The sequence below is a fragment of the Calliphora vicina genome, chromosome 3, assembly GCF_958450345.1.
Source record: "Calliphora vicina chromosome 3, idCalVici1.1, whole genome shotgun sequence".
Taxonomy (NCBI): domain Eukaryota; kingdom Metazoa; phylum Arthropoda; class Insecta; order Diptera; family Calliphoridae; genus Calliphora; species Calliphora vicina.
Window position 1 is genome coordinate 75,823,170 of NC_088782.1, and position 144,179 is coordinate 75,967,348.

Below are 144,179 nucleotides of genomic sequence, written 5' to 3' on the forward strand. Positions count from 1 at the left end.
ATCATTGCTCTGTAGCGCTCACCATTCACAGTAACCGTTTGGCCCGCGACGTCTTCGAAGAAAAAAGGTGCGATGACTCCTCCAGCGAAAACAGCACACCATATAGTGACTTTGAGCGGGTGCAATGGCTCTTCGTGGGTTACACGCGGATTTTCAGTGCCCCAGAAGCGTAAATTTTGCTTATTTACGTACCCGCTAAGATGGAAAAGGGCCTCATCACTCATGATTATTTTTGATGAAAAATCATCTTCCTTATTGGTCAAATAAATAGTCAGCAATATTCCGCGTTCTGGAGCAGTGTAGCGTAACATTGTTTATTAACGTGTATTTCGCATGTGTTTACTACACAAATGTCAAAACAGAACTGACATTAGGACTTCAGTTTGTAGGACTTCTAAAAGGCATACTTACACATTCCACTCTGCCTGCTCTTAGAAGGTGTTCAAGAATCCCCTTCTAACAACAAGTGAGTAAATGAAAATAGTCTTCATTAAAAAATAAAATACACTGCATCTCTTTGATTAACTCTCCTTACAAATTTACAACAATAAATTACTTGCAGCTCATCATAAGTAGACCTACCCATAGTACTCTAACTGTTAGAGTCTAACAGCAGCGAGTATGCAAGGCATTGGCTCGCAATGACACGTGTAAAATTGAAATGATTTTGCCATGCGGCTAGAAGCAGAGGCGAAGTCGATCAGCTAAAAGTCGGCTATTAGCCGCCGCCGACGTCGACTCAAACAAATTTACCGGAGCCTTATGTACAGCTCTGAAGAAATACTTCGGCTTCAGAATTTGGAAGAACAGGCTAATTTAGCGAACATTATTTTGGATGCCGAAAATATTTTGCAGGGTTTAGATGCCAATGAACAATTTCCAAATGGTGACAGGCTAATTTAGCGAACATTATTTTGGATGCCGAAAATATTTTGCAGGGTTTAGATGCCAATGAACAATTTCCAAATGGTGACGATGACCTTAATGAAAATTTTGAAGGTCTTTTAAGCTCCAAACATTTATCATTAAAAAATTCCGTTCCGACACGATGTAATTCATTATTAAATATTATAGAGAGTTTTGTGAAAAATTTTAATATTATTAATATAGCTCTATTAAAAGCAAAACATGATCCTCTTCTAATTGCAGATATGGAAAAAAAAATAATTATAGAATTCGGACAATTTCTAAAAAAATTTGAGGATTCAACGCAATTACTGCAAGGTCAACATTATCCAACTGTATCGTCCTGCATTATTTTTATGAAAATATAATGAATTCGTTGGAGAAAACTGAAAATGAATTCAGCTTTGAAATTACAATTGATCTCTGCCATTTTGCTAAAGAAAAGTTCGGTAATAGATTTAAAATTTTAAAACTCCACGTTGTTGCGGCACTAATGGACCCATCGCAAAAAAATTGGTCTGTTTTAAATAAATATATCACAAAAATTCCTCCAAATGAGGATAATTCCTATGTGCTTCTTGAAAATGTTGCCAATTGCGTCAGAAAGGAGGAATTAATTTTAGAAGAAATTAATAAATTGATCTACAAGCAAAGCAGCAGAACCACCAAAAAAGAAACAGGTACATTTTTTAACATTTGTGGTATTCACATACATATATACAGTGAGTGTCACTCAAAATCGTACAACATATTTTTTTTTTAAATAGTATGAAATTATACAGGCAATAATAGGTGATTATATAAAAAATTAAAAGTAATTTTATTAATTGGAACATAAAATATGTATTTCAACAAAAAAGTTAACAAAACCTCAATTCGTTAAAAAAATATTGATGAAAATTAAAGAACATCACAAAATTCATATTTCACTTAAATTCGTACAATTATATTAAATTATAATTAAAACTTTAAAAATTAACACAAATGTTAATATTAAATAATCCTAATACTTTGTGGGGTATCATTTGCTATTTTTTAGTGCCTTTACTCCCTGTCTATACTTGACAAATATTTATCATAACAATTAATGACGTTTGTTGTCAAGACAAACTTGTCTGAGCAAAAGCACTAACAATTTTGTCATAACGAAGCAATAATACTAATAAATGTGGACTATACCTGATAATTTTTTATCTTGATAACCATTTTGACGTTTATCATGATAAAAACTTATCAGGTATAGACAGGGGGTTACGATTTTAAATGAAGCGTTGATATTCTGGGCACTGACAGTCTTACCCAATTATTTTATTTGTGGATAAGGGCAATTTAAATTCTACCAAATTTTCTGATATGTAATAGCACACACAATATAAAATAATACCCTCCCCACTATGGTGGTGTAGGGTATAAATAGCATTTTAAAATATTTCCAAAACATCAACTTTCTAAAACTAATGAATAAAATTTGACTACGATGGTGTACGATTTTAAGTGACATTCACTGTACATACAGTGGTTGACAAAACAATGGAAACTTTTCCAAATATTCCATATGTAGCCCAAAACTTAAAATATTTTTTTAAAATATATATTTTTTTTTAGTATTTTACTTGTATATTTTTATTTATATAAATTAACTGAAAAACAAAAAACATAATTAATTATATTCTTGAAAAAGGGAACAAAATTAAAAATATTCACTATTTTGCTACTGACAAAACAATGGAAACTTTTAAACTTCTGCGAGAAAGAAGTGTAAAACGAAAATAATATTTAAAAGCACGATATAAAAAGCATCCTGTTTACAGTTATATTATTTTATTTTTAAATTCTGGTAATTTTTCATAATTTCTTTTTCTAAGTTTTTCGCATAATTTCTTTTTCAGAGTTAACGAAAATGGCTAAGTTAAGATTTGTGAAGACTTAATAAATAAAATAATTAACGATTTTAAAGCTGGTTTAAAACAAAAAAGTATCTGTGACAAATAAATCAGCAGTTTCAAAAATTATAAAGAAATTTCGTGAGACCGGTTCTGTAAAAACTCAACATTTAGGTGAAAGACCTCGTAAGACTACTCCTAGACAAGATAATTTAATAGCGAGAGAGTTCAAGAAATTCCCAAAAATAACTCCTCGAGGGGTTGTTAATAGCCTAAAATTAGAAATAAGTACCCGAACAGTTAGTCGCAGGGCAAATGAGGCTGGTCTTGGTTGCTATCGGCCTGTGAAAAAACCACTCATTTCTAAAAAGAACCGATCTGCTCGTCTATAATTTGCCAGGGATCATTTAAACTGGTCGATACAGAAATGGAATACTGTCCTCTTTTCCGACGAATCCAAATACAATTTAAGAGGCAGTGATGGGAGAACATTTGTAAGACAACCAAAGGGAAAAAGATTAGATCCAAAGTACACAAATAAGACTGTAAAGTTTGGCGTGGCAATATTATGGTATGGGGATGTTTTTCAGGGCAATGTATGGGCCCAATTCATATTATAAAAGATACCATGATAGGTATAGGATACAGAACCATATTAAACGATGTTATGTACTATACGCTGAGGAAAATATGCCCCTAGTTTGGAGATTCAACACGACAACAACCCTAAACACACCTCTAGGGTTGTAACCGAGTGGTTACAATCCAACGAGGTACGTGTTTTGAAGTGGCCTGCTCAATCGCCAGATCTCAATCCCATAGAAAATCTATGGGAAATTGTAGATCGTAAAATTAGGACCCAAAATTACACCAGGAAGGAAGATTTATCGGAGGCGGTTATATGGGAATGGCAAAATATTTCAAAGGAGACCATTGACTCTTTAATTGGTTCAATGCATCGTCGATGTGTAGCAGTTATTAAAAATAAGGGATACCCAACAAAATATTGAGTTATTGCAAAGATTAGACCATATTTGTTAAAATAATACCGAAGTTTCTATTGTTTTGTCAATGCCGTAATAAAGAAATCTTTTAATTTTGTTTTCTCATTTTTAGAAATTAATTATGTCCTTTGTTTTTTGTTAAATTAAGTTAATAAAAGTATACAAAATAAAATACTACAAAAATGTTAAAATTTTTTAAAAAAATTATTTCAGATTTTAGGCCACTAATGAAATATTTCTAAAAGTTTCCATTGTTTTGTCAACCATTATATAAATATATGACTGTATAATTTGTTAACAGAAAATATCAAGTGTTCGCCAAAAAATGTTCGAAGCTCTAGGAAGTACTTCAAATTTAACCAATAGTTTGGAAGAGGAAATCAAAAAATATTTGGAGAAAGACGCTTTGGAAACAGAATCTCTCGACTGGTGGCAACAACAACACAAAGATGTGAGAGGAAATTTCTACATATCAAACATTTCAGATTTATCCGAACGTAGCTAAATTAGCAAATTATTGCTTTGGTATACCAGCGACTTCCGCATCATCAGAACAAGCTTTTTCCATAGCGGAAAATTGCATAAATGCCAAAAGAAGCCGTCTAAACCCAGCAACAATAAAGAACCAGTTGTTCGTACATGACAACATGGCTATTGTAGAGCCCTTCTCATCAAATTGAGTTGCATTAACCGATACAAGGTGCATTTAATAAGGTGCCATCGGCAGCACAGCTGATTATAGAAATAGCACGCACAAATGTCAAACTACATATATAAAAAATATTCGCCCGTATGTCAAACTCTATATATAAAAAATAAGTGAATTCGCCTGTATTTATTTCAATTCGCCACTGCTGTCACCTTGTTAAATACGCCTTGAACCGATACTTATTGAAATATTGAATTTAATTTTTTATTTTACTAACTTTTTTATTTTTTTTTTAAATTTAATAAAAAACAAGTAAGAAAGTATGGTCGGTCAAGCCCGACCATATAATACCCTACACTAAGTAAAAGAGCAAAAACATTTTTCTGTTAAAATTTCAATAATTTATATTTTTGAGTGATTTTCGGAAGTGGGCCTTATATGGGTGCTATGACCAATTATGGACCGATCAGCATGAAATTAGGTCGTGAAATGAAATTAGGTGTGATTTGTGTCTATATGAAAGTTTACTATGTTGAATTTTGTGAGTATACCAACATTTTTAAGCGATCTATGCACGTTAAAGTGATTTTCGGAAGGGTCTATATGGGAGCTATGACTAATTATGGACCGATCGTAACAAAATTTGGCGACATGAATTTTGCATATATAAAACTTATTTGGAGGTGGTGTAGGGTATAAATACATTTTATGAAAAATTCGGTAATTTAAATTTTGTTATTGTCTGTTACCGACTTAGTTGACTTTCAGCCGCCGCTGAATTTTTTTATTAGCCGCCGTCGCCGAATATTGAAGTTTGCCGCCGGCGTTAATTACGTATCGGCTTCATTTTCTGGCTAGAAGTTGTGTCTGCAAAATGAGGCATTTAGGAAGGCCTCTTTACTGCATATTTTTCCCGCTGGGATCTTATCATTAATTCGATTTGCTTTTAAACAATTCGCCTTGCACAAAATGTATATGATAACTCTTTTAGGAATGGCAACACTGTAACGCTACTAATTTTTGCAACTCAGTTGTTAGAATTTATTCGGCAAAAATATTAGTTCTTCTTCTTCAATTGAGCAGCGTGCATAATTTTAATAAACTTGTTATTTATTTGTTTACATTAAATAATATTGTGTGAATAGTTTTGCAATGATTGAATTTTCATTCTGCGATATGTTAATTTAAGCAAATTTCGTACGTTTAATACATATGTATTGAAATTAAGAAGTAATACAATTTTTTCTTAATAATAAACAACAAAGGCATTTAGAACTTCTGACATCTGCGTCTTACAGTGTGTCTAACCATTTTTCTTTCCAATGCATTACAAAGAGGCGAGATTGTTTTGGATAAATAATTTAAATTGACATTGGAGCTTTTAAGGAGTTAATTAAATCAGGCGATATTTTACTGCTGAGCGAGCGTGTATGAATTGTTTATTTTTTACGTAATACAAGACATTCAAACTCCCTAATAGCTGTAGAGGGGGTAGAAATTAAAGGTGCGTATTTAGAATGAACATTTTGAACTACGTGTGGATATACATAGCTGCATATGTGTATTTACATACATATATACATGTATGTATGGAGTGAGTGTATTGCGTTTGTGGGAATGATAGTGTTTTCATTTATTTATTAATTCCACCTGTTATTTGATTTGATACACAATCAATTAACTCAATTTTCATTCATTTATTAACGATATATTAATATAAATAATGCATGTCATACCATTTTTACGTTAATTACAGCTGTAACTATCAATACCCAATATTAGAGTTTGACATTTGGATGGGATAATCTTGTCGTGATTTAATTTGCTTCAACTTGATTATTTGCTAATTTTGGAAGTACATACTTTTGTTAATTGGTGAGACAATAATTTAGCTGTTCATGTTATCTATCTACCTTTACAACGTTCGCATATCTGCTGTTTTTTGTTTTTCGTAAATTTAGACTCGTAATATATGGCTTCTAATGCTAAAATTGGAGAAATTGTGCTTGTAATCGCCGTGTCCATATTTTTGTATTATTTTTTCTGGGTATCAATTTTGCCATTTATGCTTATAGACGAAGGTGAGTATTTTTTATACACATTTACATTAGACCAATTCACAGAAAAAACTTTTTTTTACCACCATCAAAATAAATCTTTTTTGGATTTAGGACGTTTTCAAAAATATTTTGGGTCTAGTGAGAAACGTTTGTAAGCTGAACCATTTTTTTGAAAATAGTTACATATGTACAGATGCGGTCAAAATAATAGCACCACGACATTCATATTGTTAAACAATAGTATTACGTAGGTATAAACTGTTAAATTATTTTTTGTTGTTTTTGTATAAATTTATACTTAATTCAATAACCTTTCAAACATTAAAACTAATTTTAAAAATTAGATGCAAATTTTAAAGAAAAACTACATAATATATAACTACCTAAGAAATTCATCAGTCAAAAAAATAGCACCAATATAGAAATTGATTAAAATAAATAAAAATTAACCAGGACAAAATTTAATTTAGTAACAATTATTACGGTTTGTAACGTTCTTAATATGTTATTATTAAAAGTAAAATATTGCTGTCTTTTGTTTTCGTATTTTTTTTTTGGCAAAAAAGATACCGACCACCTCCTACCCATAAAGATTCAAAAATTTTGTATCGAACTTGTATGCCAAATATATTTTTTCATATCCCAAAATAAATTATTAAATATTTTTGGATTCCTTTTACCCTTTATGTGACTTTTAAACATTATTTTTAATAAAATTCTGTTTGGGGATATCGCATCCTGTGCCACGACATTGACCTTTTAGCTTGAAAACCAAATTTATATCGATTTATCATTCCATAGATCATTCCTACGGTCATAATTTCTTTGATTTTATCAAGCATTTGATCATATAAGATTGAATTATTTATTCCACATATTCAATATATTCTTCGAATGTTATAGCAGAAAAACAACGATCAAACTATAATTTTAAAATCTGTGTGTTTGTAAGATAAGATTATTCATCTTAAATCTTAAATTTTGGTTGATATTGGATTCGAAGGACATTCTATAGAAGTCAGATATCAAACAATATAATTTTTTTAATTATTTCACCAAGAAGTGTTTTCGTACTTGAATGTTGAAAAATGGTAATGCGAATTTGAAAATTTTACTTTAATAGAGGATGTTTTTGATGAAACTTTTCTAGGATTTAAATAATTAAAATTTTGTTCTTGTTATGGTCAGCGAATAACTGCATCACTAGTCGTCACTTTTGACCACCATGCAGAACATAAATGTCTGATTTTCGAAACGGTGGGCCAAGAGTGTTATGACTAAAAGCGATAAGTGGTTTCGCAACCTAAAATTTATATTTTTATTTCAACGCAATGTTTTTTAAAACCATTTCTAAATATCTATAAACAGTTTTATTCTGAATTAAGCTATTTTGTATGTTCAGAATTCATAATTTTTTAAACTTGAGCTCCCTACACCACTTTTTTTGTTACTAAAAAAATTAGAAAAGTAAAATTATTGTTTTTGTTTTTAATTTCATTCATTTCGATATAAATTAATTAAAATTATTATTTTATGGCGATTTTTTAATTCGAAAATATAAATATTTTACATTTTTTCGACAATTTCTTACGATGGTGCTATTATTTTGACTGCACAAAATCTGTTTATTTTTCAAAAATACAATGTAATTGATTTAAAGGTTAATATTTCTTAAAGAAAACTTTACTCATAGAAGAAATAGAGATTAATTAATGATCTTATGATCTTAATTAATGATATTTAATTAAAATTACTATGGAAATAAAAATATTTCCCATGTTAATTGCTTTAAGGTTCTGTGGTGCTATTATTTTGACCGAAAAATATAGCGTTGTATGCTGCAGTAAGAGGCCTTTCAAATGAGAGCCCATACTATATGTATACTTTTGGGAAAAAATACAAATATTTTCAAAAAACATTTTTTTTATGAAAATTTTTCTCTAGACCCTAAATATTTTGAGAGATATCCTAAAATATTAAGGAAGGTAACAAAATATGTATGTATGTAACTTGTTTCCTCTTCACACGAAGTAAGTCTATCTAATATACGTACGTACATATTTTTTGAACAATTAATTTAATTTATTAATCAACCAAATTATAAAAAAAAAATTATGAAAAAAAGTTTTTAAATCTGTTCCATGAATTTGTTTCGGAACTAAAAAGTGATATGTAGAAATAGTATATGTATAACTAGTGTAGATCTATTTCCAATGATCTAATTCCTAGAAAACTCTATAGAAGTGCTTTAGATTCATAAAAGCGTTCTTTAAAAACGTTTCTAGAAATAATTGCTCATCACTAGTTACAAAGAACAAATCAAGATCCCTGTAACACTTTATATTTTCATAATTCTTTTACTATAATATTACATTTTCTAAATTGTTGGTCATAGATAATTATACATGGACTACACGATTTCCAATAGTATTTCAGAAGTTTCTAATTGTATTTCAGAAATTTCCAATTCAATTTCAGGACTTTCTAATTATATTTCAGATGTTTCCATTTAAATATCAGAAATTTCTAATTGTATTTCAGACTTTTCCAATTGTATTTCAGAAATTTGTATTTCAGAATTTTTAATATATACTTACAAAATTTCTAATGATATTTCAAAATTTTGCAATTGTATTTCAGAAATTTCTATTTGTATTTCAGAAATTTCCATTTGTATTGCTATTAGAATTGTCTGAAATACAAATGGAAGTTTCTGAAATACAATTGAAAAATTCTGAAATTCGAAACTTTTTAAGTAAAAATTAAAAAGTCTGAAATACAGATGGACATTTCTGAAATACAATTGGAAAATTCTGAAATACAAATGGAAGTTTCTGAAATACAATTAGAAATTTCTGAAATATAAATGGAAAATTCTGAAGTATAATTGGAATATTCTGAAATTCAATTATAAAATTCTGAAATATAATTGGAAATTTCTGAAATTAAATTGGAATTTTCTGAAATATAATTAGAATTTTCTGAAATACAATTGGAAATGTCATAACCTTTTGATCTTGAACGTTTATGCACTCAGTTATAGGCACACCACCACAATTATTTGATTTACTTTTCATAGAGAATATCCGCAAGATTATAATCTAGTAAATAAATACAAATTCTTAAAATTCACTGTTATCTTTTTTAGATTTGATATCCTTGAATCTATTAGTATTAACAGTAAATTATTGTATTGTAACAATATAATAGTTTTTAGCCATTTTTAATAATTATTTTTTTAAAATATTTACATCTAGTACACAAAATTCGAACAATTTATTTGAAATTGTATAAATTTCTAACAAATCAATTACATATTCTGTTCTTTGAACAATCAAAATTATTCAATTAATGTGAATATGAAGAATCAAGATCGATCTCTCGAATAATAACACTCTGCTACAAAATGACACTTTTTGTCAGAACTGGAAAAGCCACCTAATGGATTTTATAGGCCTAGGTGAGGACATACTAAAACCGTTTTCAAAGATTTTGAAACACATTCAAAATTTTGTGTTATTTTGAAAAAACGGTTTTAGGGTAGGTCGTAGTACTTTAGTACCTCTAACTCATATATTTTTCAACCGATTTCAAAATTTTAAACAGTTATAGTTAGGTAATGAATTAATCTATATTCCAAGAAATTGTGTAAGTTTTTATAAATAGTTTCGCTTTCTTTTTTATTTTTTTCGTAATTTTTCAAATTCAACAATATTTATTTAAATTTTTTTCTATGAAACCCTATTCTTTTTGCACAGTATTTTAAAGATAATTTTATGTAGACAAAAACGATACTTTATTTGTTAAAATCGGTTTATACTTGCAAAAGTTATTAAACTTTTACGAAAAAAGTTCCACAAAATTTGCCTTGTAAATTATAAATTGTACAAATTTTGTTTTGTATATTTTTTTGTTTTTTTTTTTATTCATATGGGCTGGAGAAGAAAATACTAAAAAAAAGGTGTTAATGAAAAGTTGAATAACTTTTACAATTTTCATCCGATTTGAATAATTAAAACGATGGTTTGTTAAGAACTAAATTTCCTTTATACATTGGTATAAATTTTTATAGCTCCCATATCAAAATAAGCAATGAAAAGCGACTAAAATCAAAAAAGTTGATAAATTTTGCTTTTCTTTGTATCAAAAAATGCACGTCATTTTAAAGCGTAATCAGTTCTCTTTCCAACCCCGTTTACAAATTTAAAGTCGTACGAAGACTGACTGATTTATAGATCGATAAGTTGACGTATGTATATCACTGAAAACGTTTTTTTCAGAATAACTTCTGAATTTGAGGGTATTTCTGAAATTTTTTGACACAATTTGTAATGTACTCAGCAAGACCTATAACCTACGCTAGGTCGTTTTCCAAGTTTTTTTCCATCGTAGCACCGTGTAATTAAAATAAAACTCGAATAATTTACAACCCTATTCGAGCTCGGAAGGAGGGTAAGTTTCAGGTAGTCATCCATGATGAGATCTCCTGGTGTTTACACTACACCTAAATTGGTTAATGAATGACGAGTTAATTAGATGACAAGACATTCTATCGTGCAGCCGGGTTATGTATGTTATCTATATAACAAAAAACTTACGGATCTACTTTGAATTAACACTCGTCATCTTAGAGCTTACATGCCACCTATATGTTATCGGGTACCAATTAATGGTGAACAAATTAAAAAATGTAGTGCTGAGCTAAGCTAAATGGTTAAATTTAAGCCATTGAACCAGACATAATTAAAACTTTTAAAGCTATAGCTAATTTAGTGTACAGTGTAATATTCGTAGTGTGGCACGCTAGAATATAGAAATAACCGTATATATTAGACTGAAATATTTCTTATCACCTTAGTGGCGATTAAAAATAGTATATATGTGTACTAAGTGTTCAATGTCAATGTCAAAGGTGTAGTTTCTATATATGTATGTCTAGAGAGTAATAATTCATTTTGTATTTTCTATACAACAGTTCCCAGATTTAAATTTCCAATCGTCCGTTATTTTCTGTATGAAAAGGTTTTGTCTTCCTAAAGGGCATAACTAAAACGCGATTAATTTATAGTATTGTGAATGGTAAACCAATAGAATTAAATAAAATTTTATGTTAAGGTGTTTGTTATTGTCTTAAAATTATAGTTCAAATAACAAAATGTTGACCGGCTAACCGAAAATCTTTAATCTGAGGAGTCTTATTGTTGTATGCTCAACATACCAATATATCAAATAAAATAAGTTACTTAAATATTTTAATCCACAAATTGAAACATTTTATTTGATAATTTCAATCACAATTTCACACAAACTGGAAAAAACATTTTCTAGCTGGCTACTGATTGTGAGCTCTGATAATTATTTAACTAGTGACATGTGTTTTTTTTTATTCTGATTTTAATAGGTAACTTGATACATTCGTTCTTTCCTCCATTGGAGTACGCTTTTATATTGCCTGCCGTATTTGGTGTAATATTTTTGGGTGGAATTGTCGTCTTCACCCTCTATCATATATGGGATTTTATTAAGACGAAGAACGCAGATTGAATAGTCGTCTGAAAACTACAGACAGAAGGAACAAAAGATTTACATATAAAAAAAAAGAATAAACACAAAACAAGCATCTCACAAACAACAGACAACGTGTGCTTAAATATATACATTAAAGTGATTTACTTGTTGTAGAAAGAAAGAATATTATATATTTAAATAAAAAAGAATAAAACTATGCCTCAGTGGCTGGTCATTGGTATTTCGGGTGTCACATGTGGTGGCAAAACTACATTGGCACACAAGTTACGAGATTATTTCATGAATCAGCGTAATGTTCAATTATGGAATACGCCATACACAATCAGTGACGTACAGTTAATATCTCAAGATGATTATTTTCTACCTGTTGATGACTTGCGACACAAATGGGTCGAACCACTGAATGCAATCAATTTCGAACTCATTACATCGCTGGATATGAAGCAAATGATATCTGACATTACGTGGACAATGAAGGGTCGTTATTTGGCCGGTGATCCAATGGAAAATATTGATTTCTCCAATGACATGTCTCCCTACAGTGGTACATTTGAACACTTTACTAGTTCGCAAAATCAACATTATGGAAATCCTTATGTTGCTACGCACCATACCACACATCTCAGTAATATGCCTCATTTGTCAACTAAACCGCAACATAACAAACATCATATACAACACCAGCCGCAACATCAGCCACAACAGCATTACCACCACCATCATCATCAGCACCAACATCATCATCACAACAATTTAAGTAATCAGAATCACCAGAACACAGCTCACATTATGCGTGTTAATTCGCAAATGGTTGCCCAATTGCGCGACAACAAAATCAACATTCTAATCATTGAGGGCTTCATGATTTTCAACCAACCCGAATTACTCACTCTGTGCAACATTAAATTCCACTTTCATTTGCCGTATGAGAAATGTTTTGAGCGTCGTCGCAAGCGCACCTACGATCCTCCAGATGTCACTGGCTATTTTGAGATGTGCGTGTGGCCGCATTATGAGAAGAATTTTATGGATTTCCGCGACCGTAAGGACATAACATTTTTGAACGGCGAAATAAGCAAAGAAAAGATTTTCAAATTTGTCATACAACGCATCGTACAGTATTTCGATGAACGTTGTGATGTGGCCTGTCCACCGCCCCACAAACTTTTAGGAATTCCCAGTTGCAACAATGGAAATATTAATACCAGCCCAACGTTACAAACATGTCCGATGGAACAACAATAAGTAAACTGTTTTAGCTTTATTAAATATAACATTCGCTCATAAACGTATGCGTTGCGAAATTATACGCGAGGGAGGCTTTATTTCGAATATACCGCGTCCCGATTCGGATTCGGAATCAGAAAACCTGTTTATTTAATCTTATAACATGGAATTAAATATAAATTTATCATTTGGTTAAAATAGTTTAACAATTGCACATACATGTAAAATGTAAATATGTATAGTTTATCTATTTATTTATATAGTTTTAAATGTATATACGTAAATGCATACATACATATATGAATATAATTATATACACACACATAAATATAATGAAAAATATCTAATCGGAAATGTTTATGTTTATATGTCGAAATCGAATATTCGAAATTGAATTTAATTATTAAACTGTGAATAAGGGTATTTGAATAAAAAATAAAATATGTATATGAAATATTTATTAACTTAAGAAAATTGCTAATGTGGTAATAATTAAAGCAAACAAAAAAAATATATATTAAAATGTTGTTATATCTGTCTAAAAATAATTAGTTGTTTTAGATGTGGCAAAACTTAATACAAAATACCAATAGGTTTTTTTATAGGGGTTGACAGCCCTTGGCCGAGTAGCCCAAATTCCAAACCAACCAAAAATGTTGGGTGGTTCATCAGGCACAAATTGAGAAGTAGAAACAAGGTTTTCAAAGCGCTAGCCGGCAGCAAAATGCTGCCTTAACCCGATAGTGGTGACGCATTAATAGTTAACTTTTTTTTAAATTTATGCTTTTTGACAATAATGCAGTACAAATTCAGATATTTTATTTGCAAATAAATAACAGACTTGAAGAACTAACATTAGTAAATGCTGTAAAGTAGTTTAAAAATTGTACAACTCTTTATTTATTTAAAATGTACAACAACAACATTAAATAGTCGCTCAGTGTTTTTATACACGTTTATAAATTCGCAGAAATATAGACAGACTATATAATTTACACGAATTCACTACACCATTTTTCATTCCAAATGAAATTGAGAATTTCAAATTGAAATTGAGAAAATTCTAAATGAAATTGAGAATTTCCATTTTAAATTGAGAAAATTCCAAATGAAATTGAAATTTTCCATTTCAAATTGAGAAAATTCCAATTGAAATTGAGTATTTCCATTTTAAATTAAGAAAATTCGAAATGAAATTGAGAATTTCCATTTTGAATTGAGAAAATTCCAATTGAAATTGAGAAAATTCCAAATAAAATTGAGAAATTCAATTTTAAATTGAGAAAATTCCAAATGAAATTGAGAAATTCAAATTGAAATTTAGAAAATTACAAATGAATTGGGAAAATTCCAATTGAAATTGATAAAATTCCAAATGAAATTGGGAAAATTCTGAATAAAATTGAGAAACATTATATACAGTGGGGAGCTCAAATGAGTACATGTTTCTATTTTGTGTACTTCTTATGGAATACAAATAAAACTAATAAAGCAAATCCAATAATAATAAATCAAATCCAATAATTAAAGCAAACAAAAAAATATATATTAAAATGTTGTTATATCCAAGGTCTGTGTAACTAAACAGCTGATCATTTTTTGTCCCTTTGTGTTTACATTCTGTGTTTGTCAAAATTAGTTTACAATTTTAGAGCGCCATTGTATTTTTTTCAAATTTGTTTACTTTTCTAACGTTTCGTGACAAAATTGAAAACTGAAAAAATAAATTAAAAACATAAACAAATAATAAAAAGTGTCGTGAACAAATTGAAAACGGAAAAAATAAATTAAAATCATAAAAAAATTAATAAAAAATGCGTTACTTCTCTTCTATAGTTCGTGAATTTTATATATCTAAAAAAATAAATGTAATATACATACATTTATTTTTTTTGTTGAAAATAAAATTATATTATGTATGTTTGTTTTGGTAATGTTTTTGACAAGTTCAGTATAGTTTTACACAAACAAAATGCCTGTTTTTCTTTTTGTTTTTGAATTGTAGAGTTGCACAGACCTTATTAATAGACCTTGGTTATATCTGTCTAAAAATAATTAGTTGTTTTAGATTTGGCAAAACTTAATACAACGTAAAACTTAATACAAAATACCAATAGGTTTTTATATAGGGGTTGACAGCCCTTGGCCGAGTAGCCCAAATTCCAAACCACCCAAAAATGTTGGGTGGTTCATTTGACAGCCTATTTACCTCCTAGCTCATGCCGTTGCAATCAGGCACAAATTGCGAAGTAGAAACAAGGTTTTCAAAGCGCTAGCTAATAGTTAACTTTTTTTAAATTTATGCTTTATTATGTAGAGTAAAATTTTCTCAATTTCATTTGGAATTTTCTTAATTTCAATTAGAATTTTCCCAATTTCATTTGGAATTTTCTCAATTTCAAATGGAAATTCTCAATTTCAATTGGAATTTTCTCAATTTGAAATGGAATTTCTCAATTTCATTTGGAATTTTCTCAATTTCATATTGAAATTCTCAATTTCATTTGGAATTTTCTCAATTTCATTTGGAATTTTCTCAATTTCATATTGAAATTCTCAATATTATTTGGAATTTTCTCAATTTAAAATTGAAATTCTCAATTTCAATTGGAATTTTCTCAATTTGAAATGGAAATTCACAATTACATTTGGAATTTTCTAAATTTAAAATTGAAATTTTCAATTTCATTTGGAATGTTCTCAATTTCAATGAAAAATGGTATAGAAAATACATCACACTTTAATAAACTCAGTTGATGTTTATACGAATAGCATCTCTGATAAACTGACTCACGACTGCAACCATGGCCACTATTTATACTCACACCATCTCTGGTGAACTTTCTACAATGTTCTTTAACTGTCAAAATTCGTATATTCGAAGTCTAGAGCTTTCGAATTCGAATATAATACCCACAGTTTAAGAGGCACTGCTGTTTGAAAGCATTATGCAAGTTTAAATCAGCCGTTAAAATCGTTATAATTGAATTCAAGTACAATTTCGTAACAATTGCCCAATTCACAATTGATGTCGTAGTGTTGTAGCATTGTATGTCATAAATATTTTTCAAACTAATTTTTCGAAACAAAAACAAAACATTAATAAAAAAAATACGACATACAACGATACAACGCTACGACACCAATTGTGAATTGGGCAAATGTGTTTTATTTTCTACGATGATACTCATAAAAACAATTTTTGGTTTTTGTGTTTGTGACTTTTTGCGTAGTTTGCACCATCTTTTTTTCACATTTGTTGTCCAAAAAGATTGGAAAGTGGTTGATATTGTCATAACGGACGACATTAACTGGATATTTTGCTCTTTCGCCAACTTTTGAATTTCCTGGCTGTGGATCTTCTAGTGGAGTACCAACTGATCATGAGTTAAGGCGGATAATTTAATCCGTCTGTGGTCTCTATCTGCCCTACCTATCATTTTTTATATAACAGATAATATAACAAAAAAGTAAAAAACTATAAAATATAACACGCAGAAAAATTTTGCTGCAACAGTGCCCGGAGACAGCCCTTAGTTTTTGCGTTCTCAACACACTTTTTTGTTAATTGTTTAACATTTACAAATGCATAGATTGAAAGAAGAATATCTTGCCTTTTTAAAAAAAAAAATATTTCGAATAGATCGGGTGACTAAAAGTTACTAAAACTTTGAATTAAAATTTCACATACAAAATTTCACCTGCTAAAATTATGACATCACTCAGAAAACAGCTGACAGAACAAAAACTAAAAGTCAGAATGCCTTTCGATCTTCGAGAGAAATGTTAACAAATCTGTAACTAAATTCACCGTTAAATTTAAAAGAAAAATTGGTGTTTTGTAATACATGCCTTGAGACACTCTTGCGGGTTAAAGGGTTAAGCTCAAATTGAAATAATTCAAAGCTCTGGTTTTCACCAGGGCACACTTAGAAAGGTGACTGCATCACTACAACAAATATGACAATACAAAAACAACAGGTACTTTGGTTTTGTTAAAAGTTGGTGAACTGCCAAAGTTGCCTGTTGTTTTTGCTTTTGGGTTGTATTTTTCGCCACAACAACCACAAGTGAATTGACAGTTCAAACTGAATAAAAAAGTAATCAGCTGTTTCATCGCAGTCACCCTTCTAAGCGTGCCCCTGGTTCTCACCAACACCAATTCACTATCCGTAATTTGTCCTATAGAATTTCTGTATGCGTAGTATGGATTGAGTCCCTTTTCCAATACATAGATAGTTTTGAACAGGTGTGAACTAGATGTGAAGAGACGAAATGAAATTGGAATGAAAATAAAGAAGTCAAGTGATATAAAGAGAAATAATATGAAAAATCCAATAAGCACATTGTACAGAAGTCCTATGCGCCCATATCCCATTTACCGATGAAGGCTCCAAGGGAGCAATGACCGGGTTATCATTCAATTAGTCACCCCTATTCTACATTTCGATTCGAATCATAATTTTCTCCGTTTGACAACTTTGGTATTCTGCGTTCCGTTCCGTTTCATATTTTTCTTTACGATTTTACGTATTCTGCATTTCGATCGTAGTTACGTTTTTGTATGGTGGCATTTACACTTTGATTTAAAGTCATGTCTTTTTTTTTTTGTTTTTCTTTTAAAACCCCTACGAAAATCCCCTAGCATTTATACGATGCATTTTTTTGTCAACCATGTTTGCCTTTTTTTGGCACCTAATCGTTTCAACAACCAATCAGAAAAGAGCTCAAAGCAGAATATCAAAAAAAGTCTTGAAAAACAGAAAACTTGCCTTTTGTTTAGACGTCACAATTTGTTAGTACAAAAAAATACCCAAGGCGTATTAACAAGGTGAGTGCGTCCCGGCAACAAATACAACAATGCAAAAACAACAGGTAATTTGTTTTTGTTAAAATGTACGGTAAATGTCAAAATCAAGGCGAATTAAAATATTACTATGTTATTTACAACTAGCTGACCCGGTGCGCTTCGCCACCCCAATTAGAAGAAAGAAATAGTACTATCAAGTCTCACTTTGTGAATCTAATTGTAAATGTCTAATTTCATATTTCTGGGTCCATTATTATAGAAAATGCAAAATGTGTTCCTAATTTTAAATTTTTATGTTTATTATTATAAAATATTCAAAAAGTACCATTGCAATAAGGAAATAGTACCATTGATTATCACTTTTAAATTCGCATTCACTAAACCATAACCCGTCAAGCTTGAATTTTAGATTTGTATATCATTTCCTATATTATCAACTAATTTTGTTTCTATAATACTTAAGATTTAATAAATTATCACAAAACCGAAACCGATCGGTTTTTAATTTTTTAAAACCGAAACCGCGGTTTTGAAATTCTTCGATTTTTTGGAAAGTCTAGGTCCATTATTATAGGAAATTCAATAAAAGTACCATTAGAATATATAAAAAGTACCAAAAATCCCCCACTTGTGGTTTCCCACTCACTCGGGTCCATATAAGCTTAATTTCATGGCTTTAGGTTCATTGGTGTAGAAATTACAAAAAGTACCATTCGAATAAAGAAAAAGTACCAAAAAGTCTCCCCTGGAATTCTAACTCACTTAGGACCATGTATGCTTAATTTCATGTTTTTAAGTCCATTGCTATAGAAAATTAAAAAAAAGTACCATTCGAATAAACAAAAGGTACCATGAGGTATCCGCTTGAATTTTCAATCACTTAGGACCATATACGCTTAATTTCATATTTCTAGGTCCATTATGTTATAGAAAATTCAAAAAGTACCATTAGAATATAGAAAAAGTACCAAAAAGCACCCACTTGTAGTTGCTCACCCACTCGGGTCCGTATAACCTTTATTTAATGTTTCTAGGTTCATTGGTGAAGAAATTACAAAAAATACCATTTGAATAAAGAATAAGTACCAAAAATTCTCCCACTAGACTTCTCACTCACTTAGGACCATATACATATGTTTAATTTCGTGTTTCTAAGTCCATTGTTATAGAAAATTCAAAAAAGTACCATTATAATATAGAAAAAGTACTAAAAAGTATACACTTGCGGATTCCCACTCACTCTGGTCCATATAACCTTTATTTTATATTTCAAGGTTCATTGGTGAAGAAATTACAAAAAGTACCATTCGAATAAAGAAAAAGTACCAAAAAGTCTCCCCTAGAATTCTAACTCACTTAGGACCATGTATGCTTAATTTCATGTTTTTAAGTCCATTGCTATAGAAAATAAACAAAAGGTACCATGAGGTATCCGCTTGAATTTTCAATCACTTAGGACCATATACGCTTAGTTTCATATTTAGGTCCATTATATTATAGAAAATTCAAAAAGTACCATTAGAATATAGAAAAAGTACCAAAAACAACCCACTTGTAGTTTCCCACTCACTCGGTTCCATATAAGCTTTATTTCATGTTTCTAGGTTCATTGGTGAAAAAATTACAAAAAGTACAAATCGAATAAAGAAAAAGTACCACAAAGTCTCCCCATAGAATTCTCACTTACTTAGGACCATATATGCTTAATTTCATGTTTCTAAGTTCATTGTTATAGAAAATTCAAAAAAGTACTATTAGAATAAACAAAAAGTACCAAAAGTCTCCCCCTAGAATTCTCACTCACTTAGGACCATATATGCTTAACTTCATATTTCTATGTCCATTATTACAGAAAATTCAAAAAGTACCATTCGAATATAGAAAAAGTACCAAAAAGCAGTCACTTGTAGATTCCCACTCACTCCGGTCTTAATTTCATGTTTTTAGGTTCATTGGTGAAGAAATTACAAAAAGTACCATTCGAATAAAGAAAAAGTACCAAAAAGTCTCCCCCTAGAATTCTCACTCACTTAGGACCATATATGCTTAATTTCATGTCTCTAAGTCCATTGTTATAGAAAATTCAAAAAAGTACCATTAGAATATAGAAAAAGCACCAAAAAGCCCACACTTGTGGTTTCCCACTCACTCGGTTCCATATAAGCTTTATTTAATGTTTCTAGGTTCATTGGTGAAGAAATTACAAAAAGTACCAATCGAATAAAGAAAAAGTACCAAAAAGTCTCCCCCTAGAATTATCACTTACTTAGGACCATATATGCTTAATTTCATGTTTCTAAGTCCATAGTTATAGAAAATTCAAAAAGTACCATTAGAATAAAGAAAAAGTACCAAAAAGTCTCCCCCTAGAATTCTCACTCACTTATGACCATATACATATGCTTAATTTCATGTTTCTAAGTCCATAGTTATAGAAAATTCAAAAAAGTACCATTAGAATATAGAAAAAGTACCAAAAAACCCACACTTGTGGTTTTCCACTCACTCGGTTTATATATAAGCTTTATTTCATGTTTCTAGGTTCATTGGTGAAGAAATTACAAAAAGTACCATTCCAATAAAGAAAAAGTACCAAAAAGTCCCCCGCTAGAATCTCACTCACTTAGGACCATATATGTTTAATTTCATGTTTCTAAGTCCATTATTATAGAAATTTCAAAAAAGTACCATTAGATGAACAAAAAAGTACCTATAGTTCAGTTCACACATTTTGGTACCTAAATATTATCCCCTATTCCTAACACTAACTTCACTCAAATAAATATCAGCTAACTTTAATGTCGATAACTGAAATAATTTAAAATTTTAAAAAAGTACCATTAGGAGAAAAGTACCAATTTCCCTTTTCTTACTTGAACACCCCTCAAGTTTGAAATTTAAAAATATTCCATTTTGCCAAAATTGTTTATGCTATAGGCATGTATCAAAATATTAAAATCTGTGTTAATGTGCCCAAGAATAAATATGTTTTAAAAAAAGTACCAAACTGTTTACCCGGATTTGGCCCAATATAAACCTTGGTACTCGAGTTGCAAATAACACGCTGTTAGTTAATTTTTGTATGAATCCAGGAACCAACGTTAAAAAAATTATCAAAATTGGCTTAATAATTTCAAATATAATGTATTTTCCCGATTTTATCCCCTTTTTGGTACCTTTTTTATCCCCATTGAGGTGGTACAATTTCATTCAAATAAATTTCTGTAACGTGGTGGGAGCTCATAATAAAATATTCGTATGTCTATGTCAAATTATAGAAAAACATATTTTATGAAAAAGTACCAAAAATTAACACAATTTTTATCCCTTAAAGGTTCGAATTTCCAAAAAGTACCAAACTTATATTTTTTATTTTTTGTTAATTAAAGAATACGATTTAAAATTTGTTTCTATGTTTATTGGTTTAAAAGATACATAGGGTGCAAAAAAAGTACCAAAATACAGTTTTTACCCGTTTTCTCCCCTAAAAGTTTCGAATTTCCAAAAAGTACGAAACACCTGTCAGCTTATTTTTTAAATGGAGAACATGCTATTTTAAGTTTTTTTTGTATCTTTATTAGTTTTGAAGATATAAGGTTACCGAATTTACCCGTTTTTACCCTTTTTTACCCCCTAAACGTTCGAATTTCCAAAAATCCCTTCTTATCGGATCGTTTTGGAGAGGGAGGAACCCACAGTTAAAATTTCGTGATTCTAGCTTCAGCCGTTTGGGCTGTGCGATGATGAATCAGTCAGTCAGTCAGTCAGTCAGTCAGTAACGTTACTCTTTTATATATATAGATAACAAATGTAAACATAAACAAAGGTTGACATATAGTGTACATAAAACCACAGCGAATTAAGAAACAGCTGATTTTATGCACTCACCTTGTTAATACGCCTTGAAAATACCCATGTTTTTTAGTCATGACTTGAAGTCATAATGTAAATGCCTCCTATGACTGAATGCAACTAATTTTGTTTAGGTTTTAACAAAAAGTGAAATTTAACAAAATGTAAGTATAAAATGCAATATACATTTTGTTAATTATAAATTTTATTTGTTTTAAATAAATTTTAAAGTTTTATTTAATGTATTGCAGGTCAAAAACTACTAAGACCCCTTTTACGCTAGGCAATTTAGTTGCGCAAGTCTCTTGTGTGGGTAGATGCCAGAGGTAATGTCGGGTTAAGGAGATGAAAATGTTGCATGCTGTTTTGTTGTTGGACAAGGTTCTTTAGCGAAAATCTCAATGCAGCTACAATTCGGTTAAGCGGTGATAAAGATGTTGATGTATTTGACCGCGCTTCTTGTGTAAAAGTGTCTAAACATATTTAAGCGCATCTTTATTTAGGCGAAAGTTTTTTTAAATCTATAAAATTTAAATAATCCCAGTAAGCACCAAAGCCCCAAAAATTCAAGCACTTAAACATTTTGTTGGAATTTGACTTGAATGCAAATGTAATTATACTTTAGACATGAAAAATATTTGAAAATTTATTTATTTTTCAAACAAAAAACATATGGCTTGAATTTATGTTTCCTTTTTACTGGAGAATGCTATTGAAATAAAGTGTAATTCAATTGCTTGACTATAATTCAAGGCTTGAATTACACTTGCTTTCAATTTGAATTCCAGTAAAAATGATTATTGGGAATTATTTCACACAGTAACAATCGAAAATATCTTACAATTGATCACTCATATCGAATGGATTGCAACTGTCTCTCAATTTCTGTTTTTCAAGTCTTAAATCTGTATTCCGAAGACGTTTTCTCCTCTTCCAACAACAACGCTGCTACTATCGATTCCATTACCTCTAAAAACTAAAAAAAATAATCTTTATTTTTTTTTTACAAATATGTATAAAAAATAAAATATCACCTCAAGCACTACAGGATTCATCACACTGGAATAGTTAATTTCTTTCTTTTTCTTTTGGTACTTAAGTTGTTTGAATTGATTTTCAGTAATCAGTAAATTTTGCTGAATTCTGATTTTTTTTCAGTAATAAGTAAAATTTACTGAATATTGATTTTTTTTTCAAAATTTATTTAGTAAAAATTTACTTGTAATGAAAATTATATTTCATTACCAGTAAGCATTTACTGATTACTGAAACGCTTACTGCAGTAAAAAAGTAATGCAGTATGCCCATGTATGAAACCTGGTCGTAGTGCCCAATCTAACAAATAGAATTCCCGCATGTGCTCTAGGCATTGAGAACCCTTTTAAGCCTATCCTGAGTATTCTTCTTTCATGATAATTTGTTATCATAAAGTCAGCTCAACACAGTCTATTTTCGTAAAATGAAATCTCTCGTCCGTATAGGCAACTATTTTCCTACCCTTACATTCAAAGATCTTGAGAATAAAGTTCACCGTTAAATAATAACCATAACAGCGGAGACAATACTACACCTTGCGGTGTACCCCCAGAAACCCGTCTTATAATCCTTACATTCCCTAGGTTTGAGTTGATAATCCTGCTACCTGAAGTTCAATTAACGAGTCTCTTGTTGCCTCTATCTTAATGTTATTAAAGGCTTTCTCTCTGTCCAAAAAAGCAGCTAAAGTATATTCCCTATGCTTGTTCGTCTAGGCTCCATGAAGGGTTCCTGTTTGGACTCAACAAAATTCATTGAAAAGGTGATGCGACCGTGGTCCGAAAAGGAGCAGTCGGTTGTCACCCTCCAATCTCTTATGAGATCATCATTACGGTTGCTCAGAGATATGCCTAAAACCGCTTCCCTAACATTAATCCTGAACGTGGGTATACTAACCTTGTTACATATTAGAAGATCATTAGAAGTTATACTGTCGTCTAAGAGCTTACCTTAGACGAGATCTGATCTAAGATTTCTTCACCTTCTTTGTTGATGGGACGGCTGATCATCCCCAGATCTAGCTCTGTTAATGGTCTCCTTTTAGGAGAATTTAAGAGCGCTAGCAGAAGTTGAACCCCAATGCTGATAGGTCTCCAACCCTACACCCTTAGGAGTGCTTGACTCGTCGACGTCAAGCACCATAAATTCGCTCAAATTTAACGATGTCCTGCCGATGCTTTTAGAGAAGATACTTCTCCTTTGAAGTAAATTAAGTCGGATCACTCTTCTCCAACTTAGTCAGATAAACTAGAGACTTCCGGATTCCGCCCTTTACCTTCTCTTCTTTCATTCGTCCGGTATTCAAAATATTATGTGGAGGGGCACTTGGCAACTTCACCACGGCGACCTGCCAAACTAGCTTGACGTCATCAATGCCATGTAGGCGACATTCTAACGATCGACTCTTTTGGATTCCCTTGTTCTCAATGGTAGGAGGTAATCCCTTTTTCAGTATATCTTGTTCTTAATTTTAAATTATTATTATTAAATAAGTGGAAAACCAACGTATTTTAATTAATTTAATTAAATTAGTTTAAATTTAATTAAATTAGTTTAAATTAATTTAATTAAATATCAAATTCAAACACAAACAAAATATGTACAAGAGAGTTTACAATGAACAACAAAATATATTACAACACCCCCTCTCAATTAGATAATTTTAACAAATCTCTAATTGCAACAAAATTACATTTTTCTAAAGCTTTTGTAAATACATTAGCAACTTGATTCTTTGTTGAAATATGTTGAATTCTTAAATGACCCTTTAATACGTGATCTCGAATGAAATGATGCTTAATGTCAATGTGTTTTGACCTTTTAGATTCTGCATTTTTGGCCATAGTAATGCACCCAGCGTTATCCTCATAAAGTAAGATTGGTTGTTCAGTAGTTGTAACCTTCATGTCATCTAAACCATACGCCTTCCGAGGTAGCTAAGCTTAAAGCCACATACTCAGCCTCGCTTGATGAAGTAGCTACTGTTGTTTGTTTTTTACTACACCAAGATACTAGACATCCATACGATCATCTGTATTAGAAGCCCAATCAGCATCTACATAACCAACTAGAATATCTTCACTTTTAAAAGTTTTGTAAAATTTTAATCTAAGTAACTTGGTTCCTTTTATGTATCTTAGGATTCACTTAAGAGTTGACCAATGTATTTCCCCAAAATTCTCTTGATACCGACCCATGTATCCCACAGCATTTTTTCATCTTTAATATTGTACTCAATTTATATGCCAAGATAATATTTCAGTTTACAACAGTCAGACATTTCGAAAACATCAGATAGCTTTTTCTTAACACGTTCAATATCATCTAAATCATTTTCGGCAATTAAAACGTCATCCACGTATAGTAGTAGTAATATTACTTTACTATTAAAACATTTTGTATACAGGCAGTAATCGTGTTGTGACCTTGTGAAACCAAGACCTTCAAGAACCATATTTATCTTTTGATTCCAACATCTTGTTTTAATCCGTATAAAGATTTCGTTCCTTTCGAACTTCCATGTAAATGTCCTCCTTGAGCTCACCATGTAAAAACGCTGTTTTAACGTCTAATTGGTAAAACATACACATAGCTTCTTTTAACAGCAACAGCTAATACAGTACGCAATGTGCTTAACTTTGACACAGGAGAATAGGTTTCATCAAAATCAATGCCAATTTTTTGCACGAAACCTTTTGCAACTAATCTTGCTTTAAAACGAACAGGGTTTCCAGTAGAATCTGATTTGATTACAAATACCCATCTAGATTTGAGAAGATTTTTATTGGGTTGTTTTTCGACAACATTCCAAACTTTATTTTTCTCCATAGAGTCTAGTTCACTTTTAACAGCTTTAAGCCACTGATCTCGATTTATTGAATTTTCAATTTCAGAAAACAAGGTAGGATGGATTCATATATTTCGGTAAATCTACTTGGAGGTTTTCTTTATCTTGTACTTCTCCTGGGTACTTGTTCAAATTCAGTTTCTTTATTCGTTGTAGCTTCAGAATTGGGCTTAGTATTTGGTTCATCTATTATATCCACCGAAACAACACCACTATCACCTTCCCCATCTTGTTGGTTTAATTCTTCAGCTTGATTAATGAGCTTAAATGTAATGTTTGATTCATTGAATTTGCAATCACGAGAGAGGATTATAGATCTGCTCCATTTGTCCCATAGTCTGTATCCATTAGGACAATAATCCACCATAACATATTCACTACTTTTAGGATCCAATTTCTTTCGCTTTTGGTTCGGAATCCAAGCATATGCAGAACAGCCAAAAACTTTAAGTTTTATTAAATTGGGTTTCTCATTAAACCACATTTCCGCTGGAGTTTTGTTATTTATTAAAGCTTTTGTAGGACTTCTATTTATTAAATAATTGCTTCTAAATACTGCTTCGCCCCACAGTGACTTCATTACGCCAGCTTCAATCATACTTTTTCAAATATTGTTCTGTTGAACCTCTCTGCCACACCATTTTGTTGAGGAGTATAAGCCATGGTCTGAGCAATTTGAATTCCATTGTTTTTACAATACGCAAGCATTTCATTCGACTTATATTCTCGGCCTTGATCTACTGTTAATATAGAACTATTAGTACCAAACTTAGCTTTAACATGAGCATAATATTCTTTGAATTTGTCGAAAACCTCAGACTTGTTCTTTATTATGTACACATGTGCAAAATGGGTATAGTCATCAATGAACGTAACAAAGTAATTGAAACCATTATACCATATCATCTCCATCACAAAACCTTGATTTGACAAGCTCCTTTCTTACTAATATTTGATTTTGGGCTGATTTCTTTTCAAATGTCGTACATAGTGATTCCCACATTTCCTTTGCATTCTTCTTATCTCTTACATACTCAATATAATCGTCATGACTAGGGGGCGGATTTATATGCAAATGCATGTTTTTTCTCGAACGTCCAAATAATATGTAGACTAATTACATATCCGAATCGCTTTTTTCATTTTGCTGCAAAATGGCATCGATTTGTTAGTGTATATTTTTGCATATTTTATTGATAATGCGTATTTTGTTATATTTTACTTCAAAATGCATATTTATAAGCATATTATCCAAGTTTTTAATACAAATATAATTTTTGGTCGTCAGTGGGTAACATATTGTCTGAACAAAAGTTTTTTGTCGAATTTGTTTTAGAAATAGCTGTAAATGTTATCGACTAACTTCTTTCGATATCGAGAAACTAGCATTATGTTCTTCATTTCTCTATCAGTAATTGAAAATTATCATTTCAAAACATTTTGCTTCAAAAAAGTTTAGTTTTTTTAAGTATCAAAAATTGATTAAATGTATCGAAAACATTCATATTTGTTTTCATTGCAAATTCGATTTATAAGAGATTTCGTTATGGAAAGATTTTATAACTTCACATACACAGTTACCGCTTCTGATAGTCATTTCCCAGCAGTTCTAGGAGACAGTCGTAAACTACTGATTTTGGATAACTTAGAGACAAATGCACTACACAATTAACGTTTAAAGTCCCTACACTATAGATTACATAAAGACACTTAAGTGACAATTGTCTTTATGCTAGATTACATTGGATGTATAAAGTAACCTATTGACTTGCTCTCTGCATTATAAATAGCACGTCAAATGACCCAAAATATATAAATTGGAGTCAGCCAAGTGATCTGACATTATTAACAATTACCGTCTATAAGGGATATATTTACTAATTGATTAATTGCTGGGTTACTACGAGATGCAAATTAAGGTTGGATTCTACTTCACAGCACGATTAAAATATTGATGATTTTAAAAGGAAAGTCACAATATAGATGCTCTAAAGATTATGGCTTAAACAAGTATTCATACCAAGATATTACAATTAATATATCCATCGTTTTTTCAGAAGAAAAATTATTTTAAAAATAACTTTAGAACTTTAATTGTTTAATTTCTGGTATAATTTAAAGAGTTCTAACTGCTCGAAACAGTGTTGTGTATTTTTTGAACATTTCGAAATCCATACTTAATTATTTTATGTTTCTGCACAAAAATATAAGTGCATATTTTTTCAATTTTTAGGTCATATTTTGATTTTTTTGAAGCATATTTTCCAATAATAAATGCATGAAAATCCGCCCTCTAGTCATGACTAAAAGAGACTAAAACATCTTGGGCTTTTGCATCCATTTTCAAAAATTCACTGAGACTAACAGCTTCCGTAGGTGCTGACTCAAAAACAGCTTTTACACAACCTACGGAAAGATGCCTCTCCACCCGGAACTTCCAATTATCGAAATTGGAACCAGAAAACTGTGCAATACCAGTTGATTTTTCCGTGGGACCCATAACCTCTTAATTTTAGATTATTATATTATTTTTCTTCGACTAACAATTATTTCAAATATATAAAAAATATCAAATTCAAACACAAACAAAATATGTACAAGAGAGTGTTTACAGTGAACAAAAAAATATATTACAACACTTGTGTATTCCTTCTCAAGTTTAATTTACTTACCAAGAAAACACCTAAAAACTTATTTTCATTAGATAGTGTCAGTTTCACTAGTCCCTTGGGTTCGGTCTCCTAAGAAGAAATCTTACTAAGAACAGTATCACTACATCTTCCGACCACTTTCCTCGATGTGTTTAAGGACCATGTCAACCGCTAACCGATAGAGTTCCTTAATAACCATCATCCTTACATCACAATTGTGCTTAATATCTAAACCGCCAAGAACTATTGGAATCCAAGTTAATATTATTGAAGACCCCTTTTATACCTATACAAGAATGCCTATGCTGTAATCCTTGTTCAATATAACAAAATAAAGTGCGTTCGCAACACATGTAATCTTGTTGTAGGCATGTATTCCGAAAGTATAGATGTTTTCAACAATACATAAGTAAAATATAAATGTATTGTAAATGTCTGTTTAAAACACGATAGGGGGAACAAACGAAAGGAGCCAGCTGGCTAAAATTATACACAAACTGTTGATAAGGTTTGTTTGGTATTGAAAATGGTGAATGATTTCCCCTATCCCCGTTAAATTATCCCCCAGAATACTGTTTGAGCAGTCATAAATATTGTTACGTTTTTACCTTTTAAAAACGGGGGTTCATTTCCTTTAAATAAATCGGATACTTTAGGTTGCAAATAAAAGCCGTTTAGTATTTGTAACAACTCTTTCTTTATTTATTTGAAATGTACAACAACAACAATTTAAATTGTCACTATCCAGCAGTTCTAGGAGACAGTCCCGAACTAGTGAATTTACCCATTATTTAGGGTGGGAACTAGTTACTTCAATAGCTTATTATTTACCCTGTTTGATTACAATGGGATTCCCTAATAGCTGGTCCAAAGTGGGAAACGCGTTGGATTCACATACTGGTTACATAGCGCCAGTTACCTTACTAGCATTGTAAAGCACGAGGTCAATTGACCCTTATTGATTACAATGAGACTGTCTGATAGCTGATCGAAAGTAGTCAACGCTTCTGGTGGGTATAATAAAGTGCAGTACAAAAAAAAGTTTGAAGTGACTTCACCATAGGTTACTAAGAGACACTAAAGTGACTATTGACTTTATGCTATGGGCCTTTTCGGAAATGCATCACTGCGCTGCATCTGATGCGCAGCACATTCTAAAATGCAAAAGTTGGCAACAGTGCAAATGTCTGAGTTCTAAAACGCAACAGTGAAACAGATGATGCGCAAAAACCCATCCAAGCATCACCAAAATGGCTAACAAGCATCACCAAAATGGCTAATGCATTGTCTGCGCATCAAAATCGCAAACTAATCACAGATGAGCATCAAATGCAGCGCAGTGATGCATTTCCGAAAAGGTCCTATGTTACATGGGATATCAGTATACTTAAGCAAAAATAAAAATAAACTGTATGAAAATTATATCAACACAATTTGTATAAAACCAGTTTGTACCAATTTTTCACAAAACGTTTAAAGTGACTACACTCGAGATTACTTAGAGACACTTAAGTGGCAATTGTCTTCACTCTAGATTACTTGGGATGTATAAAGTAACCAATTGTATTCTCTCTGCACTACAAAGAGCACATACGCGTCAAATGACCAAAATATATAAATTGGAGTCAACCAAGTGATAACACAATTACTGTCTTTAAGGGATACATTGGCTACTTGCTTAACTGCTGGGTATGTGTTCTAATATACACACTAGAGATGAGCGATATTTCCATACCTGTGATTTAATCACTGTGATTGAAAAATCACTGATAACAACAGTTACTGAATATATCAAGTAACAGGTACATTTAAATCGTTCTTTCATATTTTTCAACATACTGTTAGATGTTCTTCTTTTATATTTTTCAACATTCACTGGTGACGTTTTTAAAAAATCACTGGTAACAAATGGAGTAACAGGTACTTTTAATGTCGTTTTTTTACGTATTTCAACAAACTGTTAGAAGTCGTTCTTTTTTATTTTTCAACATTCACTGGTAAAAAATGTAATGCATGAAAATCCACGTCATAGATATATGTATCTCCAATAAAATAAAATGTTAAGTAACATATCAGTTAGTTCTCTTAAAATTTAGTATTCTTAACATAATTCTTATTTTGTTATTCTTCTTAAAATAATTGTTATTTTCCTTAACCTTTATGTCAACAGCAGAACTGCTTTACGCACGTCAACAGCAACATACCTGGGTATATTCATACGTTTTATATGGTGAATGGCTGCCGTTAGCATAAAAATGCTAATATCTATCGTTTGTTGGAATTTCTGAATTATTTTTTTTTATTTTGTTAGAAATAGACAAAAGGTTCAAAAATTTTATGATAACCAGTTTTACCCTTACATTTAGTCATTGATTTTTGAAAAAAGTGGTTGTATAGGTATGACAAAAAATGCTTTTTATTGCGTTTTTGCAAAGATACAAATTTTTCAAATTAAAATAATTTTTTTATTTATTAATAGTTTTTAATGGAATTTTACAGTTATATAGACTTTTCTATTAGATATAGAAAAATAAAAACAAATTTTGAAATTTATAATCATTTTTTAGTTTTTTTGCTATAATATCCACACCAGGAGCGGGGTTATCGGAACCCTTTACAAAATAATTAAGAACATATTTGGCCATCTAAAATAGGTTACTGTATTTTGATATCGACTACGCTATTTAAGAATTTTTGCCCTAAAGTTGAATTTTACATAAAAAATATGCGTTATTTCCGTATCCGTATCAACAATTTTTAAATTTATTTTCATTTAAAATATTTAGTGTAAAGTTAGCTTTTCAAAAAGTATAAATTCCTAATACATCTTCTTTGAAATTTATTAGATAACTTAAAAATAAAAAAGTACTTTTTTTCCCAAAAACTCGCGAAAAATCGCTTTTTAATTTTTTTTAAATTCAAATACATATAACTTTGGAGTCAGTCACGATTTTTAAATACCTCATTTTTTGTTTGACATATACATTTGTTGTTAGTCCAATAAAAGAAAAATTGAGAAAATCGCGATATATTTGGTCCCGCTGTTATCAAAAATGTGGAGTAGGGTGGGTAAAAACGTTGAAAAAAATACTATACTTTTCAATTTTATCATTATTTTTGCATGTGTTTTACTATGGATACCCAGGTATGTATGCTGTTGACGTAAGGGTGCAAGTTTGCAAATGGGCACACACGTGTGTGTTAGAGATGTGTGTGTTAGTGACTTAAGTCACCTTTTCCGAATTCTAACTCATTCAGAATCATGTGTGTCTAATTTTTAAGTTTATTATTATAAAATATTCCAAAAGTACTGTTACAATAAAGAAATAGTACTTTAGCCAACTATTATGTACATAATTACCAATTTTCCACAATTAAACCCCCGTCAATTTTGAAATCAAACTAATTTCCTGATTATAGGTTCAATATTATAGAAAATTCAAAAAGTACCATTTTGAAGATCGAAAAAGTACTTTTTAATTTGGGTTAGTTCTCCTTTTTTGAATCATAATAGTATTGAGCGCCCTATTCTTGATTATTTCTTTACTGAGAAGCATATTACCCAACTTTAATGTACACTTAGTCGCATAACTCTACATACGATATCGACATTTCATTTAATTTGCGAATAATTTTATATTTAATGTTTAATCTTTGAAAATGACCACTTGTAAATATTTATCAGGGTACACTTTACATCACTGCAATACATTTTATTAAAAAACTATGGTCACTGTTTGTTAAAATTGAAATTATTGCAATATTCTACATATGAAGCATTGCAAAAGTCTACATACGACTTTTACATCTATACAAAATTGTTATGATAAAGCCGTTAATTTCACAATTGATCAGTTGATTTATATTTATAGTAGCTGCGTGTGTGAGATTTGATGCTAATTTTTTTATTAATTGTAATACAATGAATCTCAAAATGGTGAAAATATAGGAAATATCCGCCGACTTCGGAACATTAGTTGTCAAATAATGGGAAATTTAGGCAAATCTGGGGGAAATCGTTAGTTTGTCAAAATCTAGAGTCCAAACTATCCATAGGAACTATAAATAGATATGAAAGTTTGTCACGAACAGGATGTCCATTAAAGTTTAATGAAATGTTAAGGTGTAAAATTGTAAGAGAAGTCCTAGAAATTCCAAATAAATTAGCGTAGAATGAACAAAAATATATAAAAAAGGTTATGGAATTGATGTCGATGCAGATACAATTAACCGCTTCTTTAAAAAAGCTGGACTTCAGTCGTGCATGGCCAGATAAAAACCGATCATTAGTCGCAAAACTCTACTTACGATTTAATTTCTTCACATTATACCGCTAATACCAGGTGTGTAAAAATCTAATTTTTACATTATACCGTTAATGCCATTATATATAAAAATAGATGTATGCTCCATATGGACTCAAAAACGGCTGGACCGATTATGATAAAATTTTCACGGAATCTTCAGAAAAGCATAGCGGGTAACACTATAAAGTCATATACATAAATACTTTTTTTTTAATTCCAACGTTCAAACAATGACAATTTTCATTTTGTTGCTTAACATCATTCTAAAAATTAATGATTTGGTGTAAGCGAAAAAAGGAATACATTCCAACACATGTCCGGTACTATAGAAGTTCTTTTATATTATCAATCGATGATAAACAATTTTGTTTACTCTTGCAAATTTGGTGCATGATTATAAAATTTCCATATGAAATCTATTAAAAAATAATATTTTGAATAACTCTCCGCATATCACTTTTAATAAAAAATAACGGTTTTATTCAAATAAAATTTGTTTTCGAAAGGACATCTATGTCTAGAGTCGCAGAAACAGGAAGAGAACGAGAATCACGGCTTCAGCAAATGCGTCGCAGTGCATCTTCATCGAGTGCTTCAGAAACACCTCAACAGCATATAGTTTTTCGCTCCCTAATGGCTCGATCAAGAGAAAGAATCGATTTAAAGTTGCACGGATTATATTACAATAAGTATGATGACTACAAGAATCACAAGGATGTACTAATTGGCGCAATGAACAAACATTACTTATATTGCAGCATTTTGAAGTTCCCTAAGGAAACCCCGGGAATGTGCTGTTCGAACGGTAAAGTTATTCTGCCACCAGTTATTGAGCCGTCTGAGCTGCTACTAAGTTACATTTCCGGCGCCAATCCTATTTCCAAACACTTCCTTCAAAATATCCAAAAGTACAACACATGCTTTCAAATGACGTCGGCTTCATGCCCACCTTTAAAGTTCAAGGACAAATGTACCACAGATTTGGATCATTGCTCACGCTTCCCAATGACGATATCCTACTGAATTTTTGAATTCATTGGATCACCGACTTTGTCCGAAACTGTATATTAAAATCGAGATGCAATATCGATGTTTTCTAAGGGCCAGCAACGCGGACCGGGTTCAGCTAGTTGTCTTATAATCAGAGACCGAAAATAACGGGTTCACTTTCATTTCAATAGTAAATTCTCATTCCCAGCCATTTAAAAATAATTTTTTCTGTTATATCACTGAGAGAGTGATTTATTAGAGAACATTTTAGGTTACGGGTTGATAGAAACAGAAAAGAAACAAACACAACTAATCTAGATGAGTGATTTATAATTTATTTTTTTCGTAAGTTAGCTTGTGACTTTTATTTGCGAATATGAAAAATAAATCGCAAAAAATCATTTGATGCAAATCAACGCTTAAATGTATAAAATTTATCAAAAGATTTATAACAAATTAAAAAAAAAATAATCTTATTTCTGTTACTCAGACTTCATTACTTCATACTTATCATATTATTTCCATAATTTGTTAAAAATTACTAATAATATGTTATTGTATGTAAATAAAAGAGAAAGTAACAATTATTAAGAACAAGAACAAATGATTTTTTTATCTCACACCAAACCATTAAAAAACAACAAAAACGAATAAAGGTCATACCAAACCATTTAAGTAAAAATCATTTTATAACTGTTATTTTCAGTGATTTATTTCTATCACAAAAATATAAATCACAATATGGGTTTTTTGGTATATGGACGAGTTATTTTCGATCTCTGCTTATAATAATTAATATCGTGATATCGTAATACCAACTTTTGTGAAGACCACACAGTGGTCCAAATGCTCAATCTAGCCGGAAAAGTCTTTTGAAAAGCCGTATCGACATAAAACTTTGTACGTTTATATATTTCATCAGTATAAACAATCTGAGAAAAAAGAACAAATTTTTTTTTTTGTGCACTGTGTGTGTTTTTGTATGTACATTTTTTCTTTGTGGGTTTGTTTGAAGCCTATAAACGGCGAAACTACTAGTCCGATTTTCCTCAAATTTTCACACCGTCTTTCTGTATGTGTGAAAGGAATTAAAGGATACCATTTATTAAAAACTTTTAAGTGGGCGAAATGCCACGCCAACCTTAAAAATAAAAATACAGTTCCTTCCTTGTAATTGACATGTTAAACCCTAAATGAAATAAAAATCGTTGAAGCAAAAAGTGGCAGCTAATTTTTTACACATTAAAAAGCTACACATATATAGATGACGACAACATAAAAACTAAAGCTTAACTCTGTTAAATTACCATTTGAAATTCTAATAGAATTTGGACATTGAACAAAAATTTCACATTTAAAACACACATGTATAGGTATAATTGTATTTTTTTTCTAAACAAAACATATTTTATAAAAAATTTAAACACAGATATTTACTCATACCTTTGTTATATTAATTACACCATTCAAAATAAGTTTTTTATATGAACTTCCTCAATATTGAAGGGGACATTAATACAATATTAATTTAAACTCTCACAATTTTTAGTTAATATGCAATAATAATAATATATTTTAGTTACACACAAATAAAATAAATATCAAAATAAAAACTATGTACTACTTGTAAATACTCATATTCGTAGATAATTTAATAAAAGGCAAATGAAATTCGAACGCTGAAATGAATATTAAATCATACATAATGTTCACAAACAGCATATGAGTTCAGCATAAGTGAAACCAACTAAATAAATTCTTTTAAATATTTGATGTTTATTCTTCAAATGATCACTCCCTCAAGGCGGTGTTGTCATTTCGCAAACGACATGTCATCAAATGCTATGCAAATTATTTATAGCATGAAATGTGAGTCTGGATAGTCCTTACAGGATCAAGTTTGTTCAAGCCAGTATGTTCTTTTGTATTTGCATGTTCCGTATAAGTGTTTCGATAGATAGATAGTTAGATGCCATATCATTCAATATAAATTAAAATAATTGGTGTTGATACTTTTTTGTTTAATAAAAAATTGCTTATAAAGTGGTTACTCTAAATGTTTCTACAGTTGATCTATTTTTAATATTTTAACTGTTTTATGGGCCATATAAACACGAAATATAAGCTGCAATGAAATTAAAAATAAAACATGTATTAATTACTACACAAAATATATTATTGTCATTTAAAAATGTTCTTATAGAATATGGTTATATTTGGTCAATTCACAATGTCTCTTATCAGTCATATTGTCATAATGTCCTAATGTATCACGACACGGCAGCTCGGCTTAACCAACTCTTAGGAATTCGGCGCAGGTCTCTGCTGGTTGGCTACGATAACACAATAAACATAGCATACAGAGTAGTATTATTTTAGGACATTTTTTGCTTTAAAAAAAATAAAAACCATTGTGAAATATTAGGACATTATGACAATATGACATGATAAGAGACCTTGTGAATTGACCAATTGTAACTTAACACGCTGTTAAGTTAAACCTGAAACAAATTAAGGCGGACTTTAACCAATGATTGTGTTTCTCACTAAAGGATTATGATCTGTAATTATTGTAAGCAATATTGTCTTACTTTTCACTTAAATCACATTTGTATTCCTCAAAATTGTTCATATCAATATGGTGTTTTTAAGTCCTGGGGTTCGATTCTGGTTCTGTGAAACGGTGAAATGAAAGGACCATTATACTAACTGAAAAAAATGTTGTAAGTTAATATCTGAGAGAATGCTTATTTTATTGTCAGAATTATATTGAGGAATTTTATGGAGATAATTTTTGTGGAAGACTTTAACCCTAATCTCCTCTCTTTAGGAGATTAGATGTAGACCTGCGTAAGGACTATTTATATTTTAAATTTCAGCTTATTCGGGTCATATTTGGATTTTTGGTGATTTTTTTTTAAAAAATGTGAGATCCGAGCTGGCGTATAATTTTGCTAATTAAGCGTAAACTGCTTTATTTACAACTTTTGTATATTTAGTGACCCCCACTGAAATTTTCCGTCAAACATTTTAGTAGAATATTTGAATCATTAAATGTCCTTTTTGAAAGGACATTTTTTGATTTTCTCGAAAAAAGGGCCAAATTAAACTCTAAATAGAGGAGATATAGGGTTATCATCTTCCACAAAAATTATCCCCATGAAATTCCACAATATAACTCTGACAATAAGAATTCTCTCAGACATGCTCACTCCGATCAAAAAATTAAAACTTTGACCACTGCAAAAAAAAAAAAAATTCAGACCAGCTGTGGACTATAAGTTTATTCTACAAAAATTCTATTCAACATGCCCTTTCAGAATTATAGGCTCGCTATTCTGTTCCAATCAAAAAGTCTCAATTTGTTGTACAGTGCACAGCGGGGCAGAATCGAAATTTTGAATTGGGCGTAGCCAAGGAGTATTAAGGTTTTAAAATGGGCCCTACAAATGCTCCAGGGGCGGCGCTATGGGGGCTCAAAGTAGGGTACCTTCGACATGTAAAATTTTTAAACACGTGCCATTTTTTTGTTTCCCCTCCGATTTCAAAGAATTTTATATTTTTGGAAAGCGCTCGGCTAGATCTTGAAAAAATCTAGCCTAGTTATAGGCATTTCAATATTGAAATTTTAAAATTTTGACATACCTTGGTCCGCTTTTTTAAAAATATAGGGCGCACTTTTGGACCGAATGGACTCGATTTTTTTTTGATAGTTAGACAACTAATTTACCAACAACATACAAAATATTTCAGAGCAATATCAATTACGAATCCAAAAATAACAGATTTTCAATTTAAAAATTCAAAAAATAGTATATTTTTGCTGTTTTTTGGACAAAAAGGTGACATAACTCTTTTTTTTATTAAAAAACAACTTTCTTTAAGAACATATAACAATTGTATGTTTTTCTATAAAGTTTCTTTACGGAGAACATTTTGGTATAAAAAACATGCCGCCCTTTGGAAATTGACCTATTTTTTATCAAAATTTCAACTTTGGGCCACATGTTCTAAAATGCCAAAGCTGGGATCAGAAAACGGAAAGCAGTTTTAGAAACCCTGATGTGTTCCCTATTTATCCCTAAAGTATTTTGCCAGCCCCGAAGGAAATGTGGACCCTATAGACAAAATTGTAAAAAATACCATTTTTGGGATTTTCGCTCCAATTTTTAGGAACTGCGGTATTCCCTTTGACCTTTTGACAAGTTTTTTTTACTAATAAATAAAGATTTTATTACATATTACAAATTAATTGAGTTTCTAATACTAAAATTTATATCAAAATTGTAATAGGATTACAAATATTAGGAACAATTTGATCGACATTTATTCCGAGCTATATTGTTTTGTTTAGATAAGTTAATTTTTGGTCTTACAAAAAAAATTTCAAGTCAATATCTCATTAGATTCAAAAATAAGCCACTTTAAAACTCCGTCCTTCAAAAATATTGCAGTTTTTCAGAACCAGTGGTATTAACTTGTACATAACTGTTGTTAGTAATATAATAAATATGTTGTTGTTGTTGTGGTAGCAGCAGTGATTGCTGAGTTGACAGACCTTGGCCGAGTGAACTCGGGTCATTCCGGTGCGTAGAACCGGCTATCATGGGAATGAATACAATAAATATAAAATAATTCACTTATTATCCAATTTTTAATATTTTGGAATACCAAATTTTGATAAAGCTATTGTATGTTCTGAAAAGCGCATATCGCTTAAAATTTGCGTTGTGACAAACAAAAATTCTAGAAATTTTGCGTTTTCAAACAGCTAGTGTATACTGAAACTAATAATAAAAATCGCGTGGTTTTTAGAACATGCTGAAATGCGTTTTGTGACTTGCGTGATTTGAAAACGCTGTGTTTTCCAGAACATGGGCGTATATCCTTTTTTTTTGGCTTTTAGTTTGCTCTAAATTTACTGAACATATCGAATTTTAAAACATGAATCTGAATTGATGTACCGTTAAATTAAAACAAATAAAAAAGGGAATATTGAATAAAAAATTGGACTATTTTAGAATTGTACCAAATGGCTTGTGGTAGTACCACGGAACCAAATGAGTACTTGTCAGTTAAACGTAGCTTAACACGCTGCTACATTAAACCAGGAACATATTTTGCCGGAATTTAACCAATAATTGTGTTTCTCACTAGTGGATTAATTTTGTTAGCATTGCCATACTTTTCAGTCAAAAAAGAAAAAGCGTACCGAGTACATAACTTTTTCTGTAAATTTTAACTTTGTAAAAGAAATGTCACATTAACCCTTAATATCCCACTGGTACCGCCAGGAACCAAACAAAAAAAAATAAAAAATTTGTTCAACGATTTTTGTCTAAACTTGCCGCTGAGACTTTAAGGATATTTTTTGATACGAGCGCCACAGTTTGCGCCGATTGCCACTTGAAACCGACTTTATTTGACTCACGTATGTTCAGTAAGGTGTCGAAACCTCGAAAAAAAACAACTTTTGCAAAATTGCGTACTTTCAGAAAAATAATTTGGTGTTAAATACGTAAAAATTTAAGCTTAAAAAAATATTTGCGAGATCGTTATAGTGCGTAGAAGCTATTGAGAGTGTTTAAAATAATAATTTTTATTTTATTTTATTGGATTTTTTAAAATTTTTGGTTGGTCCCTTACGGAACCGTCAGGCACCGGGACTTCGATATTTACCAAACATAAAATTATATATCAAAGTTTTTGTAACGTTTTTTCAGTTTGTTGATTAGAAATGTCGATTGGAATTCGTGATTTTAAAACAGAAGGAGAGCTTTGCGAGATTGTTAATTCGGTTGCGTGGTCGGAACGTGAAGATGATGGTGATTTTTCTTCTTACGGCAGTGATTATGTCCCAGATTTCGATATTGATGCAGCTATACGATCCAGGCTACGATCGTCCGTACAAAATACGTCCGATAATTGCCGCATTGAACAGTTACTTTCAAAAAGTAGCAAAGCGAGCAAGATTGTGTGTTGATGAACAAATTTGTGACACAATGACTAAACACTATATGAAACAATACACTGAACCCATGGGTTGACAAATTGTTTCTTATGTGCAATGATTCCGGATTTTGCTATTCGTTTGAAATTTATTCCGGCGACGACGACCATCGTGAGGAAAATTAACCGAATTTGGGTGCATCTGCGAAAGTTGTGTTGCGATTGCCTCGCTGTGTTCCTCGATTCATAAATCACTCCATAATTACTACACATCGATTCTCTTGATGGTATATTTACTTACACAAGGCATCTATTCGCTTGAAACAGATCGCCACCCACGACTTCCATTATGCAAATTACCACAGAAATTCGCCAATAGAGGTGACAGCGAAGAATACGTGGGAACGTTTCATGAAATCGACGTCACAACAGTTTCATGGAATGACAATAAGATTATAAATATGGCATAAACAATGGTTGGAATGAAGCCATATATTTTGGCCGATAGTCAAACGCCTGAGAATGCACCAACCATTGAGCGATATAATAAAAATAAAAAGATAATGGAATGCATTCCATGTCCAAACATACTTCAGGAACATAACAAATACATGGGAGGTGTTGACCTTTTAGATTCGTCACTCGGCCGTAGTCATATCCGCATAAAGTCACGACGAAAGCTCTCGAAGTTGAAATTGTTGCGAAACGTCATCGCCCAGTGTCTGCTCCGATGCCGCCGCGTGATATTCGAAATGTATATCCCGAGCAAAAGTTCGATGGCAAAAATGTGGTAAACATTTGTGTTTTTCGACGTTTTGATGAGTTTCACCAAAACTAAATGCCATTGCTGATGTCTTAATGTTATTAATTCTTTATTGTTTTTGTAACTTTTTTGAATTACCTGAATAAAATATGTTGATTTTTGTTAAAAAAATGTCTCTGATAGAAATTACACCTTTAAAATTTGTTATCTCCGGGTGCCTAGAGGTTCCGCAAAGAACCAACCAGGAACAAAGTCGTAGAACAAAACGCGAGTTTTATAACATTAATTTTTTTCAGCTCAAAAAAAAATCAGGCTATTAAGGGTTAAAGTATATAAAATGTATATTAAAAATTATATTGATGTTAATAAAGCAAATCAAAACAAAGAGCTGCTGTGCTGAATTGTTTTTTTTTTATTTTTCATCTGTTGGTGCTTTGCAATTGTATACTTAGGTTTAACACACCAATTATGCTCAGTTAAACCTAGATTATATAGCATATAAACAATAAGTGAGAAACACAATTTTTAGTTTAATTTAGGTTTAAACGAAGAATGTAGATTATCTTTATCCCAGAAACTAGCTCTAAGAAAATCATGTGGCTCAATGACGTGAAATCCTATTCTCTAAAAACAATATCTTTTTAATTATCATTATCGTCTTCTTTACCGCATTCTTATTGTTTTCGAATGGATTGTACACTAAACTAGAATCAATCATTAATTACTTCTAAATGCATCTTTGCTAGATTCATTTCAACAAAATTCTAATGCGATTAACAAGTTTTTGTCATATTTTAACAATAAAATAGGAAATATTACATATTTGGTCGAATATCACATCTTAAAAAGTCGTTACGTGATGAAATGTGACCGATATATAAGTTACTCAGCGCTTGATAGAATTTCCTAAAAATAATTGCTATCTAGAAAAATTGCATAGGTTAATTCAAACCAGATACACATCAATAGTATATTTCGTAATTCATATTATGTTATGCAAATTTAAAAAAAAAAATGTATAATACTCACATTCAAATTGTAAGTCTGTTTGTTTTAGAGATCATCCCAATCGGTTTGATTGTTGTAGACTTCCTCTTCCAACCAAAGTGAATAATTAGCTTTAAAGTAGTCGGTCAATTCAACTTTACGATCCCACCAGCCAGAATGGCCGAAGAATGCAAAATCTGAATGTGTTAGTATTTCGTCACTCGGAAAACCACCTTCAATACCGTAATCTTGCAATTGTCCACCAACGCCCGAGACTATGCCATTGCCTGCAGCGCCCGATGTGTATGCAACGCCTCCACCGCCACCATTACCATCAACGTTACCACCAGCTACATTGGCAGACGAAGAATTATCCGAATTATTGGCAGAGTTTCCATTGTTACCACCTGCTCCACACTTCTGAGTGGCTTCGGGATACCTTCTCAGATTGAATCGATCCACACAAGCGCGTAAGGTGCATTCTTCAGCTTGAAAGTCCCATGGACGTGATTCCAAATCATTGCCATATGCCCAGTCATCGTTGAGACGATGGCGCACTTTTGAATAAATAGCACTCATGGTCTTCATGTTCGATTTTCGCCATTGTCGTCCCAGATATTTTGTTTGCATCTTTAGTAGTTTCAAAACATACAGCTGCATCATGGCGTGCCGCACCTTAAGGGTCTTTTTAAGAATAGGCGCCGATTTGAAAACGACCAGCATCATGACACGTGAATGCTTCCATTTGATGAGTTTATTTAGTATACGTAGCAAATTGATGCATGAGAAAACATTTCGCCACGAATATGGTTTGTCCGTGACATCACCGCTATAAACAAAACTTTCGCCCGACAAGTCGGGTTGTTCTCCAATCACACACGATGGAAAATCCAACAATGGTATCGTGTTCTTCATGCTGACAAATTCGGTGATGTTTTGATTGAAGAACTTCAATACCAACGGGATACAGTTTGCAAAAACTAAATGCTGAGACATGAATTCGAACTGGTAGATGTGATTCAGTTTAAAGTGCTTCAAGTACAGCAGTATAATGGCCGAAACGGCTTTGACGATAATCTCTTTGTGGCGACCCATGTCAACGGTCAGTTTGGTGGACTGTGTGGCCGTGAGTGGCATTTTCTTGGGCAACACATCGGCCATGATATTGATACTTTCGGTTTTCGATTTGGAAGTAGGCGAAGCAGCCAGTAGAACTTTTAGCAGTGCAATCATGTATTGCGGCAGATTTGGTAGTATGGCCTGATAGAGAACCTCAGATGGAGTCATTTGAATTTCGTCCTCTTGAGTGGAAATCGGATTCCTCGCAATATCTTCCTCCTTCTTTATTTGAATGTCGGCGAGACTTACATACATATGACGTCTTAATGTCTCGACACCTTCATGTATGGGCTGTGGCAGACCAGCTAAGCTTTCGTGGTCGTCGATTAGGGAGTAGCCAATGAACTTGTTTCGCGATATATCCAAGAACTGGTCAATATCCTTCTGACGCACTTTGGGAGTCCACGGTAAGCAAGTGGTAATCTGTGGAGCTTGCACTGAAGGCTGCGCACTGTAACTGGGCAAATTGTTAGGATTTGCAGTTGCAATGCCAGAAGTGGAGGTGGTTGATGAGGGATCTTCAAAAGGCCGATAATAGTCATCATCGCCATTTTGATTGCCTCCATTGCCAGAGCCATTGTTGCCGCCATTTGGTGCACTTTCATTTCCAGGCGTCAACTCCATATCCATCTGCTCTTGTTCATCGAGAAATCTTTGTTTCATTAGAGATCGCCTGAAGGCATTACGCTTCAAATTTTGATTGTCCAAGTAGTCAGCTGCTGTTGCAGGAGGAGAACTGGCGCGCATGCATTTGGTTACTTCAAGCGTGTCTTCTGATATCGGCTCTAAGCCCGCTTTAACCCGATATTCATTTTTGAGATTCTTTAGAACTTCCATGCCACCCAAACCCATCAGTGATATTTTCCAAAGCAGCAGAACCACCTTTTTCATTGGAAAATGTGGTGCCGCTCCGCTACAAAAGCGAGTTATCATTCCTAGAAGCTTTACTGAGAGCAGTTCACCATCTGGCAATGGACTATTTATGTCCTGGACAAATGACTCAGCTATCTTTCGATAGTCTTCACTTTCCTTGTCCTTCTCATTGCGAATTGTTTCAGTGATCGTGTATAGTACCGACAATATTACACGCAAGTCGGCCGAATCGGCCAGGGTGACATTGGTAATTTTAACAGCCACTATATCGGGTGAGCAAGCACTCTCGATTTCCATATTCAGCAAGTCTATGAATGATGAAAAAATTCCCAATTCGTAGAGTACAATGACATTCTCTCTTGTATTTTGATGTTGTTCTTCATCAGACTGAACTTCTGCCCAACATCCTTGGGCCAAATACAGTATACACCTAGCAGCTTGCATACGAAATGATCGATTCGAAACCTCCAATTGGTCCATCAACTTCATTACTATACCACGTTGGGCACTTGAGTCTAATTTCTGCCAGTTGGGTGGCAAATCGTACATTTCCATTTGATCTTCGAATGCCTTAACATTCTGCTGGAACTCACTGAACTCCGTATAGCTGTAAAGTTCGGCAATTTCATTTTGGTACGTATCGACGTCTGCATACATAAAATCCAAATCTGGCCCATCGCAATTGGCATCTGTGTCATGAGTGTCCTGCTCAAAAGAATTGTTTATCGATGAGAGCATCATTTTGCTGCCTTTTTTAATTTCAGATCTTATAAAAATATAAAATAAAAGTTTATTTCCTTTTTTGACTTCTTTTTTTATATAAAATTATAAATGTCTGCGTCGACTTGAATGTGTGTCAAACTTTTCTTTTTTCCTACTTTTTGATGCACTTCACTTTTATGTGCCCATCACAACAATTTCCCGGTGGGACATATGAATCATTATTGAATTTTATTTGTGCATCTAAAAGTACTTTATGTTATTAACAATTTACAAAAATATATCTAAATTTTTTTCGGTAATTATTTCATTTCAACTTCGATTTTCCTCTACTCGATACAGTTTTGCACAAGAAAATTTTGTATTCACTTAAAAAATATCTGTCAATTTTATGACACTCCTGTATTTGAATATGTCATTATATGTTCATTTGCAGACCGCTAGATGTCACTGTGGCAGACAAAAATCGTCAGTGATAAAAGTACTAAACATACACAGCTATGATAAAAACGTACCATTGAGGAAAATTAATTCAAAGTGATAAATTTAATATTTCGTTCACAGTAAAACTCGTTTTATACTATGTTCACATTTGCAGAGTTAAGCATCTCAAACGTGATTAAGATCTAATCACTTCAAAATCGAGATGATTATCCATACATTTAAATGATTTGTTAATCACTTCAAATTGACATGATTAAATCTTATACTTTGTTCACAATTTCAGAGTTAATCATCTCAAACGTGATTAAGCTCTAATCATTTCAAAATCGAGATGATTATCCATATATTTAAATGATTTGTTAATCACTTCAAATTGACATGATTAAATCTTAATCACTTCATTAATCACGTAGGATCAACTGAACATACCTCAAACTGATGATGATGATGTAGCATCGGCCACCTTTTAGTGTAGTACCGATAAATAAATTTTGACAGAGGTTTTCTCTTTTTTCCCTAAAAAACCTTAAATAATTCATCAATGTTCACAATTTCATTATTAAAAAGTTTAAAATAATTTGCTGATATCTTTAATAAAGTATTTCTTTCCATATTTAATGCCTTAAAGAAATATAAATTTGTTTGTTGTTTTTTTATTTGTCAACTTAATCATTTTAGTGTCAACTTAATCATCTCAAATGTAATGTGAACGGCTTTGATTAACTTAATCAAAATTTTGCTTAAACGCGTTTAAAAGCCCAAGTGTGAACATAGCATAAAAGCCCAAGTGTGAACATAGCATTAATCATTTCATTAATCACGTAGAATAAACTGAACATACCTCAAACTGATGATGATGTAGCATCGGCCACAAGGAACATACCTATTAGATGTACTACCCAAAGTAAATTAATAAAGTAGACTCAGTAGGACAGCTGACTATTTTTTTTACATTGGTCTGAACTGTCAATTCACTTGTGGTTGTTGTGGCGAAAAATACAACAAGCCCAAAAGCAAAAACAACAACAGGCAACTTTGACAGCTCAGACCTTAAACCAAAAACAAAATTGCTTGTGGTTTTTGTAAATGTTGTATTTGTTGTAGTACTGTCGCTACTTTATTAATTTACTTTGGTACTACCGATATATACATTTTTCATAAACAACTGTAAATAATCCATCAATTCTCACAATTCCTTCAATAATAAGTTAAATAATCTGCTGATAACTTTATTACAGTATTTCTTTCCATTTTGAATGCTTTAAAGAAATATAAATTTGTTTGTTGTTTTTTATTTGTCAACTTAATCACTTTACTGTCAACATAATCATCTCAAATGTAATGTGAACGGCTTTGATTAACTTAATCAACATTTTGCTTAAACGCGTTTAAAACCCCAAGTGTGCATTAGCATTACTCAAAACGAATTTACAAAATCAAGTTCAAGCTGAATTTATATAAAAAAAATTGTATTATATCTTAAAATAGTGTGGATTTTCGACTAGTGATGGTTGTGCTATATTTATATAAACAGATCTAGTTTATCTTAGAATGTGATTTAGGTATTTATTTTTTTTGGATGTTCATAGTTTCCGAGTAATAAACTTTTAAAGTTGAAACTTACATTTTACTTTATCTTTAGAAGACACCATCCTATCAGAATAATCTACATATATATTACTATAATGCTCATGAACCAATTCCAGATTTAAAATTTTTTAAATGTTCTTAATTTGTGTACTGTCATTATTTCAATATATGGTAGTTATAGATGTAGAATTATTGATACTTTTAATATTTTGGTTTAATTGGTAGTCGAACACCGTCTTCAAAATGTCCATCGTCCTCGTATTGTTCCTATACCTAAGTCTAGAGTAGTTCAAAGTCCTATTTCAATAGTTCCTCCACTATAAAAACGACGTTGAGCATGTTTTGAAGAATAAAATCTCTGAATAATCACACATCTAAAACTATAATGTTTGCCCAACCTAATATTTATTTGTCCTTTCATGTGAGGTGGAAACTTGCATATGGGCAATTCCATGTCATCGTACGTTACATTTGTACGCCTTATATATATTTCTTATAATTTCTTACATCAAACCAAATATTTTTCCTTTACAATGTAAAACAATATATATTCTGAAAATATATTTATATAAAAACTAAAAACTATATATGTATTCGGTTTCAAAAAACAATATGATAATAGCAAAAAAACAATCAGAGTCAAATGAATTTCATACTACATGCTAGTTGGGATCATAGTTAAATTAAAAAAATAAATATAGTTAGTTTAATCTATTATTTTTGCCTGAAAATTTTGTAATAAGCTCTAAATACCTTCACATAGTAAAATGTTATTGCTTTTTCTTATTCAAATCATCTTGAAAAAAGTTTCAAGGGTTTTAGTTTTTTCAGTCGTGGTTGTCATTCTCGTGGAATTGCCCATATGCGATTTTGATGTCTCAACTTATATATGGTTTCGAAGTTATATCATTCACTGTTGGATTTATACTTGCTAGACGACTTATTAATGCAATTGTAAGATTTGTTTATAATATTCTACAAATACACAATTGGTCAATTCATGTCATATTGTCATAATGTCCTAACATTTCACAACGGTTTTTATTGTTTTTCAAGCAAAAAATTTCCTAAAATAATACTACTCTGAATGCTATGTTTATTGTGTTATCGTAACCAACCAGCAAAGACCTGCGACGAATGCCTAAGAATCGGTTAAGCCAAGCCGCCGAGTCGTGATATATTAGGGCATTATGACAATATGATCAAATAGTAGTGAATACCCCAAATATTTCAGAAATTTGTATTGTTTCGTAATTTTTTATTATTATTTATTTAGTAGTATTTTAAATACTTTATCTTATAACTATATAACAATAGATTCAAATTATTTTCATTTTTAAAGGCTCTGACATTATTTTTACAAAAAATAAACAATTTCTTTTAAATATATTAATGTTTCGTTCATTTTTAACATCACTTGGTAATATGTTGAATAACTGTAATCCTTTGTAGAATAGGCATCTTTTCATGAGCAAATTTTTTATTTTAATTTTACCAAATGTATATTGCATATACTTTAAATGTAAATAATTAGGGGTTTATACTGTGTAATATATTATTGACGTCAATGGCTTTTTATTACGGTATAATAAATAAAATTCGTTATTAAATTTTTGTAATTATTGTATTTAAATAAATTTTTTTACATGTATGAATTCATATTTTTAGTACCAAAATGATCAGCCTTGAAACATCTGATGACATTTTCGTATATATGTGTGTGTAGTGTTTATTTAGAAATCATTCATTGTTTTTCGAGTGTAACTACCGGTCAGAAGTTTATTTTAACAAAAGTGAGTAAAATTAATATAGATATATTTTAAACAACTTTTTATTATTTGAAAAGCGAGTATAAAAATGTAAATAATTTTAATACACTGAAATTAAATCCAGAAAATTATTTAATGCAGATCTGTAGAAGAACGATTTGCGAAATTTTCTGGAATGATTAAGAGAATGCGACATAGGAGTGAAATCGATTTGAACTTTGCACCATCATACATATTTCATGCAATTTTCTTATAATAATTTAAAGATAAATAAATTCTTTATTGTGAAATACTTGGTAAACAATGATTGGCAAATTTTAATTTAACAGATACATACAAATTCCAAAATATTTTTTTTAATCATTTTATTAATTATTTGTACAATTTGTAGACACAGACAAAGCTATAGTCGAGGGAAATGACCACCAAAACATTATTGCATTTTATAATTGGAGCACTTGTTACTGGCTTGGGATCTTATTACTATTACTATAATTTAAAAGTAATTAAAAGTTTTATTCTAAATTTTAACTACAATCAAATACTAACGTCACATTCATTAACTATTAGTTCATTTGCAATAATTTTAAATGGTGTTATAGTTAATGGTACAAACATGTATGTATACCTAAACATTTTTAACGACATCTAGTAATTAGTTAAAAAATATTTTGGATGTTAAAGTATTCAATATGGGAAAGTTTGTGCGAAATTTCTTTATACGTTTTCTTAAAGTTACGATTCTAGCAACAAAAAGTCAACTAAAAAAAATTATCAGGTACAACAAAGTTCTCTTATTATTACATATATACCTACTAGCTGTCCCGGCAAACGTTGTTCTGCCATATATATTCAGCCCAATCATGAATAAAAAATCCGCGGGTGTTTTTTTCCCTTTTCCCATTTTTCCTATTCAAATTCAATGTTAAAAAAAATGGGAAAAGGGAAAAAACTCTCGCGGAATTTTTATTCATGATTGGGCTGATTATTTCTAGTGAATATTTTGGTTATAGCCAAAGTATAACAAGTAGTCCAACTCTCTATTTTTTAAAATTACTCTCTCACATATACGGGTACGGTGTAAATTCAACACCCTTGTGAGAGAATTATACACATCAAAAGTCTCGAGATTTTAACTATAAATTGTCGAATAAATATAGTTTGATACACGTAAATTCACTAACATACACTATTTTATAATTTTTTTCAACACATTTAGCACTTTTTCTTTTCCGAATCACGTCCATTTCGCACAAACTAAAAAATATTTTTTTTTATTATTTTTGACGTTTTATTTTGTTTGTGGTAGGTTTAAAATATAGAACAGAGTTTCAATTTTTGGTATTGAAAATAGAACAAAATTTAAATAAATTAAAATTTAAACATTTTTATAGAACTCTGTGTGTCTGGTGAAAATTAAAAAGGAACCAACACATGTACATTTTTGTTACTAACACATCCCAGCGGGAAAAAGATGCAGTAAAGAGGCCTTCCTAAATGCCTCATTTTGCAGACACAAGGACTTGCAAAATCATTTTGCCGCATTGCAAAATCATTTCAATTTTACACGGCGTGTCATTGCGAGCCAAGGCCTTGCATACTCGCTACTGTTAGAGGGCTGTGAGAAGGCCTACTTATGATGGGCTGTTGGCAGCCAACAAGCTCAATTGTTATTAGAAGGGGATTCATAGGGCTTCTTGAACACCTTCTAAGAGCAGGCAGGGTGGAATGAGTATCGGATCTTTTAGAATGTGTAAGTATGCCTTTTAGAAGGCCTAAAAATTGAAGTCCTATCATTTTTTCCCGCTGGGATATTTAGACTTAGGTACTTTTTCACTAACACATGTATAGAGTTAGGTACTGCTGTCAAAGAGTTGGACTACTTGTTATACTTTGGTTATAGCCGTATGAAATATACTTCACGACATATTCTCATACTTACAAAATATACTTAATTTCATAAAAATCGGTAGAGCCGTTTCGTTCTGTTTGAAACTCAAAGGGCGGTTGAATTATTTGGATATTGCTAAAACAAAATTATTATAATTGCTAGGAGGGTGAAAATTGATGGTTGGTTGATGCCAAATAAAACAAATGCGAAAAAAATGGAAACAATTTTTCTGGATAGGGACAGTCTAATGACCTAGTGGCATGAAATATACATTACGACCTATTCTCATACCTACATAAAAAAATTTCATAAAAATCGGTTGAACCGATTCGGAGTAATTCAAACACAAACATTGTGATACGAGATTTTTATTTATTAGGTAGATAGAATATTAAGGTTTATAAAATTACAAATTCATTCTGAATGGAAAAAGTTATTTTTCTAAACGATTTACGCATTTTTCGTATTTAACTTGGAGCTCTAAATATTATTATAATAAAAGTACAGAAATTATTAAATTTTGACCAAATAAAACTACGAGTTCGAGAAGTCTGGCCAAATACCGTTATTATATTATGAAATTTTAAAAAAACGCTGGATCAAGATTGGACAATCACAAAAATATTGTATACTTTTCTTCAAATTAAGTACCTTTCGTGTGATGTTTCTACAAATTACACACTCTTTTAACTAAATTTAATGTATAATTTTCAAACTTAATAAACAACTCATATCGTTTCAAGTTAATTCTTTGTTTTTACTTTATGCTTTGGCTTTTGCTGTTAGTAATTTTATTTTTTGCCACTTATTAAAATCAAAATTCCAACGTGAGATTTGAAAATATAAAAATAAACCATTTTTCAGTTACAAATTACGTATTCTATTCTACAAACATTTCGTATTACAACAAAGTTTCTAAAAAAAGATTTTTAAATATCTTGTAAATATACATATGTACATATCAGGAATAGGTAAATACATTGTAGCTCTGAATCGCAATGATCACAAGTACATTGGAACCTTCCAGGTGATCTGAAAAATAGAATAATAAATAAACCTGATTAGTTTTCAGCATGACAAACATAAAATCCTTATCAAGAGAATAATTTATTTGTGATTTGAGTGGTAACGATTTGACCTTAGTCTAGACGATATATCGTCATACCAAGTGAAATAGGAAACATTTTTGATTTCGAACGGTAGCATGCTGGTCATGCATGTTATACATTTATGACTTATATGTCATAATTGTTTAGAATCTAAACTTCAGATGATGTGATCAATGTAGATAACAGTTATCAATAGCAATTAACATTTTAATTGTTTACTATTTACATACTCATAGATCATTTGCGACAAGAAGGTCAAAGCACAAAATTTGTTTTTTTTTGAAATGAGAACTATAAAGTTTCCAAATAGTTTTGTCTTAGGAATAGTTTTTTCTATGAAATATTTTTTTGACGAAATTTAGAAGAGTTGGATTATTTAGAATATGTAACTTTTAACCCAGAAATGTGTTTATTACAAAAATATTATTAAATATAAAATTGGATCTAGTTATAATGGAATCGTAATATATACTGTATTATCATTCTGAAAAAATATAGAAGTTAAAAATCGGTTGGGAAAATCTTCGATTTCACATGATAATGAAAATAAATTACAAAATCCTAGACAATCGTATGATTTTCAAATATTTTGATATGAATATCTGAAGAAATTTCAAGTTTTTTAAAATTTTGTTAAAAAGAATTCTAAATATTTAAGAATTACTATTTTGTATATCCAGTATGTGTACTATAAAAAAATCAAAGAATTAGGCCAATATAATAACAAATGTTCTGTAAATATTGAAATAATCCAATTCTGAAAAGTATTTCCAAACGTCAGAGTCGATGCGGCACAGGTTAATCCGACCCGCACTTCTAAATATGTTATTCAAATGTTTAATAGTCCCATATTCATAAACAGATTTTAAATTTATCAAAGGTTTATAAAACAAATTTTAAATATAAAATTTTATTTTATAAAGTTTTTAACTTAAATTTGTATTTGTATAGATTGTGAAATTACACACATAGTTTAACGTACAAATTTGAATATTTACTAATTAACTAATTAGCATCTATTTAAAAGCAGCAACATAAATTTTTGTTACATCATAATAAATTGTATTTTAATATTCTTTTAAATGGTGTTGCTTCATTTTCTGAAGTAAAGTTTTTTGTTTGTTTAGGTTTCTAGCAAAGTCACTACGATACGTGTACAATTTACATAAACATGAACTATTAAACAACTTAGGTAACAATCTATTGGACTACTTTTAATTGTCCAACATTCAAGTTCTCCTTAACCGCACACAACTGTATTGAAAGTATGTGTGTTGACATTGTTATTAAATAAATTTACCTTGGATTTATTTCCAGCTGCAATGTTTGCCAATAATTTAATCAAATGCCTTAAGAATGCAGCTGTAGCTAATGGCAGAATTAATCTATATCAGTGTAATAATAAGTGTAGTATGAGCCAAATGCTCGCTAAAGGGCGACCAAAACAATTACAGGAACCACAGCAACAAACGCAATGCTACTCAACCTTGTGTCCACGTACACATTTAATGAATAGGACACGCATATGCTTAGTGCTACTACCATTGACCAGTGTTAGTTGTACAGCTCATACTTCTGCGCCGACCAATGTAAACGCAACAGCAAGTAACGATGTGAGTAATTCAAAATGCACAGTGAAACGAGTATGATTTTTCGTATAGACTAAATAAATTTCTTAATTTTAAATAAAGTCTACATTATTGTCGTTGATAACGCAAGTAAAATTATAAGTATATACGACCATTCCTCTATTAGTCAGATAGTACGGGAAAGCTTTTATTTAAATAGTGATTAAAAATAACAAAAGACACAAATTAAAAAAAATTATAAATGACCAGTATTATTATTATTTCTCCTTGATTTCGGATTGATCGAAAAATTACCTAGGCAAATCCGAACGTACGTTCAGTACGGTTAATACAATCAGCTTTCTAGTTAGCACAACAAATTTTAATATTCATAGAGCCGTTTAGTATATATTTTTGGTGTTCGTGATTTTTATTCAAGCTTTTTCTTTTTTTACGATGTAACATATGAAAGGGCTTACATTCCCTATATTTCAGCGATTTAAGCATAACTCAATAAAATCTTAAACTCTGGCACTATTTTTCAGACAAAAACAGAACTTCACAGAATCAATCCTCACGTCCCTTGGAACTTTCATATACGTCAATATTTGTCCAATTTGATAGTTCTTGCCATTTTGTGTAATTATCATTGTTTGTACCATTAGTTACTGATTAGATTTACAGCATTGATTAATGGTAATGATATTGATAAAATCGTATATTGAAGAAAAAATCCTTAATGCCAAAAAAATAATTTATTGAATACTCCCTAAACTCAGTTCTATAAGTAGAAGAAACTATTAACTTAAAATTAATATACGACTATTTCGTCCATTAGTTCATACAAACCGAACTTTTCAAACTCTTACAGCGATTTCACTGTGCATAAAATTAATAAATTTTAAACTTAAGTTGTGTCCTGTAAACAATTTCACACTCAATTTGCTTCAATTCTATTTGTGCTAATACATTTTTTTTCAAATCACTGTTGCTAAAATATTAACAAAGAAACTTGTAAATATTTAATTAACATTGTTCTCCTTTCTGCTGTTGAGTTACATGTGTAGTTATTAACATTGCTTTCTAATACTTAATATCTCTTATATACATACATATACATTAGAGTGCTCCAAGATTGTATGGACGAAAAAAATTTTCTAGGTAGAGGCCGTCCCCCCCTCTAGAATGGTTGTATGTATTGCAGAAACTCGTTGTGTAAAATATTAGGATGATGTTATCCTAACTGGTGCCGCAACGACGCTGAAGTTTTGAGGTGCATTTACAAGGGGAAAAAATGCAACTTTTTCAGTTTTTGTACAAATTTTTGCATTAAATAATTACTTTTGCAATTTAATTTAAAAGAATCGAAATGTACACGTAATTGTCGTTCTAATCTATATATATAAAAGTGAATGTGTGTTTATATGTATGTATATTTATTTGTTTGAAGTCTATAGACGTCTAAACGGCTAACCAGATTTGCTTGAAATTTTGACTGTATGTTTCTCTATATCTGGAAGGAACAATAGGATACTTTTTGTTTTGAATTTTCAAGTGGGCGTGGTACCTTCCATACAAAGTTAATTTTAAATATCATATATTTTGGAAATAATAAAAGCTATAGTCCTCAAATTTTGCATGAGCAATACCACCGTTTGTATAAATATTTGAGGCCAAAATGGGAGTAGAAGCCACAGAGGGCGTGGCACCTCCCATATGATGATAATTAAAAAATCTATTATATGGGATACATAAATTTTGCACGGTTATTCTATCATCAATATTAATAGTTATCAATAGTGGGCGTGGCATATCCCATACAAACTAAATACTAAAAATCATATCTATGTGTATAATTTTGGTATGTAAAGCAATGAAACTTTGTATGAATTACTTATTTAGGCCCAAAATGGGCAAACTAGCAAAAGTGGGCGTGGCACCTTCCATAGATATAATGACAAATTATATATAGGGAAAGCTATAGCAGCTATCAATATTAATTTTTAGTACAGAAGTGCGCGGACTACCAACAATATTAAGTAAATGTTAAAATTTGTATACATTTGAAACCCTTATCTATATATAAAAGTCAATGTGTGTTTGTTTGTATTAGCGAAGCACACCGGGTTTTAGCTAGTAACATATAAAAGACAAAAATTGGTTAAAAAATGTTAATGTTATTAAAAAATCACCAGGCCATTAACGTGTCTCAGGCCACTAGAACAAGAAATGTAGAAACAAAATTAACATATTTTGATAAATATTATAATAAAAGTACATTTTTACTTAAAATATATCCATATTTACTTGTATATGAGTTTTTGTCTTCGTAGGATACCGTTAACCTATTCTCAGGTATCCAATTTCAAATTTTTTAAAAATTTTGTTAAACAAATTTCAAAATTTTTGATCATCACATTAGGATTTATTGAGAACATAATTGGTAATAAAAATATGAATAAAGTATGTATGTAAAGTAAGTAAAGTATCTCAAAATTTAAATCGCAGGTACGGAAAAACTATAGGAGGTATTTTCATACTTTTTGCATATTTTTATTACCAATTATGTTCTCAATAAATCACAATGTGATGATCAAAAAATTTTGAAATTTGTTTAACAAAGTTTTAAAAAATTTGAAATTGGATACCTGAGAATAGGTTAACGGTATCCTACGAAGACAAAAACTCATATACAAGTAAATATGGATATATTTTAAGTAAAAATGTACTTTTATTTTAATATTTCTCAAAATATGTTAATTTTGTTTCTACATTTCTTGTTCTAGTGGCCTGAGACACGTTAAAGGCCTGGCGAGTTTTTAATAACTTTAACATTTTTCAACCAATTTTTGTCTTTTATATCTTATTAGAACGACAATTACATGTACATTTCGATTCTTTTAAATTAAATTGCGAAAGTAATTATTTAATGCCAAAATTTTTACAAAAACTGAAAAAATTGCATTTTCCCCCTTGTAAATGCACCTCAAAACTTCAGCGTCGTTGCGGCACAAGTTAGCGTTATCCTATCATCCTAATATTTTACACAACGTGTTTCTACAATACATAGAACCATTCTAGAGGGTGGGACGGTCAAAATTTTTATTTTTTATTTTATTTTTTTGGAGCACTCTAATATACATATATGTATATTTAAAGTACAATTGACCCTTAAATAGTATAAACGATAACGAAAATACTTGTACCATTCGGTTGAAATGTACTTAAACTGATTATACAGAGCTTCCCTGTTTTGCCTTTAATGCTGTGAATGATAGTGATAATTTTATTTTTTATGTTTAAAATTATTATTGATTACACCGCACAACACAAGTCGAAAATCTTTTTAACACATGATAAAGTCCCCTATGTGTTTGAAAATACTCACTTAATATAGTCATACTACATTTTCAGTTTTTCATCTCGGGATATTTTTTTTGCTTTAAAAGGACTTTATATTTGCAAAGGAAGTGAAATATGAATTTCTTCTTTTTTTAATTTACACTTGCCCTAGTATGGTGATATGAATGACAAATAGAAGAAGAAGAGGATTATCTTGACATCTCAAGAGAAAAATTTGTTTTAATTATTATAATGTTTTTTTTTTTTTTTTTTTTTTTTTTTTTTTTATTATTAAAATCTTAAATATATTAGGTACAATGTTATGAGAATTTACTTAAAAGTACTACAACAATTAAAATCTAGCAATTGAATATAGGAACTATTAATAACACAGTGTCAAGGAAACTTTGTAAAAAAACCTTATACGTACAGTAGAGAGACTTATAATGAAATTGGTTAAGCCATCACTGAACATATTCTTTTAATATAAAAGAATCTCAGTGCTGCCTTAGTAAATTTCTTATTGTTTCAAAATTAGACAACCTGCATTTTTCATTGAATGACAGCGTCAGATCCCTGGTATACGAACTTATCATTTTATATTTGAAATTACTATGTAGTAATTCTGTGGGGTATCTACGAGGTAGATTATGTATTATTTTTAAATTTTTGTTCTGAATTATTTGGAGCTTTTTAGTGTGTGTTTTGGCAGCTTTGTGAAACCAAACTTGGCAACCATAGGTCATTATTGGTCTTATGCACATTTTATATAACAATGTCTTGTTTTTCGAGTTGAGCTTTGATCTACGGTTAAGGACTGGGAACAGAGCACGACCACATCTTATCGCTTTGTCGCAGACGTATTTAACATGCTGTTTGAAAGATAATTTTTTATCTAGGATAATACCTAGATATTTCACTTCATCCTTTATAGGAATTATATTTCCTCCAGAATACAGGATTTGAGAAGGAATACGTTTTGGGGATTTATTGTAAGGAAATATGATAGCTTGTGTTTTAGCGTCGTTTACTTTAATTTTCCATTTGTCAAAATATTTTTGGCTTGACAAAAGGTTGACTTGCATTCTTTTGACAATTGCATTTGAAACTTTACCGCAGCATATAAAAGCACTGTCGTCAGCATAAAATGCCGCTTCATGATTCCCGCGGACATTTATATCTGAGGTGTACAGTGAATACAGCGTAGGTGACAACACCGATCCTTGAGGTAGTCCCGCAGGTATTCGCCTTTCACTAGATAAATTGCTGTCGACGCTTACAACAAATGAACGATTGTATAAAAAACTTTTAATAGTTCTTAATAAATATGTTGGAAAATCAAATGAGTGAAGTTTGAACAGTAATCCATCATGCCAGATGGTATCGAATGCTTTTTCAATGTCGAGAAAAATAACGCCTGTGCTCTTCCGATTACTTTTGTTGTCTTCAATAAAGTTAATAACCCTCTTTAGCTGATGTACTGTGGAGTGCTCTTTACGAAACCCAAACTGTTGCTCAATAATGAGATTTTTTTGATTAGAAAAATCTACAATTCTACTGTGAATAACCTTTTCAAAAACCTTGGCCAATAGACTTAAGATACTAATTGGTCTGTAACTGGAAGGCAATTTGGGGTCTTTTCCTGTTTTATGGATTGGAATTACTTTAGCTTTTTTAAAACTAGACGGGAAGTGACCATTAATAAAGCAAGAATTAAATAATTTACTTAGTGTTTCAAAAAAGGAGTCTGGCATATTTTTTAGAATGATACTGTTTATTCCATCCAAACCAGGAGCTTTACCATTCTTTAATGAGAACACAAATGACTTGACTTCAGCCATGTCTGTAAGCTCAATGCTAGAACTATCATAATGAATTTCGTCTAGAATTTCGACATAATTAGATACTCTAGAATCTAAAGCTGAAGAGTTGTGGAGTGTAATGGTATGGGAATTACCAAACGCGTCCGCAATAGCGTTTGCTTTCTCTTCAGCAGTTTTTAAAATTTCGTCATTTAACAGAATATCAGAAAAACCTAAATTCTTACTTTTCAACGCCTTTGATAGTTTCCAAAATTTTTTAGAGCCTGACGGTAGATTTGACAAAAATTTTGACCAAGCCTCATTTCTATCCTTATCTAAGTGAAAATCAATTAGCCTGTTCAACTGTTTTAAAATACTTTTTAATTGAATTCTGAGGTTAGGATCCCCACACCTCTGAAATTTGCGATTGTATTTATTTCTTTGTGCAATTAGCATTTTAGATGTGCTCGATATTTCTCTCTGCCAAGAATTTTTGTTACCAACTGGTATTTTGCTAAAGGACTGATTAACAATAGTAGTCAATTTGTTAAAAGACAAATCCAAGTCGATCGAAGTAGCATCGTTTTGACCAATGTTTTGGCATCTAATTTCATTATCAACCCAGCTTCTAATAGCAGGCCAGTTTGCCCGGTTATACAGTGGGACTTGAATTGTTCTGTTTTGTAAATGACCATAAATAAAACACGAAATTGGAACATGGTCCGACTGTAAAATATTCCTATGTGACTCTAAGGCCGAAAAAGAAATGCTGGAGTTAGACAACAAAATATCTACAGTAGACGGTTGAACCTGGGTTAAGTTTTGTCCGAAACGGGTATAAGAATTTGGGTAATAAATATAATAACTATTCGAAAGACTGTGCGCATACAATTCATTACCAGCGGTATTGCTTGTCACACAGTTCCAATGTATGTGATGAGCGTTCAAATCTCCAAATAAAAAGAAGTCACTCGAAAAATTAGTGAGCAGGTCAAGGTCTGATTTAAAATTCGGACTGTAAACTGGGTTATACGCAGTTATAAAAACTACAGGTCGTCTATTTATCATTACTTGTATCGAGATATTTTCAATGCACTGTGTTTTAATTTTAGGTAATAACTTATGAACTAAATTAATTTTTACCGCTATTAATACTCCTCCTCCATGAGATTCTCGGTCTTCACGGTATAATTTATAGCCACCGAATTGAAGTTTGTGATGCGGCTTTAAAAACGTCTCGTTGAGTAAAAGAATATCAATATTTTTATCACGTAAAACTAGTTCGAGCTGTGAAGCTGCTGACTCAGTTGTTATGCCTTGAGCATTCCAGTGCATAACATGAACATTGTGTATAACAGATGATTTATATTGCATGTCTAAGCATATTACCCAACACTCTTAGTTTGTCATACTTATTCTGACATCTTTGAAGGGCGTCGACTGCATCGAAAAATATTTGCAAAAGTGTCTCATTAGATATGTCATCATTACTGCAGTTATTGTTGTTGTTTTTTAAAACATCTGAATACTGATTCACACTTTTAGAGCGGACATCACGAGTTTCCATTACACGTTGTTGGCTTGGTAATTCGGGAAAATTATCATTGTTATCGTTGAAATACGACATATTTGGACGGTTGTTGCCCAATCTGGGTTTAGAGGTTATTCGTCGTCGAATATCTAAGTATTCCTGGCGACATGGACAGTGGGGATCATCAGCTTTGTGATTGATCTGTTTAAGACCTTTCTTGGCACAGTTGAAGCACCTATAAACAACACCGGCACCTTGTGGTATTTTATTTAGCTTACATTCAACGAGTTCATGGTTACCCGCACAGGCTGAACACACAGTACTTCTGTGGCAGTTTTTCGCACCATGGCCATACATGGAGCATTTGGCACATTGAGTTGGACCCCTACTGCTTTTGAGAGGCTTTCTCCAGTACACAGAGATGTTACTAAACCATCTTATTTTTAGAATTTCTTGTTTGGATACTTGTTCACGGTTGAATTCTACCATATATATTGCATCGTCTTCAGATGACCTTTTAGTTTTTATTTCTGTAATACTTACAGGAGTTATATTGTGACTGCTAATAAATTCTTTTTGTAGTACATCCGTGGTAAATTGGGGCAGCCCGAATAGAACCAATTTGAAAATTTTTACATCTTTTACCTCGTGTGTGTAATACTTAAATTCATTCTTTTGAAGAATCTTCAATGCTTCTTCATATAGCCGCAATGAGCTGGACAATATTTTAGTCCCGACAGAAATTCGCTTATAGCTGTATTCCTCACCAAGTAGCTCGAGTAATTTCCAAAACTTGTGTTGAGGATCCACAATTATAGGTGGAACTTTTTCTTTGATGATATCGTCAACATCGTCGTCAGTTGCTAATAGATCAAATCTATTTGCACTTGTACTGGGTGTATCTGATGATTTTGGAACCTTAAATTTGGGTTTATTACCCCACTCTATCTTCCTCTTAGCAGTAGCCATTAAAGAAACTTTTTCCAAGCTTCAAATAATTGCTTAATTAAATTAATTTTATAAGGCACTTTAAATGAATAAATTACACTTGTTTACGATTGTAGGCAGAGATGCCAGATGAATTATTATAATGTTGTACATGTAAATCGTTTAAAGAGTGTTCAACATAAATTTACAAAATTGGCTCTTTCAGTGAACATAACAGGTTACAATCATATGCTTTCCTACATTATTTGTTGTGATATGTTTGGTATTGCAACACTTAAGAGTAGATGGTCATTCCAATCTATTTTATTCTTTTTTGATATAGTAAATTACAATATAGTCGGTCGATTCACAAGGTATCCTATCATGTCATATTGTCATAATGTTCTAACATTTCACCACTCGGAGGCTCGGCTTAACAGACTCTTAGGCGTTCGGCGCAGGTCTTCGCTGCTTGGTTACATTAACACAATAAACATAGGACATTTTTTGCTTGAAATGCAATAACATTTTCAAAGCATTGTGAAATATTAGAACATTATGACAATATGACATGATAGGATAGGATACCATGTGAGTCGACCAAGAATGTCGTGATTTGTTGTCATATGTTAATATAAATGTACCATCATTAAGATCATTAAGTTATGAACTATTGATTAGAGCTCAAAATTTGTTTAACAATTTAAATGAAAGTTTTCTAAAAATAAATTTAAACTTTAAGCGAATTGTCTGTAAGGATATTTTGTAAATCCAAAAACATTTATAAATAATTAATTTATCAAACTAAAAAATGTCCCTTAATATCCTTGAAAGTTTCGATTCCTTTAGTTTTATAAAACTACGGACCAAATTTTAATTTATTAAAATATAATTTATTTAGAAAAGGTTATGGGAAAAGTTTTGGACTTCATTTGAACTTGAAAAATTAAAACATAAATATTCTGAAAATCAAAAATATTATCTTTCATTTGATACCCATCATATAACAAAAATCACAACAAATATTTGTTTAAAGGAACATTAAATTTATTCAGTTGTTGTAAAAGTTCCGCTGTTGTTGATATTTGAACAATTTTTTTTAGAATTAGTTATAGAAACATTTCAAGTATAATACAGGATTACATTTTTTGTTTCTTAAAGAAAATTCTTCTCTTTAATTTGATATCCATAAAAATATAAAAAAGAATATACTTGACATTTTAAAGTGAGGATGACAAATAGTGAGGATATGAAAAACCGAGTATGCAGTATGTTCTAAATGAAGGACTGTTTGAAAAATATTTGTTTGTCTTTTTACAAGACGCCATTCTCCGTTATCGTGAGTTTGTACTTTTTGCCAATAGTACCTAATAATCTGGAGAAATATAGAAATCCTTGGTTATATAAATTGAAGTTAAATATATAAAATATTTGTTAAAAAAGCTGTGGAGTTAATTCTTAATTCAAAAATAATTTCTTACTAATCGAATTACACAATAAGCCCTTGTTAAATATATTGAATGCTGTATATTTATAGGTCGGTTTAGAAATCTGGTTTTAGTATTTTTTATTCCTTTTATTTATATTCCCCTTTTGTATGTAATCTTTAAATATGTATTAATAAAAGAACGAACTTGATTAGTGTAAAAAATGTTTTAAGCAGTTAAGGGTTAAATGAAGTATATACTGCACAATTTTAAGTATATACCTGCTATGTTATTACGTTCATGACTAACACTACTAACACATCTACTAACTTGATTAATATACATTCATAAATATACATACATACATATACATATATTCATATAATACACAATTGTTCTAAGCATTTTCTATAGAACAGCTAATACAAATTAAATATATTTACTTTCAGTCGGATATCATGTCTGAAGAAGCTAAAAACGCCAATAGCATTTACGATTTTACCGTCAAGGATACCCATGGCGAGGAGGTTTCTCTTGATAAATACAAGGGAAATGTCGTACTAGTCGTTAATATTGCCTCTCAATGTGGTTTAACAAAGAACAATTACAAGAAGTTGACCGATTTGCGTGAGAAATATGGTGACAAAGGTTTGAAGATTTTAAATTTCCCTTGCAACCAATTTGGCTCACAAATGCCAGAAGGTGATGGCGAAGCAATGGTTTGTCATTTACGTGATGCCAAAGCCGATATTGGTGATGTTTTCCAAAAGGTAATTTTATATAATACTTCAATATTTTTACAAATATACATGTTTTGTTTTTATTACAATTTAGGTTGATGTAAACGGTTCGAATGCCGCACCTTTATATCAATATTTGAAAGCTAAGCAAACTGGTACTTTGGGCAGTGCTATTAAGTGGAATTTCACCAAATTTTTGGTCAACAAAGATGGTATTCCAATAAATCGTTATGCTCCAACCACCGATCCAATGGACATTGCTAAAGACATTGAAAAGTTGCTTTAAAAGAATTGCGTAACGCATTTAAATTCTAAAGGACAATGGCAACTTGAAATTATTGTCGTTAAATTATTTAAGGTTTTTTTTTCCTATGAACTCATGTTATTATTATACTATATATTTCGGGTTTTTGTGTTTAAAATCCAATCATTTTAATCATTATAATTGTATTTATCTTCTCCACTGCATATCAAATATGCAATTTATCTGTTTGTAGAATTTTCGTAATAAAATTTGTTTTCAATTCCAAAAATATCTTAAAATATTTGTTGTTTTTTATATTATTTCTTTATTTTTGGTCAAAGCGAAATACCAACACACTCTGCTGCTCTAGTGCACATATGCAAGTATGTAGTTCTAGTTCAACGAACAGTTTTTACTCAACGCAAGCAGTAACAATTTCAAGTTCATCATATCTGTAGTGGTAAAACATCTCGGAATGGAATAGTTGACCTTCCGGCAATTAAATAAGAAATGTTGTTTTAGCCTTAAACGAAATACTGAAGTTTTTTATTCTAAACTGCAAATAAAGCAAACAGTGTTTCACATAAGTTTGAATGCTGACACGTTATGTAAAGACAAATTCATTTAGTATATCGTTAGTTTAGTAAGCAAACGTGCTAACTTCACTTTTGAGATAATAATAAAAAACGCTAGAATAAGTTAAATTACACTGTTTGCGTAAACAAAGTTTACAATTATTTCGTTCAGTTCATTTTATTTTGCATAAATTGCAAAAATATTATCTCAGTCACAAGGAATTGAGTATAGAGTAAGTTCGGGTAATGTGGTATAGGCGGGTAATGTGGTACAGCTACTTTTCTCTACAACTAAGAGCATAGGAGTAACGGTACCAAGCTTAAGAGTTTTATGATCTCAGAAAATTAACATTGCGTGAGTGTACTTCATTTTTGCAGGTCATGAAAATAGTTAGTTGTAAAAAATCAAAGTGATCTTGTGGTAGACTTTTTTTTGTGATCTGTTAAAAATTAATTTTTTCCTAAAATCACGTTTTTTAAACTTCATTAATTTAATTTTAAAGTCAAATGGGAATATTTTGCTATTGAAGAACACATGCAACAATATTGCATAGTTAGTGTATATGTTTAAAGAATTTCAAACAAATAATATGCCAAAGAAAGGTGAAGCAATAAAATGGGCAGCGGAAGATTTGAAGAAAGCTATCTGAGCTATTAGAAACAACGAGATAGACATTACTTTCGCATCAGTCATTCAATGTCTTCTACGAAGCGAAGAATGTATTGAGGAGCTTGTGGTTGGCGGCTGACCAGCCAACTTTAATCGCATCCATTAAAGATGATTTAAATAAAACGCAACTCATTTACTAATTAAAATACTATGCATCGCCAATTTTTTCAATGGCTTGTTTATGGGCTTTCTCCCTTTTTCCGAAATTTCTCTGAAACTTGAACTTAAAAGACTTTTTTACTTTCATGGATGTAAACCTAACACTTGTAGTAGAACACCAGCTGAGAACTGTTCCAATCATTGCCGGAATCGGTTATGAAAACGACATAACGATTCATTAAATTTCAACCAAAAAATACATTTAATAAGGAAATATTTGATAATTTTGAAATTAATTATCATATAAACTACTGATATCAAATACGTTGCTAAAGATATATGTATTAGTTAAATCCGGACAATGCACAGTGTAAGATTTAGCCATTCTAGGGAGACAAAATTAAATATCTTGGAAAAAAAATGATTTTATTATGAATTTTGGTACAAGGTGTTACTAGGCAAATATGTGCCATTGTCAAAAAAATGGTCGAAATTGGACCACTGCCACACCCACCTACCATACAACCGCAAACATTTAAATCTGATATTATTCGCGTTGGATAATCAAAAAGTAAAAAAGCAGAGAGTTTGTTATAAATAAATTGCAAAATCACGTTTTGTTCGGTTTACCGCTTCCCACCTTAGCTTAAATCTAATATGGCTATTATGCAAACATTTTTGAACAAATTCATTACACAATACAATTATAATGCAATTCATTATAAAATATTAAATTTATGTAAAAAAAACAAAAATTTGCGTCATGTACAAATTATTAATATTTATGAACATGTTCTTATTCTGAATGAAAAAAGTTTGGGAAAAAAATCATGTTCGATTAATAATATTTATTACAAAATCCATTCCAATTATGAATTTCTTTTTTCTGTGGTTTTAAAAATTTTGTTAAACAAATTTCAGAATTTGTTGATCATTGGGATTTATTTTGCACCCATATAACACGATGGATTTTACGCAGGCGTCAAATATTCTTAGTTTCGTTGCAACGCTAATTGTGTTTGATCTCCACACTTTCTTTACACAACATTGCATATCTGCCCTTAGCTTTTATCAGTCGGCTTTCTACATCAAGTGTTGTACCACCATTTGTACTTATAATGCTGCCTAGATATTCAAAAGTGTTTACTACACTGATCTCCTGCTCATTAACTGCAAACTGAGATGTGTTCACGGCATTAATTCCCATCGTCTTGTTGATATTAGTTCTTAGTCCTACTTTCATTGATTCTTCAGTAAGTGAAGTTATGAGGGATTGCATATCCGAATTCCTATTGGATAGAAGGACAACGTCGTCTGCATACTCTAGATGTGCTAATTTATTGTACAATCCCCAATTGAGTCCCACAGGCACTGTTTCAACGGCATCAAATATAACATCCATCACAGTTATAAATAGCAGCGGTGACAAAGCACAACCTTGCCTTACGCCACTCTTCGTCATGAAGCTATCACCCAAAGCGCTATCATGCAAAATCCTGCATGTAGATCCTTCGTAGCTATTCCTGAGGATGTTAATGAGCTTTTATGGAAAACCTCTTGCATCAAGCGCCATCCAGATAGATTCCAACAATGTAATTGCTCCTGTTTGGAAGTCACTGTATTACCACTTTCACCGTCTATAACAGGAGAACAACATTTAATATTGCCACCACCAGCAAGTGTTCGCGTCAGTTTGAAAAGTTCCTTCATATCTCCTTTTTCCGATGCTGTCTGCGCTTCCTTGCCAATACCATCATAAAATTGCTTCTTGTCTTGTTTAATTTGTCGTTTAATATGTTTACTCAATTCGCCATACCTTATGTCATATTCCTCTTTACGTTGAGGATCATGTTCGCCTATCATCGCTATTTTAATTGCTCGTATTCCATCTATCAGATGCCATGCATCCGTAGACATCCATTCCTTTTGCTCGGTCGAGCGAAATCCGAGAGTATCTTTGCAGAGATTTTGGAGTTTAGTTTTTAATGTCGACCATAGATTTTCAGCAGAAACGTTGTCATTATCATATTTATACTATCTATAAAGCGGATCCTTACAGCAGCAGCTTTCAACTTCTGAGTGTCGTATGTTCTTCTGTTTTGAGTGACGTTACATCTTTTGGGCCAAAGTTTCAATTTCATCTCAGCAACTATTAAGTAATGGTCACTACCAATATCTCCACTCTTATTACGCACGTCGCATAATAGATTACACCACTCCCTAGTAATGCAAATGTGGTCAATTTGGGTTTCGTAGTTACGTGGAGACTTCCAAGTTATCCTGTGACACATTTTGTGGGGAAATATTGATCCACCCACTTTAAGATCATGATTCAAACAGGTCTCCTAAAACAGTTCACCATTTTCGTTACATGTACCCAATGCATTTTTGCCCATTTTTGATTCGTAACCCGAGTTGTCGGCACCAATTTGGGCATTAAAATCCCTCATGAGAAGCTTAACATCGCTACTTGGAGTAGCTTGTAGCGTCCTTTCGAGCATATTGTAAAATGCTTCCTTGTCATAAAAGTTGCTATCTTTAGTAGGGGCATAACATTGAATTACTGAGATGTTGAAATTTTTAGAGCGGAAACGAACGGTAATAATAATAATTTTCGGTTATACTACAAATATTTTTTTTTCAAATAGTAGATTTTTTATCAATAAATATTTATGTATTTAATTACCAACTTTAGTATGTACTTGTTCGTTCACACTTTAAATTTCGGAACGATGTCAGCATAAATTTGTTATTAATTTATGAAATATTGACACCTCAACGTTAGTCTAATGTCAAAAGATATTAATAACAACTTCGAAAAATAAATCAAATCTAATTGACTATAAATAGAAAGAATTACTAATAGTAGTAAGTTGTTACTAGTTAGTAACAATTGTTACTGGAAAAGCGTTCATTAACTCAAAAAACATGCAAGTAGTGAAAAAATCAAGAGCGTATAAATTTTAGAGAGTGTTCTCTCGTTGCAAACTATTACAAGTTCTATTTTACATGTTTTGTGTTATTTTTTATTTATTTATAATTTTATTTTTGTGGTGAAAAAATGTCAAAAAGAAGATTTTTCAATAAAATTGAAGAAAATTTGTGTAGTTATACATTTTTAAAGGAATAAAATAAGAAAATTGTGTGTATAAAACAATTTTTACTGGAAAAGCGTTCATTTACTTTTTACTATTTTTGAGAATTTAACACATTAATTTTGTAAATTTTGATTTTATTCTCTCGGTGCAAGTATTTACTGGGAAAGTAAATGATCAGACCTATTATTATACTGTGCTACACAAAAGATATGTAGGGGTTCTCATGCAGCAATCCTGTTCTGTTGGAGTTCATTTATTATACATTAATAAATCTGTATGTATGTAGGTAGTTTATAGTTATTCTTGATCAGTTGATTTAGTATTTTGTTTAGCAAATGTATAGTTACAGCTTCAAAAATCATTTGATTTTGCAACGAACATGATCAAATTTAGCAATTTTTCCCTTTTAGAAATTCACTTCAACGTTCACAATTAACTTAATAACATTAGTATTGTGCTGAAATCCGATATGAAAATGTTTTATATAAATCATAATCATTTTACCAAATTATAATACGATCGGTCCATAATTGCCCCTAGGTCCTATGTAAGGCCTCTTAAGAAAATCAATTTAATGTTCATAATTAACTACATATATGGATCTTAATCATTTTAGCAAATTTTATGAAGATCGGTCCATAATTGAACCTAGCCCCCATATAAGGCCTCCTTCAGAAAATCTGACATACATACATCTCATATTGTTAAAATAGTCGATATAATTAAGTTTAAACTCCTCTTTTTTTATTTGGTTAAAAAGTGTTAATTATACCCTTCGCCTTCGTGAGAAAGGTATATTTAAGTTTGTCATTCCATTTGTAATTTCTACATTTTTCATTTCCGACCCTATAAACTATATATATTCTGGATCCTTATAGATAACGGAGTCGATTAAGCCATGTCTGTCTGTTGAAATCAATTTTCTGAAGACCCCAGATATCTTCGGGATCCAAATCTTCAATAATTCTGTCAGACATGCTTTCGAAAAGTTTGCTATGTAAAATCAGCTGAGATATGAGGGAAAAACCAGGACAACCTCGATTTTTTACCTACAGTCAGAGTCAAAATTTAGTATACAGCACGCATTTTTATCTATGAAGCTCAATACATATTTTAATTATATAAAGAAATATATAAGTTTGATTAAATTTGAATTTAGAGTTTATCTTTTATTATTTTAAAAAAACTTTGAAAACTATTTCTTATTATTCAGATATTACCTCTCGTTTTTGACCCAAAAATCTCAAATATCATTTACTAAATACTACAATACTTTATTTCCATACTGTGGAGAATATGAGTAGTTTTATGCGTAGTCTTTTTATTTACAAAACTTTAGTACTACCGTAAAACATGGCGGTGGGTCTTTGATGGGGTGAGTGTGGTGTGGGCTGTAAAGCTGCAGGACCTGGCAATATTGTATTCATTGCAATTACAATGAACAGCCGAGAATACTTACAAATTTTAAAGGAGAATCTGAAAGTAAGTAATGAAAAATTAGGTCCTGTAACACAATGGGTTGTTCAGAAAGACAATGGACCAAACCACACCGCAATAATTGTTAAGGAGTGACTATTGTATAACGTGTCTAAGCAGATATATTCACCTCCGAAATCTCCAGGCCTTAACCCAATAGAGCTCCTGTGGGAAATTGTAGACCGGAATATTGGAAAACGAAGCATTTCATGTAGGGACGAACTCCGAACCCTCTTTAACGGAAGAGAGGGGGGAAATTACTACAGATATAACTGAATATCTTGGAAACTCTATGAAAAGGCAACTAGAGGCCGTAATTAAGCTGAAAAATATAAACTTTTTATTTTCGGCTTTTGGTGACATAAAATAGAACGTTATCCATCAACTGTATTCTAAATTTTGACTGTTGTTTTTAGGTACTTTTCCATTTTTCGCATAAATTGTCCACTAAATCAATTTTAATTTTCAAAGTTTTTTTAAAATAATAAAAGATTAAACTCTAAATTTAATTTTAAGTTTAATCAGACTTATAAATTTCTTTCGGTAATTAAAACATTGAGCTTCATAGATGAAAATGCGAGTTGTATACTAAATTTTGACTCTGACTGTATATCTGGATTACTAAAGGTAGGATCACAAATGGCAAATATTTGACGGAAAAGACTTAACCACTAAATAAAATATATTTGAATTATTTTATTTATTGTCAAAAACTCCTTTTACTTAAGACAATTCAAAACAAATATTTACTTTTATTTTATTTGATGCTGTTTGATCTTACAAAACACTTGTAAAGGTAGGATTACACGATAGCCGCAATGTACCAATTATTGGTCTACTTTGTGCGCCAATCGTGTATACCACAGATTATTACAGATAAGAATCAGCTGTTTTTATGAATATGGCAACCAAAATACAACCTATAAATAAATGTCAAATTGTTTGTCCCTCTTTTCAAAATACATAACTATTTATTTATGTTCAATATATCAAATTCTTTTGTCAAAAAATAAAATATTAATTTCTGAAAAACAAAATTTGTGTTTAAAGCGTAAAAGTTAAAATGCAAAATATTTTTGAAGAAACAGACAAAAATTCAATTAGCAATTTCTGCTGGGAAGAACTTTCTGAAGCATCAAGCCAATATCAGATGATATTAGGAAAGAACTTCCGGCAATAGCAACTTCAGAAAATTGTATGTGTATTTTGAAGTCGGCTCTAGAGCAGATGGATTTACCGCAAATGTTGCAGATTCTAACGAATACAAGTGTTAAATTATTAACACTTACAATTTACCACATTTCTAGCAGGGAAACTTTTTTCCTCTTCTGACAAATGTGTTAATTTGTGAATAAGTAAACTGTAAGCATCTTTAAATGACTTGCCACATTTATCACAACAAGGCTTCCGGGCTTCTTCATTAGCCCGATGTTCTCGCATTACTTGCCACATTCAGCACATTTCAAGTGCTGATATTTTATTTACACAAATTATTTTGATATTTGAATTTCAATGTTTATTTTTGTTTTTTTACAATCATATATGTATGTATATATGTAGATGGTCTTTCACACTCATTACTTATAGAGAAAATGCTATTTTCTTTCTCGCTCTGTAAATCACGACTATAATAAAATAGTTTTAAACATCAAAATAACCATACGGTTCGATATTACTTATTTGACACCTATCATTAGTTGCATATCTGTATAATCTGTGATATGTATGTACATAAGTTGAGTGACATTTTTGTAGGGAGTCAAAAATTAATAAAATTGCTGCAAATAAAAAAATTTCCCAGGATATAATTGTCCCGATTCACAAACCCTAGTGCGTACTAGTTAACTAAAATTATCGGTTAATAAATAAAATTACACATTAAAATCAATTTTTAATTAGATTTAATTATTACTTGGCGCTAATATAATAATAGAGTCTATGATATACACAATACTTGAAAATAAATAGAAAAAAATAATGTTGTAACATCTTCACAAATAAAATTTGTATAGAAATCCATGTACAATATGCCTTTAATGAGAATCTGGGTTAGATGTTTAGAACACGTTAACAAAACAGAACTTGTTAATGTTGTCGCATTTTTTTCAATTGGCATTTGTAATTATTTTTTATACTTTTTTTTGTGTATGATTCAATCCTCCCAAATATTTGACCACACAAGGAAAAATGTTTGTTTGTAAATAGTTTACAATTATTGTATAATTTTTTACATTAAAATACATAATTTTAATTGCATAATTTTGTATTTAATGCAAAAGACCTTTAAGACTTCAAAGCAAGTATGAAAGATTAGTCCTATGTAACTATGTATGTATATGAGAATTACTGAAAGAATTAAGCCAATATAAAGTTTTCTATTATACAGTTTTTAATCTTACTCAAAAAATATACCACCAAATTAGTTAAAATTTAAATTTAATGAAAAAATTTCACTACGCACAGTGGTGGAATTAAAAAAAAAGTGGAAATTAATCTATTTAGAATGAGGTCGCAAGGCATATCGTCGCTGCGAATAAAAACAGCAATGTGTTTTTTTAAGTACTTTTCAGGAGAGCAAAAATAGTATTTAATTTAGTCAATTTGTTCCATACAAAATTCTATTAAATCTCTTTTAGCAATTTATGAGTTGTAAGGACATTTGCACGAAATAAGCATACAACTTTTTTCCAATATCTCGCTTATTATACCCTACACCACAACAGTGGGGAAAATTTTAGTCTGGGAAATATTAGTCTAACACCCAGTAACTTAAAGTATACCGATCGACATAGAATCACTTTCTGAGTCGATTAAACGATGTCCGTCCGTCTGTCTGGCAGGCTGGCTGTCCATGTAAACCTTGTGCGCAGAGTACAAGTCGCAATTTTGAAGATATTTTGATCAAATTTGGTACATATTATTTTTTCGGCGCAAGGACCAAGCCTATTGAAACTGGCTGAAATCGGTCCATTATTTCACCTAGCCCCCATACAAATGTCCTACCGAAATTGGACTTTATCGGTCATAAATGTTTAATTTATATATGTATCTCCACAAATTCCACTCCCAATAAGTTTTATATATACAAAATTCATGTCACCAAATTTTGTTACGATCGGTCCATAATTAGTCATAGCTCCCATATAGACCCGCTGCCGAAAATCACTTTAACGAGCATGAATCGCTTAAAAATATTGGTATACACACAAAATTCAACATTGTTAACTTTAATATAGACATAAATCACACGACCTAATTTCATGGTGATCGGTCCATAATTGGTCATAGCTCCCATATAAGGCCAACTTCCGAAAATCACTCAAAAATATAAATTATTGAAATTTTAAAAGAAAAATGTTTTTGCTCTTTTACTTAGTGTCGGGCTTGACCGACCATACTTTCTTACTTGTTTTATGTCAAATACGTGTCCAGAAGTTATATCAATAGGTGTGTTCGCGTACTTTCCAGTAACTTTATTTTAGAGAGTAAAAATAAATTACACTCAATTTGAAAAATTACAAAAAAAGTACGTGAACAACAATTTGTAAAAATAAGTTGTATTTTATTATAAATCAATTCAAAACGTTTGTTTTGTGTTATTCTTTGCGAACTTGTAAATTGTATTAATTTTCAACTTTTTAGTTTTGTTTATAGTTGTGTTCGAGTACTTGATAATTTGTACAAATTATCACTGGAAGTTACGGGATTCCGTTCGTTTACTTTTAAAAACTTGTAACGAGAGAGCAAGAGAGTGTTAAAAGTGACAGTTAGTAGATAGAGAACAAATATCAACATAAAAAATATCTTTAGAACATATTGTTGCAAATCGAATCATAATTTTCCATATATTTCCACTGTTTTTCTATTATTTGGTTCCAAAATAAAAACATTTGATCAAAAAGTTAGTATATTTTAATATTTACAATTAAACAAATGAAATATGTAACAAACTTTTCAAATTTAAGTTTGACTTACAATGAAAAAACCATATTGTAAGTAGCGACGCAAATCGAAATCATATCGACGCAAGTCGAATCTATACAAAACGAAACGACACAAATCTTAGTGCCCAAAAAATTCCATTTTTGTATAATTTTCTATACAAAATTTAAAATGCTGAGAAACTGATACATTTTCAACAAGTGATATAATAATTCGATCGAAAATTTTCAAAATTCCAAAGTTGGAGTTTCATTGCCACCCTAATATAAGGGTTTAACTGTCATTACCAGGGAAACCGGAAATATGCTCTAAAACAAGCGTTTGAAGCGCTTTAAATATGCAGTAAAAACTTTAAAATATGCTCTTAAATTTTTTTTTTTACATACTTTTACTTTTTTTACTTTTTTTACATACTTTTAAACAAAAAAATATACTTTTATTGAAAAAACTTAAGCTATGAAAAGGCGTCGAGAGGTATTTTTTGATGATATTTTATATAAATATAAAGTCACTTCTTCAATTAAGGTTATTATTGCAATAAATTACAAAATATTGACTTAAATTTAAAAATAAAAATCGTTGCCTATTGGATCTGAAAACATTTTTATACATAGAAAATGTTCTTTTGACATCAATAAATATTATAGGAGCAAATTTAAAAGACAATATTTCTTTAACACTTAGAACGGTTAAGTTTGAATTAGAACTAAAATTTGATATTTAGATGGCGCTATTATTAAAATAGTCCTTATTTTCTATTAAAACAAGTATTTTCGGCTGTGCCGAATCTTATATACCCTTCACCAAATTATACTTCAAAATAAAAAATTTAAATATTTTTAGGTGAACAAAAATTTTTTTTTCAGTTTTTTAATTTTTTGGATAAAAAAAATTTTCGAATTGTTTTTTTTTTTTTTAAATTTTAAAAAATTTTTAATTTTTTTTTCGTGAAAAGCCATCTGTTTTCCAATTTTAAACAAAGGAAGTAAAAACCTGTAACACAACAGCGAAAAATAAGTAAGACAAAATTTGTTTTTGATAAAGTCAAAATATGCTATTAAACAGTAAAATATGCTCTAGAAACGCAAAAATATGACATAAATATGCTCTTAAAACAAATATATGCAAACATATGCATTTAAGGATAAAATATGCAAAAATATGCACTAACAAATCGATGCCAAAATTCTTAAATAGTTCTGAAACGTGTAAATATCTTATCCATATGCTCATTAGACTCACCAGAAAAAACATGCATTTGCATATTTTGGGTTCCTTGGTCATTACTTTATATGTGAGCAAAATTTTTATCGAGAAATTAAAACGGCATTATTTTCAAATACTTATACATATGTACATATGTTAACACAAATGAAAAATAAATATGTATATTCGGATTGAATTCTCTAGTCATCGATTGCATTTAATAATATCGAATGCATGTAGTAGTTTCTAACTTAAATGAACACATTTTTTGAGTGTATCCATACCGGCCGGTATTTTATTTTCTATTTTTTTTTTATCGTGACACTAGACATTTTATTATTTTTAATTTTGGATGAAATAAAATTCCTTAGATGCGATATAGACGAATTTGTAAATATTTTTTACATAGAAGTGTCAAGTGTGTATGAGAATATGTATTTGCAGTATGTACAATGTACATACAGTATCGGTCAAAACATATTGGACAAAATTCGCGTTATAACTTGTTTTCTAATTCCAAAGCAAGTAAACATTTTAGAAACAAAAAATTAACTCTAAAATAAAAAATGAACATCCTCAGTATTATTAGCAACGATTTTGTATTTCTTATGTTATAATTAAACAATTTAACAAAAAGTAAAAAAAAAATCATAAGACAAAACATATTGCAATATATATGTATGTATGTATTTATATTAGAGTGCTCCAAGATTGTATGGAGTTTTGAGGTGCATTTACAAGGGGAAAAAATTCAAGAAATAAAATAATCGAAATGTGTATGTAATTGTTGTTCTAATAAGATATAAAACACAAAAATTGGTTAAAAATTTTAAAAGTTATTAAATATTGCCAGTTTAAGTTATTAAAATATTTTTATATTTTTCGAAAGCTCTTGGCTAGGTCTTAAAAAAAAGTCTTTTTTTTTGTAATTTATTTGTAATTTCCGCAAAATTTTGCCATACCTTGGTCAGCTTTTTTAAAAATATTGGTTGGACCGAATTTTTTGTTGGTTAGACAACTAAATTACTAATAACATACAAAAGATTTCAGAGCAATATCAATTATGGATCCAAAAATAAACGATTTTCAATTCAGATATTTAAAAAATAGTAGATTTTTGCTATTTTTTAGGAATTTTTATTAAAAATTAACTTTCTTTAAGAATATAACAATTTTATATTTTTCTGTAAGGTATCTTTACGAAGAACATTTTGGTATAAAAAACATGTCCTATTTTTCGAGTATGTCGCCCCTACGCCCTTCGGAATGTGACCTATTTTTTATCAAAATTTCATCTTTGGGCCACATGTTCTAAATTCCCAAAGCAGGGATCAAAAAACGGGAAGCAGTTTGAGAAACCGTGATGTGTTCATTATTTATCCCCAAAGTATTTTCCCAGCCCAGAAGGAAATGTGGACCCCATTGTAAAACCTTACCGAGCGCTTTCCAAAAATATAAAAATCTTTGAAATCGGATGGTGAAGGGAAATGCCAGATTTATTTCCAAAAAATTTTGATTCTGCCCCACTGTGGGCCACTAGAACAAGAAATGTAGAAACAATATTAACATATTTTGAGAAATATTAAAATAAAAAATTATTATTACTTAAAATATATCCATATTTACTTGTATATGAGTTTTTGTCTTCGTAGGATACCGTTAACCTATTCGCAGGTATAACCAAAAAAATTAAATTTGTTTAACTGCAGTTTCAAAAATCCAATTTCAAATTTTTATAAATTCTGTTAAACAAACTTCAGAATTTTTTGATCATCACATTGGAATTTATTGAGAACAGAATGGGGAATAAAAATATGATAATACCTCTTATAGTTTTTCCGTACCTGCGATTTAAATTTTCCGATTTTAGAGAAAACTAATTTTTGGCCATACTTTGGAGAATGTGCCGAATTTTCTTACTGTTATGATTTCTACATAAAAGATATTCAGAATTTTAATCGCAGGTACGGAAAAACTATAGGAGGTATTGTTATACTTTTTTTCATATTTTTATTCCCCATTCTGTTCTCAATAAATCCCAATGTGATGATCAAAAAATTCTGAAGATTGTTTAACATTTATAGCTTGATACAATTTGTGCCAATTCCCGATTTACCTTTCTATTTACTAGATATTTCCTATAAATAGATTATAGAGTTAAGGTCGGGTGACTTTGTTGGTCAATGCATGACATAAACGCCTTCACCAATTTATATTCATCGGAAATTTGAACGGTATTCTACAACAATTCAGCAACAATCCAGTTCAAATGTTCTCGGGCAAATTTCGTTGTACTTAGTTGTTATGTAGTCCCAGCAAAAACTTTACTTACTTAGTAAGCCAGCAAGTAATATTGCAGCCAAGGCATAACTACTTATTATTTGACTGAAACACTACTTACCTTTGTTCGAGATTTTTAAAAAATTCATGGGTGAAGCTTACAAATGTACTTACAATCAGTTAAGAAATAAGTAGTAAAAAAAAATAAATATGTAGCTAAAAAAGAACATAAAAAATATTGGCTTGTGAGGAAATCGAACAGTCACATCAAGGCGAATTCATACAAGGTGGTGTCAGTTCTACAAAAACAACGATTGGTCTTAACAAATGTCAAAAAACCAAAATGAAAAATTAAACAAATGAGTATTTAAACTTAATATAGTGTAGATAATTGAATAGTGAGCGCTTTACTTATTTATGTAAACAATAAATATTTCGCTAATAAGCTTAGAATATGTAGATATTTAAATATAAAAACAAGCTTTGACAGTTGTTAGAACCAAAAAGCGAAAAAAAATTATCAGCTGTTTGACTGACTCCACCTTGTATAAATTCGCATTGAGTCACATTATTTGCTTGTGTTTGATAGTCAAGCTGCTAACTCACTGCTCCATGTACGAGTTATTTTATTGTAAGTTAACAATAGTTTTAACATCAACATATGGGGAGCCGCAGAACAAAAGGTACTTTTTCGCACATTTCAAATTTTTGGGAAAATGAGTTTTATTTATTTCGCCCCCTTAAAAAACTGCATGAACCTGGAAATGGTAACAAGTTTCTTTCTTATCAAAAGATACATCTAACTGCAATAAGTCACCACATTAAATGTTAAGGATGTTTGATATAAAATCATTTTAATATCGAAAAAATAACCTTTTGTTAAAAAATAACAAAAAAAAAGTACGTTTTGTTAAAAACTAAATTAAAAAGTATGTTTTTTATGCTTTTTTAACGATAATCATTTAAATGAATGTTTTTAATCCTGATCTAATTAAACATTGCAATTAAATAATTTTTTTTTGTCGTTTTATACTAGTGTTATACGTTTTGTTAAGCACAAATTTTTTTAGAACCCATTTACTTAGTAAAAAAATTGCTGACTTGATTGTTTCTAGAAGATTTCACCCCAAATATTATAAAAATACCAAAAAACCAATTTTTGAAAAGATGCGAAAAAGTTCCTTTTGTTCTGCGGCTCCTCATATAAATGAATATGATATGAACAAACAAATGAATGGCTTTGACTGGTGGCGAACCATTAACCTCCCGTTTTCCAGTCAAACACACTAGATAGCTGTGCTAAATGCAAAAGTTCATTACCAACCTGTATAAAAATAAGTACCTATTCTAGTACATAAAATAATGTGCTGGGTAACCACCACTCAATACAAAATAATGCATGTGGTAACTAGTTGCCATTACAAAAATTCACAAAATTTTCGCGAATATCCTTGATATAATTTTATTATATTATTTTTAACACTTGTGCAATATTTTGTTCCAGCCAACATCAATATTTTTTTAAAAAAAAACTCTAATTTTTTTTCTTTACATGAAGTTTTAATAATGTTATTCAATAGAAATTTTTATTAAAAAATTTTAAGGATAATTTTTACTTTATTTTTCATACATAATAACTAGTTTTGTTTTATTCATATTCATTATTTTTAAATACAAGAAAGAGAGCTATATTCGGCTCTGCCGAATCTTATATACCCTTCTCCAAACTATACTTCAAAAAGGTCAAAAATCGAGGTTGTCCTGGTTTTTTCCTCATATCTCAGCCATTTGTGGACCGATTTTGCTGATTTTAAATAGCAAACTTCTCGAAAGCATGTCTGACAGAATTATTGAAGATTTGGATCCCTAAGATATCTGGGGTCTTTAGAAAATTGATTTCAACAGACAGTCGGACAGACAGAAATGGCTTAATCGATTAATACAAATTCTCACGAATGTGATGTTTATAAAAAATAATTATCATTTTGAGTTTTTTAGTTTAATCAATGTTGTAGTTTGTTTTTATAGAAGTAGTACACATATAAGCAATTTTAGTCCACTGTATTTTCTCCGACACTGTGCATATAATTCATACTATATATAGGTATTTACATTTATTCTAACTAAATTACTTATCAATGTGTATTCGAATTATTTTGTATATAAACGATACAATTATTACAATAGTCGTTCACTCATCTGCTTCAGTTCGTCATAGAAAATAGCAGCATCAGTAGCAGTTTAAGTGTTTTTGTTTCAAAGGATTGCATACTTTTCAAGAAAAAATAAACTCCATCAGTATTGTTAAAAATATATACATTTATATATCATAATGAAGTTTATTATTTTTGTAATGCTCCTGACCGCAGCTACCGCTTTTGCAAGTACGCATGTGAATGTTTCATTCACTCAACATCATTCAAGTACTGGCTCCAAAATGTCAGACTCCTTTGAACAACATAATAATAATGACGATCACAATGGTCGCTTCGCTAGAATTCAAGTTGAAGGCAAAAAGGCCGACAATGATTTCGAAAATACTCAGAAAGTAGTCTCAGATGGCAAATCGAATCATGAATCGACTGCGGACTATCGTTCTGAACGTGTACAAAACGAGGGAACATCTGGATACTTCGGTGCGCAATCACAGAACCAACACAGAGGTTTTTACAATTCCAATCAAGCTGTTCATCAGAATCATGGCCAGTTTAGGAACATAAGTCCCCAGGAGAAGCAAAACATGGAGTTTGAACGCTACATACAAAATTATCATAGTGGACCTACTGTTGAGACCGTAAGTAAAATTTATAATAGAAATACTTATGATTTGGCGAATGATGTAAAATACAAATTAAAACCATTTCCGAATGAAAGCATTTGTGAAACAGATTATTATTACGACTTCTACTTATGATTAGTTTTGTACTTTAAATCCTTCAGTAACACCCTTTTTTATTGTTTAGGTATATGAATCAGCAAAACCAGAAATGCAACATACTTTGACTGCATCGGCTGATCACGAAGGGAGCCAACGTGTTTCGAAGTTTGAACGACTCGTTGCTCCACCCACAAAAGCAGATAGTGTTCAATCTGACGAAATTAAACCAATTATTAACCATCAGCCTGTGGTACCATCTAACACTGCCTCAGTGAATTTACCATCTTCATCTGCGTCATCGTCATTATCGCCATCTCTACCAAGTGTAGCCGTAAGTTCTACGAATGGTAAGAGTTTTAATGTAAACCTAAACCAAAAACCAGCATCAGTCGGCAAAGATGGCTTTAACTTTGACCTAAGTTATAATAAACCAAATTATAACGATCCCAGCTATAAATTCAATGAGGGTCATTCTGACGCCCATTTCTACAATCAATTTCCACCCTCAGTCGAGGAACCTCAAAGCGGTTATGGCCACTATTATGGCAATAACTATGGTCGACAACAAGTAGCGGATGGTTATCACCCAATGGAACAGCGTCCTGTTGTCACAAAAACAATACAAATTGCTCAACCCGCAATTAAAGCCAAGAAGTACGAGGTCCGTCATCCCGCTATACAAAAAGAGTTTTACGATATTGAAGAACGAGTTGTCATTAAACCTGCTGGCACTGTAGTAGTAGAATTAGAGAGACCGTCGGCCAAAATCCTAAAGGAAGAGACAACGTTACCTCTGGGCCATCCACATCCAGCAGTGGCCTCAGCGTACATGCCCAGCAGAAATACCCAATCATTCAGCAATATTATTTACAGCAACTCTGGATCCTCATCAGCAAATCATCCAAATAACCAATACATTCCCCATCAGACTTACAACAACAACGATCGTCATTCACCCAGTGCATCTTCACCCACCTACGATCAAAGCTCGAAAGAAGTAATTGCAGAATCGAACCAAAATAAACCATATCATTTCTCTGCTGCAGCAACAACCGATGGACCCAAACCTCAAAATAGAGAAATTGTAGTAGTAACCGATGGTAATGGAAATCAACGTCAAATTTCCACTGAACAACTTACTTATTCACGCGATGAAACTGACAATGCTCCATCAAGACCCGTATACAACCACAGAAATTCCTATGCATATGAGGATAATGGACGCAGCAACCATTCTCCCCAACGATCTGGTGTCAAAGCCAATCTTGATAACAGGGATGGTTTCACTTTTGATGCTGAATATATCAATAACTCTGGTAATACTAATTTGCGTAAAGAAAACAAACCAGCACGATTACAAGAGGCGTCCTCAAGAGTGACTGAACAAATGCAACCCATAATAAAACATGAACATAAAATAGTATTGTCACCTAGTCAACATAATATTTACTTAAGTCGTAATGTAGAAGTGCCCAAAATGAAATTTATTGAAGAAACGGCTCAAGTTCGCGAAATAAAACCATACTTGCAAAATCATCAGGGACGTGTAATGGTCTATGGATCGAATAAGCAAGCACCAGAAGTAAAATACGTTCAAAGATCGGAATATCAGCCTCAACCACAACCACAAAGAAGTCAATCGGATGGTGCTGAGAATCGTGTGCAATACAGTGCTCCATATGCTCAGATGCGACACCATTCAGATGGAGACCAATATGCAAATCAACATGAGCACAAACAGCATCGTCTACCCCAGAAAGATGCAGCTAATCAGAGAAAATCTGAGAAGTTAATAGTTGAAGATAAATCTGAAAAGGATCTAAAGAAAACCTCTGTGGAAAATACAATGGAAAAGGAAGCTCCTCAGGCACATATAGAAATAAAAATTCCCAATCAATCATCACATGATGCCGATAAAGCTATAGTTGTTAATTCCAAAATAAGGCCCATGATGATGGACGACGATAGTGACCAAACTCACCATTCCAAATTGGAAATTTCTGTAGCAAATAAAGGTGAACCTAAGCAACAACAAACATCGAATGACAAACTCGAAAATAGCGAACAAATAGACATTAACGATAACAAAAACGACAGCGATATCGATAGCGAACAATTGTCAAATTTCAAAACAAAACCTGACTGTGATCAAACATCCGTTTCAGCGCAAAGCGGTAATTACGAAGTAGCACCCGAATACAAGAAGTATGGGCAACAGAAATTCATGCGTATTGTCGAAGAAGCTAGTGCTGTTGCTAACGACGCCACACCATCCGCAGAATCCTCAACTGTTAATACAAACAATCAACACCATAATGTAGATGCCAATGTAAACAGTGCTACTGGCCATGTAAGCCCACCTGGTTCCCGTGTCATTGCAGCCACACCAGCTCTCAAAGAATCAACTCCAAGTGAAAGTTTTCACAAGCGTCGCATTGTTGTCAATCACCCCTTCCAAACTGTACGCGAAGTCGTCGAACACGAACCCTACACCAAATATCACGAAGTCCAAGTAAATGAACCGGCTACCCCTGATCACTATCACTCTGCCAACTATTTCCAATCACATGGTGCTTTGCGTCAATCTGATAACGGCCATTCCGCATATTACCACTAAGTAAAACATTTGCTTGTTTAATTAATGCATTTAACAATTAAGTAATTAATTCACTATATTTAATTTACTACAATGTGTCGATGGACACTAGAACGAATTTAAAAAAATACGTAACATTTTATGGTATTCTGTGGGGTTTAATTGGTTTTATTAAAATAATAATAACATGATCAAATCAAATCTTTATAAATAATGAGTATTTAAGTTATATTTGATATTGTTAATCGTAATTTTTTAGTCTAAGTTGTTAATAAACGCAACATTATGCAAATGCATATAAAAATAAATATAAATTAGTGTTTTTCTAAATTGCTCTAATTCAAAATTTCATATAAAATCAAATGAAAAAACAAGTAAGATCCGAATCTTATATACCCTTCACCAAATTATACTTCAAACTACAAATTTTAAATATTTTTAGGTAAACAAAATTTATTTTTTTTCCAAATAAATTTTTTGGAAAAAATTTGTTTTCGAATTGTTCTTTTAAATTTAAAAATTTTTTTTTTCCGATTTTGACCCATTGTAGGTCCAACTTACTATGGTCTTATATACGTCTTTGCAAAGGTCTTTGAAATATCTATCATTAGATATCCATATTGTCTATATTAATGTCTTAGTAATCCAGATATAGAGTGGTGGCCACCAATTTAAGACAAATACTTGAATTTTTTTCATCAACTGAATTTTAAGTGCGATAGAGCCAAAATAAAAGGACCTCTAAGGGTATCGGTAAAACATATATGGACAAACATATGTGGAATTACGTTGACCCACCTCAGCGAACATCCGCTGTTAATAACATGATATGACCGAAGCTAATGGAACTAAAAATACGAAATTTGGTCCGAATATTTTATAATAATAAAATTATAATGATATAAATGTGAGAAAATATGTTTATTTAAAAAAAAAAATTTTGGTTAAGTTGTAGAAAAATTTTACGTGTTCATGGTGAATTGACACAGACGAATAAAACACACTTGTGTGTTAAAACAGTCCTCATGCATACATATTTGTGGAAATATTTGAAAAAATAATTGACAATTACATATATGGAATTTAGCAAACAATTTTTGTCTTAAATTCCTGGCCACCACTGTAGGTCAAAAATCGAGGTTGTCTTGGTTTTTTCCTCATATCTCAGCCATTTGTGGACCGATTTTGCTGATAGCAAAATTCTCGAAAGTATGTCTGACAGAATTATTGAAGATTTGGATCCCGAAGATATCTGGGGTCTTCAGAAAACTGATTTCAACAGACAGACAGGCGGACAGACGGACATGGCTTAATCGACTCTGCTATCTATAAGGATCCAGAATATATATACTTTATAGGGTCGGAAATGAAAAATGTAGAAATTACAAACGGAATGACAAACTTATATATACCCTTCTCACGAAGGTGAAGGGTATAAAAAGAAGATTGAAGAAAGAGCTATCTAAACTATTTGGGACAAATTTTGCTAAGAACAATAGGTAATAAGTTACATGGATAAGAAAAAACACCTCCTTGACCAAAATGTCAAATTTTGAATTTGGGAATTCCCGGGAATATTTTCTAAGAAATTTTCGTAAAATTTTTTATGGGATTTTTCGGAAATTTCTTTATACGTTTTCTTCTTAAATTTGCAATATTCTGATTTGTTATAATGGCCAAATTTTTTTTCGGTTCTAGCAACAGATAATCAGTTGGCAATGAAGTATTGAAATAGACGAATTTTTGTCACTCAACTACAATTCTTGAGCCACAGCAGATAAATTTTACCATTTAGAATACTCAAATTGAAATGGTATGTTCTTAAAGGAATTATTAGTGCGCCTAACATTACATCTAAGGATATTCATATTTAGAGAAGATAATAATAATAGTGGTTTAAATTTGTTTATAAAATGCGTAGTTCGTTTCGAAATGTCTCTTTCGAAACGAACTACGTATGTTTTCCAGATTTAACAAAGTCGGAGTTTGTAAGTTGTTTACTAACCCAGCAAAAACTTTTCTTACAAATAAGCCGAAAAATAAGGGGAATTTGACGATTCAACTACTTATTTTTCTACTGTAAGAACTCATTATTTTTGTTCGCGATGTCCCAAAAGTAATCCTTTATATTTTGGCCAGAAATAAGTTGTTTTGTTAGTAGAGTTATTTATAGAATTTTTATTTACACAAAAAAATAAAAATAAAAAATAAGTCGCAAACCCGATTCGAACCTGCAACCTTCTGTTTGGTAGTCTGCCTTTGTGCTCACTACACCACTGCTTAGTTATTTCATTGTGCATCAAATAATGGTTTTCACACAGTAATGCAATATTCTTTTCTGTTTTTCTAAAAATAAACATGCAATAAAAAAATGTGCAAATTGAAAAAAAGTAACAGTTTTTTTGTTTTGTTTGTTTATTTTGTTTATTTAGACTTTACTACTTAAAAAGTAAGTTATTAAAAAAGACATTATTAAAAAGACATTGTAGCCTTTGTAAGCGAAGTTTTTGCTGGGAAAATAATATAATTTATTGATTTTATACCGATTAAAACTATGTGTGTGACAAGACATGTCAAATGGCCCTACATATTATAATATAAACTCTTAAAAGAATTGGACCAATATTGTACAAACAAATAGAGTTATTTTATACATCTTTTAAAATGCTGGTAAAATTCTAAGACTACTTATTAGAAAAAAATTTTAATGGTTTTTGGTTTACTTTAGTATTAAAAAAAATTAATTTTTGCACCGAATCATTACTTGAGATGAAATTAGGATAACCCGAACAGTAAGAGGTCGTATGTGAAGCCCGGCCAACCAGCCGAATCGACACCAAAGCCAAATATCCATGGAGCTAATTCTCTGTATTTGGTTTGATCAAAAGGGTCTTATCGAATAAGACCTGCTGAAATCTGACCAGACCAGACCATCACAGGGAACCTGTTCAGACCGTGCCCGTCCGACTATTATTTGTTTCGAGCGATGCAGAACGCTCTCTCTGGAATATGCTTCACTTTGGAACAGAGTATCAGATATTTGCTTAAATCGTTCTTGATCTCTATGTTGCCAGAAAGATGGGAAAAGGTCATAGCTAACAATTGCCAGTACTTTCTGTTCACTTCCTGGAACCTTTGTATGGAAGTGAAATATTAAAAATGAGACTCAATTTCGTCGAAATTGTTTTTCTTAAATTCCTCCTGATTATAGCCGTCGGCATTTTATGGTAGAAAAAAGATCAGTCAGCAACTTTTGGAATTATACAAGTTTTTTATTAATAGCACGTCGCGACGTACTGCCTCTTCTGATTTTACAATGATTTTTAATTCGAAAAACGGAAACTCAAAAAACCATATATTGTAGGGATTGAACTTCAAGGGTAATATTTTTCCCTACAAAATCTAATGTAATTCTATTACAATGAAATACAGTAAAAGTAGCTTAAACTATGAATTAAATACATAAACAAAATTCATTTTGTATCAAAAATTCATTATTTAGATTATGAACGTTGGTTAAGGATTACGAAAGTTATTAGGACAAAAAGAAAGGACAGTACGATCAATGGAAAGTACAAAAAGATGGGACTGAAACTGTGTTACTTTTCCTTAGTTTTGCAATGACTTCTGTTAAAATTATCATGTATGTACATTTTTTCCACCTTAAATATAAACAGTACACAGGCCATGTGCATTGTTTTTAAAGACTACAATCCAATCAGATCAAATATAAAAAAATTAACTTTTTCTAAAATTAAATTAAATATTTTGAAAGTAAATTTTTAATTTTGGCTTAAGTTTATTTATTATAATTACTCTGTAATAATTCAAAGAATATCACTGAAAATTAATTTTAGACAATTGACAAAGTGGAATGCATTTGCTTCCCTGCATATCAAAATATTAATAGGCAAGTCGATTTCTTTAGACCCCTTTTACGCTCACATTATACATTCAATTTAGGAAAGAAATATACAATTTTAAAGGGATTTATTCACAGAAGTGCAGAATATATATTTTATTGAAATCGGTTCAGTTTTTTAGGAGTTATAAGCGTTTTAAGATGTTACTAACACATATGCAAAAACGTGTACATGTGAACCTTAAGCTAAAAAGTAAACAAATCAATGCGTGCTGTTGTTGTAAATAAATAAGAGAAACAATTAAACAGTATTGATTTCGCTCTGTTTTAAGTGAGAGTTGTTATAGAAAACAATGAAGAAGAAGATTTTATTATGTAATTTAAAGTCGCTTGAAAGAAATATTTTGAAGGTTTTTTTTATTTTCTCAATATGTAATTGTGAGTAAATAGTTATTTTATAATATCTGCAGAACTATAATTGCGAAGGGCTTTAAACTTTATACGAATCAATTTATTATCACTGCATGAAGTTTAACCAAAAATGAGATGGATCGGAACAGGTGGCGAGTCACCTCCCATACAAAGTAAATTGTTATTTTTAAATATTTTGTGAACTATAATTTCAAGATTTTTCAAACTTTGTCTATATGGCTCTTTTATCATTTTGCATAGTTTCGCTGAAAATTATCTGTATTGGAATAGTGGGCGTGGCACACCCTATACAAAGTAAATATTTAATTTCGAATATCTGGAGAACTATTACAATTATAAAAGTGTTTCAAGCTTTTTACGAATTAATTTGTTATTACTGTGCGGAGTTAGCTGAAATAGGCGAAATTCGATTAGAGGACGTAGCACCTCCCACACAAAGTAAAAATTAATTTCGAATGTCTGGGGAACCAAAATGGGAGGGTCGGAAAAGGATGTGAGTCACCTCCCATACAAAGTTATAATTACATGATTCTTCAAACTTTGTCCGCATAGCTCTATTACCATTTTACAGAGATTGGCTGAAAGTGGTCGGGATTGCATTAGTGGTGGCACCTCTCATTCAAAGTAAATAATTAATTTCGAATATCTGGAGAACTATAATTCTGAAAGTATTTAAAATGTATATCAATCAATTTATTACCATATTAAAAACGAATTTATTCTTGATCATTTTACAAAGTTTAGCTAAACATGATCGGCTTAGTTGGAATGACACCTCCCATATAAAGTAAAGTTAAAGTGAATATGAGTTATTTTTATACCCTTCACCTTCGTGAGAAGGGTATATATAAGTTTGTCATTCCGTTTGTAATTTCTACATTTTTCATTTCCGACCCTATAAAGTATATATATTCTGGATCCTTATAGATAGCGGAGTCGATTAAGCCATGTCCGTCTGTCTGTCTGTCTGTCTGTCTGTCTGTCTGTCTGTCTGTCTGTCTGTCTGTCTGTCTGTCTGTCTGTCTGTCTGTCTGTCTGTCTGTCTGTCTGTCTGTCTGTCTGTCTGTCTGTCTGTCTGTCTGTCTGTCTGTCTGTCTGTCTGTCTGTCTGTCTGTCTGTCTGTCTGTCTGTCTGTCTGTCTGTCTGTCTGTCTGTCTGTCTGTCTGTCTGTCTGTCTGTCTGTCTGTCTGTCTGTCTGTCCGTCTGTCTGTTGAAATCAGTTTTCTGAAGACCCCAGATATCTTCGGGATCCAAATCTTCAATAATTCTGTCAGACATGCTTTCGAGAATTTTGCTATTTAAAATCAGCAAAATCGGTCCACAAATGGCTGAGATATGAGGAAAAAACCAAGACAACCTCGATTTTTGACCTATTTTTTACCTATATCTGGATTACTATATATTAATATAGACAATATGGATATCTAATGATAGATATTTCAAAGACATTTGCAACGACGTACATAAGACCATAGTAAGTTGGACCTACAATGGGTCAAAATCGGGAAAAAAATTTTGAACCCGAATTTTTAAAAAAAAAAAAAATTTTAAAAACAAAAAAAAAATTTTTAAAATTTAAAAAAAAAAAAATTTTAAAATTTAAAAAAAAAATTTTTTAAAATTTTAAAAAAAAAAAATTTGAACCCGAATTTTTTTAAAAAAAAAAAAATTTAAAAAACAAAAAAAACAATTTTTAAAATTTAAAAAAAAAAATTTAAATTTAAAAAAAAAAATTTAAATAACAATCGAAAAATTCAAAAAACAACTTGAAAAAAAATTAAATTTTGTGTACCTAAAAATATTTAAAATTTTATAAGATTCGGCACAGCCGAATATAGCACTCTTACTTGTTTTACATAAAATACATAAAAATGGGTGGGATCAGAACAGTGAAGTAGTGTCTCCCATACCAAATTAGTTAATGTTTGAATATCAAATAAACAGTAATTGAGAGATTCTCAATATTTTGCATGTGTTATTATCATACCATTGTACATAGTTTAATTTTACTAGGATAGGGGTAGCGAAGTGCACCGGGATATACTAGTATTGATTATTAAGCATTAAGCCTGGGTTTGATTCCCAGCCGCTGCCAATCAACAACATCAGTTTATAATAATTGCACTGTGCACGAAATTGAAATTTTCTTTTCTGTCAAGAGGGGCACCCGCGGCTTAAACTAATTCGGGTACGCTGAATTCAGTGGAGCTAACCGTTTTTTGGGTTAGCTCGTATTTTCGAGATATACCGTTATTTCGAAAATGGAGGAGGTTGCATAACATATATTCGCGTAACTCAAAAACAGTTTAGTTTATTGAATAAACTGGTCAAATATGGACCATAGCTCCCATATATAGTTCACTTTCTAAAATCTCTCAAACTATCAGGTTGAAATTCGACATAAATAATTTCGATACATTTAGAATTTGCCGTTCCAAATTTTATAAAGATCGGCCAATAATTTATCGTATTAGTACAAATTCCGAAAATCACTTCATTAGTCCACCTGATATGTGTAGTCTCATATGGTTTCAGCTGTACAACCATCTTATATTTTGCAAGGGAAATACCAGAAAAATAATTAATCGCCTCATCAGTATAGTTGGTCAAGCCCGACCATATGATACCCTACACCAGTTTTTAAGAAATCTATACTCATTAAAATGATTTTCGGAAGTGAACATTATATGAGAGCTACGACTAATTATGGACCGATCGTTATACAATTTAGTGACATGATTTTTGCACCAACATTTTTAAGAGATATATGATAGTTAATGTGATTTTTGTAAGTGGACGGATCATCACAAAATTTGGTGAGGCGAGTTCGGCTTATATAAAACTTATTTTTGCTGAATTTGGTTTGGATATCTATATAATTAATATATTTATGACAGCTTAACTATTTTCAGATCAATCGTATGGGGGCTATGAGTAATAATGGACATATTCTTACCAAATTAAATAGGCTTGGGGCAATATAAGAGCTTGTACCGAATTTAGTCGAATTATCTTTGAAATTGCGTCCTGTAGTCTGATTACAAGGTTTACATGGACGGACCGACGGACATCGCTTAATCGACTCCTGAGCAAATTGGTATACTTTAAGGTGGGTATTGGGACAATATTTTTGCACGTTACAAACATCAGTACTAACCCAATATACCCTCCCCACTATGGTGGTGTAGGGTATAAACACACTTTTGAAGTTTACCTAAATACATATGTATATGGGCAATTCCACGAGAATGACTTCCACGACCGAAAACTCAAAAACCCTTGAAACATTTTTTCAAGATGATTTGAATTTGATTTAATTTTCACCTAAACACTTAAATATTACTATGTGTAAGTATTTAGTGCTTATTACAACATTTTATTGGCATAATAATAGTTTAAACTGACTATATTTAATTTTTTAATTTAATTGGCTTGTTTTAGGCTAAAATTGCGGTTAAAACTAAGTTCCGAATTAGCATATAGTATGAAATGAATTTGACTCGGATTGTTTATTTGCTATTATAAAATGGTTTATTGAAACCGAATGTATATTTTCCATTAATTTGTTTAGAGTTTGTATACATACACCGGCAAATACGAAAAACGGAAATTACGAGTAAGGATTCTCTCAAATCAGTAATAATGGAGGAATGGCAAAAAATTTCCCCCGAAGTAACAAAAATTCTGGTGGAATCGATGCGCAGTAGACTGCAAGCTGTTAAAAAATCAAAGAGCAATCAAACTAAATACTAATTTTTGTTTAAATAATATTTTTATTTTAAAAAATTGATAATGTACAATGAATATGATAATTTTTTTGTTTTTGTTATATATTTTTTGTTATTGTTAGAATTTCATTATTTTTTTTTTATAAAATCAGAAATAAATAAATATATTAAATAAAAAATATAAAATGTATTCTCAAACTTTAAAATATATTAGGGAAAAATTGTTGCAAATATAATAGTTTAAGGTGTACAATTTCTTTTGACGCTCACAGTATATTTACAGACTATATAATGTTTTATTATAAAGCTAGGTACTAGGGTATTCAATCGATTAACCGTTAATCGGTTAACCGATTAATTTTGGACGGTTAACTGTTCGAATAATTTAAAATTGCTGATTTTCAAATAACAAATAAACCGATTAATTTGTGTCGATTAACCGATTAACCGAAATTCCTTTTTTTTGAACTTTAACATATTTTTTTGTATTTATTTTTCCGTTTCTATTCAAATACAAATTTCAAATTAAAATTAGATATTTTTTTTGAACATCCAATAAACATGTTTAGTGAGTATAACAACTGATATATTTAATCTACATGTATTTGAAACTATGTATGTATTTACATGTATAGACGAAACTTGTTTTTGAAATGAGTCTTTTAGTTATCAGAACTAAATTAAACTATTAAAAGTATTCAAAATATAAAACAATCCAAAAAGGACTCCAATGGTATAACTAAGGATTTTATTCGCCAACATATACATTCAGCGAGAGAGTCTTTTTCCAAGAAAAGTTTTATTAAATCTAAAGAAAAAAATCGTTTAAAAGGAAAACATTTAAATTATATTCTTTATTTAAAAGATTTTTTCAGAAGATCTCACTAAAACCCTAAAAAATACACATATCATTCATTTGCTGCAACAACGTCATAATTCAAAAAAAAATGTTTTATGACACTTTTTGAATGTTTTATGACATTTTACTATTTCTTAAAAATATAAATATAAATAGTAGATGTTAACATTTTTCTAATTTGTATTTATCCCAAATTTTTACTTGTCAAATATCTCATACAAAAAATAATAAACTTTTTTGAAAACTGATAAAACTATATGAAAGATTATAGAACGGCGCATATTTTGTATTACTCAGTTCAAAAAACACGGATTTTGAGTTATGACGTTGTTGCAGCAAATGAGCGATATGTATGCAAAAATTATCTCAAATACCATATTTGCTGTTTTTTATGTTTTTGTACACAAAATTCGTTGTTGTATTTTCAATTTAAAATTAAAATATAAATTATTCGGTTAATCGAATAATTTTAAATTAACCGATTATTAGCCGAATAAATCCAAACACCGATTAATTATTTGCTCGATTAACCGATTAAACCAGAAACCCGATTAATTGAATACCCTACTAGGTACTCTGTTCAAAATTTCGTGCGAAATGCTGTCAAACTACATATAAAATATTTGGAATGAAATATATGCGAAATAATTTCGCAAAAGTTGTACTCTGTTTTTATTGTGGAAAACATGTGAAATACATCTGGCAACCTTATTTTTCCACACGAAATAACATACGCAGCACTTCCAAGGCGAATTTATACAAGGTGGAGTCAGTCAAACAGCTGATAATTTTTTTTTTCGCTTTTTGGTTCTAACAGTTGTCGAAGCTTGTTTTTATATTTAAATATCTACATATTCCAATCGTATTAACAAAATATTTATTGTTTACATAAATAAGTAAAGCCCTCACAATTCAATTATCTACACTATATTAAGTTTAAATACTTATTTGTTTAATTTTTCATTTTGATTTTTTGACATTTGTTAAGACCAATCGTTGTTTTTGTAGAACTGACACCACCTTGTATGAATGCGCCTTGAGCACTTCTTTCGCACGAAATTAAAAGCAACAGCGAGCAACACCCAAAGTTTGTTTTTATTTAAATATAACGGATTGTAAAGGAAAAATATTTCGTTTAGTGTAAGAAATTAAAAGAAAACATAACGCCTCTCACGATTCGAAAATTTTCGCATATTTCTACATATACTTCAAAATTACTTCTGTTATATGTCACGTACGATATACCCTTATTTCGCTCGATATTTTGGCCAACAATGTTTCGAAATATAGTACCCTCTGAATGGAATAGATACTCTTATTTTTGCAAAATCTATTCCACTCTATAGCATAGTACTCTGTTCATATTTGCGAAAAATTATGGTTTTTTCATGCGAAAAATTTTACATGCTGTTTGACAGCTAGCTGTTGGTTTTAATTTCGTGCGAAAGAAGTGCTGCGTATCAAGGCGAATTTATACAAGGTGGAGTCAGTCAAACAGCTGATAATTTTTTTTTCGCATTTTGGTTCTAACAATTGTCAAATCTTTTATATTTAAATACATACATATTCTAAGCTTATTAACAAAATATTTATTGTTTACATAAATAAGTAAAGCCCTCACTATTCAATTATCTACACTATATTAAGTTTAAATACTTATTTGTTAAATTTTTCATTTTGGTTTTTTGACATTTGTTAAGACCAATCGTTGTTTTTGTAGAACTAGCACCACCTTGTATTAATTCGCCTTGGCTGCGTATGTTATTTCGTGTGGAAAAATAAGGTTGCCAGATTTATTTCACATGTTTTCCACAATAAAAACAGAGTACTGCATTTGCGAAATTATTTCGCATATATTTCATTCCAAATATTTTATATGTAGTTTGACAGCATTTCGCACGAAATTTTGAACAGAGTACCTAGCTTATAGGCGTACAAATGTCACGTACGATGATATGGAGTTGCCCATGTTTGAATAAGGAACAATTTTCAGCCAATCTGGTACTGTAAAGCAATTTTGAATGAACCTTTTGTTTAATAAAGCTTTTATAAAATTTTAAATTGATTATGAATATATCGTCACCTAATATGCAAAAGGGCGTAACAACAAAAAAATTCAAAATCGAGTTTTTGATTGATTATAATGCACTAAACTAAATTACATGTCTCTCCAGAATTTTGAACTAATACATCAAGAAAACACGAACAAAGTATGTAAAAGAAATCCAAGAGATTTAAAAGTGGGATGTTCATCAACTTATTGTGATAAAAGTAAAGTTCGGCATTGCAACCTTTTTTCAGAAGACATGCGCAAGGTAATATTTGAACGGTCCTGGAAGATGTCATGGGACCAAAAAAAGTGTATGCAAGTAATATTATTGAACTCATCAATAGAAAACGTATTTACGTAGAAAACTCACGGCGATTTGTTACTATATTATATTTTTTAATAAATAATGCTGTTCGTGTTCAGGTATGTCAGCAAATGTTTCTGACAACGCTGGGTATAAGCGAAAAAATGCTTAGACTTTGGGTAGATTCCAATGACTTGCATGGTACCCAAATGTGTCCAGAAGAAAAAAATACTTTAATATATGTGGCTAAAAGAGTAACAAAACAAGGAAAACAATACGAGGAACGTCTAAACTTTTTCAAAAAATGGTTAGAGGATGTTCCAAAGCTGGAGTCACACTATCGACGTAAATATACCACTAAATTGTATTTTCAGTCGGATTTTAAAACATACACACAAATATATCAATTTTATTCTATATCCCATATCTTTTACTATGTTTATGTCAGAACTAAAAAAACAAAATGTTTCTATATTCAAGCCAAGAAATGATATGTGTGACATTTGTTTATCATACTCTGCAAAAAACGTATCCCAGGCACAGTATGACAGCCATAGACAAGAAATTGAGAATATGAGAGAAGAGAAAATAAATGACATTGAAAATGCTAAGTCTGGATTAAGTTCATTGCTGTGCATTGATATGCAAGCTGTGAAACTCCTTCCACAATCAAATGCAAATGCATCATACTATAAAATGAAATTGCAAATACACAATTTCACCATTTATAATGTCATTACGCATGACTCTGACAACTATGTCTGGGATGAAACCGAAGGGAATTTGGTTGCATCTACCTTTGCCACTTGCATAATAAAACATTTAAGAAACCTAATACTTACTTCGCCAAATATTCATCATATTGTTATATACTCTGATGGGTGTTTTTATCAGAATAGAAATGTGGTGTTGTCCAATGCTCTAATTTCCTTCTGTGATGAAACAAACGTAACAATTGAGCACAAATATTTGATAGTTGGGCATACTGAAATGGAGTGTGATTCCACACATTCTCTTATTCAAAGTAAAATAAATAATAAGCTCATTAATTTACCTTCGCAATTTGTCGATTTTATAAATGACTCACGAAGAAATCCACATCCGTTAAAAGTACATCATTTAGATCATACATACTTTCTTGATTACGATTCGCTTCCAAAGAGATACCTATCTATTCGACCACGTAAAGAATAGCTATTTGATGCATATTATGCATTAAAAATTTTACTAATTTAAATTCATTTATAGGTAAAAAATGAGATCCCACGGTAAACATGATTCGTGTCTTGGCATACGACAACACTGGAATCATTTATTTTAAAACAAATATTGCAGATGAATATGCGATTCTTCCACAACGAACAGCAAAAAATTTCACTGATAAAGAACCTTGTCGACTACATACCCAAAGATTAAAAGTTTCGAAGAAGAAATGGGAACATCTTCAAGACCTCAAATCTATACTTCCATTCCATTTGAAAATTAAATATAATTTTGTTAACATTCTATACTGAAGTATTTTTTCTTTTTCTAAAATAAATTATTACATACATATTTAATGAAATTAATACTTTTTTAGTTTTTTATCATTTGAAATATTAAATTAATAGATATTTTAAAATATTTATGTACTGTGTAAATACAATGAATTTGAATAAATTTTGTTTTTAATAAAATTACTAAAAAACATGTTTATTACTTAATAAAGTGGGAAGAATACTTATATTCTAATAACAAAATCACCATTTCTCATGTTTAATGTTGTTACGTCTTTTTGTTTCAGAAAATCGAATGCCAAAAAGGCGTAACAACCATAACTTAAAAAATATTAACAAAAAATAAAAAAAATCTTAAGAAATAAGTCTGTAGTCGTGTTTTAAGCAAGACAATAAAATATGTATTTTAAATCTAAAATATCTTTAATTCCACAAAGTTTTTTGCTTCTCCTATAAAAAAATAAAAAGTGTTGTTACGCCCTTTTGCATATTAGGTGACGATATGGGGGTAAGTATATAAATTAATCACAAGTCATACCTATAATAAAAGTTATTTCAATTTAAATTAAATATCTTCTGCATAAACTAACCATTCTAACAAGACTAAAATGCCAAAATCCTAAGAAGTTTTTATATAGAAATTGAGTCATTCTTTTTATTATACAAAAATTTAACTAATTTCGCATACATACGAAAAAAATACAATTGCTTTAAAATATATTTAGCTTTAAAAGTTTTTTTAATAAGGATATACGAAAGCTACAATAGTCCTTATTCAAATTAATGAAACGAAAACATATAATTACTTACAATCAAATAGAAAAAAACACTACCAAGTTTTAGAAATTTTTTTTTTTAATATGACACTTTTACCTATCAGGATATATGGGATCGTTGAGCCAGTTTTTAAACATCGCATTTTTCTTCAATATCTCAATTTATAACAGTGTGTTAACTTTAAAATAATAAATATAAAATTTGACAATAATCAAAAGATTATTTTGCTTTTACATTAGCGTGTCATGGTCTTTTGCAATTTATAGTTAAATCTATAAAAGCTGTAACTTGATTATTTCATTTATTGAATATTTTGGTTCAATATGAACACATTTTTTGAGTGTATAAATACCCGCTGGTATTTTTATTTTTGTGTGTTTTTATCATTCCACTATACATTTCATTACTTTATTTAGGATGAAACGAAATTCCTTAAATGTGACAAAAACGAATTTGTAAATATTTTATAGTTAGATTTAGAATGCATGTACATCCCAGCAAAATCTTTAATTACAAAATAAGCTGAAAAATAATGGGAACTGGACGAGATGTCTCAAAAGTCAGCGATTTTAACTTGTCCTGCAATTTGTCCTGAATTTTGGAACGCTTACCCTCTATTATTTGTATACCCTACACCACCATAGTGGCGAGGGTATAATGCGTTTGTGCAGATGTTTGTAACGCCCAAAAATATTAATCTAACACCCACCTTAAAGTATACCGATCGACTTAGAATCTGAGTCGATTAAACGATGTCCGTCCGTCCGTCTGGTCGGCTGGCTGGCTGGCTGTCCATGTAAACCTTGTGCGCAGAGTACAGGTCGCAATTTTGCAGATATTTCAATGATATTTGGTACATATTATTTTTTCGGCTCAAGAACCAAGCCTATTGAAACTGACTGAAATCGCTTAAAAATGTTGGTATACATACAAAATTCAACATAGTTAACTTTAATATAGACATAAATCACACGACCTAATTTCATGGTGATCGGTCCATAATTGGTCATAGCCCCCATATAAGGCCCACTTCCGAAAATCAATCAAAAATATAAATTATTGAAATTTTAAAAGAAAAATGTTTTTGCTCTTTTACTAAGTGTAGGGTATTATATGGTCGGGCTTGACCGATCATACTTTCTTACTTGTTATATATATATATATATATAAAACTATAGATAAATATGAAATTTTGTCTTTCTATCATGATTGCAACCCGTTGCAATTTGCAATTTAATTTAAAAGAATCGAAATGTGTACGTAATTGTCGTTCTAATTAGATATAAAACACAAAAATTGGTTTAAAAATGTTAAAGTTATTAAAAAATCGCCAGGCCATTAATGTGTTTCAGGCCACTAGAACAAGAAATGTAGGAATAAAATTAACATATTTTGAGAAATATTAAAATAAAAGCTTATTATTACTTAAAATATATCCATATTTACTTGTATATGAGTTTATGTCTTCTTAGGATACCGTTAACCTATTCGCAGGTATAGCCAAAAAAAATCATTTTTTTAACGGAAGTTTCAAAACTCCATTTTAAAATTTTTGAAAATTTTGTTAAACTAATTTCAGAATTTTTTGATCATCACATTGGGATTTATTGAGAACATAATAGGAAATAAAAATATGAAAACAGACACTTTAATGGCCTGGCGATTTTTTAATAACTTTAACATTTTTTAACCAATTTTTGTGTTTCATATCTTATTAGAACGACAATTCCGTAGACATTTCGATTCTTTTAAATTAAATTGCAAAAGTAATTATTTAATGCAAAATTAAAAAAAAGTGAAAAATAGCAGTTTTCCCCTTGTAAATGCACCTCAAAACTAAATCGCAAGTCGGTACGGGTTCAATCATGATTGAAAGACAAAGTTTTATATTTATAAAAAAATAGGTATGCGTTCCAAAATTTCCAAAAAAAAAAAAATTTGGGACACTCTAATGTACGTAGATCCACATTATTTTTTGGCTGGTACACAATTTGAACGCACGAACAACAGCCATTAGTGCTTGTTAATATGGCACCTTACTTCGCCACTGGTTTTCACACAAAAATAAAAATCAACATATGTAAGTTGAAATCGCGATCTTATGTTTAGATTTATACTTGATTTGCATTATTTAGTAGTTATATTTAAAATTGTAAGTGAATTTTTTGCTGGGATAGAGATGTATGAATGTACGTGTATATATTCATACTATTAAATGAACATACAAGCAATGCACATGTTCGACACAATTACATAAATATAAACATCTAATACATCAATTACTAATTAAATTACAAAACTTCTATACGAATTTATCTATTATTGGATATTAACTTATTTTGTATATAAACGAAACATTTGTAACAACAGTCGTTCACTCATCTGCTTCAGTTCGTCATAAGAAAATAGCAGCATCAGTAGCAGTTCAAGTGATTTTGTTTCAAAGGATTTAATAGTTACTTTGTAAAGAAAACATCAAACTCTTTCAGTATTTGATAAAACAAATAACTCAGAATGAAGTTTTTAATTTTTGTAATACTCCTGACGGCGGCTACAGCTTTTGCAAGTACGCATGTAAATGTTTCATTCACTCAACATCATTCAAGTTCTGGCTCCAAATTATCCGAATCACGAAATGATCAAGTTCAACTTAAAGCATCTGACTCTTTTGAACAATTTAATAATGACGATCAAAATGGCCGTTTCGCTAGGATACAAGAAGACAGAAAAGAAAGCATTGATTTTAAAAATAATCAGAAAGTTGAGTCAGATGCCAATTTCGTCGGTTCGAACTCACAGAACCATCAGCGAAGCTTTTACACTTCCAATCACGGAGTTCACCAGAACCAGGATCAGTTTGAGAACATAAGCCCGCAGGACAAGCAAAACATGGAGTTTGAACGCTACATACAAAATTATCATAGTGGACCTACTGTTGAGACCGTAAGTAAAATTTATAACAGAAATATTTATGATTAGGCGAATGATGTAAAATACAAATTAAAACCATTTCCGAATGAAAGCATTTGTCAAAAAGATTATTATTATGACATTTACTTATGACTAGTTTTGTACTTTAAAGCCTTCAGTAATATTTCTTTTGTTATTGTTTAGGTATATGAATCAGCGAAACCAGAAATGCAACATTCTTTGACTGCTTCAGCTGATCACGAAGGGAGCCAACGTGTTTCGAAGTTTGAGCGACTCGTTGCACCACCCACAAAAGCAGATAGTGTTCAATCTCCCTCTGATGAAATTAAACCGAGCACTGCCTCACTGAATTTACCATCTTCATCTGCGTCATCGTCATTATCGCCATCTGTACCAAGTGTAGCCGTAAGTTCTACGAATGGTAAGAGTTTTAATGTAAACCTAAACCAAAAACCAACATCAGTCGGTAAAGATGGCTTTAACTTTGACCTAAGTTATAATAAACCAAATTATAACGAACCCAGTTATAAATTCAATGAGGGTCATTCTGACGCCCATTTCTACAATCAATTTCCACCCTCAGTCGAGGAACCTCAAAGCGGTTATGGCCACTATTATGGCAATAACTATGGTCGACAACAAGTAGCGGATGGTTATCATCCAATGGAACAGCGTCCTGTTGTCACAAAAACAATACAAATTGCTCAACCCGCAATTAAAGCCAAGAAGTATGAGGTCCGTCATCCCGCTATACAAAAAGAGTTTTACGATATTGAAGAACGAGTTGTCATTAAACCTGCTGGCACTGTAGTAGTAGAATTAGAGAGACCGTCGGCCAAAATCCTAAAGGAAGAGACAACGTTACCTCTGGGCCATCCACATCCAGCAGTGGCCTCAGCGTACATGCCCAGCAGAAATACCCAATCATTCAGCAATATTATTTACAGCAACTCTGGATCCTCATCAGCAAATCATCCAAATAACCAATACATTCCCCATCAGACTTACAACAACAACGATCGTCATTCACCCAGTGCATCTTCACCCACCTACGATCAAAGCTCGAAAGAAGTAATTGCAGAATCTAACCAAAATAAACCATACAGTGGAGGAAATCATTTCTCTGCTGCAGCAACAACCGATGCACCCAAACCTCAAAATAGAGAAATTGTAGTAGTAACCGACGGTAATGGAAATCAACGTCAAATTTCACGCGATGAAACTGACAATGCTCCATCAAGACCCGTATACAACCACAGAAATTCCTACGCATATGAGGATAATGCACGCAGCAACCATTCTCCCCAACGATCTGGTATCAGGGATGGTTTCACTTTTGATGCTGAATATATCAATAACTCTGGTAATACTAATGTGCGTAAAGAAAACAAACCAGCACGATTACAAGAGGCATCCTCAAGAGTGACTGAACAAACGCAACAAATGCAACCCATAATAAAACATGAACATAAAATAGTATTGTCACCTAGTCAACATAATATTTACTTAAGTCGTAATGTAGAAGTGCCCAAAATGAAATTTATTGAAGAAACGGCTCAAGTTCAAGAAATAAAACCCTTCTTGCTAAATCATCAAGGGCCTGTTGTGGTCTATGCTTCGAATAAGCAAGCACCAGAAGTAAAATACGTTCAAAGATCGGAGTATCAGCCTCAAACTAGAGTAGCATCGCAAGTTGTACAACATCGTAATTTACCACAAAGAAGTCAATCGGATGGTGCTGAGAATCGTGTACAATACAGTGCTCCACATGCTCAGTTGCGATCCCATTCAGATGGAGAACAATATGCAAATCAAAAGGAGCACACTCAGAGAAAATCTGAGAAGTTGATAGTTGAAGAGAAATCTGAGAAAGATCTAAAGAAAAAATCAATGGAAAATACTATGGAAAAGGAAGCTCCTCAGGCACATATAGAAATAAAAATTCCCAATCAATCATCACATGTTGCCGATAAAGCTATAGTTGTTAATTCCAAAATAAGGTCCATGATGATGGACGACGATAGTGACCAAACTCACCATTCCAAATTGGAAATTTCTGTTGCAAATAAAGGGGAACCTAAACAACAACAAACATCGAATGACAAACTGGAAAATAGCGAACAAATAGATACTGACGAGAACAAAAACGACAGCGATATCGATAGCGAACAATTGGCTAATTTTAAAACAAAACCTGACTGTGATCAATCATCCATATCAGCGGAAAGTGGAAATTACGAAGTAGCACCTGAATACAAGAATTATGGCCAACAGAAATTCATGCGTATTGTCGAAGGATCAAGTGCTGTTTCTAACGACGCCACGTCATCTGCTGAATCCTCAGCTGCTCAAACAAACATTCAACATCGTAATCTAGATGCCAATGTAAAAAGTGCTACTGGCCATGCAAGCTCATCTGGTTCCCGTGTTATTGCAGCAACATCTGCTCCCAAGGAATCCATTCCAAGTGAAAGTTTCAACAAAAGACGCATTGTGGTTAATCACCCCTTCCAGACTGTACGCGAAGTCGTCGAACATGAACCCTACACCAAATACCACGAAGTGCAAGTAAATGAACCGGCTTCCCCTGTTCACTACCACTCTGCCAACTATTTCCAATCGCATGGTGCTTTGCGTCAATCTGATAACGGCCGTTCAACGTATTATTATTAAATAAAAGTCGGAATAACATCGACTGGCAGATTACTTTCAAATTGCTTGTTTAATTAAAGTACTTCACAATCAATACATTTAATATGTTTACTTGTTCTCTAACGGAATATCTGAACAAAAAATATTTTTTTTAATATAGTTATGTTAAGTTTTTTAAGTCTTAAATAGTTTTAAGAAAACGCAATAATATGAAATGCATATAAAATATTAAATTATCGTGTTTTAATTGTTACCAATTGTTTAATCGTTCCAAAATAATATTGAAATTTTGATTATATATTATTCAGTAATTATATTAAAAGGGGATAAATGGCAAATAAAAATAACATCAGCGGTATTCACTGTTAAGTGCGAATGGTCTTGCATCATTGCAAATGCAAAATTTTAATGTAATCCAATAACAAAATACACACAAAAACATTTACAATTTTGCATTTGCAATGATGCAATACCATTCGCACTTAATACTGAACTCCGCTATAATGTAGTTGGCCATGACGAAAAGAGTTGGGCTCCTTTTACATTTCATCCAGAAAAAGTTCGTTTTTTGTTTGTACAGTTTTTCGTATATTTGACTGAACTAAGTGGTTGAGCGATTGCTATGTGAATGTTTTGATCTACTTTACACAATTGAACTGTTCTGTACTGGCCAGGAATAAGGAATGAAAATTAACAAACAGAAACATCTGTTGTGATGTTGGGGGTTACCAGATGTTGGCGGCGATGGTATAATCGCGTATGCCGGGCTGTGGCTCGCCGGATGGGGTGGTTCTTGCCAACACCGGTAACATTGTTCTGGCGTACAAAAAAATATATACCAGCTTGAGGTGAGTTGATAAAAACGAAAATTTAGGAACCCGAAGTGAGTGATGAACGCAAAATAGAAGAAACACAAACTCAAACAAACAAATTTTCTGTCAAAACTAATCATCTTGTCGGCTGATGGACTGCCGACATATTGTTCCCACCCACAGGACCCTACTGTCCTTTCCATGGCAACTTAATGGGTTCAGTAGTTGCCCCTAACTAACCCTACACACACACCACTAGATTATATTACCCCAATCACTTACCTTTTATTATTTATTTTTCCATTTTTATAATTTAAAAATTTTCATTTAGATTTTATGTTCGTTATAAAAATTCATTTTTATTTAAAATTTTAATAAAAATATTGTAATTTTAATTTAAACATATTACAAAATGAGGATAGTAAGAAAAATTAATGTAACATTCAATAAAAAGTGCATTTAGGTGAGTTTAAAAATTATTAACATTTTAATATTTACAATTTTCTTTAACAGCTTTTAAACAGATAAGTACTTTATTACAGGTAAGTTTTATTTATTTTGTTCTGTACGTATAAAATAACATATTTACTTATACACATTTTCTTTCTTTTCTTTCAGGTAATTTATATTTGTTTTATTTTTAGATCTAACTAATTTTGTTTTTACCTTTATTGCCCAATTTGTGGCTTAAATTAATTAAAGGACCCTACTAAAATGAGCTCATCTTTTTATTGTCCCTACGTTTTTCCTTCACCCTCATTTAAGGAATTAACTACATAGGTAATTTCAAAAAAGTTAAATCTAACTTTTACCCAAAAAAATTATAGAAATTTATATGTATGATATTAATATATGTATACGTATATTTTTGTTTTACAGATACCTGATGCTATTGTTTTATGATGCTATGCTGATGATGTGCTGAATTTGGTGTGTGCCGTGCCCCTGGCGGATGAAGATGGCGAAACTGACAACACTAATGATGATAGCGGACGACGGATGAAAAGGATGACAAACTGATGATGATGATGAGGAGGATGACCAATGAAGGATGGCTGATGACTAGCGGATGAAACTAGCTGACGGACAAAATGTCGAAGACGGTGAAATGTGGATGGTGGAACTGGAACTGGAGGTGCGGATGTTGCGGATGAGAAATATTGACGGATGAAGAAATTGATGATGGATCGGATTGATTTGGATGGAGCGGATTTTAACGTTGGTGGTTGGCGATAAATGGCGGTTTATATTTTTGTTATGTATTGTTTATTTTATTTCTTTCAGGTATTTTCTTTTTCTATTTTCAGTTCTTTTTTTTTCTATTAGCTATTCAATTTTTATTTAGCTTTAGATTTGTTTAATTTCATAAATATATTTTATTTAATTTTAGGTTTTAGTTTTATTTCAATTCAGTTTTTATTTTTCTAGATTTATTTTAATTTAGTTTTTAGTTTTATTTAGGTTTTTTTTTATTTTTAAATTTTTATTTTAGCTTTATTTTATATTTTGTTTTAACTTTTATTTTTAAGTTCTTTTCTTTATTTTTTTTAAGTTCTAAATTTCTTTTATATTTAAGTTCATTCTTTATTTAATTTATTTTAAGTTTTATTAAATAGTTTGTTTTATATTTTATTTTAGCTTTAGTTCTATATTTAACTTTTATTAAGTTTTTAGATTTTTTTTTATTTAGTTTTAGGTTTCTATTTAACTTACATCTTTTTCATATTTTTTTTTTATTTAAGTTTTATCTTTAAATTTAGTTTTCTTTCTAAAATTCTTTTCTTTTTGTCTTAAATAAAATTTTTCACAAAAAACTTTTATTCACAATTTGTTTTGATTTCACGGTGCGCCACTTACCCACTTCCCAATCCAATTCACAGCAAAAGAGAGATCGATCCACCGGTCAAACCTCCGCTCATCACCTCGGTGTTCTTATATTTGTTCCAGGCAAAATAGCTTGTCAGCAATCTCTTTTGCTGGCACCTGTATGTTGTTTGTTTTTATTTCACTCCTTTCTAGTCTGTTTCCTTTTTTTCTCTGTCAAAACCTCTTTGACATCTGTCATCATTTTCCGCGTTGCCAACCTCTTCGCCAACATCTACAGGGTGCACACGACAGTTCGATTGAATTTTTCAACTGAATTAGTCCTTTCATTAGCACCTAGGGTTGTCATTCAAATAAAAATTATTCGAATAATCAATATAATGATTAACAATTTTCTATTTAGAATAAATTGAATTTGAATGTGCTGTCGAGCGGAGAACCAACATACTGGCCTACTGACCCAAGCAAAATACCCGATGTCATTGATGTTGCAGTTACAAAAAATTTACCAATGGAACTAATGCAGGTTAAATCTTCATTAGAATTATCCTCGGATCACTCACCCACCTTCGTTACTCTATTGAACCCTCTAGAAATACTATCCCCGACTGGTCACTCTGCAATAACAAGCACGAAAATAAATTGGTTGAAATATAGAAAATATAATAGCACACACAGTACAGAAAATATATCGCTAAGAACATCAGAAGATATCGATATCTCATTCAAAAATTTTGAACAAAACTTAAAACTTGCTGTTGAACACGCCACTCAAATAACCCAACAAATAAGATACAATAGACTCTATTCTGCAGACATTGAACAGTTATTATCTGAAAAAAGAAGAGTTCGTCGAGAGTGGCAACTCTACAGATCCCCTCAACTTAAAACGGAGCTTAGAAAATGTCGCAAACGCCTCAGTATGCTTCTTCACAAACGCAAAACTGACTCAATTAATAAATATCTGGAGAACTTAGAATTACTCTCTATGGCAAGCTACAAAAAAATTAAAAAGACCTGTTATGAGCAAATTCTAGTGGAGGCTGGGCGAGAAACGATACTGAAAAATTAATCCTGTTTGTTAGTCATCTAAAGAATGTATTTTCCCCAAACGAGTCAAACGACATAATAGAGTTACCACCTACTTTACCCCATATTACTGCAGCTGAACCACTACGTTTTGAGATTTCAGATATTGACAAGGCTATTGTTGATTTAAACTCTAAAAAATCACCGGGTATTGATAAAATCAGTAACAAGATGCTCCTCGAGCTACCCCAAATTGCATTAAGACCCAGCGGCGAAAAGAAGTAGTAAGCAGGCCTTCTGGAAGGCCTTATTTATCAGACACAAGGGCTTATTATCCCACACGATGTCCTAGCCAGCCAAGTCCTTCTGCTTTACCTTCTTCAACAGGCCTGTTATCAGGCCTTTTGTAAATACATTTTATCTATGATTAAGCCTAAACTATGTTTAAAAGTTAATAAGTTACCCTGCCTAAGCGATCTTTTATTTACATTCATTATTTTTATAATACAAACTTTAATAATGATGACCACGTACAAAATTCACAGAACGCACAACCGCTTTGTCAAAGAATTTAAGCAAAACTATTTTAAATTTACTTCTTTTTTTCTTCTCACTTTTTGCATTTTTATGTATTTGTTGTTTTGTCTTTGGAATGTGATTTTTTTTAACGGTATTTTGTGCTTGTACTACGTTTGTAGCAACAAAAAGAAGGGAGCAGGTAGGCCTTCCATAATGTCTTCCTGAGAAGGCAAGCGAGCATGAGTACTGGATCTAAAAAAAGGTTTAGGAAGGTCTTACAGAAGGCCTTATATCTGAAGGCCTGGAAAATTTCGCCGCTGGGGAATAATTCTATTTATTTTTAATGCTATATTACGCCTTGAATATTATCCAGTTACAATGATACCTACCTAAGCCGGGAAAAGATCACAGTAAAGTAGAATCATATAGACCAATTAGCCTATTGTCAAATATATCAAAGCTATTCGAAAAACTGTTAATGCACAAGTTAAAGCCGATAGTGATTCATTTTGATTATATTCCAACTCATCAATTCGGATTTCGAGAAAAACATAACACCATAGAACAAACTCACAGATTGGTAGAAATCATATCCAAGACATTTGAAGAAAAAAAATATTGTTCTGCACTCTTCATCGACGTTTCGCAAGCCTTCGACAAAGTATGGCGTGAAGGATTATCGATAAAAATAAAACAATATTTAAAAGTGAACACACGCAAGCTTCTAGAAAGTTATTTAAGTCATCGAAAGTTCGTTCTTAAAGAGGGAGACTTCATAAGTTCACCACAGCCTATTGAAGCAGGCGTACCCCAAGGAAGTATACTGGGTCCCTTCCTATATTTGCTATATATGTACATGTGATATGCCTACAAACAGCTATACTAGCCATTCATGAAAACCCCCAAGAAGCATCTGTACTGTTACAAGACCATATACTCGACATAGAAAGGTGGTTAAAACAATGGAGAATAAAAGTAAACGAGAAAAAATGTATACATCTTACATTCACATTGCGTAGAGAATCGTGCCCTCCAATCCTAATAAATAATCATATAATACCTCAACATACTGAATTTAAATATCTACATAGGTCTGCATCTAGACCGACGTCTTACCTGGAAAAAGCATATAGATACGACATTGACTCAAATGAAGTTAAAATTACTACAAATTTACTGGCTAATTGGTAAAAACTCGAGATTGAGTTTAGATTGCAAACTTTTGCTGTACAGCTCAATAATAAAACCCATATGGTGCTATGGAATTCAATCATGATGGGGCACGGCCTCAGCTTCTAATATTCAAAATATTCAAAGATTCAAAAATAAAATATTAAGAATGATAATAGCAGCGCCTTGGTATGTGAGAAATAATAACATTCATAAGGACCTAGGTGTCTCCCTGGTGAAAAATGTAATGAGCTTGTATTTGTATTTTTTTTTTTTGTTTTGCTTAATTTTTTTTCTTTTTGAATTGTCTACAATGCTAACGCTCTTTTCGTTGATGAGTAGACGCCATCTATAGGTAAAGATATTTTTACCACACTTATTGAGCTATCTGTTGTTTGACGTTAACCTGTTTTTTTATTACCAATTTTGGTATTCCCTTTTTGAAGCGAAAATGCTAACCATTTTCCGCGCCAAGATTTGGAGTCTAAACCGAGCTTTCTTGGTAGGAAAAATGCTATTTGTCCGCCATTATACTTCAGGATAAGCGTCTATTAAAATTAAAATTGAAGCAACATAAAGTGTTTATCTTAACAATTATAACCACGATATTTTCTATTATTTGCCCAAATTGTAAGTATGAAACTTGGTCCAAAATGCATTATTTTGTTTTAATGTATTTAATTAGCTTTCATTTACATTGGTAAAAGTGCTTTAAGATTGGATTTCCCAGATACAAAATTAAGCATCATAAATAAAGCATAGATCTGAGCATTATAATTGCAGAAAGCCCATTTCCAATAGACTTTAATGCAATTGAACCTAATTTCAAAGCTTTTTACTCCCTGGTGCCATCTCAATAGGGTAATATTTTAATTATTTAATTGCTCTTTTATATAAATTCTTATTGGGTATCTTTTATTCTTGTAAATCTAGATTTGGCACCTAATACACAATAACAAATTGATAAATTCCTCTTGGTGATTCTGTGGTGAAGAAGAAGCTTTAATTTAATCCTCTCTTCAACATTTATTTTTATGACACCAACAATATGGTAATCTCTACTGGTCACAATTTATTTAATATTCTTCAGTCTAATTAGAGCAAGTGATGGCAAAACAAATGATTAAGTGAAGTGCAGCAATAAAAAAATAGGAACATATGTAAATATAGTTCAAATATATTTAAGTGATATATAATATTAAAATTTAAAGTTGAACGCCAATTAGAATTGTTTTAAAAATCAAAAGTGCTAAAAAGAAAAATATTAAAAAGTTTTAAAAGAAAAAAAATGATATTAATATGTTATACTAAAGGAAAATTTAAAGAAAGAGAGAAATTAAAAATTTGTATATATCAGTAATCTCCACATGATAATATTTTAAAAGAAAAGTGTTAAAAATAGTTAGTTTAAAATGTGTCAATTTATGTTTCTGTTAACAATTAATTAATTCAATCATAAAACTTAAAAAGAACGTGTTTTTTTGTTAAATCGGAAAAAATCATTTAACTGTTGTTATTTATCAACTTTTGTTCTTATGTTTTTTTATTCTATTTTTTTGTTGTTTTAGTGTAATAATTAGCAAAAGCAAAAGTCTTTAAATTTTGTGTATTACGTTTTGCATGCATATTTTTATAAATTTTAATGTTATTAACATTCGAAATACAAAGAAAAGTTCTTATTTTATTGACTTTTGCTCATGTTAAATATTCTTAAGTTTTAAAAGTGCTTTGAAAGTTCTCCAATGTTAACTATTTGTATCAACATATTACACTGTTAATTTGTTTATAAACATTTCATTCAGCAACATCACTCTTAACATATGAATGTAAGAGAAGGATAATCTTCAGCTTCAACATCAACAAAGATCTTTGGATATGTGAGCGCTGGAATAAGTGAGTTTTGTTTTGTTTTATTATTCTTTCACTTACATTTTATTTTATTGTGTTTACTTAATGATGTTACTAAATTCATTTTTTTTTGTTTGGGGTGACCAGCTAAAATTTTGATCTTTTTTTTTATTTATTTGTTTTATCGGTCAAATTGGATCTTTTTAATTAAACGCATGTTATTCTATTAAATTTCAATTCACTTATTTTAGCTTGAACCCTACTTTATTTTATAATTTTTATTTTATGTTTTGGTTTTAACTGTGAAACACATTTTTTTTGCATTTCATTTTTTTTTAATTATTAGTTCTTAATGAGTATTATTTATATATTTGAATTTCATTTTATATTTTCATTATCGATTTAATTTTATTTATTAAATATGTATGCCTAAACTTAAATTCAATCTGTTTGTTTGTTTAATCAAGGAAATACAGTTGTTGTAGAGTTTTTTTAAAGGGATCATAAATTGATGAAGATTTGCGGAATAATTATGTTTATGATCATGGTAGGGTGGGCAAATACATTACAGTCTATCTAGTAATGAAATAATTAAATTAAATCGATTTATAGTTGTTGTTTGGATATGTCTTTAGACTCTGTGAGCACGCATAATAATAAAATTTGTTTAAAGTGTAACCGTGTGGCAATTGGACTAGTGAAACCGTGAACCCCCCCATTATCGACGAGTTATAAGGCCGGTGTAAAAGCGTGCCCGTTTCAAGAATGATTCCACCTCAACATCTGCCATTCATTTCAAGTTTTTGGGTTATGCACGTTACAAATTATGGCGCCCAACGTGGGGCACGAACATGTAGGCAATTTTTGGTAATAACATCTTCTCACAATCATTTAAATAGTGATTGAACGTGTTCGGCTCCTATTATTACATTTTGTAATCTTTTATGAGTTTTGAGATTTTGTTTGGAATTTGTTTATGATTCAATTGAAAATTTTCATATTCAACCGATAAATCCTCAATACTCAATTTTCTTCACAGTTTTTTTTCTGTCATGCAATCTGTTTGGAATACAGTTTTTGGAAGAATAATCTAAATCTGTCCACAGTTAGCATTATATAAATTAGTTTTTTTTATCTTATTGCTGAGAATGGAAATATTGCTTTATAAGATGAGCTATCCAAAGCAGAATACAGTTCTGGACATATCTAAGAATTACACAACAATGAATTATTAAATTTAATTTATATTTTTCTACACAATGTATTCCAAGAAAAAAAACAACAAACAGAACAATTTACATATTTTTATTTACCTCTCAATTTTTTTTACTGTGTACTTCAATCAATATTTTTTTTTTGCATTTCATTAGCTAAACTTAAATTTTTCTTGTGTCTTTGGAATTGATTTATTTTACTTATAGCCGTTCGAAAAGATAATACATTTTCCTTTTTTGGAATTACTGTATCAAAACAACTCCGCTATTATTTTGTTTCTAATTGATTTTCATTTATATAGTAACTGAGTACTTATTGCGTTAGCATATTTTTTTTGTCTTGAAATTGTTTTTAAAAATTTTATTTGTCAAAATGTCAAGTAAGGATCAGGTTTCTGAAAATCCTGAGCCTATTGCTATTTCTGATAAAACTCCTAATTGTGACGCATGTCAAAGTGCTATTACCATCAGATCTTATATGCATATTACTATCTGTGGTCATGTATTTCATAAGAGCTGTTTATCGAAAATTTTAAAAGTGAGACCATACTGTCCTATATGTAATGCCAGAATAGTGAATGATACACAATCTACGACAAGATCACAAAATAAAACCTCTGCGGAAAAAGAACCAAATATGGATCAAAACAATACTTCAATAAATACTTCTACCGCCAATATGGCTGAGACTTCAAATCAAAATTTGTCAGTATTACCAACTAACATTACTTCTGAATCTCTGCAGGAAATGGTATCGTCCTTTGTTTCCGCTCAACAGGCTCAGTTGTTTTCATCCTTAAGTAATCAGATTGCTAAATTAGTAGAAACGAATATACAGACGAGTCTCTCACGTTTAAATCTTATAACTCCCGCTATTCCACAAACACCTGCTCCCCAGCCCGCATTACAGCCAACTCCACCTCATGGAATGCAGACTCTTCCTGCTGTAGAAGAGCGTGCATTTAGGGAACTTTTAGGATTAGATTCAAATGGGAATAATGGTGATGGTAATCTGCGGGGTCAGATAGATCCTATTCCGCCTAACACAGGGCCTAACTCAACTTCATCACATGGAACTTATCCATCTGATCTTAATGTTAGGCCAGATAAGGTCTTGCAGATTATCTCAAACTGGAAGATAAAATTTTGTGGGGGGCCCAACAGTTTATCTGTAGAAAATTTTATTTATAGGATAGAGGCCTTAACAATCCAAACTCTACTGGGAAATTATGATCTGCTTTGTCGTAATGCCAGTTCACTTTTTGATGGAAAAGCTAGTGACTGGTTCTGGCGATTCCATAGATCTGTTCCATCCATAACCTGGCCTGGCTTGTGTAATGCATTGAGGCAACAGTACCGTGATTCACGCACGGATGTTGATATTGGCGAACTAATTAGGGACCGGAAGCAGAAACCAAATGAAACGTTCGATAGTTTCTATGAGTCAATAGTTCACTTGACTGACCGTCTTAACGAACCTCTACCTGATAAAACGTTAGTTGAAATTTTGCGACGCAATTTGCTCCCGGAAATCCAACATGAAATGCTTAACATGCAAATTTATTCCGTTGAGCATTTACGCGACACCTGTAGACGACGTGAGTCCTTTATTCAAGATATGCGTAGAAAGCATAACACTTATGTAACACGTCCATTTGGATCTCAACGACGAATTGCTGAACTGGGGAACGATTTTTGTGATGAGATTTTAGATGAATCAAATGTAGATAATCCTGATATTTCTGCGCTTAGTTTTACCTGTTGGAATTGTAGGAAATCAGGTCATGGATATCAGAACTGCCTATCTGAGCGCACTATTTTTTGTTACGGCTGCGGTTTACCTGATACTTATAAACCAAATTGCAAGAAATGTAATCCAAAAAACGGGAAAGCGAGTGCACTACGAAGTGCACAGAAATCACAGGATCAAACTATTACAGGAGCGAATTAGAAACTCCCTCTGATATTTTATTAATTTCTGAAAACAACAAAAAAATAAATGAAAATGAGATTAAAATTCCCGACCAGAAATATAGTTTTAGAGAGAACCAATTGTTGACACATTTTAAACCATTTCATGAACGTTTAAAGGAATATTTCGAAATACGTCGACATATTATTAGTGATAGTGAAGACGATATTAACAACAATAGCAGCAGTAAGTCCAACCGTTCTGGGAAACGTATTAAATCATTCTGGCAAAAAGTTAAGCGCTCTAGAAAAAAAATAATTTGTTCCGTTTTAAATAAACCAGGTGACATTAGGCCATATGCAGAAGTAGTGCTTTTTGGAAATAAATTCTTAGGTTTGATGGACACGGGAGCGTCTATTAGTTGTTTGGGGTCTAAGGCCGCCGAAAGATATATGGACGCGGGTTATCCGTATAAGAAGTTAAACTCATCTGTAAAGACGGCGGATGGAAATAGCCAGCGGATTGTTGGATTTGTTGATACGAAAATTTCTTTTAAAGGTGTGGAAAAACCCTTAACCATTTTCATTATCCCAAGTCTTGAAAAAGATCTTTTTCTTGGAATTGATTTCTGGGAATCATTTGATTTACTTCCATCGGTAATGGTGCAGCCTGAATCTTTTCATGAGCTCAATGAATTGGATGGTCAGCTTACTCTTAGCTCAATTCAAAAACAACGCCTTGAATGTGTTGTTAATATGTTTCCTTCATTTACGAAGAAAGGCTTAGGTAGGACGAATATGTTATCTCATGTTATTGACACTGGAGATGCAAGACCTGTAAAACAGCGACATTTTCCTGTATCCCCAGCAGTTGAGAAACTAATATATGAGGAACTTGATCGGATGATAGCTCTTGGGGTAATTGAGGAATCCAACAGTGCTTGGTCATCTCCTGTAGTTCTTCATCGAAAACCTGGAAAAAACAGACTCTGTCTAGATAGCCGAAAATTGAATGCGCTCACTGTAGGAGATGCTTACCCACTACCACATATTGATGGCATATTGAGTAGGTTACCAAAAGCGGAGTTTATAACGAGCTTGGACCTCAAAGATGCTTTTTGGCAGATTCCCCTAGATTCAGGATCTAAAGATAAGACGGCATTTACCGTTCCTGGGAGACCATTATACCACTTCACAGTCATGCCTTTTGGGCTATGTAATGCTCCACAAACCATGTCACGTTTGATGGACAAGGTTATACCTCCGGCTCTCAGGATGGAAGTGTTCGTCTATCTTGACGATTTGCTTATTATATCGGAAACTTTTGAAAGGCATCTTGAGGTTCTAAGCACCATAGCTAGGAAAATAAGGGAGGCAGGACTAACAATTAACATTGAAAAAAGTCACTTTTGCGTCAATGAGGTTAGATATTTAGGTCATGTAGTCGGAAATGGGGTAATACGCACAGATCCGGATAAAATATCCGCAATAACAAATTTTCCAGTCCTCAGATCCGTTAAACAAGTCCGTAGATTTTTGGGAATGACAGGATGGTACCGGAAGTTTATCCGCAACTATGCTGCTGTTACTACACCAATAACTGATTTGTTGAAAGGAAAAAGAAAATTTATTTGGACCGATGAAGCTCAGAAAGCTTTTGAAGTTTTAAAGACCCATTTGAGTACAGCTCCAGTTCTACATAGTCCAGACTTTTCACAACCGTTTTTCATACATTGTGATGCGAGTAGAACTGGTATAGGAAGTGTCTTGGTGCAGAAAACAGCGGAGGGCGAAGAGATTCCAATTGCCTTCATGTCAAAGAAACTCAATCAAGCCCAACGTAATTACTCAGTCACCGAACAAGAATGCTTAGCAGCTTTGTTAAGTATTAAAAAATTCAGAGCATATGTTGAAGGGCATGAGTTTACTGTAATCACTGATCACGCATCGCTGAAGTGGCTCATGTCCCAAAATGATCTCAGTACAAGGCTGGCTCGATGGGCTTTAAAATTGCAGGGTTATAAATTTAGCATTCAGCATAGGCGTGGTATACAGAACATAGTTCCGGATACCCTTTCACGGGCCAATACAGATGACTTATCCGCATTGGAAATTGACAATTTGAATGAATTTGATAACGATAGTGGGTTATTTGTAGATCTGAATTCAACAACTTTTCAATCTGATGAATATAAGGGTCTATTAGCAAAGATAGGAATGACTATAGAAAAAACACCAGATCTTCGAATAATAGATGGATACCTTTACAGACGTACAACACATGCAACTGGAGAAAAGGTGAGAGATGACCTAGCATGGAAGCTATGGATACCACGCGAAATGGTTCCAGAATTATTAAAAAAGGCGCATGATAGCCCAATGTCAGCTCATGGTGGAATTAACAAAACCGTGGAAAGAATTCGTAGATTCTACTATTGGCCAAATTTGGTTGTTGACGTTAGGAATTATGTGAATAGTTGTGAAATCTGTAAAGCATCAAAACACCCCAATATGTCCTTGAAGCCACCAATGGGAAAGATTATGAATACCCCAAGATTTTTCCAGAAACTTTATATCGATTTCCTAGGACCATATCCCAGATCACGCTCTGGAAATATTGGTATATTTATCGTACTAGATCATTTTTCGAAATTTTGTTTCTTGAAATCAGTAAAGAAATTTACAGCTGATGTTACTATAAAATATATGGAAAGTGAGCTGTTTCATACATTTGGAGTTCCAGAAGCAGTGGTTTCTGATAATGGATCACAGTTCAGTTCAAATGAATTCAATAAATTTTTACAGCGATATGGAGTTAAACACATATATACTGCTGTTCACGCACCACAAGCTAATGCGTCAGAAAGGGTAAACAGATCCATACTCGCTGCCATTAAATCATATGTAAGATGTGATCAGAAGGATTGGGATCAACAACTTAGTAGCATTTCATGTGCTTTACGATCTGCAGTTCATTCATCAATTGGAACATCGCCTTATTATCTTGCATTTGGGCAGCATATGGTCACAAATGGTTCAACATACACTTTATTGCGACAACTAGAAATGCTGGATGACAGAGGTGTAGCATTTGATAAGGACGATTCCATACAAATTATGGCTAAAAGAGCTGCTGAAATTATAGATAAACAATTTGAAAGAAACGAAAGAACTTATAATCTCAGAACTAGGGAAATATCGTATGATGTTGGCCAGGAAGTGTTTCGTAGAAACTTTAGACAGAGCAATTTTGAACAGGGATATAACTCAAAACTAGCCCCAACTTTTCTAAAGGCCCGCATAAGACGAAAACTTGGTAATAGTTATTATGAGCTAGAAGATTTGAAGGGAACATTACTGGGAAGGTATCATGCAAAAGACATTCGCCAATAAATGCAGTTCTTTGTAACCAGCTCATTTTTGCAAGCTCGATCTGCCTTTTTTTTTTGGTTATTTACCTGTAAAGTCAGATTTTGGCGGGGGAGATTTGTAATGAGCTTGTATTTGTATTTTTTTTTTTGTTTTGCTTAATTTTTTTTCTTTTTGAATTGTCTACAATGCTAACGCTCTTTTCGTTGATGAGTAGACGCCATCTATAGGTAAAGATATTTTTACCACACTTATTGAGCTATCTGTTGTTTGACGTTTACCTGTTTTTTTATTACCAATTTTGGTATTCCCTTTTTGAAGCGAAAATGCTAACCATTTTCCGCGCCAAGATTTGGAGTCTAAACCGAGCTTTCTTGGTAGGAAAAATGCTATTTGTCCGCCATTATACTTCAGGATAAGCGTCTATTAAAATTAAAATTGAAGCAACATAAAGTGTTTATCTTAACAATTATAACCACGATATTTTCTATTATTTGCCCAAATTGTAAGTATGAAACTTGGTCCAAAATGCATTATTTTGTTTTAATGTATTTAATTAGCTTTCATTTACATTGGTAAAAGTGCTTTAAGATTGGATTTCCCAGATACAAAATTAAGCATCATAAATAAAGCATAGATCTGAGCATTATAATTGCAGAAAGCCCATTTCCAATAGACTTTAATGCAATTGAACCTAATTTCAAAGCTTTTTACTCCCTGGTGCCATCTCAATAGGGTAATATTTTAATTATTTAATTGCTCTTTTATATAAATTCTTATTGGGTATCTTTTATTCTTGTAAATCTAGATTTGGCACCTAATACACAATAACAAATTGATAAATTCCTCTTGGTGATTCTGTGGTGAAGAAGAAGCTTTAATTTAATCCTCTCTTCAACATTTATTTTTATGACACCAACAATATGGTAATCTCTACTGGTCACAATTTATTTAATATTCTTCAGTCTAATTAGAGCAAGTGATGGCAAAACAAATGATTAAGTGAAGTGCAGCAATAAAAAAATAGGAACATATGTAAATATAGTTCAAATATATTTAAGTGATATATAATATTAAAATTTAAAGTTGAACGCCAATTAGAATTGTTTTAAAAATCAAAAGTGCTAAAAAGAAAAATATTAAAAAGTTTTAAAAGAAAAAAAATGATATTAATATGTTATACTAAAGGAAAATTTAAAGAAAGAGAGAAATTAAAAATTTGTATATATCAGTAATCTCCACATGATAATATTTTAAAAGAAAAGTGTTAAAAATAGTTAGTTTAAAATGTGTCAATTTATGTTTCTGTTAACAATTAATTAATTCAATCATAAAACTTAAAAAGAACGTGTTTTTTTGTTAAATCGGAAAAAATCATTTAACTGTTGTTATTTATCAACTTTTGTTCTTATGTTTTTTTATTCTATTTTTTTGTTGTTTTAGTGTAATAATTAGCAAAAGCAAAAGTCTTTAAATTTTGTGTATTACGTTTTGCATGCATATTTTTATAAATTTTAATGTTATTAACATTCGAAATACAAAGAAAAGTTCTTATTTTATTGACTTTTGCTCATGTTAAATATTCTTAAGTTTTAAAAGTGCTTTGAAAGTTCTCCAATGTTAACTATTTGTATCAACATATTACACTGTTAATTTGTTTATAAACATTTCATTCAGCAACATCACTCTTAACATATGAATGTAAGAGAAGGATAATCTTCAGCTTCAACATCAACAAAGATCTTTGGATATGTGAGCGCTGGAATAAGTGAGTTTTGTTTTATTATTCTTTCACTTACATTTTATTTTATTGTGTTTACTTAATGATGTTACTAAATTCATTTTTTTTTGTTTGGGGTGACCAGCTAAAATTTTGATCTTTTTTTTTATTTATTTGTTTTATCGGTCAAATTGGATCTTTTTAATTAAACGCATGTTATTCTATTAAATTTCAATTCACTTATTTTAGCTGGAACCCTACTTTATTTTATAATTTTTATTTTATGTTTTGGTTTTAACTGTGAAACACATTTTTTTTGCATTTCATTTTTTTTTAATTATTAGTTCTTAATGAGTATTATTTATATATTTGAATTTCATTTTATATTTTCATTATCGATTTAATTTTATTTATTAAATATGTATGCCTAAACTTAAATTCAATCTGTTTGTTTGTTTAATCAAGGAAATACAGTTGTTGTAGAGTTTTTTTAAAGGGATCATAAATTGATGAAGATTTGCGGAATAATTATGTTTATGATCATGGTAGGGTGGGCAAATACATTACAGTCTATCTAGTAATGAAATAATTAAATTAAATCGATTTATAGTTGTTGTTTGGATATGTCTTTAGACTCTGTGAGCACGCATAATAATAAAATTTGTTTAAAGTGTAACCGTGTGGCAATTGGACTAGTGAAACCGTGAACCCCCCCATTATCGACGAGTTATAAGGCCGGTGTAAAAGCGTGCCCGTTTCAAGAATGATTCCACCTCAACATCTGCCATTCATTTCAAGTTTTTGGGTTATGCACGTTACAAAAATTAAATAAAACAAGTAAGAGTGCTATATTCGGCTATGCCGAATCTTATATACCCTTCACCTTTGTTGTGGATGCATTATTATTTTTTATAATTAGTATATATGTATGTATGTACATTGCCCACTTTCAGCGTACAGCATCCTAAATTTATCAAGAACACAAAAAACAACAACAACGCCAAACGAAACAAAACACCAAAAGAAAAAACAAAATACGCAAGCCAATGAAACCAACACACGTCCAAACATACGTTTAATTGTATAAAAAACAACAACGCCAAAAGAAACAAAACACACATACGATTTGTTGCTTTTTTGTCAAAAAAACCAACACACAACCAAACAAACGTTTAGTTGTATAAAAAACAACAACAACGCCAAAAGAAACAAAACACACAAAAAAACAAAATACGCAAAGCATGCACAACCAAGCATACGTTTTGTTGCTTTTTTGTAAAAAAAACCAACACACAACCAAACAAACGTTTAGTTGTATAAAAAACAACAACAATGCCAAAAGAAACAAAACACAAAAAAAAAACAAAATACACAAAACTTGCACATCCACACATACGTTTTGTTGTTTTTTTTGTCAAAGCATGCAATACATTGTGTTTTTTGATGAAATTTTCAGAGGTTGTCTCGGATTTTTGCTCATATCTCCGTTATTTATGGACGGATTTTGCTGATTTTAAATAGCAAAATTCTCGAAAGTATGTCTGACAGAATTGTTGAAGATTTGGATCCCGGAGATATCTGGGGCCTTCAGAAAATTGATTTCAACAGACAGACAGACAGACGGACAGACAGACAGACAGACAGACAGACAGACAGACAGACAGACGGACATGGCTTAATCGACTCCGCTATCTATAAGGATCCAGAATATATATACTTTATAGGGTCGGAAATGAAAAATGTAGAAATTACAAACGGAATGACAAACTTATATATACCCTTCTCACGAAGCTGAAGGGTATAAAAACAAGCAGTGTCATATTTGAAAAAGTTAGAAGTTCACCCAAACCCACTTGCACGAACATTAATGAGAAGTAATGGCTACATCCGACTAAGAAGAAGGAATCCAACAGACCTGCGCTTAACATTATTTTTGGTCCAACTGTGGTGGGATGTAAATAAAAATTAATATTTAGATTTAAGATTTGAACAAATTATTGATAGTTCTCTTTATTTTGTGAAGATACAATAAAAAAATATGAAATAAAAAAAAAAAAATTTTTTTATTTAATTTTTTTCCGAAAATTTTTTTTTTTAAATATTTTTTTTCTAAAGATTGAAGAAATAGCTATCTAAATTATTTGGAACACATTTTGCTAAGAACAATAGGTAATAAGCAGGGCAACCAAAAATATGTTCTAAAAAAAGTGTTTTATGCGCATAAAATATGCACTTAAAAACCATAAATAAGCTGTTAAAATATAAAAATTATGCACTTAAAAATAGTTGGTTTTGCTTTGATTTCAAAGTTTTATTAAAAAAATAAATAATAGTTTAATAAAATATTGAGCTCATAACTTCAAATTGGTTATTAAAGGATTAAATTTCGATTTTAAAATAGTTTGACTCAATTCATTTTATTATTACAATAAATTAATATGTGCTTACTTAAGTTTTAAAATTTTCAAACTAAGCTAAGTTTCATAGACAATCTTATTCAATTCAATTTTAAACTGCCTAATACTTCAAACTTTTTTAGTAATTTACTTTCTGATTTCATGTGTCCCAATGTTTGTGGGATCAGTAGGGATAGGATGTTCTGGATGTAACTGTTTCTATTGTACATGAAGCTTTAAAAACCAATTTTTTATTATGTTTCAAAAACTAAATTATGTATAATATTTTGGTAAAATTTAAATTAAATTATCAAAAAGCCTTACAATGCGGCGATTAAAAAAACATTTTTGTTGCAGGACTCAAAATATCATGTCATTTCCTATGTGGAAGTTAAGGTCCCTCAAGTTAACAAAAATTCAAAGAAGATATGTCGATTATTTGTACTCTCATTTTTCTTTAAGTAACTTAGGCTAATTATCATTGGACTTTAACAGAATACTTATTAGAATATAGAAATGAAAAATTACAATAGAATTATATTAAGAAAACAAAATAATGAAAAAAAAGAAAATATGCAAAAAAAAACATGCAGTTATGAGTTAAATATGCAGAAATATGCCAAAAAAAAGCAAAATATGCTCTAACAAATCGATGCCAAAATTCTTAAAATTGTCTGAAAGGATAAGTAACTAACTCATATGTTTATACGACGCACAGCAAAAAATATGATATTGCATATTTTTGGTTGACCTGGTAATAAGTTACATGGATGAGAAAAATCACATGTTTGGTCAAAATGTCAAATTTTGAACCCCTCTAACTCAGAGAGTTCAGGACCGATCTTGTTGAAAAATTGTGTCTGAATTACATGACGTGAAATCCCCCATATATTAATTTTCCACTTTTTGTTTCTATACCACTGTGCGTTGTTGTTACAATTGGTTACTTTATACATCCCATGTAATCTAGCGTGAAGTCAATCGTCACTTAAGTGTCCTAAGTAACCTAAAGTGTAGTCACTTTAAACATTTATTTTGTACTGCACTTTGGAAAGTAGTTATTTTACCCCAAAAAGTAATCTATTGTAGAGTTGTCGGTGGTATGTAGGTTGGTTTACAAGCAATCGGTTATTAAATTGTCTATGTATTTTAACTTATTATTTGAAGTCAATTAGCACCCGTACATGTTAAAATGACTAGTTAAGTAGCTGATAAAATAATCAGTTAGGTTGCTAATAAGGTAACTGGCTCTATGTAACCGGTATGTGATTACAATGCGTTGGCTGCTTTGGACCAGCTATTAAACAGTGTCATTGTCATCTAAAAGGGTCAATAACTAGTCACGTTGCTAGTTATGTTACTAGTTGTCATCCTAAATGATAGGTGAAATCACTAGTTCGGGACTGTCTCCTAGAACTGCTGGACAGGATACGAAAAAACGAATAATGCGTGGTGTGGACCTTCAGCTTTAGAGTCTAAAGTTTAGATGATAAAACTATACGAAGAGAAAATAAAATGTCAAATTAGAGTGCTATGTTCGGCTATGCAGAATCTTAAACACCTTCCACTTAAATATAATGACAATTATAGAAACTATTGTACATTTTGTACTTATTTACATACGACTTTACGAAGAGAAAGTAAAATGTCAAATTAAAGTGCTATATTCGACTGTGCAGAATCTTAGTTTTTTTGAATCACATCTGAACGAAGTTACATGTGAACAGTATAGTCCGCCAACAAGAAGAAAATTAAGTAAATAATAATGCTATTAATTTCTTTATTAAAAAAAAAACACAAGATAAAGCACAAAATCTCTAGTTAATTTATAATGGATAAAGCTATAAATTCTGTTTTGAAGAAAAACTTACTGCTGTTCCCACTGCAATTAGATTAATTAAGTGCTTAGAGAGGCCCATGGAGTCAACGTCAGATACAAAACAATTCGAAGATGTCTTAAAAAAAAGGACTTAAATCAAGAGTGATTATAAAAAAACATTTTTGAGTCAAAGCATCGTAAGACTCGATTAAAGTTCGCAAAATCGTTCGGAAACTTCACCATTGACGATTGGAAACAAGTTACTTGCTCTGATGACCAATCATATGGACACAAATGGACATGGGTTGTTAAACGCGTTGAGGTACAAGATCGCAACATATTTGGGGGGTGGATCAATAATGGTTTGGGGATGTTTTCATGGTAATGAGCTCGGTGTACTTCGGCGTATCAATGGTATTATGAGTGCCACATACTGTGGCACTCTGCGAAAATAACAAAAAAATGGTTTGTTGATAACGAAATCCAACAGCTCGAATGGCCTTCACAGTTCACAGATTTAAACCCTATCGAGCACCTTTGGACAATTTTGAAATGAAAAGTTTTTGACGAAAAAGGCTCTCCAAAACCCGTAGTTGAATTGTGGGAGCGAGGACGGAAAATCTTGTAAATAGTATGCCAGAAAGAATCAAAGCTCTAAAAAAACATATGGTGGTCATACAAAATATTAATTTTAAAATTACTCTGTTTTTGAAAAAAGGGTCAGAACTGTTCACACAGACTTCTGTTATAAAAGTAGAATATTGTATTTAATCCAATTTTTAAATCTAATTTTTATGTATTGTTAATGTTAGTAAATTTATACTCTTTTAAAATATATTTTTCGTAGACATAGTTAACAATAAAATGCATATGTAATCGTCTTAGTTCCACTAGTATTGGCCATATTATGTTATTGACAGCGGATGTACGCTGAGGCGGGTCAACGTTTTTCACATATTTATGGCATTATCTGTTGCACCGGTTTTTCCAAAAAATTTTAGCAACAAACGATATTATTGCCAAATTAAATACCCTTAGGTCCCTTTGTTTAGACACTATAGCGATAAAAATTCAGTCGATAAAAAAAATTTTAATATTTGCCCCTTTTCCGATGAAACCATATCAAACAAAAATTAATTTCGAGTCCCGGATTTCATTATGAGGAAGGCAAATATTCGTCAATTTTGATAACAATTTCGTAAATTTTCACATTAGGCTACAGAAAATAAAATTTTCTTTTGTCTCGATTCTTGAATATTTTGGAATAATATCTATTTTGAAAAATCCGGAGGCTCGAAATTCATTTTTAAGCTATGGTTTCTTCGGAAAAGTTTCTTGGAATGATCCATAAGAGTCGCAAACAATTTGACCCACACTATAATTTGTTGGGTCGCTGATGACAAAACTTATATATACCCCCACTGACATTTCTCTCTCCTTTCATTCTATGTATTCTATGTAGATATAATTAGTTATTAATACTCTTAAAAATCCATAAACAATTTATTTATCTTATATCTATTAATGTAAAAAAAATGTATAGTGTATGTTTATATAAATAACTTAACATGAAAACTTTACAACAAATTCATTGATAAAAATATTACTAATTACAAAAAGAAAGAACAAAAACAAACAATTGGAATTATATATGTAGAAGTAGAAGATTACATATTATAATAAGAAAATAACATAACATTTGAAAATTGTTATAAATTTCATCTACGTTTGATATAGCCGGCATTTTTAAATAATTTATATACCATATCACGTGGTATCTTCTCAGCCTCACGGTCAAGTACTGGCATTTCTTTATCTGTAAACCATGATTCTTTTGCCAGTGCTGCTGCAATATGGGGATTCTTGTAAAAGCGACTACTCTTCGAAAGTTCTGGCGGCAACTGAGCTTCGTGCACTGAATTTTCCACGACCGATGGATGAGCATAGGGCTGTGAGACAGGCGCTAACTGTTGATGATAAAAGAATTGTCCATTGCAGAATGTTGTCGACGTGACGAGTAATACAAGAAGCACTAAATCCAACTGCATGACTCTAAAAATAGAAAATTAACGAATGCCTTTAATTTATTTATTAAAAAATATATATCAAATAAATTTAAGGGCTTGTTGCTGCAGTAACTCGATAAACCGCCCGAATTCGAAAACTGAACTTTATGTGTTAATCAGTTTTGCCAATTTATGGCTAAATTTAAATTTACCTTTTTTCAATCTTGTTTAGCAAATAAAAAATTAATTACCCATTTTTATATCTAAGTCAAAAATTATATTCATACATATATTTACTCTATTGATCAGAAATCTTTGGTATTGAAAATGTGTAAAATTTAAACAAAATTATAATTTAACTTTGAAGTGTGATAAAATATGAATTTTGAAAAAAAAACAACACCAATTCATTGGTACGATACATTGGTTCTAGACTAGTTCTGTAGATCACCTACACCCAGAGAAAAAATGAACACATCCGTGTACGATTTGACACCATTCGGTGTCAATAGTGTATCAACCCCATATGTGCACAAATTGTACACGAACGGTGTCAATTTGACAATAAAAAAATGACACCATTCAGTTGCCGAATTGACACCATCCGTTGTCGATTTGACACCGTTCGTGTACGATTTGACACCAGACCGTTGTCAATTTGATACCGCACCGTTGTCAATTTGAAACCATATGTTGTGGATTTGATACCGTTCGTGTACGATTTGGTAATTGAATTACATAAATAATAATTCCTTTATGTTTTACATTTATTTTTAAATACAATACGAATAAATATAAAATACATATAAATTTCATGTTTAAATTTGGCAAAACATTGGTGGCAATTGTCGGAGTTCCTGTATGTGAAATTTCAAATAGCATCCCTAATTGTGGCACTGCTTCCACAGGTCATCATTCTAAAAAAAATAAAACAAATACTTATTGTATTCTACATTGCTGATAATTATATATATGTATGTATAGCTTTTAAATGTACAAAAACTGTATGTTTATTGTTTCCAGAAATTTTTGGAGTTGTATGTCGTCAGTGGATTCGGTGATCTTCTCATTTCTTACCCTGCCTGGATCTTCATCTGCATCAACACAAATTCACTATTAAACACAATTACACTTTCTTTTATACATATTTTCATTTTTATATATTTTCACTTTTTTAATGTAAATAAAATTTAAAACTCACTTATAAAAACAAAGCAGAGCAAAAAGTTTCGCCGCAACACTTTGACAATAACTTGTCAGCAACTCACGTTGAGATGCGTCGGCGTTTAATTTAACAACATTGCGTTGTCGATTCGTACCCATTTGTTTACAAATTGTAAACGTACGGTGTCGAAAAAAAGTGACACCGTATGGTGCCAAAATGACACCAACCGTTGTGGATTTTGCAACGTCATTTTTCCCTCAGTGTATTAGTACTGAAACAAATGCTTTGATACGGTTAAAAGCTTTAATGATTTTAGAAAATACTAACACCCATATGCATAAACAGTTTATAAATTTATCAAACGTTTATAAAACAGATTTTATATGGAAATTTTGTTTTATAAACCTTTTATAAATTTAAAAATTGTTTATGCATATGGGGGTAAATTTATGTCTCAAAAAAAAAAAAAAAATAATTTAATATGTAATTTCGTTAGCTTAGTGTGCAAATGTGCTAAGTCCACTTTTAATAAAAATTTAGATTGTTATACAAAACGTTTGAAAAAGTAAAAATACTCAGTTTGCGTAAACAAACAGGCCTGTCACAGAATTCTATTCCGATCGAAAGTGGAATTAATTCCATTATTTGCTTCTTTAGAAAAAGTAAAACGAAAATTTCTTTCGGAATGAAACCACTTTCAAGTTACAAAGTGAAATTGATATTTTTTTGTAATTATTTGTTTTTCTAATTATTTGTAATCAGTTTCTGTAGCAAAAACTTCCCTTTTGCTTTAATATAAAAAAACGCTGTTCAAATTAAAATCAGAAATAGAGGATTATTAAATATTTTTGGAATTAATAAATTACACGGAATCTGAAGAACCTAAAACGAAATCGATCGGAATTGTTACTACGGAAACCATTCCGAACAAAATGAGTGACAGGCCTGAAAGTTTACAATTATTTGGTTTTTCTCTTTGTTATACTGTGGTGCATTTTTTTTTGTCAAAATTACAAAAGTATTTTCTCTGTCAAATAGAATTGTCTATGAATACGTTAATTAACATGCTATTACATGTTAATTAACATGTTTTAATAATTCTTACCAAAAATGTAAATCATAATTTTATTTAGAAAATATTGGATTATTTTGATATTAATTACATGGTGCTGAAAAAAGACTTGGAAAACGACCCAGCGTGGGTTATAGGTCTTGCTGAGTACATTACAAATAGTGTCTAACAATTTCAGAAACACCCTCAAATTCAGAAGTTATTCTAAAAATAAACCATTTTCTGTGATGTTCGTCAACTTATCGACCTGTAGCTCAGTCAGTTTCTGTCCGACTTTAAATTTTTTAACGGGTTTGGAAAGAAAACTCATTACGCTTTAAAATCACGTGCATTTGTAAGCTATTAGTATTGTTTTTGTTACTAATATCTAAAAAAAACAAAATTTATAAACTTTTTTGATTTTAGTAGCTTTTCATTGCTTATTTTGATATAAAGGTTATACAAAAATTTATAAAATCTTTAGTTAGAGGTACTAATGTACTACGACTAGAGATGCCAATCGGGACTGATTTTTGAAAATCCCGGGGTTCAGGGTTTGGTAAAGAATCCCGACCCGGGGTTTCGGGATTTTCGGGAAATCTAAATCCCGAAAATTATAAGAAAGAAACGTATATAAACATGTCTTTGCAATTGAAAGTAAATTTTTTATTTAGCAATTGATTTTCCAAGGAAAACCAAAAATACCGCTTTTTTTATTTACTATATTGTAGCAGACGTTAAGCTTAACAACTTTGCTGAACATCACATTGCGATATTCAGACATGTAGAATGTCAAAATGCATGAAAAAGTCACACAAAAATTACAATTTCCCTTATTTAATAAAGAAAAACGGGATTTGGAAAATCCCGGGTTATGAAATTAAAAAACCCCGGGCTTCGGGATTCCCCGTTTGGCATCTCTAACTACGACCTATCCAAAAAGAGTTTTTTAAAAATAACAAACGAAATCAAGGAGGCCCTGGAAGAATTGGGCTATCAGACAAAGAATGTAGTCAATATATTTAATAGAGACAAGGTTCCTCAGCCAATGTTTAGCGTTGAGTTAGAGCCTGATGATGGAAATAAAAAAAGAATGAAACTCACCCTATATACACTCTAAGATATTTGTTGAATCGTAGAGTAAATATAGAGGAACCTCTTAAGCGTAATCGTCCAGTTCAGTATAGTAATTGTCAGGAATTTGGACATACACGTAATTATTGTACCCTACGCACAGTATGTGTTGCATGCGGAGGCCTGCACTCTTCGTCACAATGTGATATAGTTGAGAATGGTCTCAGTAGGAAATGTGGTAACTGCGGTGGAGATCATTTTGCTAATTATCGCGGATGCCCGGTCTACAAGGACTTACTAAAAAGATTAAGAGAGAGGCAAAAGCTGTTGAGAGGTGAAATAGTTGAATCAACACCTACAAATTCGGTATCTACATCTAGACCACTATGCTCTGGAGTAGATTTTTCAAATGATAAAATAAATGCGGCTCATCCAATATCACAGGAAAATAGCCAAGGAGCTACAGTTAATGCCGGAGCCAGCTCATACGCCAGTATTTTAAAAACGGGTTATCAAAAGCCAAAAGTCCCCCAAAATATGGGAGGGTTGGAAAACCTTATGCAAACACTTACTGAGAATATTTCCTCTCTTAATCAAAATATGACTAACAACACAAAAGCTTCTGAGAGCACAGAACCAAATGATTCAAATTCTATTAACAAGAAAATGAATTTTTTGAAGATATGTTTCTGGAATGCAAATGGTTTAAACCAGCACAAATCGGAAATTTCCCATTTTATGTTAAACAAAAGCATCGATGTGATGTTAATTTCGGAGACACATCTTACAAATAGATATTACTTTAATATATTAGGATACTCATTTTATTACACAAACCATCCGGATGGTAAGGTACATGGCGGTACCGGTATCATAATTAGAAACCGATTGAGACACTATGCGCTAGATGCGTTTTCAAAGGATTATATGCAAGCAACATCTATCTATTCGCCTTGAATACACAGCTGGAGATTTAACTCTGAGCTCTATATATTGCCCACCACGTTTTCTGATGACCAAGGAGAAATTTGAAGAATTCTTTATAACACTAGGAGATCGGTTTCTGGCATGTGGAGACTACAATGCCCAACATACATATTGGGGTTCGCGATTGGTAAATCCCAGAGGTAGACAGCTGTATAAAGTCTAGTTGATCGCAAAAATTGCTTAGATTTCGTGTCTCCTGGACACCCAATTTATTGGCCAACTGATCCTAGAAAAATTCCTGATCTAATAGACTTCGCCATATGTAGAAATATTATTCGAAATGCAATATCCACATAAATATCCTATGATCTATCTTCTGACCACTCTCCTGTAATTATTAATTATTGTGAGAGACCCAACATCTCAAGATTTCCTAAGGACTCTTTGTATTTTAAGACAAATTGGCTAAAATATAGGAAAAATTTCAGCAGTCATATCCACACAAATCCTAATTTACAGTGTGTGTTTGTATTACCCAGTAGTTCATATTATCAAGTGTTCACTATATTCTTAAGATTTAATTTACTTAAAATTATAAAAAATATATAATTTTCTCAGAATCATATCTTGCAAACAGTTCGGAATTTTGATTTACTCTTGTAGCCCTTGTCATAAAGAACAAAAATTGTGAACATATAAAATAAAATATTTTAACAAAATTTATTCCACAGAGTCAATTTGAATACGTAGAAAACGTCCTCTTATAGAATTAAGATCCCGACAAAGATTCCATCAGTAATATGTCATCATATGGTGCTCCCATCTTCCTTGATATCATTCCTCCATTACTCGTCTATCTTTGTAAAATTTTTCACCTTTCTCCTCACAAATTTAAGAGTGGATGTTTTCCCACTTGACCATTGCTGTAAAGATACAGCGCAGTTTTGGCAAATAGTAGTTGGCACCTAAACCTGTCTAGACTCTAGATTATTTGTACAACCATTATGTTTGTAGCCATTTTGTTATTAATGATAAATTTTATATAAAAACAAGTAAAAGTGCTATATTCGGCTGTGCCGAATCTTATATATCCTTCACCAAAGTATGCTTCAAAATTTTAAATATTTTTAGGTAAACAAAATTTAATTTTTCTCCAGTTGTTTTTTTCATTTTTTGTAAAAAAAAATTTTCGATTGTTATTTTAAATTTTTGTTTTTTTTTAAATTTTATACTTTTTTTTTTAAAAATTTAAAATTTTTTGTGAAAAAAAAATTCGGCTTAAAAATTTGTAGGTCCATCTTACTATGATCTTATATACGTCGTTGCAAAAGTCTTTGAAATATCTATCATTAGATATCCATATTGTCTATATTAATGTCTTAGTAATCCAGATATAGGTCAAAAATCGAGGTTTTTTCCTCATATCTCAGCCATTTGTGCACCGATTTTGCTGATTTTAAATAGTAAACTTCTCGAAAGCATGTCTGACAGAATTATTGAAGACTTGGATCCCGAAGATATCTGGGATATTCAGAAAATTTATTTCAACAGACAGACGGACAGACAGACGGACATGGCTTAATCGACTCCACTATCTATAAGGATCCAGAATATATATACTTTATAGGGTCGAAAATGAAAAATGTAGAAATTACAAACGGAATGACAAACTTATATATACCCTTCTCACGTGTTTTTCGACATGTACAATTTTTAAACACGTGCCATTTTTTTGTTTCCCATCCGATTTCAAAGAATTGTATATTGCGTGCGTGTGCTATTTATCTCTTATAATTTCCTAGTTATAGGCATTAGAAAATTGAAATTTTTAAATTTTATCATACCTTGGTCCGCTTTTTTAAAAATATATGGAGCACTTTTGGACCGAATGGACTCGAATTTTTTTGTTAGTTAGACAATTAAATTCAAAAATAACCGATTTTCAAAAATTCAAAAATAGTATATTTTTGCTGTTTTTTGGACAAAAAGGTGACTTAACTCTTTCAACTTTCTTTAAGAACATATAACAATTTTATGTTTTTCTATAAAGCTTATTTACGGAAAACATTTTGGTATGTAAAACATGTCCTATTTTTCGAACATGTCGGCCCTACGCCCTTTGGAAATTGACCTATTTTTTTTATAAAAATTTCAACTTTGGGCCACATGTTCTAAAATCCCAAAGCTGGGATCAGAAAACGGAAAGCAGTTTTGGAAACCCTGATGTGTTCCCTATTTATCCCTAAAGTATTTCCCCAGCCCCGAAGGAAATGTGGCCCCTATAGGCAAAATTGTAAAAATACCATTTTTGGGATTTTCGCTCCAATTTTTAGGAATTGCGGGATTCCCTTTGACAAGTTTTTTTACACCATGTTATTTAGAATGAGAAACTTAAAAATCGCTGAAAATTTCATTGAGTTTCGCTAATAAATAAAGATTTTATTACATATTACAAATTAATTGAGTTTCTAATACCAAAATTATATAAAAATTTTAATAGGATTGCAAATATTAGGAACAATTTGATCCACATTTATTCCGAGCTATATTGTTTTGTTTAGATAAGTTAATTTTTGGTCTTACACAAAAAATTTCAAGTCAATATCTCAATTAGATTCAAAAATATGCCACTTTAAAACTCCGTCCTTCAAAAATATTGCACTTTTTCATATCATTAAAATCATGACTGAGTCCAAAGTTACATGCATTTGAATTTAAAAAAATAAAAAAGGTGATTTTTCGCTATTTTTGGGGGAAAAAGTACTTTTATTCTTTTTAAGTTATCTAAAAAATTTCTAAGAGGATGTATAATGAATTTGTACTTTTTGAAAAGCTAACTTTACATCAAATATTTTAAATGAAAAAAAAAATTATAATTTTTGATACCGAGGGGACCAGGTCCATTCAAAAAATGCCTATTTTGTATGTAAAATTCAACTTTAGAGCAAACATTCTCAAATCGCATAGTCGATATCAAATTATAATAATCTATTTTAGACGGCCCAATATGTTTTTAATTATTTTGTAAAGGGTTCCGAAAACCCAGCCCCTGGTATGTATATTATAGCCAAAAAACGAAAAAATCCCATTTTTGGAATTTTTCAATACTTTTTTGGGAATTGCGGGATTCCTGATTACAATTTTCAAAATTTGTTTTCATTTTTCCATTTTAAGACATACCCGAGGTGTCCTACTTTAGGGACCCCTGGACCCGCTCGTGGTGGGTTCATTAGGCCCAAAACTTAAACTCGACAACACTTCCTCTTTGCGCATGTGAAATTTCATTCAAATTGGACTAAGAGTTTAGAAGTTACAGATTTATTTCCATCTTTTTTTTTCTCATACCACTAGGGTTTGGGGTCCGGGAATTCCCGGGATTTCCAGTAAAATTATTGTCGGGAATTCCCGGGAAAAAATTTTAAATTTAAAAACGGGAAATTTAAAATTAATTAAAAAACACTTTAATATATTTAAATTTAACATCTTTGTTTGATGAAGAGCTTGTTCCAAATTTATAAATATTAATAGAAGCAATAAGCCGAAATGAAACCATTTTGCTGATAGGAGATGCTACAGAGCCGTTCATGTAAAAAAAACATCGATGTTGATTGCCATTCGATTCATCATTAATTCAAATCGATGTTATTCGATGCATCAATTAAAAAAAATCGATGTTTGCGTTGCATCGTATTTATTCTAACTGGAACTAAACAATATTAATTGAATAACTAAAAGTTTAATTAATTTAACAAATAGAATATGGGAATTGTTTATTTCATGAGGCATTTTTTTATTAAATTCAATATTATTACATTATTAAGGACCTAATTGTGTAAAACATCAAACATACAAAAAGAACTTACATTACTGATTACTACCATAAAATACCAAGAGAATTTTTTTCTCAATTAAAATATATTTTAGATTTTTTCTGCAGACGCGTCGATGACGATTTATAAAAATAAAGTATATTTTTTACTAATTTAAAAACAAATTAAGGTTTTAAAAAAGTTTTAGAAGTCATTCTTAGAGGGTTTTTGTTTAAAAACATTATCACTGCATTAAATAAGTTGCAATTATCTACTTACGATACATCGAATAAAAAACATCGATGTATCGATTAACATCGTACGATACGATACATCGACATTTAAACGTTGTATCGCAACCAAAACATCGATGTTTACGATGCATCGATTAACATCGAGCAGCTCTAAAATGCTAAAATGTACAATCTTTATGAATAGCTGTTATCTATAATTTCTACGCTTTCTCAAAAAAATGTTCCATGCTAAAAATGTGGAGTTAATAAACGATATAACAACAGATTTATATCATTGATGAATTATCTAAAAACTTCACAACATAATCAGCTAAATTATAATATAACAAAGACAGTGTTAAAAATTTATGGACTGCTAATGTATGAACGCATATTTGACTACAATGTTCCCTCATCTGTTCAAAGCGATGATGGTAATGTTTCCGAAATACAAATGGAGCAAAATTTTAAAAACAAATTAGAATATGCAATCTATTACTACGTTTATACGCAAGGCTTATTCGCAAATAAAAATATTGTAATTAGAAAAATTTGCTTTTTTTTATTTGCAAATAGCTAACTCACGAAAACAATTCCTGATTAACGACACTATTTGCAAATAAGATTTTAAACATTGTCATATTTTTTAACGTTTTTAGTTTTTCTTTCGTTTTTTAAATATTTCATTGCGTTTTTGCATTAATTGAATTGTAAGACAAACAAGAATTTTTAATTCTTTCATTTTTGCATTTAAAAAAATAAGAATTTTCCGTAACCAAAGAGACATATAAACAGAAAATAATTTTTATTTGTGAATAGGCTACGTATAAACGTAGTATATATCACCAAAGGAAACCCTAAAAAATGCTGAAAGTGTCTTTAGGTGGGAGTTAGCTATATTTGATTCAAATAGCAATCATACAAAAAAATTAGATTCTCTTTATAATGCTTTACTACTGATAAAGCCAACATCAGTCGAAAGCGAAATAGTTTTATCGGTGGTTGGAAACTTTGCTACTAAAATAAGAAATCAGATGTCATACGACTTATTGAATGCATTAGTTATTTTGAAAACTAATCATCATCATAATATTAATAGGCAAGTCGATTTCTTTAGACCCCTTTTACGCTCTCATTATACATTCAATTATGGTAAAAAATATACCATTTTAAAGGGATTTCTTCACAGAAGTGCAGAATATATATTGAAATCGGTTCAGGTTTTTAGGAGTTATAAGCGTTTAAAGATGTTACTAATACATATGCAAAAACGTGTACATGTGAACCTTAAGCTAAAATGTAAACAAAACAATGCATATTTGTCCAATTTGTTGTTGTAAATAAATAAGAGTAACAAATAAACAGTATTGATTTCGCTCTGTTTAAAGTGAGAGTTGTTATAGAAAACAAAGAAGAAGACTTTAGTAATTCAAAGTCAATTAAAAAACTATATTTTGAAGGTGTTTTGTTTGTTTGTTTTCTAACACCTATGTATATGCATAAACAATTTTTAAATTTTTCAAAGGTTTATAAAACAAAATTTCCATTCAAAATTTGTTTTATAAACATTTGACAAATTTAAAAACTGTTTATGCATATGGGTGTAAATACTTCATACGAATCAATTTCTTATCACGGCATGAAGTTTAATAAAAAATGGGACGGGTTGGAACAAATGGTGAGCCACCATACAAATTAAATAGTTATTTATAAATATTTTGTGAACTATAATTGCAAGATTCTCCAAACTTAGTCTAAATGGCTCATTTATAATTTTGCATAGTTTCGCTGATATTGTTCGGGATTGAAATAATGAACGTGGCCCTATACAAAGTAAATAATTAATTTCGAATATCTGTAGAACTATAATTGTAAAAGTGTTTAAACTTTTTACGAATTAATTTCTTATTACTGTGCGGAGTTTATTTGAATATAGACGGAATTGGATTAGAGGGAGTAGCACCTCCCATACAGAGTAAATATTGATTTCGAATATCTGGGGAACCAAAATGGGAGAGGTCGGAAAAGGAGGTGAGTCACCTTCCATACAAAGTAATAATTGGAAGGTTATTCAAAGTTTGTCCGCATAGCTCTCTTGCCATTTTACAGAGATTGTCTGAAAATTGTCGGGATTGTAGTAGTTGTCGTGGCACAATGTAAATAATTAATTTTGAATATCTCGAGAACTATAATTCTAAAAATATTTAAACTCCGTATGAATCAATTTATTACCATTCTACGGAGGTTAGCCAAAAACGAATTTATTCCTGATCCCTGTACGAAGTTTAGCTAAGCGTGATCGGCGTAGTAGGATGACCCATCCATTATAAAGGAAAGTTAAAGTAAAGCTTGATATGAGTTATTTTTTTACACAAAAGTTTTAAAAATGGGTGGGATCAGAACAGTGGAGTGGTATCTCCCATACCAAATTAGTTAGTTATATTTTACATGTGTTATTTTCTTACCATTGTACGTAGTTAGGTTGTATTAGAAATCATTCATATTTTTTAATTTTACTAGGGTAGGGTTTATTCGAAAATAGCTCTATGACGAACATATAACATTATTTCTATGAAACAATATTTAATTTTATAGTAACAAATGACCTCCAAATATTCCTACCAAATGTTTAGTTTGTTTTATGTTAATACAATGGAATTGTAATGTACTGTTTTTATTTTTTTTAATAAAATTACACAATTTTATAAAATAACTTTCTATTTTACTTATTTTTCTAGTTGCAAATTCATTCCCGTTTCCCCGGAAAAAAAATTATACGGGAAACCCCAAACCCTACATACCACTGAGCGGCATTTCTGAGTGGCTAAACAGTAGTATTTCATATGTTTTAATTTTTTGACGCTCGCCGCTCATTGCGCAGCCTCGGACTTAGGCTAAAATTGCGGCGAAAACTAAGCTCCTAATAAGCATGTAATATGAAATGAATTTGCTATTATTTAATTTGCTTTTTATTATAAAATCATCCAAAGATTGTTTTTATTTAAATATGACGGATTGCAAAGGAAAAATATTTGGTTTAGTGTAGGAAATTAAAAGAAAACATAACGCCTCACACGATTCGCAAATTTTCGCATATTTCTACATTTACCTAAAAATTACTTCCGTTTTATGTCTCGTACGATATACGCGTATTTTGCTCGATATTTTGGACAACAATGTTTCGAAAGAACTTATTATTTTTTTAAAATATAGCATCCTCTGAATGGAACATAAAGACCAAATTATTTTTCAAACATTCTTATTTTTTGTTAAATCCACTCTATAGGCGTACAAATGTCACGTACAATGACATGGAATTGACCATATGTATGAATATCACAGAACATGTTGATAAATAAACATATTTGTATTTATGGTTTCTTTATTAAAAACATTTTACTATTTTTTAATATAATTTTTTTTTTAAGATGCATTCGAATTATATCACTTAAAAATTAATTGTAAACAAATTATAAACAACTTTTATGCATTCACGTAATTTTAAACTTAACAATACAAAGTTCATTTATTATTGTTTGTTTGTTATTATATTTGCATATTTGCATATGTACTTAAATAACTATATACAGACAGACAGACATACGTATATAAGTAAATACATAGATATGTAACTATGTACAATGTTGTTATGTTATTATTGGGACACACCCACTATTTTGTTTTAACACTTACAATATTTATTAATAATTTTTCCTTTTTTATATTTTACTTATATTTTTTAACCTGATTTAGTTTTTTACTTTGGTTTTGTACGTTACAGACGCTGTTTTATAAAAAACTGAAATTAGAATTGCTCTGTTTCGATCTTTTATGTTGAAAATACCGAATGCCACACATTTCGATATTAAACTGACTCCATTAGAAATATAATGAAATGAAAACAAAAAAACTAACAGACATTGGAGCAGAATGGAGGAGAGCAACCTAAAATGTTCTCATTCATTTATACAAACATACATGAATAAATATGTATGAACATTAGACACGCCCTTAAAAAATAGATATGCTTTGGATGGATCTTATTTTGTTCATTAGCAGATAAAAGTAACTACTGCAAAGTTTAAGTGCAATCGGATAACTGCAACACGTGCCGGAAATTGATTGAAAGTTGTAAAATTGGGTATATAATGGTACTTTTTCCGATATCTTAATAAAATTCGCTATTATAATGCTGTTTTTTAAACATTTGCAATAAACATAAGCCTCTAGACAAGTCATATAGGTATTCAAGAAATACGAAATTTTTGTATTATTTACTCACTGCAAAAGTTATGTCAACAACTACATATGTCAACAACAGAAATGCGAGTAAAATATGCGTAAAATAGTACTTTTGGCTTAATATTTGGTCAGATAAAACGCGTATAACTTTGTTATTTTTGTATACCTTGTTAGAAAGATAATTTTCTCTAGCAGCTTAGGTTTATTGCAAATGTTTAAAAAACGGTATTTAAATAGGATTTTTTTTAAGATATCAAAAAAGTACCATTATTTACCCAATTTTACAACTTTCAATCGATTTCCGGCACGTGTTATAGTTATCCGAATTTTGCAGTAGTTAGTTTTAGCTACTAATGAACAAAATAAGACCCATCCAAAGCAAATCTATTTTTTAAGGGCATGTCTAATGTACATATGTTATGTATCTATGTATGTATGTATGTACTATGTAGATAGAAGTTAGTCATTCAATTCAATTTAGTTATTTAGGTAATAAACAGGCTGTGTACTCGGTGTATGCTGCTGCTTGCTGATCATTGACAAAGCATAAACAATAACAATTGCTACTTACTTACATTATAATAAACAACAAAGCATCAAGGCATGTGTACACTGTACACATATTCATACACACATTATACTCGTGCATAATTTCTTGGTAACTCTTTAGTAATGAGCCACATTTAACATTGATTGTTTTAATTTTGTACTTGTACATAAATGCATAAAGTACATATACATATGTACATACATATGTACTTATATGTTATAAACCCCAGCAATTCTGGGTGATTGTTCCAAACTATTGGTTTTACTTATCATTTAGAGTGACCTCTTCTTACATAAATATGTAGCTACATGACTAGTTATTCTAACATGTGAGTGTCCTAAGCAGGACCGTCAATTGACCCTACATAGATTACAAAGTATTTAGTCAACTCATGAAATTCACAAACCGGTTAAATAGATTCAGTAAAGATACTAGCTACTTAACTGGTTACTTGATTAGCCACATAACTTGTTATTTTAACATGTACGTGTATTAATCGGAAGCTGATTTACCTCAAATAATCAGTTTAAAAGACATCTCATAGGCAGTCCAATAACACTATGCAACAAATGAAGACTTTTTTAACTTTTTTTAGAATTACTTCAAGGGACTCCTAATTTTTCAATAACAATATTTTGCAAAGTTGTAGCTATGGTAAATCTGAATAACTCTTGTGAACATATCAATGCAATCCGAACATATCTAGGCATTCTAAATAGCTGTCAAAAATCACTTTGTAGCATAAATATTTCATTTTTTTACTATTTTTTGACTCTAAAACAAAAATTTTTTGTTAAAAATTTATCTGGGCGCATCACTTTATCCAATCTTGATCACGCAAGACCGTCTTGATGCAAGATATGAAAAAACATTAAAATTTTTGAAAGTGGGCATGGTTTGTGGAGCTTCTGAAAAGTAAATATAAGTTTTTATATAAGTTTTTGATATCGGTGGAAACCTTATGACTTTTAGATTGACATTTAAGTGAAATGAATTAATTTTGTGATTTTTCGGAAGTATTTTACCTTAAAAACTAACAATATTATAAAATGGTGATTTTCCATCAAGAAAAATAAAAACTTTGAATTAATGAAAAATTTTAACAGTTACAGATATCACAATAAAATTTGGAAGTAATATAGATCTAAATGTTCTTAAGTCAATGGCATCACTAATGTTGCCATTCTTTGTTTTCAAACATCGAAATTCCTAAAAGGGGGAAATGTGGTCCAAAAACTGAGTTTTTTTTAGAAAATAGCCCACTTTGACGTTATTTACAGTATGATAGTAAAAACGTTTTGTATGTATATAAACAACATATAGGGCTATACAAATGTGTCGTTTTTAGAATTTTTACTCAAACATAAAATTTTGTTTCAAAATTGGCCAAGTTTGGATAGGGCTGGGGGGTACAATGTCCGCTTAAGTTAGTCAAATTTTACTTTATACGTTTTTGCGTTAAGTTATCTTTCCAAATCATAAAAAAATGTATATAGCCACGAAGAAAATTAGTTTTTTATAAAAGAAAAAATATGGGAACTTTTTTGGGAAAAAACTTAAAAACACACACATACAAAGTTGAAATATTTAAAAATAAGCTTCAACTTTGGATGCGTGTAACTTTTTATATGGACGAAATAATTGTTATCAGATTTGTTTTATTTTCTTTAGAATTTAATCGCAAATATACGTCATATATAAAAAACAAATTTCGACCTTTCGTAAGCCCATCATATATAAAATACAAAAAAAGATCGAGCAAAATTTTAAAAAAAAAAAATTAAAAAAAAAAAACCTAAATATCTCTTGAACTAAAAGAGATAACCTACAGATAAAAGCACATTTTTGTAGACCTTCTCAAGGACTATCTATATTTTTAATTTAAGCTCATTCGGATCACAGATGGCTTTTTGGCGATTTTTTTTAAATGTGTGACATTGAGGGTGCACTCACTGATCCCCATTCCGAACACCTCAGCCGAGTAAATAATACAACACAACATAGACGTGTGGACTTTATCATACTATTTTAACAACAAAATCTTTGTTTTAGAGTCAAAAAATTGTAAAAACGAAAATTGTTAAGGTACAAAGTGATCTTTATGTGCTATTTAGAGTGACTAGACACGTTCAGAATGCATTGATATGTTCTCAAGAGTTGTTCAACTTTACCGTAGCTACAACTTTGCTAAATATTGTTAGTGAAAAATTAGGAGACCCTGGAAGTTATTCTAAAAAAGTAAAAAAAATAAAAAAATGTTCCTATATTTTTTCAACAAAAGTGCACGAAAAAGCTATTTTTTGGAAAAAAAATTGAACAAAATTTATTTGGCGGACTCTTAGCTATATTATTGCCATATAAAGTTAAGCCGTATCACAAAGTCTGAATTAGCTGTTAACCAAAAACTGATGACACCTTTTTTAGAGGCTCCACTGATTTTCAGAAACTTTGGGGGCCCATAAAAAAAAAATCGATCACCAAAATGGACAAACTGAGTATAGGGTTTTACTACACTTTGGTAGTAGAGTCGAACCTATATAGTCATGATCGTGTGTTTTTTTCACTGTTGCACTGTGTAACCGATTGTTAATAAACAAACTTTCCTCTGACTACTAAATGCTTACTACATTAGAAGCAATCTGCCATATACCAGCTATAATAGGACAATCAAATAACAAAATAACAATACATCCAGCATTATACTCGTTGTATTGAGTAAAATGGCTTAGTGGAAATTGCTTTCTATATGGGATACATTTAATACTTGTAGAACTGCTGGGATATTGTGCACAACTACATTCGAGATATACATACATATGTATGCATATGCTCACTAAGTTGACTGGCTGCATTTGAACAAACGATGTTGTCGATATTTCCATCTTACTTAAAAGTTTTGTATGAGACAATTAGAAAAAAAATTTGGATTTCTATCCATTGGCCGGCGCGTCTTAAATTTTCACACACTCCACTCAGTAAATCGGGCTGTATTTTGGCAATGACACTTCGAATATTCGTTTCAAAGTGCTCGATCGTTTCTGGGTTTTCTGCATAGACCTGGAACTTTACATATCCCCAGAGAAATAATATAATAGCGTCAAATCACGTGAACGTTGTAGCCAGTGAACAGGTCCATTTCATGAAATTGTTCGTTTCCCAAATGTTTCATTCATATCTCGTGCTGTGTAACACTATCCTGCTGAAACCACATGTCTGCAATACTAATGCCTTCCAATTGAGGCACAAAAAAAATCTGACTATCGTTATTTTTTAAGATATATGGACCAATGATTTCACAGGTCTAACTATAAAGCTCACCAAACAGTGAGATTTATGGATGTATTAGACATTTGACCAAAAGTGTGCTTCATGACTAAACAAAATTTTAAAATGAAATTGTGGGCCAATAGCAATATTTCCATCGGTCCATTCACCAAAAGTACGACGCGAACGATGATCGCGAGGCTTCAATTATTGTACAAATTGAATATTGCTTGTAAGCACGCGAATCAGATCCTTAATCAAAATTGTCCATAAAGTGGATGGACACATGTTTAATTGTTAGGCACGATGACGAATTGACATATTTGGATCATCGTCAACACTACGCAGCACACCATCAATATCTTGATCTGTGCATCTATTCATGAATTGCCAAATCAAACTAACCGAGAACTGTCAAATTAGCTTCCACAAAATAAAAAATATGCATTAATTTTATAAAAAATTAAATGCATATAATTAATACCGGAATTTCTTGTTAGTTTTTAATTGTTTACCATTATTTTGCCATTCAAAGTATAAAAATATCCTGCGATTTAAAAAAACTTGATGATTTTCTTAAAACGTTGGGTCGCTGTAATTTCGTACGATTTTATATTGGGAATAGTAGTGTTCGCGTACTTGATAATTTGTAATAATTTGTACATAATTTGTAAATGCATGATAATCCGCCTATGTAAGGGCGGATTATCATGCATTTATTATTGAAAAATATGCGCCTAAAATAGGCTTCAAAAAAGTCAAAATATGACCTAAAAATTTAAAAAATATGCACTTATGTATATATTTGTTTAGAATCGCAAAATCATTAACTATGAATCGCACAATGTCCAAAAATTACACAACAGAGTTTCCAACAGATAGGACTCATTAAACTTCACTAAAAATTAAATAATTAAAGTTTTTAAACTACAATTGTTCATCTGAGAAAACGATGCTAGTATCTTGGAATTAATACTTGTTTAACGCCGTAATCATTAGAGCCTCCATCATGCGACTTGATTTTTAAAATTACCAAAATGTTGATCGTGCTGTAAACTAAAATCCAACCTTAATTTCCATCTCGTAATAACCAACTTTGAAGAGCGTTAACTGTATGTGTGAAATATAATATAAATCGAAATTATAATGAACAAAATATTAATGTTTTTGATACAGTTAATGAGAAATGAAGAAGATCTGCTGTCAGTTTCTCGATGTAGAAATCGACAAAAAGTTTTTTTATCGAGAAAATATATTGCCCTTTGACTACAAAAATAATAAGTATTTTTAAAAACTGGGATATGCATTATCAATAAAATATGCATTAACAAATCGATGCCATTTTACAGAAAAATGTGTGATTCGGATAGATAATTAGTCTACATGGTATTTAGACGTTCGAGAAAAAACATGCATTTGCATATAAATCCGCCCCCTAGTAATACGTAAATAATTTATAAAAAAGTTAGTAGATTCTAGCTATAACAGTTCTTTAGATATTCGAAAATAACTATTTACTTTGTATGTTCTGATGATAGCACGTATTTGCATTCAGTTGTTCTCAACTACGTACAATGCACTATGGTCCCAAATCGATATTTTTTGCCAAAATTAAAAAAAAAAAATTTAAAAATCGTTAAAAATTAATTTATTTTCCTAAATACAACACTCCAAGCAATCAAGAAAATATATTTAAAAATAACAGTTGACAACACTGCTGAAACTTTAAACACGTGTTTTTAAATAAGTGTTAAAACAGTGTTACAATTGTATAACGAGCAAACCTTAAAAAATAAAGTTATAAAGTATTTCAATAATGGCAAATGTAGCCCAAGGTAAGTAGTTTCATGGCATATTTTTGAATTTTATTTTTGTTGAGTCCTTGTCGTAATTCTTGATATTGTGATTGTGTAGTTTTGTAGTCTCGCTATTACATATAAGTTCCGTGGACCAAAAGTTGCAAATGTGGAAGTGTTCACCAAAGTGTGTATTTTGAGTGTATATTCACATCTCGCCAGCATTTTGCAGCAAACTCCCACAATTTTGTCGGATTGGACAACAAACGGGTGCAAATATGATGTACTAATAGAGTGGGTTCTTTAAAAAAATCAATAAAAATCTGAATACCTATTAACAAAAAAAATCAAATAAAACAAAATATATATACTTTTCTTTTACATATAAAACAAGTAAGAGTGCTATATTCGGCTATGCCGAATCTTATATACCCTTCACCTTTGTTGTGGATGCATTATTATTTTTTATAATTAGTATATATATATGTATGTATGTACATTGCCCACTTTCAGCGTACAGCATCCTAAATTTATCAAGAACACAAAAAACAACAAACGAAACAAAACACCAAAAGAAAAAACAAAATACGCAAGCCATTGAAACCAACACACATCCAAACACGTTTAATTGTATAAAAAACAACAACGCCAAAAGAAACAAAACACAAAAGAAAAACAAAATACGCAAAGCATGCCATCCAAACATACGATTTGTTACTTTTTTGTCAAAAAATCCAACACACAACCAAACAAACGTTAGTTGTATAAAAAACAACAACAACGCCAAAAGAAACAAAACACAAAAAAAAACAAAATACGCAAAGCATGCACATCCAACAGTGTTGCCACCAAGAAAATTATAAACTACACATGCCTCATGCCTAAATTACACATACGAGAAAAAATTACACGCAAATAAATTTTCGTGATTTCAATAGGAGAAATTGTCTAAAATTGTCATGAATATAAAAGGTTTGTCACAGTGGACTCTGGGATGTTTGGACCAAATACGATCACTTTATTGTCAATGGACAATTTTCACTTGCGTTGATTTTAATTTATCCAGGAATTGGATATATGAGGGATATTAAAGCAAGGTTAGCAATCTCAGCCAATCATCAGCCAATCATCAGCCAAAAATGTCAATCCCAAATACGCTTTTATACAAATATTAATCAATGTCCATTCGGAAATTGTTACATTTCTATTAAAAATTTAACAATATTTAAAAAATAGCACACTGTTTGCTTTCGAATTTTATTTTATTCCTAATTTATATTAACTGCTTTGAAATCAGTTTTATTTTCAGTTTCAAAGATAAATATTTTTTACTATTTGTTTAAAAATTATAACTCCCAGTAAATACTTTACCAGTAATTTATCTTGTAACGTTTATATTTTTAAAATTTGTAGTTATAAATTTGAAATAAAGCTTCCAAAATAGTAGGTAAAATTTATTGTTTATTATTTAAAACACAAACCAGAAACCAGACAGACAATAGCATAAACACAAAACAGTTCTTACGGGTATAAAAAATAACTAGTAACAATTTGTAAATAAATTTTTCTCACACAAATTCCTACGTTCTCGTTTTTTCCTCTTAAAATTGGCTAACGTTACCCCGAAATAACTCCAATTACCGTTACCGATATAATAGTTTATACCGTTATCTGTAAATACCGTTACCCTTATTCTATAAACAATTTAAAATTATAAAAATACAAATTTTCGATTTTGGGTTATCTTGAAAATTAACGTTTTTCCAATAACAATTTGTAATAACTTGTAAAAATGTATAGTTATTGAATAGTATTTGTTGTGTTATATTTTTGTCATGTTGGAATTAAAAGTCTTATATGTATATAAACTAAAATTTAGTTTCTATTACCAATATTACGCAAACAAAACTATCACAAACGGAGAAATGTCCACCTGGAAAACCAAACTCCAAAATATCCAAATTACTTATCCTCTTTTTCTGCAAACCTTAATGTTAATTTAGTTCAAACTTGATTCTTACCTTCATCTTATATATACGTTTTTTGGTGATACACTTTTAAGTATGTTATTGTCCGCCAATATTAATAAAACACATATCCTAGTACATATAATTCCATAATACTGAGTAACAAACGAGTACAATATAATAAATATGAATACATTTAGAGATACTGGATTTTTATTTATCAACTAAAATAGAGGATATAGCTACTTTCCCTCATATTAATGTACATATTTATTTCAGTCGGTTTTGAAATCTGAACAATCCATAATTCATTCATTCAATTAAAATCCAAAATATAGATAAAAGACATCCATTGACAATATATTTTGGATATAATTGGAATTTAAAATTACACATGAATTACACATTCACTCAATTACACATGGGCTACACATCCAAGTTAAAATTACACACAATATGTGTAATTACACATGAAGTGGCAACACTGACATCCAAGCATGTTTTGTTGCTTTTTTGTCAAAAAAACCAACGCACAACCAAACAAACGTTTAGTTGTATAAAAAACAACAACAACTTCAAAAGAAACAAAACACAAAAAAAAACAAATAACGCAAAGCATGTACATCCAAAAACATTGTGTTTTTTGATGAAATTTTCAGAGGTTGTCTCGGATTTTTGCTCATATCTCCGTTATTTATGGACGGATTTTGCTGATTTTAAATAGCAAAATTTTCGAAAGTATGTCTGACAGAATTGTTGAAGATTTGGATCCCGGAGATATCTGGGGCCTTCAGAAAATTGATTTCAACAGACAGACGGACAGACGGACATGGCTTTATCGACTCCGCTATCTATAAGGATCCAGAATATATATACTTTATAGGGTCGGAAATGAAAAATGTAGAAATTACAAACGGAATGACAAACTTATATATACCCTTCTCACGAAGCTGAAGCGTATAAAAACTAGACTTGCCAACAGTCCCGTTTTCGACGGGACAGACCAGTTTTAGAGTCGAATGTCCCGTGTCCCGGCGATACTCTGAACGGGACGCCATTTGTCCCGTTTAAAAAAAAAAACTTTTTCATTAATTACCACAAAAAATATAAAAAAATTGGAAATACCGATAAACAAGGATGCTTTATTTTTTATTTTTTAATGAAGTGAAACAAATTAGGTAAAATTATAAAAAATAAATTTTCAGACAAAGTTTGAAGAATCTCGCAATTTTAATTATCCAGATATTCAAAATTTACTATGTACTTTGAATGGAAAGTTTCACACCCACTGTTCCGATCTAGACCATTTTAGCTAAACTCTGTACAGTGATAAGAATTTGATTCATACAAAGTTTAAATACATTACAATTACTCCAGATATTCGAAATTAACTATATACTTTGTATGGGAGGTGTCACTCCCACTAATCCAATCCCGACCATTTTACAGCCAAACTATGTAAAATGATAAGTGAGCTATCGGACAAGTTTGAGGAACCTCGCAATGATAGTTCTGAAAATATTTATTTTCCTTCGAGTGGTAGGTGACTTAATCCTTGTTCCGATTCTTCCAAATTTGGTTAAACTTCATGTTGTGATATGAAATTGATTCATATAAAGTTATACAGATATTCGAAATTAACTATTTACTTTGTATGAGAGATGTCACGCCCACTAACACTATAACACATTTTCACCCAAAAAATGTAGAATAGTAAGGGTGATATTAGGGCAAAATTTTAAGACTTCCACAATTATAGTTCTCTAGATATTCGAAAATAACTGTTTACTCCTGTATAAAGTTCGAAGACTTTCACAGTAATAGTTCTCCAGATTTTACACAATTAAAATTAATGTGTTATTGTTGATTTTAATAAATAAAATAGGATAATAACACTGCTTCAAAATAACACTTTGTCAGAACTTGAAAAGCGTCCTAATGGAGGTTGTATGCCTAGGTGAGGACATGCTAAAACCGTTTTCAAAGATTTTGAACACCCTCAAAATT

General features: G+C 31.0%; 7 protein-coding genes and 1 pseudogene across 10 annotated transcripts; 6 read left to right on the top strand and 2 right to left on the bottom strand.

Moving 5' to 3' along the window:
- Positions 1 to 762: 762 nt before the first annotated feature.
- Positions 763 to 4,473, top strand: LOC135955540 (uncharacterized; annotated as a pseudogene).
- A 1,022-nt stretch (positions 4,474 to 5,495) lies between these two features.
- On the top strand, positions 5,496 to 12,202 carry Dpm2 (Dolichyl-phosphate mannosyltransferase subunit 2). Of its 2 annotated transcripts, XM_065505104.1 has the most exons (5): positions 5,496 to 5,672; positions 5,741 to 5,946; positions 6,199 to 6,317; positions 6,404 to 6,523; positions 11,904 to 12,202. In XM_065505104.1, exons 4-5 carry the CDS (start codon positions 6,415 to 6,417, stop codon positions 12,044 to 12,046), a joined length of 252 nt encoding a protein of 83 aa, XP_065361176.1. In that variant the 5' UTR covers positions 5,496 to 5,672; positions 5,741 to 5,946; positions 6,199 to 6,317; positions 6,404 to 6,414; the 3' UTR covers positions 12,047 to 12,202. The 2 variants fall into 2 exon arrangements, with proteins under 2 accessions (XP_065361176.1, XP_065361175.1); XM_065505103.1 differs by having other exon boundaries at positions 5,496 to 5,946.
- Positions 12,090 to 13,806, top strand: LOC135954861 (uncharacterized). The gene has a single exon (XM_065505102.1). It carries the CDS (start codon positions 12,227 to 12,229, stop codon positions 13,274 to 13,276), a length of 1,050 nt encoding a protein of 349 aa, XP_065361174.1. The 5' UTR covers positions 12,090 to 12,226; the 3' UTR covers positions 13,277 to 13,806.
- A 21,487-nt stretch (positions 13,807 to 35,293) lies between these two features.
- Strip (striatin interacting protein) lies at positions 35,294 to 44,549 on the bottom strand. Its single transcript, XM_065506490.1, has 2 exons — positions 41,493 to 44,549; positions 35,294 to 35,876 (listed from the first exon to the last, which is right to left on the bottom strand). The coding sequence occupies exon 1, from the start codon at positions 44,181 to 44,183 to the stop codon at positions 41,517 to 41,519; it is 2,667 nt and encodes an 888-aa protein (XP_065362562.1). The 5' UTR covers positions 44,184 to 44,549; the 3' UTR covers positions 35,294 to 35,876; positions 41,493 to 41,516.
- A 3,308-nt stretch (positions 44,550 to 47,857) lies between these two features.
- On the top strand, positions 47,858 to 62,845 carry Gtpx (Glutathione peroxidase homolog with thioredoxin peroxidase activity). 3 transcript variants are annotated; one of them, XM_065503657.1, is made up of 4 exons: positions 47,923 to 47,989; positions 52,283 to 52,578; positions 62,012 to 62,332; positions 62,397 to 62,845. In XM_065503657.1, the coding sequence occupies exons 2-4, from the start codon at positions 52,288 to 52,290 to the stop codon at positions 62,586 to 62,588; spliced, it is 804 nt and encodes a 267-aa protein (XP_065359729.1). In that variant the 5' UTR covers positions 47,923 to 47,989; positions 52,283 to 52,287; the 3' UTR covers positions 62,589 to 62,845. The 3 variants fall into 3 exon arrangements, with proteins under 3 accessions (XP_065359730.1, XP_065359729.1, XP_065359731.1); XM_065503659.1 differs by lacking the exon at positions 52,283 to 52,578 and adding an exon at positions 48,357 to 48,467 and having other exon boundaries at positions 47,934 to 47,989; XM_065503658.1 differs by lacking the exon at positions 52,283 to 52,578 and having other exon boundaries at positions 47,858 to 47,989.
- Positions 62,846 to 78,224: 15,379 nt separating this feature from the next.
- Positions 78,225 to 81,482, top strand: LOC135955541 (uncharacterized). Its single transcript, XM_065505890.1, has 2 exons — positions 78,225 to 78,686; positions 78,856 to 81,482. The coding sequence occupies exons 1-2, from the start codon at positions 78,225 to 78,227 to the stop codon at positions 81,385 to 81,387; spliced, it is 2,994 nt and encodes a 997-aa protein (XP_065361962.1). The 3' UTR covers positions 81,388 to 81,482.
- A 15,906-nt stretch (positions 81,483 to 97,388) lies between these two features.
- LOC135955542 (uncharacterized) lies at positions 97,389 to 100,478 on the top strand. Its single transcript, XM_065505891.1, has 2 exons — positions 97,389 to 97,817; positions 97,989 to 100,478. The coding sequence occupies exons 1-2, from the start codon at positions 97,389 to 97,391 to the stop codon at positions 100,476 to 100,478; spliced, it is 2,919 nt and encodes a 972-aa protein (XP_065361963.1).
- A 21,328-nt stretch (positions 100,479 to 121,806) lies between these two features.
- Positions 121,807 to 122,136, bottom strand: LOC135955986 (uncharacterized). Its single transcript, XM_065506437.1, has one exon. It carries the CDS (start codon positions 122,134 to 122,136, stop codon positions 121,807 to 121,809), a length of 330 nt encoding a protein of 109 aa, XP_065362509.1.
- Positions 122,137 to 144,179: the final 22,043 nt, after the last annotated feature.

Bases quoted from the DNA above. Each gene is read 5' to 3' on its own strand.
- LOC135954861 (XM_065505102.1), top strand. From the start codon at position 12,227: ATGCCTCAGTGGCTGGTCATTGGTATTTCGGGTGTCACATGTGGTGGC.
- LOC135955541 (XM_065505890.1), top strand. From the start codon at position 78,225: ATGAAGTTTATTATTTTTGTAATGCTCCTGACCGCAGCTACCGCTTTT. The intron at 78,687-78,855 runs GTAAGTAAAATT...TTTATTGTTTAG, and splicing joins GTGGACCTACTGTTGAGACC to GTATATGAATCAGCAAAACC.
- LOC135955542 (XM_065505891.1), top strand. From the start codon at position 97,389: ATGAAGTTTTTAATTTTTGTAATACTCCTGACGGCGGCTACAGCTTTT. The intron at 97,818-97,988 runs GTAAGTAAAATT...GTTATTGTTTAG, and splicing joins GTGGACCTACTGTTGAGACC to GTATATGAATCAGCGAAACC.
- LOC135955986 (XM_065506437.1), bottom strand. From the start codon at position 122,136: ATGCAGTTGGATTTAGTGCTTCTTGTATTACTCGTCACGTCGACAACA.
- Gtpx (XM_065503657.1), top strand. From the start codon at position 52,288: ATGTTTGCCAATAATTTAATCAAATGCCTTAAGAATGCAGCTGTAGCT. The intron at 52,579-62,011 runs GTGAGTAATTCA...ATTTACTTTCAG, and splicing joins ACGCAACAGCAAGTAACGAT to TCGGATATCATGTCTGAAGA. The intron at 62,333-62,396 runs GTAATTTTATAT...ATTACAATTTAG, and splicing joins TTGGTGATGTTTTCCAAAAG to GTTGATGTAAACGGTTCGAA.
- Strip (XM_065506490.1), bottom strand. From the start codon at position 44,183: ATGATGCTCTCATCGATAAACAATTCTTTTGAGCAGGACACTCATGAC.
- Dpm2 (XM_065505103.1), top strand. From the start codon at position 6,415: ATGGCTTCTAATGCTAAAATTGGAGAAATTGTGCTTGTAATCGCCGTG. The intron at 6,524-11,903 runs GTGAGTATTTTT...TGATTTTAATAG, and splicing joins ATTTATGCTTATAGACGAAG to GTAACTTGATACATTCGTTC.